The 144,179-nt window shown below is 36.4% G+C and overlaps 1 pseudogene; it reads right to left on the bottom strand.

The window, feature by feature from the left end:
• Window positions 1-139,900: 139,900 nt before the first annotated feature.
• On the bottom strand, window positions 139,901-140,418 carry LOC122805825 (annotated as a pseudogene).
• Window positions 140,419-144,179: the final 3,761 nt, after the last annotated feature.

Genomic DNA, 144,179 nt, shown 5'->3' with positions numbered 1-144,179 from the left:
AGATTTCACCTAACATATGAGTTTTAACTACTTTTGTTGAAAATGTCCTGATTTACCTGTTTTCTTCTTTTCACTTCTGTGCTGTGCCTACCTAAACCAATCAGTATTGTTTAATTTTGTCTAAATTTAATTCTTAAATATCTATCACATATATATCAAAATTTCAATCATGAGTTAAAACATCTAAGTCTAACTGTAGTTGCTAGGATTTCAGGAAGATGTTCTAAGAGCGTTTCTTTGCAATCTGTATGGTAGGGAGCAGTTTTTAAACAATGTATTGAAGTATTTAGGAGCTGGAATTGAATTATGGTAAGTTATATGTATAAATGGAAGATGGAATATTTAGTAAAATCATGAGTTAGTTTATTTAGTCATCTGCGATCATAGTCTTGACATATTTTGCCCATCTAAGTCATGATTGTATGAAGCCGATAACAAAGCTTGCATGCAGCACAGATTAAAGTAATCAGAAGTAGAAACCAGCAAGTAATGATAAATAAGACAAAAACAGAAGGTAAGGTGAAATGCTTTGTCAGAAGAAAAATATAAATACATATCTCTTTAGGGGAGACCTAGGTTTATAGAAAACCAAAATGCTGACAACAATCCTATGGGTACAATGCCATTGAAAATAAAGCACAGATGATAAAGTAAATAAAATTAACATAGCACTGAAAACAAAAAAACTATCAAAATCTGTTGGCCATAAATGAATTCACCCAACCTAAATTAAAAAAATACAAACCTTAGGTTTTTGTGGTAGCAGCTTCTTTTGTCTCCTATTGAAAGAGCTTACCCCTTTCTTATACCTTAACTACTATAGCCAATTTCCAGTTTACTGCATAATCTGTAGATGGTCATTTCCTACATTGCAGCACACACCTATACTGTACAGCTACAAGTCTTCACCAGTAATTTATGGAAACAGACACTTATATCCTAGTCTTTTTACTTTATTATACATCCTCAGCATTACCATTAAATCTCCACTCTATCCATCTGGCACTGCGCATTGATCAAAACAGGCAATACAATGGGCAGAGCCTAGATGGCCAACTAAAAGCAGTCCTTTTTATAGCTCCACAAAACTATCTTAAAGAAAATATTCAATTTTATCAAACAAAAAAAGCCAAATATTGTTGATAAACTTCTAAACTACCTGTATATCAACTTTGGTGTTTTTTCATCGAGATTTTCCAGTCAAAATAACTTGGAGATTATTCATGCTTTGTGGAAATGAGCAACTCAAAGAACTCTCACTCTGAAACTACTCTGAAAAAAGAAATACAGCTAATATCCTCTACCCTACAAGAGCTATCTTTGAAAATGGATGGATTTAAGGACAATTTAGAAAATCTTAAAAGAAAACTGTCAAAAACAAACGGATGCCTTTAGAAAACTACTACAACATCAAACTAAATATCAGCTATTGAAACTTCATTATGTGATATAGAGGGTAGACTTAAACAGGAAGAAAATCAAAGTGAATTTCTTTTGCAGCAGAACAACTGGCTGATTAACAAGGTAGATGACTTGGAGAATAGAGAAAGGAGAACAAATATAAGAATTTTTGGACTTCCAGAGAGAACTGAGGGTGAGGATATCACTTTATTTTTAAACTCTTGGCTACCTGAAATTTTAGGCTTAAAAGAAGGTGTATCCTGTGGGATAGAAAGCGTGCATAGAGCCATAGGAAAGCCAACACCTTCCTTAACTACTACTTCACCAAGATCAGTTGTAGTAAAGTTCCTATCTTATGTAGACAAAGAACTTGTTCTTAAATCAGCTTGGAGAAAAAGTCCTTTGATATATATATATATATATATATATATATATATATATATATATATATATGTATGTATATATAAAGAAACAAATCAGATTTGATAATGACTATTCCACTAGAGTACTAGATCTGAGAAAAAAAAACTGGCCCCTTGTGAAACTGCTTAAAATAAAATAAAAGCTCAACTTGTAGAGCCTGAAAAAATTAAAATCTTCTATTCAAATGAAATGAGGACTTTCAATAACTTAGAGGAAGCATCTTCCTTCATCAAGAACAACAACATAATAACAATTCCTGAAGAAATGGATTGCACATCAACTACTCCCTTGAAAAGATCTCCTGAAAAAAAAAATCATGGATCGATATAAAGAAGAAAAAGTAAAGGACTAAATCCAAAAACATATCATCCACTAATACTCTCAAAGTATCTACTAAGGTGTGAGATACATATTAAAAAAAAAAAAAAGTATGTACAATTATATATTTATTCAGTTGTCTCACCCTCTTAGTTTTTTTTCTATTAATTCTCTGTCTTATATTATATAAATTAACTTACTGCTAAAGCATTTACTTTAAATACAGGAATAGAAAGTAATTATTTATCATAAATTGTTGCTCTTTATTTTAACTCAAAAAGGGAGGAGGAGGGAAGAAAAGAGAAGGGGAAAGAGGAAAAGTTAGAAATAATGAGAAGCAGCTAGTGACTATATATTGGATAACTAGTCACTTTGAGTTTTATGTAAATTGACTGTTCATGCCATAATACATTATATCTTAGAATATAAACAATAGAAGGAACTGTATCTAAGTAAAAGATTAATTGCCCTAAGAATAAGATTGGTTGATATGATCTGAATTTAATCAATGATAATTTTGTTTCCATTAAATATGCCATATTTAAATGTGTGACATTCTGAGAAGCTGTGAATTGACAATAATCATTAGTGAGTGAGTTGTGAGCTTCTGAGAGCAGCGACAACTAAATAACAGAGATATGAATTTAAGAGTGCTACACAAGGAAATCATGCAAACAATATACATATTGAAAAGCCCATCATTGTTTTCATAACAATGATATAATGTAGCAACCATACAGAATGGCATGGGAGAGGCAGAAAGAGGAAAGGTATGGGGAAGAAGGGAGATGAGAAAGTAAAAATATAAAGGGTGTTTACTACTTATAGGAAGTCTACATATTTATATATATATAATATACTTTACCATTCTTTATGACAGGATAGAACTTCCTTAACCTTCAGTTCTGACTCTAAATGCTAAATGACAACATATATACATGATTTGTGACTAAGGTATTTATTGATGTGAAATGTTCATTATTTTATATTTGAAATGGGAAATAATATTTATTTGAACACAGTCATTAGTTACTTATTTGATTAATACTTCTCATTAATATACAGTGCTAGAAATTTCATCATATGAAAAGGTTTATATAAATTGCATCATATATTTCTGCATTACATGGTTTGTAAAGTCATATAGTATGATGATAAGGTAAATATGAAATTGTTTAAAGACTAAAGTAATCTATCATAAAAACATGATAATATATTAAATCCTGCAAAAGGCAAATGACATTTACTTGGGAACATCCATTTGTAAAGAGGTGTTTTAATAAACAACAACTCACTATCTATCCAAAATTCATATACAAAGTGAGAAAACTACATATAATTCTTGAAATAAGTAGTAGCATATTTACTAAGTATATGTTATTGAATGGTGAATACTGTACACTAATATTTTAGATAGTTAACGTTATATCCAATATGTATTGATTCTATACAGTGACAATATACTACTTGATAGGTGACAAGATATAATTTGAAATACATAAACACATTTCCATATGTGATTATAGTTAATGTTAGATATAATTGATTAATAAGTTTAGTTAAATATTGATTTGGTTATACAGATCCAAAATATCTCTAGTAAAATCAATATGGAGCTCAAAGGGAATTTTTTGTTGCTAAGGTATGAGGGATAATCTGATAGATTATTTTTATCTATTGGATTAGGAATGTTTATCATTCCATGTACGATAGGGGAATTTCTGAAATGTTGGATTATTTTGTTACATATAATTGTTCTCATATTATACTTTTTTGTTTTTTATTGGCCTGAACTAGAATGTATCTTATGTTTCTCAACAGAGAAAATCAGTCTGATCATAATATTTAGAAGTGACAAGATCTTTGTTCCGCTATAATGTCATAGAAGAGTTCTGTCAATTATTTATCTTACAAGTAATTTCTAAATTTAGTCAAAATATATGGACTTAACACTACTTTCTTTAAACATTAATGGTTTGAACAATCAAAGAAAAGATCAAACCTATTAAGATATTTAAAATTAAACAAAGTGCAGGTGATCTTTCTTCAAGAATCTCATTTTAAAACAAATGATAAACATATATGGAATCCAAATGAATATTTAATGTTATCCCATTCCTCATATAAAACAAAAACTAGATGAGTAATAATTTTGTGGAGGAAGAATGCTACTAATCATCAAATCATCTACAATTATGAAGATAAAGAAGGACTTATAAAGCAAAAACTAGAGGAGTAATAATTTGGTGGAGGAAGAATGTTACTAATCCTCAAATCATCTACAGTTATGAAGATAAAGAAGGCATTGTAGCTCTAGTTATAGTGCAATTTAATAATATAATTTGGATGCTAGTAAATGTATACTGGTTTCCTGGCATAGGGACAGGGACAGTTAAAGAACATCTAGATTTCATTAGCAAAACATAAAGGCAACCTGATAATAGGTGGAGATTTTAATTGTGTTCTGGATAATTCAGAGACTACTAATAAGAGAAATTTGCATATTACTTCTACAGCAAAATTACTCAAAAAATGGAGCGAAAATCATAATCTAATTGACACATTTAGCTTTAAAGAAAATAATTCACTATTATTTTCCCATCAAGATTATAGATTTAGTACTCAAACAAGAATAAACAAAATGTTTGTATCACAAGAACTAAACACAAAAAAATAAATTCTCAATAACTCCTTGTTCTTTATCAGATCATAGTTAAATTATTCTCAAACTTCAAGTAGCCTTTAAGAACTTAACCCATATAACAAGAATGCCAACTTATATCACAAAATTGAAAGAATTTATACAATGGCTAGTTTCAGAATTACAATTTTTCTTAGATACTAATTATTCTGACGAGATTGACATAGTCATGGTATGGGATACTTTGAAAGCCTATATATATGATAAAACCCTTACATGGTTCAAAACAAATCAAAAGAATGGGAATCTGAATTACACAACATACAAAAACAACTTAGATTAATAACAAGGACTCAACAAATTATTCTATCAATAAAAAGACAATCGAACTAAATAAAAATACAATGAAATTCTAACTCATAAAACTAATTTGGCACTAGAAAAATTAAAACCAAACTCATATTCTACATCTCCTAGACATATTCACAAGCTAGCTATGAGAATTAAAAGAAAATCCAGAGCAAACAACATCACTAACATTCTTCATGAGGGGAAAAAGAACAAAAAAGTATCAGTTATAATTGATATCCTTGATGGTTTTAAACATCATTATTCTGAACACTATAGAAATGGCAAAGCTCACATTAATTTCTTAAACTTAGAATTAAACTTCCCCAAAATTAAGAAAATACCAGAAAAAATAAAATTAGATATTCAGAAACAAATCTCACATAAATAAGTTACAGAAAATATTGAGGAAAGTAAGTGTAACAAAGCTCCAGGAATTGATGGTATTATAATAGAATTATATAAAAAGTTTCCAACATCCATAACTTCAATTTTTCTTAAAACTTTACTTGAAACCCAAACACAAAACACAATGCCACATTCATGGAGATACTCCTTAATCACACCTATCATAAAAGAAAATATGTAGCTCCTATAGACCAATGTCTCTACTCAATAATGATTATAACATTTTATGTCTATGTTAGTCAATAGAATTAAAAAAATCTATGATTCATTCATATTATAAATGAATATCAAACAGGTTTCAAATATAACATATGCACTTATGATAACATTCAAAGAATATTAACCCTTATTGACATCTTAAATAGAGAAAATCAGAAAGCCCAACTAATTGCACTACACACAGAAAAAGCCTTTGATTCATTAAACTGGGACTATCTATTTAAAGTATTAAAATTTTATGAATTTCCTCATTCCTTTATCTCATTGATAAAAAATATTTACAAGACAACTTAGCATATGTAAAACTAGGACCATTTACCTCTGAACCTATAGTACTAACAAAAGGTACAAAGCAAGGTTGCCCTATGTCTCCTATTTTATTTGCACTAGCTACTGAGTTATTTGCTTCTTCAATTTGCTCCAATTCTAAAATAAAATGTACTGATATATATGGACAATATAATTCTAAAATTAGGCTATTTGCAGATGATATACTCCTTACTTTATCCACCTCAAAAGAATCTATAAACAATTAGATCCACAGGTTGAAAAATTGTACTCAATTTCAGGTCTTCACTTTAATAAAACAAAGTCCAACTTCATAATATTGAACAAAAATAATGACTTTCTAGTAGATGGAAATCATATAATTGGTAAACAAGCCTCCACTTTAAATTATTTAGGCATCATCCTTTGTAAAAAAAATACAGAAGAAACATTAACTATAAATTACAATAATATCATAAATACTCTGAATGCCTATGTAGTAAATTGGAACAAAATGTATCTAACCTTTGAAGACAGATTGCAATTAATAAAAATTATATTACTACCAAACAATTTTACACATAGCACAAGCTATTCTTAAGATACCAGATACACACCTCCTAAAAGAAATAAATACACTTCTATTAAAATTTCTATGGTACCCTAACAGAAATTGAGTAGCTTTCACACATCATATCAGACCATGGGAACAAGGAGGGATCAATTTTCCAGATATAGACCCATATTTAAGCTTGCAGTGGTGTTGTTACCTCACAACAAGAGGTTCTCCCTTTTGATTCTCGGCTTGGCTTGCGAGTGCCTTCTGTGTGGCGTCTGCATGTTGTTCCCGTGGTTGGGTAGCATTCGAAAGACATGCGTGCAAAAATGGGCATGCCTTCACTGAAAGTTGGGCGTCGAGCTGGCACCTCTGCATTTCGTAAAAATCTACTGCCAATCATTAGGGGACCGGAGTTCCGCTGTGAAATAACAACAACAACATTAAAGCTTCTATTTTCAGGATTATCATAAACTGGATAAATCCAGATTACTCTTCCAACTGGAAAACTTTACATACTACTATTTATTCAAATTAAAATTCCATAATAAATAAAACCTTATGTTAGATGATCAGACCAATAAACCATGGCACAGTTTATGCATAGGCAATCAATATACTATAGTAAATCCTACTAAACTAAAATTTACAAATTACATCTTTAACACATTTAATCTGTTAATGCCAATACAGATATAAAAATGCATATGGACTTAATAATTCCTTTTAGTTCCACAAAAAAATTCTTTAATAAGATACATAAGAATGTTTTTACCACATGGGAAACAAAAAACTTCATTTGTTGGCAGCACTGTATTAATAATCAAAAAGTTGTTGACGGTCAACATATAATAAGTACATATGATCTCTTTCTTCTGACTGGTTAGTCCTTCAAAGTGTATTGATATATTCACAAGATCTATGCAGAATAATTAATAATTCTTCTTTTAATTAAATTATAAAATATTTGAATGAAATTATATAAGATAATCACAATTAGAAATGTATAACTTCAAAATTATACAAATTATTTAATAAAGTATAAAGTTAAAACTCAACAGAACTACTGGAACTTTTTCATTACTAAAGGACATTCAATATGTCTGTCGATGGAAAGTAAAATTAATCTATTGTATTCTATTAAATTAACATCCAATACACAATTTCGGAGAATATATACGTGGAAATTTCTGCATAGATCATTTTATACACCCGATAAACTAGCCAAACCTGGTTCTTCTAATAATGTTACCTGTTGGAGATGCCTACAGATATGTAAAGTACATTGGACACATACATTTCATGACTGTATTAAAGTGAAAACATTTTGGGAAGATATTAGTAACTTCTTACAAGCTATATTTACAGATACATTTGTATTATCTAATACTCTAATTTTATTGAATATTAATGAAAAAACAGAAACAAATAAAAACGATCTATATTTATTATGGACTATACTAGCGGTTGCTAGGAAGTGTATCTCTAGAAAATGGAAATCCAACCCATAACCATCCTTTGAAGAAATTTTAAGACTATTGAATGAAACAGCACAGATGGAAATCAAAGTCAAGGAACTAAGGATTACTCTTAAGTTATGGAGTAACAACCCATGGAAGAAGATGTTATCTCTTAACAACACATTAAAAATTAACTCAGACTCTTCTTGAATGAGAGGGAAAAAGGAAGAAAATATTTTTCTAAGTATTACAGAAATTTGATCCAGATTGGTTTATCTTATAATCCAACTTCCGGCCAAATGTAAATAATGCATATAGATTGTTATTCTGTTTAAATTATTAGATACATTTTAATTAAGTTTCTTGCTAATTTTTGAAGAAAATTAATAAAAACAATTGAGTAAAAAAACAGGCAGCACAAGACAGTGCTGTCAGTCAGTTACCTACTCTCATCTATTTCTAAAAATAAAATAAATTATGCTCATCATTCTACTTGTCTTGTATTCTCAGAATGCACTGTTCTATATTAAACCATAATATTTTAAGAAATCAGAATTCCATGCATACAATGGACAGAAAGATCCACATAAACAGAATTATATGATGGAGATCCCTTTATTTTACAGAGGTGAAATGCATTATCATCTAATGTAAGGCTGGTTTCTCTTTCTATTTCTTCTACAAGTATCACATAAGGAGATAATGATGCTGCTGTGCTTAAGAATGAAACAAAATGAAATAGTCTGAAAGTCTTGAATTATATTTATTTACAGATAATGTTACAAAGTACTTGGCTAATAGAAATTCACTATAATCACTACACACTATGTGACCACTTCCAGAGTGCTGTGTGGAGAAGATAAACTACATAAGAGTGTCATATCAGAAACATCATTATGACAACCCAGCATTCCTGAAATTTAATCAAAGCATTATAAGGGATGCTGGTGCTTTTAGTGATACTGGAAGAGGAAAATGAACGAGAATGTTTTGCATCTGAATAAATTAGGACAGAAGATTTTGAGCCCTCATATTAGTAGACACACACACACACACACACACACACACACACACACACACACACACACACACACACACACACACACATGCAGACAGACATACATTACGAGAACATATGTAATATAAAATGCCTACATGTGTGAAGTAGGAGTTTGGAAGACATTTCTTTTATGAAAATTGAGTCCACAAGTGCTAATGAGGTCTCTGTCCTCACCGTACCAGATGTTATGCATGGCGATTATCATACTCCCCATTTTTTTACTAATTCGATGTGGTGAGATGTCTTTATTGTGTAGGATCTTTTTTCCATTAGGAACATATGTGGTGAGAGATTTCTATGGGGGGGGGCTGGTTTATATCTACCTTTTCTCATTTGGATAGATAATGTTTTGAGGGAGTTTTATTTATATTTTTCTTTTATAGAGCAATTTGTTTTGGTAGCTTTAGGAATTAGGGTGAATGGTGAGCCTGTGCATGAGGAAATTCCATTTTTGCATCCTATCCTGTGAAATGTAGAGAATGCAGTCATGTTTTCATTTTTGGGGATGAGGAAGATTTCTGCTGAGTCAATCAGACTGGAGGATGCCTCTTCTCATATATGACCCCAGGACAACATGGTTTATTATCAGTATTATGGATGTCTATTGTCTGCAGAACAGTTGGGTGAATGCCATATGGTCATATAAATAATGTGTACCATTACTATGTCAAAAAATAAATTAACAAATACACAGGTAAATTCACCTTTAACAAATCAATGTAGTGAAAGTGTGATGTCATCACATCGTACATTTGTAAATGGCATTTTTTTCCATATATAAGTCAGGAATCATTGTATATGCAGTTGTGACAGTAAAGTGGATTACATTACACTTAATTAGAAGAAGTTGGCATATTAATGGTAAGTATATATGGCTGCTTCCATGTACACATTATTAGTTATTTGTTGTGAATGATACAGTGGCTGTAATATTTGCTTTCTGTAGGTTTTATAGTACAAAATGAGTCAGAATGAAATCACAGGTTGTTCACCTGGTAGAATTGGTGACTGTTACGAGACTATGTTAAGTCAGAAATGGAAGAGAATGTTAGTGGTTGCCGGATATCAGTACTACCTCGAGAAGAGTACTGATATTCGTAATTATTGGTACTGCTGTAGAAAGCTGAAGGATAAATGCACAGGTCACTGTGTTACTGAAACTATTGTTGATGGTGAAAAGCTGATTAAGAGTAGTGAACATTTTCATGGACCCAATGTGTTAAATTGTGAAGGACTTAAGGTACGTGCTGCTATTAAGAGGAGAGCAGCAACTACCTTAGAAGACCCATGAAAAATTGTACCAGTGGTTTTAGCGGGTACATCTTCTGAAATAGTGAATTGTTTACCTAATTCAAATGCATTAAAACAGACTGTTAGGAGAGTGAGGAATAAAAGCAAGAATGCAAATGTTAGACTCATGCAAGCCTTAAATGATATCCATTCAGAGATGTTACCAATTAAAAGTGGAAGCTTCATTGTACATCATAGCACTAGTGAAAGCAGTTCTCCAAATGCAGTGTTCTTGACAATGCAGAGCAATTTACAGATAATGCATGCCTCTAATTTTATAATTGCGGATGGTATATTTCTGATTAGTGCCAGTGAATGTAAGCAAGTATACACAGTACATTGTTGTTTGCAGGGTGGAACATAAGGTAAAATTGTTCCCATTGAGTACTGTATACTTACCTCGAAAACAGAAAGTAATTATGATTACTTCTGGACCTGTATAATACATCTGCGTTCACATTTTTGTTTTACTTTTAAACCAAAAATGGTGCTGCGTAACTTTGAGAAGGGGCCAGTGAATAGCATTTCTAAACATCTTCCTGTAAGTAAAGTAAAGGGATGTTGGTTTCACCTATGTCAAATTGCTTGGCATCAAATTCAGAAGCTACATCTTGCTGGCCAATTTGGCACTGACATACATTTTGCTTTATTATGTAAACAAATGCCAGCTCTTGCTTTTTTAAATCCTACAGATGTTGTATCTACTTTCAGTGAAATAGAGGAAGATATTCCACAGGTAGGCAAACCATTGTGCAAGTTTTTCGGAGACAACTCCATTTCAGGGAAACTTCAATGTTACAGTATTCATAAAACTACTTCTGATAGGAATCCACCTTTATATGATATACAGTTTTGGAACCGGTATGAGACCTATCTGTTAGGATACCCTAGAAACCAAAATAGTGTAAAGGGTTGGCACAGACGTTTGCACAGTTTGTTAGGGAAGAAACAGCTGTATCTTATTGATATTTTGCATGCATTACAGTTAGAACAGAACCACGTAGAGGATTTAAAGCATAGAGCTCCAAGTTGCCTGCTCACCTCTCCAAAAAGATGTCGGTCAATTGACAGAGAGTCTACATTTATGCACCTACTATCTAAAAGGGATCAATTCTCTGCAAGAGGATTTGTGCAATTAATTGCTCAAGACTGCTACTTTTGAAAGTCTGTAATCTGTAACTATGTCAAAATGTGGGTAAAGTTGTCTTGCAAGTGCATGCAGAACATTGAATTCTTAAATGAAATGGGTGACGTTATTCATGTGATGTATGGTAAACAGTGTTGTGACAATAACAACAACAACAAAAAAACATGATTGGGGAACACTTCCTTTTGAATGCATTACATTTTCAATATTAACATCGAAAAGACGATTTCAGATATGAGTCTCAGTATTTAGAGTATCCATTATTTGTCATTTCGAACATCTGATTCAGAATTGTAAGCGGAAATTGGAATGTATTTCGATATTTTGATAGTAAACTGGATAACATCACATGACTATACTTAGAAGATGGCTGTTGGATGTCTGTAGTTAAAACTATATTTATATAGGCCACTTTTGTTTATTATTTATGTATGGTATGTGTTCCATTTTTTCCCTGTTTCAGAATTCTTTGTTTCAGGTTTCTGGAACTAGTTATTATTTTATTTCTTTATTTTTTCACACTTAAGTATGCTAAATATTTTTCATTTTGTGGGAATATTGTTACCATCTCATTACTGTCTTACATGAATGAGATCTACATTTTATAAATTACTGTTGGTATGTTTTAGGAATGAATTATGATTTTTTTAAGGTGACTGGTTTGTGTTAAGGTATACTATTAGTGTTAGTGTTACACTAATGGGGCTTGCTGTTTTTAGTTTTTTTTTTAACTCCTACTATGGCAAGAGGATCCCTGCACAGTTTAAAAATGGATGTAGGTAAAATGTGTAAAAAATATCTAACACTATAGCTATAATTTCTTTAACTGTTGTTCATATTCAGGAAAATATACAAGCCCACATATATAAATTTATATAGGGTCTATATTCAATCACTGCTATAACAGTACATTGAGATTTGACACACCTACAAGTCATCACTGACTTGGTTATCATGTGCTTTTAAAGTGGTGGTGTTGAATCGCAATGAGTTTCACTGCAGTGTAATGTATTGTGACAGGTGGTATTATTTTGGGGGGTTTTCCCCTTTTTTCACTGCTGTGTAATTGTGGAATTGGTATATATAACATTTGGTGGTAGGGGGTTGCTCTGAGATGAGGAAGAGTGAAAGGGGGCTTGACCCCCTGCAAACAAAAGATTTGTTGTGTGTTTTTTATCATTTTTTTGGCTCACCATTTTTTTGCTATATAATTTGCAATGAACAGTGAGCCAAAAGACCATGCTTCACACTTGTGTAGGTAAACCTTGGGACTAAATATATTGCAGTGCAAACCAACAAACCAAAATGGCTCGTCTAAACTCATCAATCTCTCTCTTAAATCTTGCCAAAGTAGGTACAGCTCTTCCCAACAACTCTAGTGATGTACATGTATCAACTCAGAGATCACACATCAGTGTAGAAAAGGACAAATTCCACTGCCTGCTGGTCTTGGAGAAAATACACAACTCACTGTAACAATGCAGTATGAGAAAAACCATATCACTTCACTTACACTGATACTCTGAAAATAGTGGCAGCCTGCTCATCACCTACAGCCATCCACATAACAAGATGCAATGGGATGCTGCAAAACTGAAACTGATGATGAGGTGCATTAGTTTGTGTGTATACGAGATTCAGAGCCATGGCACAAGCTTCACTGGGCTAGTGTGCAAAGGTAAGCAATGCAAACACCACTGCATTAAGACAAACTGGTTTAAGACCAGTCAGTTTATTACTGTGACTGCACCACAGGCAGGGAGCAAATACAAATTATCAAATAAATATGCATAAAGCTTGGTGTTTCAGAGAACACAACTGTATTTCATCCCAGCTTCTCAAACTTTGTTACTGTTCACGTGAACAGGCTTACTATCCTAGAAATGGTGACAGTCCTAGCTGACTAATTTAATGCAAATTTTATTCCATCCAAATTACAGCTTTTCCACAGACTCCAGTCACAGCCACCCTTCTGTAATTGCAATGAAACAAGTCCTCTCACCCCTTCTACAGCTAAGAATACCTAATTCATGGGAACAGATGACAAACAACATTGCCTGATAATTCTTAAGAAATATGACCCATCTGAAACCCTACTTATACTCCTTAACCTAAGAGTTTCCACTGATTATATTCCTGAAGCCTGGAAGACAACCATTGTAATGTCATTACACAAGGGTGGCCTAACCATGGATTATGTATATTATCTTAGACATCACTAACTTAGATTCTGAAAATCTCTAACCCAGACCTACTCAATCTGGCCTTGCCAAAGGCTGGCAGTGCTTGTGTAGCTTCATTAGTTCGGTTGAAGACATCAATGTGGCAGTGGATAGCAGATGTGAAGTAATTTCAGCATACCCAGACCTAGCTAAAGCCTTTCGCACTACTCACCATGCAGATATTCTTAATAGAGCTCTAAAAATTAATATAAATCAGTATGCTATGTGTTGGATATGCAACTGGTTGTCTGACAGGATCTATTTGGTTTTGTTCACAGCTGCCACTTCTGAAAGCAAAGAAAAAAATGTAACCAGTGATGTATAAAAGGGATTGGTGTTCACCCACTCTTATATGGCATCTATTCTCAGACCTTCAAGCCAATATTCATGGCTTATGGTAATCTATATTTATAGACAATTTTTCATTTGGTGATTTATATGATCCTTCTATATTAAGAAAATTAGTTATACTATGTGAACCTCTGTCACAATGAAAGGTTTAATACAAAACACGGGAAAGTATTGTATGGTTCATTTTGGTAAACAAAACATTTTTATATCATACAATACAGGCAAAACACACCCCTCCAGTCAGACATTGCCATAAGTAACCTAAGCACTGTTGTTGATAATTCCCTATGTTTTGTCTATTATGTCTCTGTAGCAGTTCAGAAATTATTCTCACTGGTTTATATAATTTCAAAGGATTAGATTTAAATAACTCTCAATTGCCCTTTACTCATCTCTTATTAGAGTCTTTAATGAGTAAAATGCCCTTTTTGGCAAGTATTTGTAGTATGCAAAGTAGAAATAAAAAAAGTTAGCTTGCTTGTGGAAAATTTGTGTTCACTAAGTCTTTGTAGTAAACATACCACTCAGGTTAACAGACCACAGAAATTCCTAACTAAAAAGACCAAAATCTTTGATACTCAGTTATCCAGTCATCTAGAAGCCCTCTGTATACAGCCTCGTATAGACTCCATTGTGGGGATCTGTGTCTATTCTTTTGAGCCATGAAAGGTATCATTCTCATTGACTTCCTATTCTCTTTGCAGTACAAATATACAATTATCAATTTCTTTATTTTATTTATTTTTATATTTTTTAACTTGGTTAGTCGACTGGGCCCACAGAGCCCTTTTTCAGTGGAGGCCCAAGGAAAAAGCTCCAGGAAAGTAATTAAGAAATAAGAAAAAAAAAACTAACAATTTAAGTTGTAAGATACTTAACTGTACAAAAACAGAGAAAGAGAAATATACAATATGAATATATACAAGGCAAAAGTACAGTACTTTGAGAATACAGTAGCAATATGTTTGATAAATTTGGTTAGCATTAAGTTATTTACAAGGAATGTAGCAATGCCTAAAGCAAAAAAAAATTCAGAGTAATATCATGACATAATACAACAATGATGCATTTAATAGCATAGGCACTAACCACAGAAAGAGTAATATGTGTAGACAGCAGATACCAGGCAGATATGTTAATTGAGAGAAGAAGAAAAATCCATTAAGTAATTTCCTGACAAGTACAGTTCCATGCATGTTGGAAATTCATTTTCAGTTGCTTTATGAATTCACCACTTTTGGTAGTGGAGCAAAGGGACAATGGAAGTTTGTTCCACGAGTAAGCAATTGAATGACTGTAAAGTATTCTTCCAATATTTTTGTTTGGCTTGGTCGCTCACAGTAGGTTTTGTTGTGTGCTTTTGAGGTCACGATTGAGTGAATAGGGTGTAATTATGGATGTAAGGGCAGGGCAGGAGTTGGGGCTATTTAGGATGCTGTAAGCAATTTGTAGTTGTGTTATTTGAAGCATGTGGGGGGAGCTCAGGCCATCTTAACCTTTTCCAAAATATGCAATGATGGGATTTATAGCTATTACTGACTGCAATCTAGCTATCTTGTTTTAGGTGTTTTCTGCTTTCATTAAGAGATTATTTTGGAGGTTAATAAGTATGGGAGCAGCATACAGCAGAGATGATAGAATAAATGTTTGAGCCAGTGTAGGTCTAGATTTGTTAGGTATATATTTGTTGTTGTGGCATAGAAGACCTAGTTTTTGACTGGACTTTTTGATACAGTTTAAGATATGTAGGTCAAATTTTAATTGGTCATCTATAGTAACACCAAACAATTCAGTGTTTGAGTCGGTGGTGATAATTGTATTATCTAAGGATGAGATGGTGAAATTTTCATTAGCTGGATTTAGGTTTTTGGGAAGGAAAAGGAGAAGTTTTGTCTTTTTGGGGTTGAGAAGCAGGTTGTTTTCAATTAGCCATTGTTCTACTAGGTGTAGAGATCACTGAGTGACAGAGTGGAGATTTTATATATTGTCAGAGGTGTTAATAATTGTGGAATCATCTGCGTACTCTATTAAGGTAGAGTGGGGGAGGAGACATGGAGGTTATTTGTAAATATATTAAAAAGTACGGAGCCCAGGATAGAACTGTGGAGAACCTCAGTCTTAACAAGATGCAAAGGGGAGAAGGATGTTTGCCATCTGACAGACTGATGTTTGTTTTAGAGGTAGCTGTTAAACCAGGAGGTAATGGAGGTAGAGAGTTGTAGGTTGGAAAGTTTGTTTAGGAGGATGGGATGGGAAACAGTATAAAATGCTTTGGGTAAGTCAAGGAAGAGAGCTGATACAAATTTATTATTATCTTTGGCTTGGGCAATATTGTGTGTGAAAGACAGGAAGGCAGTGGCAGTACTGTGCAAGGGTCGGAAACCATGCTGTGTGGGTGTAATTAGTTTTGCCTGTAAGAGGTGGTTTAATATTTGTCTGTGTACATTCTTACAGTATCTTGGATAAGGGGGATAATATCATGATAGTCCCGTAATTTGAGTGTTCTGTATTAGTTTTTTCCCTTGTGGAGGCGTATTATGAAGATTTTTTTCCAGATATCTGGTACTGTATTTTCTTGGATGGATCTATTGATAAGTACAGATACAGGGTATGCGCTGGATTTGGCTGCATGTTTGAGAAATAATGGAGGGAGTTTGTCAGCTGATGGGGAACAGGGTTTGAGTTTGTTAAAAAGTGATCTGATGAAGGATGTTGCAATGGGTACTAGGCAGAATGAGGGAAGAGATGATGTATGACGTGGGAGGTGGAGTGTTAATATTGAGAGTTTCTGGATTAGTAAGCTTTTCTATTTTTCAATGAAAAAGTTGTTAAGGAGGGTTTCAGTTTCATTAGAAGACTTGTTAGGGACGGGGGTTGGTGAAGAGGGGTTTCCCTGGAGATAGTAATTTGTTTATTGAATGCCAGAATTTCTTCAAGTTGGAATGTGGGTTGCTCAGAGATTTTTGGTAAATATTTTTTGTCCAGTAGGACCTGCTTTTCTGTTTGGTTGTGAATCTTTTTATATAAGTTCAGGTGGAACGTTGAGCTGTTATTTTTTTCCAGGGTCTGCAGGCACTGTCTCCCTTATTCATAAGTGATCAAGTTGCTTTGTTTACCATGGTGGATAATTACATTTTAGCCTAATTTTTCTACTGGGAGCCAGGGTGTTAAGGGTTTCTAGGTATATGTTGTTGAAGCTTTGGACAGCCTCATTAAGGGGTACTGTGTGTAGGAATGACCAGTTTACAGTGGACAGTAATTCGTTTAGGGTGACAGGGTTGTTGTTTTTAAGGTTACTAGACTCTCTGTATTGGTGGCTTTTGTTAAGATTTGGAGAAAGTCTTACTACTAAGATAAGGAGGTGATCACTAAGGGAGTTAGGGTGGAAGAGTTATGATAGTACTGGGGGTTGGACACCAATATCTAATCGATGACTGTGCCATTCTGGGAAATTTTTTGCTGGTGCCTGGGCGAGGTGATCAGCTGGGTAAAGCCATAAAGATTTATAGAGTAGCTAGGGGATGCAGCATTAACAAGGTTCCAGCCAATATTCATATCCCCAAGGATAATGGTTTCATAGGGAATAGATACAGAAATCCATGAAAGAAACTGCTTGGGTATGGGAATGATTTTACCTGGGGGTATGTAGATCACTGCAATGGCAAGTTTTTTGTGTTTATTTAGGTTACAGGTTGAAATAAGTATTTTGGCATGGCAGAAATCAGGGATAGCTATTGGGGGGGGGGGGGGCTGGTTAGAATAGAGTAGAGTATAGCTACTCCTTCACCCTTTTTTTACTTCTATCCAGTCGAAGAATATTATAACCGGGGTTGAGGGAATTTTGCAGTTATTAATATGAGGTTTTAGCTATGTCACAGATAGGACAAGTATATCTGGGTTATATTGAGAAATCCAGGTGTGAAGGAGGATGATTTTATTGACAATGCTTTGTATATTCATTGATAAAAAAGATTGAGTTTTGGAGGCTTGTAATCATAATGAGTTATTTCTGTGGAAAGGGGGGTGCTGTATAAGTATGGTTAGAGTGCTGCTGGCAAGGGCTTGGGTTGGGGTGACTATCAGGTTTTGAAAGGGCAACTGGTTAGAATATGCAGAATGACTTCTGATGATGAATTTTTTGGCAGTGAAGTCAATACACTGAAAGGGTTTTTCTTGAATAGAGGTTACCCAAGTGATTTATTTGATACAATATTGAAAGAGGTATCAGATGAAAGGTTGGGAAGATTTTCGCCAATCCTAGGGAAAACAATGCTTGAAATGAGAAAAGACATTAATCCGAATATCAGTACGACAATGAATTTTAACTCAGGGTTTGTGACCACCTATGACGGTCAATCTGGTATAGTAAGGAGAGTTATGAACAGGGAATGGACAAAATTCTCCAATATTTCAGATTTAAAACACACTTTTGATGAGCCCTTAATTCACATTTACCGTAAAGGAAAAACTATTAAAAACTTTCTAGAAAGAGGCTCTAATAATTTTCAGTGGGGGAAGTTTACCAGGGAAAAGAAAGTTTTTTATAAGTGTGGAAGATGCAAATACTGCACCTATCTTACTACTGGTAGTACATATTACATAGAAGCTAGAAACAGGAACATATTGTTAAATACATATGTAAACTGTAACACTAAAGGAATAATCTATTTAGCTACATGTAAGGAATGTTTATCATTTTATGTTGGTAAAAGTGAGAGACAACTAAAACAAAGGATTTATGAGCACCTATATGAGATAAAAAACAAAAATGAAAAAAATACACTATACAAACACAGTACGACTTGTAAAACTGGTGGTTTTCAATTTTTTTGTCCTTGAGGTTGTCCCATCAGACCCTAGGGGTGGTATGTGGGAGACGTTGGTTGAATACAGAGAATTGTACTGGCAACTTACACTGGAAGCCAACAGAGCACCAGGCCTTAATGACATGATCTCCTTAGCACCGGTACTGAAATTGAGATCTGCCAAGTTGTAATTTATTAACAATCCATTATGTTTCAAGTTAACTTCTCAATTTTTATATTTAACATTTTTAACATTTTTTTATTTATTTATTTCTCCATTCACTCATCAAATATATTTAAATATTCTAGTGATAATCTTTCCCTACATCAATAATTTCATGGTTTGACTGAATTTTTTCTTGACTTATACCCTTATTTCTTTTATCTCCTTGTTGACAACAAGTTTGTTTTAAATTAAAACAATTTAATGTAAGTAAGTAGTCAAAGCACATATTTGCACCTCAGATTTAGTCAGGGTCCTTTTGGCTTTGATTTTATATTTACACTTTCGGCCACAAGATGGTGTTAAAGTACAACATTAGTCACTGAACTCAATATATATTTTATATATTTACAATGTTTTCTTAAGGTCTTGTATTTTCACTATGTATTTTATTATCTATTTTAATATTTAACACATACATTTGTCTGACATACATCAATTTTTATTCATAGGATCATGTTCATCAGTTTTATTATTACTATTGCATTTTAAGTTATATGTTTTTTTTTAAAAATGAAGATGAATGTGTTCAATCAATTAAGTTTTTTATTGGATAATTAATTAATTTATGTGTATATATATATATATATATATAAGGGTGTTTTGTGTTACACTTGTTTGTTTCTTCTGATGAAGTTCTTTACTACAGTGTGTCAGCGTTAATGTGGTTTGTGCTGTTTCTGATTGCAATAAACGGAGTGTTTCAACGGAGTGAGGCTATCCTTCTTGGCGTGTGGTGATTACCCGTTTAAGAGTAGTATTGTACTTTGAAGTATTTGTTGGAAGAAATACTTGCAAAAGAACTGATGTTTTGTTTTGATGAGAGGTTGGGCATTTGGTATGTACAATACTTTGAACTTGTGAAATGATATAGTGGTATGGCTAAAGAGAAATGGGGCAATAGGGGTGGAGTAGTTATTTGTATGGTGGGTAGTGGGATAAGAGAGTGTGGGAGATGGGGTGGTAAGCAGTTGAGGAGTATAGAAAGTTGTTAGAGCTGAGAAAAAAATTAGAAATAGGAGGGAGAAAAATAGAGTTTTGAAAGGTATAGCCATGATTTAGTTTCAGGTCATTAAGAATTAAATGGTAAAGAATTTATCTAAGGTCAGTAGAAGAAATCAGGATTGATTGAAGGAGTTTTATAAAGTGAGTGACTGAAAGAGTTAAAAGCAGGTAAGGCTCAGGAGGGGTGGGAAGTGGGTGTTACAGGTGATGTGGGGTATGAGTAGAGGAGATGGGGAGTGTATTGGTTAGTGCGAAGGTGGGGCCAATCAGGTTTAGCTATAAAGGAAATGATGTCAAGGGTGGGTGGGAATGGGGTAACATAGGGGACTGGAGTTATCCCGAGCACAGCGAGGGGGAATGGACTGGGATGAGCCAGAAAAAACGGACCACACCATTTCCAAAAAAACAATCAGGAAAACCATGTTCAGTCAATTCCAGGTCAGTGTATTGCAATATCTTCCTAATAAATAGAAATTTTGTGCTACTAATCTAGTACAGTGTGTTGAAAAGAACCACCACATCTATAGGGACAAACATTAAAAGTATGGGCTGCAGGTATACAAGCAACCATTTTCCAAGAAAAAGAAAATAGTTTGACATAATTGACCTAGGAGTACAATAGGAAGAGAAAAATAGAGGGGGTGGCAGTAGTGTGCACACTTGCAGAAAAAGGATATAGCAAAATGTCATCAGTTTAGAGGACAGATTAAATACAACTCTAACATACACTAGTTTAGCTGAAAGTCTTTAGTGTTCCACCAAAGCAGGGTTTCACAGTGCAGGGCAGGGCAACCAGACAGCCTTTGGTTTATTGGAGGTTGGCCAGGACACAGAATAAAACTTTTGCTGAGGGGAACTAGTGTAGCTGAAAGCACATTAGCATTCCACAGATGCAGGGACTCACAGTGCAGGGCAACCAGACAGCCTTTGGTTTATTGGAGGTTGGCCAGGACAAAGAATAGAACTTTTGCTGAGGAGATTGGAAATAAAAAGGAAAAATAGGTAAGCATTAGGTCTGAAGTTTTAAAACACTCATATTACTAAGCAACTAAGAAGATAGAGGATACAGGGGGTGGGCAGCATACCTTGTAAGAAACAGCACAATTCTTTGAGCAACAGAAAATGCAAAGAAAGCAGAAAAAAAAGCAAAAGGTGACCACAGTTGATACCAAGCTATTATAACACACACTACATTATTATTTATTGTTATAAAGGTTATGAAGAGAAACAGTACCTACTAAGATCCTGCACACAATTTAACATTCCCCACTAGAAGTCAGAAATAACATCAGTGGTACTATACAGAAACACAGTAACTACTAAGATGTTACACACAATTTAGCATTCTCCACTAAAAGTCAGGAATAACAACTGTGGTATTACACAGAAACACAGAGAAAGTTCTATTCTAATTGCCAAAAAGGTTACTGATCTAAAAGTGCAGATAACAGGCGACAGTATTCACATTAGTGAATAAAGCAGCATTGTACCTGTTATTTAAACCTACAATATGCTGTGAGTATAATTATATACTGGCATAACAAAAATGATCATATGCAGGGCAGATAGAGTAAAGCAAAAAAACAAAAACACTTTTGAAATATAGTTCCAGAAAATAAGTGACCATATAGAGCTACTACCAACTAAAAATATGCAAGAAAAAAACAGACCATGTGTGAAACCACAAAATTAGCAATAAGAATCACAAACAAAAACAAAAACAATACCAGGTAGTACTTTAATGCGAGCACACTAGTGGGAATTCCTTTGAAGCAAGGGCAGGAAAGCTAAGTCAAAGATGGTGTCTTTCCACATCAGGTTTTTGATTCCTCTGTAATGGAGTAGGAGTGAGAGGGAGGAGTGCAGGTTCAAGGTGGGGGAGGGGATAGGCACAAAGTAATACAAGGTTGTGAGCTAAAAAAAAACGGACCAGGCCAGCTTCCAAAAAAACAATCAGGAAAACCAAGCTCAGTCAGTACCAGGTTAGTGTATCACGGTATCTTCCTAATAACTAGAAATCTTGTGGTACTAATCTAGTACAGTGTGGTGACAAGGACCACCACTTCTATAGGGAGAAACAATACAAGTAGAGGCTCTAGGTACATAGGTAAACCTTTTCCAAGAGAAAGAAAGTAGTTTGAAGTAATTGACCTAGGAGTACATTAGAAAGAGAAAAATTGGGGAGTGGGGGGCAGTAGTGTGCATGATTACAGTAAAAGGCTATATCAGTTTAGAGGACAGATTAAATACATGAGTTTAACTGAAAGTGCTGTATCATTCCAGCAATGCAGGGCCTCACAGTGCAAGGCAACCACAGAGCTTTTCGTTTATTGGAGGTTGGCCAAATCAGACAGCCTTTGGTTTATTGGAGGTTGGCCAGGACACAGAATAAAAAATTTGTTGAGGGGAGCAAGTTTAGCTGAAAGCACTTTAGCATTCCACTGACGCAGGCTCTCAGTGCAAGGCAACCAGACAGTGTTTGGTTTATTCAAGGTTGGCCATGACACAAAATAAAATTTTGCTGAATGGAATGTGAGCACACTACTGGCAATTCCTAGGAAGCAAGGGCAGGAAAACTAAATCCAATAAAAGGAACTAAATATTCATCAACCGATGAATAAGACACATTGAAATGACAGACTCAGATTCCAGCTTATCTCCCCAAATCAATAACAAATGTCCACTACCTTTGAAGTGGGTATGTGTTTGTAAGTTCACAGGTACTCAACAGGGTATTGATTTGTGAAGTCTAGCTCTGCATTCCCATGAAATCTTTAGCCCTTGTAAGTTATGTGTGAATAACACAGAGGCAAGCAGAACATTTACATGTTATCCCTATCCATAAGGGAAGCAGGTACTAAACCAGGGTTAAATCTGCACTTTCCCATCCAGTCTTCCAGATTACATTTGAATAGAGAAGAGAAGTTCTTTGTTTTATGTGGGGAGGAAGACATTTCCAAAGAATTGGTATTCCCTGTGATATCTAACCCTCTGACATGATATATTTATGCTGTATTAAAGATTAGGATCTCTTGAGTGGGTGTTTATTCCACCATTCGACTTATGGATGTACAATACATGTGAGACAACAGGGTCTGTTGAGGCCCTGAATATCAGGTAGAGATTGCCCCTCAGTAGCCTGTATGAAACAGGGAAGAGGGACTAGGTTTTGAGATGGTCCATGTAATTTGTATGATTTAGGCCCTTAATTTTCTTTGTGAGAAAGCATTATGGTCATCCAAGTTGCGTTAAGGGCTTGGACAGGTATATACTGAAGGAGGCATTATACTCAACCATTAGCCTAACAAGTGTCAGATGCAATGGAATGGTCACATCCATGCCTGGACCCAGAGACAATACCCTTATTTATAAGCTTTGCAATGAAGATGGACTTTCTTAAAAATAGTGAATACATGGCGATCAAAGGACAGTTTGTTGTCCACATAGGTTTATAGGTCCCTAACTCTGTTCAATCATTGTGATAGTTACAAGGGATATCATGTGTGCTGAAGGAAATTATTATACCTTTTGTTTTGCATTACAATTTAGTCTACAGTTCTATCACCAGCTATTTGTTTGGGAAAAGCCTTCGTGGAAGACCTTGTTGTTCTCTGGAGAGTTTGCAATGGTAGCAGGTTTACAGTCATCTAAAATCTTGGTCAGCTATTAACCCTTAAAATTAGCTTTGACTTCTTTTAAGTAAATGCCAAAAAGGAGAGGTTGAAGCAGTCAGCCCTAGGTTACACCACTATTGACATGTCTTTTGGAGGAGGTAGACACTAACCCTAACTCCTGAGTTTTATTTGTGAGCCTGTTTGCTTTCTAATGAGTTACATAGGGACTAACATTTAGCTGTGAGAGTTTTTCAATAACACATTAGTATATGATGGTGTCAAATGCCTGTGTGAGGTCTAGCTATGTGGTGTGCACCAATTTTACTTCATCCATTGCTTCAGTAATCTCTCTGAAGAACTCAACAAGGTAAAGTAAGTAGGAACTGCCCTTGTTAAAATCAGCAAGCATGGCTCAACAGTTTGAGGGTTACCTATGTCATTATTTATTAATTCCATAATGATTCTTCCCATTACCTTATAGATGAGCTGGTCAGACTTATGGTCCTACAACTTCCCAGATCTTTTGAACCCTACATTTGTGCAGGAGAATGACTGCTGTTGTCCTCCATTCATTTGGCATAAAGCCTCTTTGGATGATGTTATTGAATAGCCTCCCTAGGGAAGTTGACTGATCCTTTTCCAGGCTGGTCAGTAGGCAGTCTGGTATGTAATCTGGCCTCATAAAAGCAGTTTTCTTGCCCTTGGAAAGTGTTTTGAGGACTTGTTCTTGGAAGATTTGATGGTGGGATATAAATACAGGTATATGATGAGGGAAGAGATGAAGTGAAGTTTAAGCTAAATTTATACACTAGTAAATTACCTATGTACTCAGGGTCTGAGTACATGATGCCATTTACTATTAGCTCTGTGCTGCTTGGCATTGTTTCTGAGGTTTCTAATATAGTTAATGAAGGCTTTATGGCTGTCTTCTGTTTGGGTGACTATTTTTACCTCATATCTAGCTTTGGTTGAATTGATGAGGGACTATGTTTCTTGTTAAGTTTTGCAAGAGCATTTTCGACTTCTTGAAAGTTACATTTGTTAATGTGTGCAGTAACTTTTTTTTCTTTTATTATAGAGCCTGTTTATACTTGGGTTCCACCACAAGGATTTATTTTTGAATTTGGCATTGCATTTACTTATGGGGTGGTCAGAAACATCTATGCAGCTATTCACATGTGCTGTATGTACCAATTCACATGTGCATAGAATCTGGAGGAAGAAGTTGAATTTAGCTGGGTTATCACTCAGTTTTAATAGATTAGCCTTAGCATAATTACTGAATGCTGGTATGTTTTAAGATGCTTCTGGCTTCAGTCTAATTGTGAATATGACTGATCTATTTTCCAATTTGACCAGGGAGGAAGTTGCAACAGTTGGGAAATAGAGCTTACCTATATTTGTGAACAGCACATTCAGGATTTTGTCTCCCTTAGTTAGGGTACAGAGTAACTGGCCCAGAGAGTTTGTATTTACAAAGTTAAAAAAATCTCTGGGTATGCTTGTTATAAGATGTATATGTGTCCTAGTTGATGGAGGTATGGGGGAAGAGTTGTCTAGGAGGATGATGACTGGCCTAATGCACAGAGACCCCATACTAGTCAGGTAAGCAATATGGGTCAAGGGTAGACAGAGTGTTATAGTTAGTTAGCTATGATGTGATAAGGAGTTTTGTTAATAGTATGTATGATATGGAGGAGTTCTAGGTCATTATCCTGTCTCATGAGCATAGAGGTGAGATTTTGTTTTGCAAATATAGAGACACTGCCTCCTTTAGTGCCTTCATCTAGTATGGTTTCCAGAATGCATGGTAGGTGTTGAAACTCTACACTGACGGGGTGATCTCTATGGTCTTAAACCATGTTTCCATGTCTCCATCCATTCCAGGGTAAACAGTGCCTTTAGGGAGAAGAGTTTTCTCTTGAGGTTCCTAGTACTGAGGAGCAATACCTTTATGTTATCTAGATTCTGCTTTGTTAAGTTGGAGCTTTGAAGAATGATATTGCCTAAATAAGACCCTATATGGGTGGACATGGTTTTAGCCAGTATAGAAACACATTGGGAGATAGGTGCAGGTTATTCTTTGGAAAGTGGTTAGAACTGTCTTCTACTAGACTGATATATATTGGACAGCACTTGAATGTCATAAGAAACTAAGCCATTTGTTGAAATCAATAATCTATTAGTCATATTGCAGCATTTCTCTGTGATGATAAAGTGCAGATCCATGATCCCGGATATGTAGAAATGTAGGCTGAATAGGGAGTTCTGCCTGTGGGGTTTGCATTTCTTGACCTGAGGTGCTGTCTGATAGTGGAAATTGTGCTTATCTCAGCACAACTGTACATAGCTAGGAACCAAAGATCCTTTTCTCCTTCTCTCACCAGAAACAAAGAGTAGCACTAGTTGCAAGCTGTCTCCTGAGAAGCAGTATTAACCCAGATGTTGATTGGTTTAGTACATGGTATAGTCTTCTCTTACCTGATACTGTGGATGGAAACTACAGGAGCTGAAAAAACAGCTAAGCTACACAAAGACCCTGAAGAGATTCTCTAAAGAACTGGAACAGACCACATAGTGTAGTCTCTTATAGACTGCCCAATTCCTGACAAGGCCAGAGTTTTATCTGGCAGTTAATGCAGAGGATCAAGGCCATAAACTGTTAATAAGCTGCTTCCTGAAGTCCAGAGTTTGATTCTATCACCCTTCATTTGCATTCTGTTTTGACTCTGAGCATGTCAATCAACCAGTTAGTGCTCTGTGGTAACTGAAAAATTGGGCTAGGCCATTCATCTGTTTCCTGGACCACGTGCCTAGCACTATGAATCTGTAAATAACATACCTATAAATATTTCAAACTCAGTGTTACTTTAATTCATTGGATTCAGGAGGTGAGGTACCATGCATGAGGGTGTGTGTGTGTGTGTGTGTGTGTGTGTGTGTGTGTGTGTGTGTGTGTGGGGGGTCTAACCTCCCTCATAGAAACGTCTGTGTATCCTACTCTATTTCACTGAATGGGTTCATAGGACTGTGAATCAATAAAATGTAGTAGAATTGAATGACCAAACTTATAAACTGCCATTCATTTTAGTGAAGATTAATATTTTTTTTATATATTTTGTTTCAATATTTAAACATGACACATATATTTATTTATTTTATATTTATTTTATTGACATTTGATTACAGGAAAAGTCCAACTGGGTAGTAGCCCATTTTCAAGGGAGGCCTAGGGAGAAAGGTCCCAAATTAATCCAAAACATTTTAAGAACAATAATTATACAATCTTAAAAAATAAAACAAAAACATCTTCAGTTTAAATGATAACAGATTAAGTATAATATAAAAACTTTGGTTAAGAATCGATACACGGTATATATTCAACAAACAAGACAACCTCAGAGTCAGCACTGATAAAAATGGTTGTTATTATATGATCTGATACAAAAGAATCTTTTCTGCATATTGTATTTAAAGAGCAGCAAGATTCTGGAGCCCAGCAGTAACTGTGTTTTAAAGGAACATGCATCTTGCGTTTCAAATTATGCATTATTTAGTAGATAAAAATATGTTATGATAAAATCTTCTTTTACTTTGAGATAATGTAAAAAAAGGTAAGTGGTATGGGATCACTTCAAACATTTGCTGATGTAGCCTTTAAATATAAAGGAAAAGAACGGTGTGTTGGAGACACAGGAAATGACAGACATTATTTTCATTGCTTTTGCTGTATCTTCACAGAGAAGGAGGCAAGGAGCCAATAAGATGAGAATGATTAATGAAAAAGCCAAACACTGCTTGCACCATGGACTCAAACACAACTTTATTGTAGCTGAAAATAAAAAACACACACGGATTGAGCGCTTTCTTCCCTTAAACAGGGATTTCATCAGAATCAAATGGCAACCATTGAATTCACCTTTATGTACTCCCCTCATTAATAATGAATTACTTACATCATCCCTTAGATTAAATGCTTTTACTTGTTCTAAAATGAAGCCACACTCAATATTCCAAGGCTATAGTATAGTACATTCCTAACCCTTAAATAGTATCTAATGCCTAATTTTAATAACTTTAATGTGCAAAGACATGAATTAAAAAAACACTCTAGCCAACCTAAATAGTTTAAATATAAGTATCAACAGAAAAAAACATATGTAGTATCATACAATTAAACAACTATGTAAACATTCTATGTAGTAACTGTTTCACAGAAACCATACAAAGAGCATAATAAAATATATAAAAAACTGTAAGAAATGTTGTATGCAAACGTTGGAACCCTATACATATTAAAATAATGTATAAAAGTCATAAATATGTTAACTAACTAAAGCTGCCTTATTATTTAAAATTGGCTTAATGGATATCATTTCATTTAGTCCTGGGGTGTGTCTATCTTGTAATTTTATTTGCCACCTAACCTCTCTTTCTTCAATGTGCCTTCTAAAATCACTCCCCCTAGGGTTAGGTAAGACTTTCTCTACAATGCCAGATTTAAACCCACTAAACTTCTTACTGGAGCAAGAATGTTTATACAAGGCATTGTTATTATTACATGTAGTGATCTGATACATGAGTTCATATATCCTGTCCTTAAGCCTTCTCTCCGTTTTTCCCTCGAAGAAGCTGGGACAGGCTACACACTTGGCTTAATAGATCCCCCCTGCCGTCTGACAATTGCCCCTCTTAAAACTGACTTGAGTTTTTAAAGTATTCTCTAAATCAACGATATCAGCTAACTGTATGTGTTTACACTGGGAACAGGAGCCACACCTAGAGGTTCCAGTTCTATCAATTTTCCTTGGAACTGTCTCAAAGCACTTTTTCAAATTTGCCTCAGTCTTAAACATGAAAGTGGGAGGGTGGCCTAATGGTTAAGGTGTTTGCCTTACAAACTCAAGGTGCAGGGTTTGAGTCTCACAAGGGATAATTGGCTAAGCTTAAAATAGCTCGCAAGGGCAGTCAGCTTAGTATGAATCTATGAACCTCTATAAATTGGGTCTTTCTCCTACAATGGACCATAGTTTTGAATTATTTCTCAATATTGCCCAATTATTTACCACAATCTTTTTAACTTCTTCTGCCATACTTGAATAAGGGACTACCATAGACCCCTCAAACTCTTTCAAGTCCCCCATTGTACCTTCTATTTCTTGACTATTATTTTTCAGTTCATCTGGGTTCCCCAACAGGGGTTTGTATCCCCCCCCCATTCTTTTTTAATGTAATCAAAGCGTTCTTCCAACATTTTGTTAGGGTAATCTCTCTCGAAAAAGTTTTACTACTTTTTGTAGTTTTTCCTCCACATCTTCTTTGTGTAATGTCATACGGGCAACCCGAATGAATTGTCCTTTAATGATGCTTTTTTCTGATGCGGGGGATGACTACTGGAGTACTCTAAATATGAGTTACTAAAGGTGGGTTTTCTGTATGTTTTAGATCTAAACCTTTTTCCCCTTTATTATGACGGTATCTAGATAGTTAATACTTTCTTTATTGTGGGCATAAGTAAATTGAAGAAATTGTGTGGTCCTGTTCAAAAAGTCTACAAAATTTTTAATCCTATCTTCTGGGCCTTTCCAGAGAAAAAACACATAATCCAAAAACCTAAATACAGCTTCAAGTGAGCCATATATTCACTTGTAAACACGTACTTCCTTTCCCACTCCAATAGGACCAAATTCGCACATATGGGGGCACAAGAAGCCCCCATAGCTACACCCTTGTGTTGCTTGAAGTACTCTCCTTCAAAAAATATATAATTATGGTCCAACACAACCTCCATAAATTCCAAAAATAGGTAAATTTTGTCCTCAGATAGGGTGGTGCTGTTAACCATACTCGATCTAAAGTACTCAAGTCCTTCCTGTTTGGGAATCGAAGTGTACAAATTTGATATGTCCACAGTTAAAAAATGTAAATCCTGATGCCATAATGTACCTTCTAATCTCCCTAAAATGTCCCAGGAGTCTTTAATTATATACTCTGCATTAACAATGGTCTTTTTTAACCATTTGTTTATCACTACTCCAAAGGGGTATGTTTTGGAACCCCTTCCTGAAACTATAGGTCTAAAAGCCAATTTGTCCAACCCTTTGTGTGTCTTGGGGATACCAAAAATGGTTGCAACTATGGGATTCTTAACTTGCAAAAAAATCAAATAGTTCACCTGAAATCATTCCTTCATTGAGGTATTCGTCTAGATAAAAATCAATTCTACTATAACTAATGTTAACTTCATTTATGGAAGATGGATGGTAAGTTAGTGAATCGTTCAATATTTCAAAGATGTCCTGCGAATATAGTATGGCATTGTAAACCACTGTGCCCCCTCCCTTGTCAAGACGCATTATTCTTACACTTCTGTAATTTCTTAATGTATCCAAGACTTTGAACTCTTCACTTGATAAATTCCATCTCTTAAATGTATTACTTTCCCTAAATTTTAGTTTATAAACATCTTCCATAATTGCTTTTTCCATAATGTTTAGTGTGGATTCTAGGGGTGGATTAATGTTACTTTTCTTTTTCAAGCCTTTGTTCATATGTTTAGAGACCTTTTCATCCTTATTTTTGTCTTGAAACTTGTAAGCCAAATTTAGCTTTCTCACAAACATCTTTAATTCCACTATGGTCTCAATATAATCAAAGTTTTTGTTTGGTACAAATTTCAGACGTTTCATACACAAAGAAAAATGTTCCTTACTCAATTTTATACCTGCAAAATTAAAGATCTGATATCCTTTGTAAGTGCAAATAACACCATCTTCCAACATTTCTCCATCTAAAGAGTTTCCTACCATTTTTTTCTGTATCTCCTGTTGTTTTGTTTGCTCCACCCCCCCCCCCCGGTCTACCTCCTCTTGGTCTAACCCCACGTCCCATTGTTGTCAATAGTGAAAAGCCTGAGATTCATGAACTTTCCCTTCATATTCCCCACCATAGGCCCCTCTCTTCATAAATTTATCCTGGTACCTGCCTCAAATGGGTCTATTAAAGTTCCTTCCATTCAAACCTAATTCATTCTTCTTGGTATCCCTAAAATTATAAGCCCTATTGTCTTTGTAGTCTTTTAAATCCCTTTCCATTTGTTTACACTTTTTATTAAATAGTCTATTACTATTGGAGTCTACAAATCTAATTTGCTTAAAATACAATTCTTCATATTGTGCAAAAAGAAGGTCATGTTTAATATCATGATTAAGTTTCTCTACCTGCTCAATAAGCAGGCTGAGTTTGGCATCATTACATTTTATAATTTTTTCCATCATCTCTAACCCATGTCTGTCAAACATTTCAATAAATTCTTTACTCAATAGATCATTATAATCTATCCCAAATGGGAATTTATACACTTTAAGTCCCTTAGGAACTATCTTTTTCTTCACACATTCAGAAAGATATCCATTTTCCAGCTGTATCTTTTTTAATATAATCCATTTTGTCTTTAAAAACAGATATCTTGTCCTGTAAGGTTCAACCATTCATGTTATCATTTTCTTTCTCTATATCTAGCCCTTCCTGAGCTTGCCAATTATTGTCTACAACAAAGTTGAACTGTTTTTCTAGTAAATTGTCAAAGCCTAAATTGTCATCACCCTTTCCATAGTGAACAGCTCTCCCACCAATCCGGTGGTGTCCTCCTGCACTTTCCTTTTCATAACAGGCCACTGTATCCTTGTTTGTTTGTGTAAAAAGTTTTTTTTACAGTACCTGTGTTTTTGGATCTCACCCCTGTCTTCCCTATGTCTTCTTGTTAAATGTTTACCATTAAGGAAGCAGCTTGAGGACCCTGGGAACTTCCCTTCCGATTACCAGTAGAAAAACTTTCAGAATAACTGATCCTGTCATTCCCTCGATTCTCGTCGCCATTAGAGAGTTCACTCTTACTTCCTGAAATGTTACCGTTACTTAGGGGAGATGAGTGATGTTTCAGTTTGGAAGTCCCTCTTAACTCAGCAGTGGCAGTGTTTAGATTCCCAGAGATATGTGGCTTTGATTTTTCGTATGTTCTCAGATGTAATGCGACATTATGAACAGTGGGATTCACAAGGCTGATAGTTAGATGCTAGATGTTTCTGCATAGCTATACATAACTGTCAATGATAAAGAAAAACAAACCTCTTACTTGGTGCAGTTGTATTTCCCGGCAATAATAAAAATAATAAAAATTCAATCCATAGTCCACTGTGTCACAAAGTTTGCTTTATGTATGGTACTCAGCAAATTATTGTGTTCTTAGATTTATGTTTTATGTATTATGTCACTGGACAATGCTTTCTAGAACTTAAAAAAATGTCTAAAAACAGAAAAGTAATTTGTCTCTATGTCTAGGTTTATTATTCATACTGTGTGATATATCTAGCTACCGGAAACTAATCTTCTTCTTCAGAAATGATGCAGATCATGTTGCAAAACTAGTTGCACTTATTAATCTCTCCCAGTGCTCTTTGAGTAACTCCAGCAATCAGCTAATACAATCCCCATTGTTTCATTAATTTCTAATATTTATCATGTTCTTAAGTTAGTTGTCACCTTAGCAAGAGCAAAATTGCAGAGTGTCATAAATTTGTTAAAAAGGACTTGCCTCAGTGTGGAACTAAGTTTACAATGTATGAGTAATAATACAAATGTATGGAGTACTACTATTTGTACTAGAGTTTTTGTTGTTTTTAATCTGTGTTTTTAACAGTTGGATTAAAATCTTGGACTTTTATCATGTGGTTATTGCTGCCTTTGCTTGCCATTTGTATTTACTTCGTGTGGGCATTACAACCTTTGGTGAAGTCACTTCTGCTTTTTTTGGATATTTAAAAGGGTGAAAAGAAAACAACCTAATCTTGTAAATGCAGAAACAAAGAAAATATCAATTTACAAGAGTGTCCGTCAACATTCTAGTCATTCCTGTTGTTGCATGTCTGTTCATTTCCAGAATGTTTTTTTTTATTATTATTTTTGCATGTCAAGCACTCCTTTAAATTTTGTCCATACTTGAGGCAAGAGGTAATTCTGTTAATTCTCATTCTGACTGTAATAATTTTTAGATGAGTTACTTCGATTGCTAAACTTATAAATTCTTTAAATGAGGGAGTATTTCTGGAGATGGTCAATACAGTCCACAATATGTTATATTTTGTTCTTTTAACACAAGTAAAAATTGGAGTATTAAAAAGAATTAATGATTTAGATAAAATAAACATATCTCCAAAAATGCCTGTAAAAAAGAATCAATATTATTCCAAAAGGAATTAAGACAGTACAATCAAAGAACACGTGTTGCCAATCCGCTTCAAGTTCTTTCTTGCATCTCCAACAAAGTCGCTTTTTCTTGTACATCAATTCAATTTTATGAGGGGAGAAGAAGGGCCTATGTAAAAACTTCCTTTTAAACAAATGCCATCTAAAAGATGAAGTAGTATGTTTAGATGATATTAGAAATATTTGTTGTCCTCCTCACTTGGTGGTCTATTATTGATTTGGGTAAAATAATTCCAGTATGTTTTACTTTCTCTCTTTACCACTTTATACAATTTGGACAAGAGACCGTGTCCCAAGGAATTTTGTTGTAATAAAAATATGCATTCAATCAATTTTGGGATATGATCTCTTAACATTGGTTGCATTGACTTAATTTTTCCTTCTATATATAGTCTACAAGATTATATATCTTATTCCAATCAGATTTATTCCAATTGTAATCTACTGAGTGCAGCTTTTCATTTTTCATTAACTGAAATCAGTATAACAGATTATTCTCTTTAAAGTAACCATTGTTTCTAAGTTTGAAGTAGGGATATTACTTTTAGTATATGCTATAGGAAACATAAGGAAAGTCCATGCTTTATAAGCCAGATTTCTGTATATAAAATTTCTAAAAGTATTTAATGTAGTCAAAATGAAGTAAGAATTACTTGTTTGGTGACTTTTCTCTACAATGTAATCCTTTAATAGCTTAAATAAACTGTAATTTAATATAAGATAATTATTAATATATCTATTACAGGTAGAATGCATAAAAAGGTTTCCTAAAAATTCTTTCCATCTAGCTGTATATGGGTTGTTGATCCAGAGACATACTGTTTTCATAAATGATGATAATGAATATAATTCTATGTCTGGTAGTCATATTCTTCCTACCTCCTAGTCTCTTATATGATGATTTAACACAATTCTTGGTTTGTCAGGGAACCAAAGAAATTTCAAAATTAAAGTGTTAAATTCTTTAATACAGGTTTCATGGGAAGTAATGTTAATGATTGAATAATATATAGGATTTTTGGCAAGATGATCATTCTGATGATAAAGGGTCTTTCTTCCATTGTAAAGACAAATGTATTCCATTTGTCTATTAGATTCTTTATCTTATAGGTTCATAGGTAGGTACTAGGGTATCTGCCCGACGGCATTTATAAGCCTAGCCAGAGTGTGTCGGCTTTTGCTGCCCCATTGATTAATTAACATATCCTCTGTCAAGCAATGCCAATGAAGTGATCCCAGGGGTGCATTTTCTGTTACCCATCTACACGTCAAGGTTTCTCTTGAAGAGTGTTAGTGAGGGGCTCTGCCTGATGTAATTTGGAATTTTGTTCCAAAGCATGGGGAGTCTCTGTGACAGGAATTTATCCCTCCAGCATGTTCTATTTATTGTTGTGATGAGGTTTAGCTCACTAGAACGCGTGGCTCACAGTGACTTGGATTTCTTTAGGTGGAGCATGTCCATCAATTCTGAGTTGGACATGGCTTTGTAAGTCAGGCAGAGATCACCTCTGAGTAAGTGATATGCCACTGAGTACAGCTAGAGTTTTTTCAGTCAGGCTGCATAGGACATATGTTTGATGCCAGTAATCCTCTTGGTGAGGAACTTTTGTGGTGCTTCCAGCTGTTGGAAGTGTCTTGTGAGATACATCCCAAATGAGGCATTGCACTCTATGATGGGTCTAATGAGTGACGAGCAGAAGGGCACTATAACCTCTTTATTTCTAGATGTGAACCCTTAAGTAATTAGATGGGCCACAGAGAAGGATTTCCTAACTGCTTTGGCAATATGATTGTCAAAGAAGAGATTACCATTTACCTGGGTCCCCAGATCTCTTATTACCTCTTCTGTATTAAGGGGGCTGCCACCTATGTGATGATTTGTGGGTATTTTGTTTTTCCCAAATGGGATGACTATGCATTTTTTGGCATTTAGCTTGAGGCCATGACTTTGACACCAGGTGTCTGTCTCAGTACGGCCCTTTTGGAGGATGTCCATGTTAGCCAGAGTGTTAATTATGGATCCCAGTTTGCACTCATCGGCGAACTTGGTTAGCCATAGTCCTCCTGTGTTTGCCTGTACTTCTGAGAAGTACATGCTGAACAGTAGGGGTCCCAGGACCAAGCCTTGCAGGACACTACTTGTGACTGGTTTAGAGTCGGACCTGGAGCCCACTATTCTTACCATGTGAGTTCTGTCTGTAAGCCAGTTGACAACACCCATCTCGTGATGTAGGGGTTTATGTTCAGGCTGGTGAGTTTTTCTGTAATACCCGAGTGGGGAATGGTGTCGAAAGCCTTGGCGAGGTCAAGGTAGGCTGTGTGAGCCACCTTTCCCTTGTCTATGACCTTCGTGACTGTCTCGAAGAAGTCAACCGGGTTTAGTAGGCACGATCTACCCTTAACAAAGCCGAACTGGGTCGGGTCAATGGAGGTTCCCAATGTCTTTGTTAATGAGTTCCATAATGATGAGCTCCATAGCCTTGCAGACCAGGCTAGTCAGGCTTATGGGGCGATAGTTATCAGGGTCAGTTGTGGCCCCTCCTTTGTGGAGAGGAATAACCGTTGTTGTGAGCCATTCTATGGGCACGTAGCCTGTGGAGAGGCTGAGGATGAACCGTGTGTTTAGGTCGGGGGTTAGTTCATTCTGTAGTTCATGCAAGACGCAGCCTGGGACACCATCTGGTCCCATTGACACGTTGTTTTTGGCTTTTGAAAGGGCGATTTTCACCTGTGCGTCTGTGATTTTTTGGAAACTACACTTTTCCGGTATTGTTGTGGGCCCTTTTGGAGGTGAGAGGGGGGGTGAAGTTTGCACTGAATCTATCTGCCAGGATGTTGGCAATATCAGTAGGTTCAGTATATTTTGTGTTATTTTGCACTAGTTCAGTGCATATCTGTGAGTTGCCACTTAGATTCTTAACATAGCTAAAGAAGGCTTTGTAGTTATCTATTGAATCCTTGGGTAATTTTCTTTTGAAGTTAGCCTTGGATGATTTCATGAGGGACTTTAATTTGTTACTGATACTGATCAGGGATGTATTTCCTTCTTGGGATTTGCTTTTTTTCTGAACTAGTTTCCTCCTTCTATTGTATAGCCTGTTTATTGCAGGGGTCCACCAAACTGGTTTCCTTCTCTTAGAGGAGTGAGTCTTGGTTTAGCTAGGGATGGCACGATCCATGCATCTTTGTAGTTGCTTATAGAGTGCATTTGTAAAGGTTTCTGCATCTTGGGCAGCGTTATCCTTTAGTGTGGGGGCTGTGAAACTTACCACCTCTATCTTAAGTAAGGTGAAGTTTGCTTTAGAAATGTTTTTTACTGTGGTTTCCTTAGTTGGGGATGGTGGTGGGGTGTGGACATCCAGAGTGATTAGTTTATGGTGTGATCTAACCAGTGACAGGTTGTGGAACACCTGTTTCCCATGTTGTTGATGACCAGGTCCAATATGTTTTCACCTCTGGTAGGGGAGTTAACCAGCTAATCCAAGGAATTTGAGTTGATGAATTCCAGGAAGCGCTGGGCCTGAGAATTTGTACTCAAGTAGTTTTCCCAGTGAATGGTAGGGTAATTGAAATCACCCAATATCATGATGTTTGGTAGGACCTTCATGTTTTCCAGTGTCTCCAAAAAGGTGGAGTGGTGGTCCTGGGTCATGGAGGGTGATCTGTAGCAGGCCACAATTTGCATTGTAGATTTGCCCGATGTTAATTGCACATTGATGATCTCAGAGGTATCATGCTGCGCCACTAACCTGGAAGTGTAGGTATCCTTGATGAATATGGATACACCCCCTCCTTTTGTGTTTTGGTCCATGTTCTGTGGCCGAAACATGTGGTATGAGTTGTAGCCCGGTAGTGCTGGGGTGTTCTCTGAAGCCTTGAACCAGGTTTCAGTTACTGCACAGATGTTGATGCTCTCCATACTGAGGAGTGCTTCAAGCATGTGCATTTTGAGATTTAAACTCCTGGCGTTGAGTAGCATAACCCTCAGTTTTTTGTTAATTGTGCTGTTACGGAGGTGGGTTTGACTTTTGAGCCTTGCCTAAAAAAGGCACTATGGGGGAAGCAAGAGCCTTGGCTAGTATTCGAAAGCTTGGGGGTGACAGGTGACAGGTGCAAGCCATCTCTTGCAAAGCAACGTGGCTTGTCGAGCATGTTGTCCCTGGCTGACAGACACTGGATCCCCTTTGAATGACACCAGTAGCTTAGCCAATTGTTGAAATTGATCATTTTTTCTTTATACTGAGGTATCATTCTTGGTGAGCACATGATGCTACTCAAGGTCAGGGTCATACAGCCTGGGCTGCATGATTAGAGAGCTCTTCCATGTTTCTTTCCATGTAGTCCAGGGTGGTATGTCTCAGGTCATTCACACCATCATGAACAATGACAGAGTCATATTTGTACTTTGTTCTGGAGTGACCTGAGTGCTTGTGTTATGTGGCAGATTCTGGCTCCCGGCAGCTAAGAGTAACCTTCTGCTTGTCCAGCCTAGTGAGTGGGACGTCAGTGTGCCTGACTATAGAGTCACCCATTACTAGTGTGTTAGGTATGTTATTTTGCCTTAAGGGTTATGATTGTGCTGCACACTAATTTTGTGTTTTATGTGTTGTCTGGTTTGTGACGGGAAGTGCAGGTTGTTTGGGTGTCTGCTTTGGAGGTCCCTGATGCTTTTGCAGGTTTTTATTTAGAGCCTCCAAGTATGATTTTGTGTATGTATGTGTATTCTTTGCCAGTGCTGTTTTAGTAGGGCTGTGTGTGGCTGGAGGTGTGGTGCAAGTGTTAACCTTCTCCTCTTGACTGTCTGTTCCAGTCTTGGGTGGACACAGCTTAGCTTCCAGTTTGGCTGCATAATTGCACGTCACATACCTTAGTGTTTTGTGGTAGGAGGAGAGGGTTGTCTGTGTACATGAGGCAGTTGTAACATTGCCTCAGGATACCCAGATTCACCAGCTAGACTGGAGAGTGCAACTGAAGTTGCCCTTTGGTCATGCCTGAATAGTAGGGTGAGCTGCTTAGTCACTTGGTTGGTGAGGGGTGAATAAAGAGCCTTGCCCTGCTGGGCAATCAGTATCAGGGTATATTAGTTCTTGCTATTAGGTCTGAACAAGTGCTGGGCTGTAAGATGCTTTTTTGCTTAGGTTGAGAGTTAGACTAGTTTCAAGGGAAACATTGAAGAGGAGACTTAGTGGAGCCGGGAATAATTTAACAGTAACTAACCAGCACTGCCTGATGCGCAAAACTGTGCAAACATGGTTTTTATAGTAGGGAAATGAAAGAGATAAAAATTGGCCAATAAACTACTAACTTCTGGACTGGAACCACTCCTCCAGGGACAGATAGGTTGCTCAAAGCTCCCCACTCTCACAGGTGAACAGATAAACTTCCTTCTATCCAAGTAAGGTATGGGAAACTCAGAAACTAGTATTACAGCCTGAATTCAGCACTAGCCTGAAAACTGGACTATACTAACTTAGAAAGGTGGGAAATAATGAATTTTATTTGTTTTTTGTTTTTTTTGAAAAGATAAGGCAAAAGCAGATCTTATTTATACAATTTGTATAACTATAATTTGCTATATATTTAATATTGTGCATTATGTTTATTCCCAAATAATTAATTGTCTTTTCTTTAACAATATATTTAAGGAACTTATTTGGGATTTTATTCTTATTTATGTGTATCTGTAATTTTTTCTTCTGTTATCATTAAATGTTAAACCAGATTTTCTTTGAAATAGTCCCATTGTTAAAACAGATTGCAGATAAAGATTTATTATTATCACTCAATATCAATAAGATGTCATCTGCAAACAACTGAATTTTAGAACTTGAATTCTCCATTATTTTAGTACATTTTCTATCTGTATTTGATCTAATAAAATTAGCAAAAGTTTCCATAGCTAGAAAACAGTAGAGGTGAAAGAGGACACCCTTGTTTAATTCCTTTTAATATTTGTATAGAATCAGATGTGAAAGTACCTATTTTGACATATGCAAAGCAATCTTTATAGAGATTAATAAGATGTGCAAAGTTAAAATAAAACTTGTACTCTTCTAGAACTAGCAAAATATATTTCCATTTGACTGAGTTTAAAGCACTATTTATATTAAGACTCATTAATGTTCTCATTCATTTTTACATAGTCAATTACTGTAATTATTCTTTTAATGTTATCATAGGTGTTTCTACTTGAAATAAACCCAGTTTGATCTTCATCAATCATACAAGGTAGAATGTGTTGCAGTCTATGAGCATGAATTGCCATGAATAGTTTATAATCTACATTTATAAGTGAAATGGGTCTGTATGACTAGGATCCTTGTCGGTTTTTATGATTGCAGAGAAAAAGATATATTTCCAAGCAGGAGGAACTTTAATTAAGTCCTTAACTATAGAAACAGCCTATATATGTAATATGTGTAAGGCTTATTTAGGTAGCAGCTTGTTGTTGTTGTTGTTGGGTCTTTCGGCTTTTCCCGGTTAGAGGTCGCCACAGCGGAACTCCGGTCTGCTAATGATTGGCAGTAGATTTTTACGTGCCGAGTTGCCAGCCCTGACGCACAACCTTCAACGAAGGTACGCCCATTCACGCATGTTTCCACACAGAAGATGCTCTAGCTGAGAATCGAACAGGATGTCTTACTGTGAGGTGACAATGCTACCGCAGCACCACCACCGCAGTTCAGATATAATTCCATCATCACTTGGTGCTTTATTAGACTTCAATTTAGAAATTTGCATTTGAAGTTCAGTCATAATAAGCAGTTTGACAATTAATTTAATTTGGTCATTTGATAGTCTAGGTTTTATGTTTTTTTCTAATAAATGTTTTGATTGTTTCCTCTGAATCTATTAGTATATTATTTTGATTAATTTCATTGTAATAATCTCTGAATTCCTTTAGAATATTCTTTTAGAATATTTTCTATTTATGTTACTTTTCTTTCCTTTCTATGTGACTCGATTTCTTTTATGTGACTGGATTTACTGAATAATTTTATTTTGGTGGCTAGATTGTGCATATGTTTCAAGTTGTAGTGTTTTCTGTTTTATAAATAAAATATGAAGTAACTTCTAAATGTGGAATTTCATATAGAAGCCTGCAATTTATATATTAATATAAACACTGAATGTTTTTGTTAAAAAAATGTATAACTTTTTGTTTAAACTCATAAAAAGATATTGTCAATCAACTGTAAAATAAATAAGTATAATTCAGAAATAAAAGAGTTAAATTACCTTTCATATGCAGTCTACTTGCTTGTAGCCAAGTTACTATTTCTGTTGTAATTGACCGTGTTATTGTTTCTTGCTTTATTGTTAAAGGTTTATAGAAAACTAAAATTGTGGTTGTATACAAAAAAATGAAAAAAAAAAAAAAACAAACATGCTTTATCATCCTGTTACTTTCCTTGTAAATAAGGATTGAAGAAAGGGAAAAAAAAGTTCTTCATTGTCCCCTTATTTTTTTATTTTCTCACTTATCTTGCTTCCATTTGAATCTATATGCCTCTTTGAGGATATATTAGTCCAATCTATTTAGTCTGTTCAAGAATTTTATTTGTAGAAATGACAAAGCAAGGTCAGGATCTTTGAAGAGTTTACCTCCATTTGTAAGAAAAGTCTTTAGTCTGGCTGGGAACAATAAATGTACTTTTATTTGCTTCTTTTTAAGTCCTCTAATAAGTGGAAGGAATTGTTTTCTTTTTGCTATCACTGTTGTTAAGTAGTCATTGTCAAAATGCACAATATTTCCATCATATTTAAGTGGTGACTTAGCCCATGCAGTTTGAAGTCCTAATTATTTGTCTTAAGATTAAATAAATTTCACCATTATAGATCTTGGAGAAGAATCAGGTTTTGCAGCAGGTTTACTTAGGGACTGGTCTGCTCTGTCTATCCCAAAAGAGAGAGCTTCAGGAAGTTCTAAAGTCTTAGGAAGCCAGGCAGTTAAAAACGAAATCATATTGTTACATTCAGTGTCTTCAGGAAGTCCAAATATATGAATATTATTCTTTCAAGCTCTATTTTCAAGGTCATCTACTTTAGCTGACAAGATTTTATTTTGCTGCAATAAAAATCGAATGTTGTTTTTTCCTTCATTTAGCCTTCCATCCATAATATTAAGGGTTCTTTGATGCCAGAGATCAGATTTTTCTGTACCTGAAGGGTCTCATTAATTTGTTCCATCGGTATGGAACAGTCTTTCTTAAAATAATCAATTTTATTGTCCAATCTTCAGCAAGAAAAGAACACTGTCAGGGTAAGGCATCACCTCCCAAAAAAAGCACAAATCCAAAATCAGAAGAGGTTGATACTCCACAACAAACGAAGCAAACCAGATGAATGAAAAGACAAGTCCTTTATTTGAATAAGTAAGCGCTTTCACGTTGCTTGGAACGCTTCATCAGACTTCAAGTCTGATGAAGCATTCCAAGCAATGTGAAAGCGCTTACTTATTCAAATAAAGGACTTGTCTTTTCATTCATCTGGTTTGCTTCATTTGTTGTGGAGTATCAACCTCTTCTGATTTTGGATTTATTGTCCAATCTGTCCATTTTTAATGATAATTCTTGAATATGAGATAAAAGTGACTGAAGCTGTTTCTTACATGAAAAATCCTGAAGTGCTGCTTTTGTGTAGCTCATGTTACTGCCAGATACAGTGAAAGAAATTACCTTTACACAGTTTTTAACAGGAAAGCTACTAGATTTTTATATTTCATCTTGAAACAATCCTTTATAACACCGAGGGCTTTCAAAAGTCACTAGTTTGAACTATTTAGGATTATTCAAACAAAAAAAATCTCTGTCAGGAATATATCTTTTGTATAAGAGCAGTGAAGAAGTGCTGCTGTCCTTGTCTTATGTGGAGCTTTTCTCTATGGATTTCCATTGAAAAGGGGTTTTATTTCCAGTCAGACTTTCCCAGCAAAAAAAAAATGTAAATAAATAAGTAAATAAACAAAGGGAGTGATGGGACCGAAGCTCCAGGTCCTGACATATGAAGTAGGCTTGATCTTACTAATTCTATTTTATTGTGAAATCCTCTGCTATTCAAACACCAAGTAGGCCACATATAATTTTCAGTTCCATAACCACAAGACACATAATCCAGTACAGGTGAAGCAAAGTATGCCTAAACTATCAAGTAAAGAGAGAGCGTGAAACACTGACACAAGGAAACCAAACACTCCATTTATATTAATCAGTTTATTAACCTTAGGGTCCTTGATTGTGGCATTCAAGCATTACATATGAAAATATGGCAAGCAGTTCTACGTAAGGAAAATAGCTGACATATGAATTCAGGGGGATGACTGTAAGCAACACAAAGGCACTTCTAAATTATCTTCTGACACAGATCCAGTAGAGTGGCATAGAAGGACAAGATCTGTACTATGGCCTGGGTGAGCCATGTTTGATTAGTGGCTCAGTCATTTGAGGAGCTGGCAGGGAGGACAGGTACTCCTGTCCTGGGAGAAGAGGAGGGATGGGTGCACAATGCAGTTAGTTCTCTCCGGTGGAGACCACAGAAGCAATCACAAAGTGCATCTTGAGAGTGGATAGGGTGTCATAATAATGTCAGCTTCTTGCAGAAGCAAGGAGCAGATCTGTAGAGTATGTTCAGGAGGTAACTTACTTTATATGCTGTAGTTGTTGATGCTTTTATCTCTTCATATCCCTGCTGTATGTGTTAGTACAGGTACTGTGTGAGAGCAGCCACGGCCTATGCTGTAAAGCTCAATTAAATGAGTTCATTTACACACTCACATGCATAAATGTTTATATATATATATATATATATATATATATATATATATATTTATATATATATATATATATAGATATATGTGTGTGTGTGTGTGTGTGTGTATGTGTGTGTGTGTGTGTGTGTGTGTGTTATCATTATTTGTTATTTAGTTTTATGAACTTCAGCTGCAGATTTTCTTCAGTTTTCCTGCTGTCAGAATTCTTCATGCAGAAACACATGTGATTATGGGTGTTTCCAGCTACCTCACAGTTTGTATATTTAACGAAGGAGATGTGGTGGGTTAAGCTTATCTCATGTAAGCAGCAGAGGAGCTTGCCAATATGCAAAAAAAAAAAATTAAAAAAATATATATATATATATATATATATATACACACACACACACACACACACACTCACACATGTACATACATATGTGGGTAAACAGATTATATTCTTTGTCATTGTAAATCAGTGATGCATTTATTTGATTCCATTTTACTAATGTCAGTGTTTTCAGAGCCTTTCTTCTGACTTCCATCCTAAAATAAGGTGGGTAGGTTTAGTCATTGATGCAGGTGATTTATTGTACTACAATGATCTGAACTGTGTGAGTTAAAATGATATTGAGGAATGTTTATGTTTAACAATCAGCTCTTTTGATAAAACTAAGGCAGAACTACGGAGCCCACTGTGGCATCCAGTTATGGCAGACTCTTTCATATTACTGGAAGAAAACATCTTTAGTAACAAAATACGTATTTGCAATCATATAATATTGTTTAAGCATTTTGAATGTATGTTTTAATGTGGTCTGATGTGGTGAGAAAATTCAGAGATAATGTTTGCACTGTGTAAGGCTCATGAGCATGAAAAAATACATTACACTGACTATATGATTCAAAACTAAGTAAATGTGTGAACGTAAATGTACTGCTATGTGCATGCACAACAAAGTACACAATTCTGCATGCATGGATAACTACGCATGAAAGTGAGACTACAATACAAAACAGCATAAAATGTTCATCAAAAAAGAAAAGGGTGAGCAAGAGACCATGCAGTATCTCAGAGGTACCCTAATAACTCAACAAATAAAACACTAACCCTCTTAATCATGAGAATGTTGGCAATAAGCCCACAGCCCAAGAAACAGACCTATGATAGAGGGACAGAAGAGCACACCAGAAAAGGATACTGCACTAAGTTGATAAGCATCTTCGACTGTTGCAATATGGATACTGACACTCTAGACTGGCTGTGTGATATGGGGCATGACACAGACAGACACACACACTGCCTGTGGCCTTCTAGTAATGTTCCAAATCAAAATAAAGACTACTGTAAACACATGGGCAATTGGAATTTTTCAGATGCATTCCGTATATGTCCTTGGCAGGTCTCATGTATATGCAAGGAAAGTTCTTCAGGCATTCCTGACTTGCAAGACTCCACATACAGATGACTCAATCTAAATCTCCAAACAAACAAATTATATGTGACTCTCATGGGAATGTGGATCTGCCTAGGGACACTGGTGACATTGACTACATTGTGCATACCAACATGTGCACCCATCACAAAAAAGGATACCACTGCATATGTGAACTGCATGGGATTCTACCTGTATAATGTACAGGAGGCATGTGACAATTTTGTGACATTTTGAACATGTATGTAGAATAGACAAGCAACACACATGTAACTCACATTTGTTACAAGATTGCCTTATCACATGCCTTATAAATGGCTACTGTACAACATGGGACTTATGGTTAATGCAATATGGCAAGTGCAACTATGGCTTCTATGTTAGTTAACAGTCTGCCACCCAGCTATCTCAGGTGGCATACAGTGGCAAAGCTCTGACTGTGGCCCAGATGACCAAAATTTGATTAGTGGCTCAGGTACCTGACAGAGCTGGCAGGGAAGAATGGGACATAATGTCTGCTGCTGTCTCATCTAGCCTGGGGAGAGAAAACAGCTTTGATCTGATACTTGCATGACACTTAGTGGTTGCACTGGGTGTTACACTCATGTACTATGAGCCAGTAAAGATTCACTGCTATGGTGCACATGCAGGTAGCTGGAGAAATGAGCAGAAGAATGCTCCTTACAACAAGCAACATACAGTGGAATGTGAACACCCTTCATGAGAAAGAGGGCACTATAAGAGACATGGGACAGTCACTGTGCAGGACAAGAAAGCTTACTTGTTGCCACCTGCTCCTAACTTTTGGGGAACAGAAGAACCAGTAGGGCTACCTAACCATGAGTGAGTGGGCTGTAGAGCTTTCACGTATCCTGTTGATTCCCAGATCTCATTCCATGGAATGAATGGCTCATAGCTTCACAGGTAGTTACTTGGCTTGCAGTCTGAGAGTGTGTTAAGGAGCACAACCCATATCCCCAACTGTCCCAAAGCACTGTCTGGTTAGGTGATTTACTCAAAGTCACATAGTAGGCAAATGAAGGTGAAACGATTCAAACCCCATACCCTTGGCACAGGAAGCAGCTCATTAACAAATCAGAGCTTTAGTCATATGCAATAACTGCCAGACCAATGGGATGACTAGATGCCAGTAAAGGGGACATCAGGCAAGGTCCTGCAGGTAAAAAAAATACAATGAAAGTCCCACCACTTCTGCAGAACAGGCACATAACAGGGTTCACCAGCAAAGCTGGAAGATCTCCAACCATATGTTTGCAGACTTCAAGAGGTATTTTCACTGTCTTGTTGACTCAAATTATGCACTTCATTAAGTTCCAGGAAATAATGGGAGCCACCAGTAAAGGAGAACCACAGGGACTGTTAAGGAATAACCACAGCAGAGAGAGAAAGGTCCATAGTTATGGATGACAAAACCAGAGCTCATCAGAACGATACCTCTCAAACTTCTGCATTACAAACTTTGTTCATAATTTAAAAACATCAAACTGCTTGTTATTCTGAACGATAAACTGCGACTGCTGGCTACCACGTTTCATTATAACATACATCAAGCACCTCAACAGAATTCTTTCATAAAAGTTATAATTAGTTAATGTTTCTTTATTTATACCATTCATTAATGTCAAGTTAGCTGACTAATTCTTCATAACTAAGCACACGCCTTCTATTTACATAAAATGTTATATACCAGAAAGATGAGTAAGAATACACCAGCGTCTCAGGGACATTCAGAATGACACTTTATTATAAATGATGCAGCAAAGCATTTTAGAGAAAAGCATTACAGATAAACTTCTAGTTTATTGTATAGGATGATGATAGTTAAAAAACTCTAAATAGCAGAACAGATTTCAGAATAGAAAGTATTAGAACAATAAAGGCAAATTAGATACTGAAATATAGTACAATAGCCCTTTTAATATGAATACTGTTTTACTTGCAAAGGCATTTTTTAATATACACTGAATAAATGAAACTGCTTATTCACTTAACTGTTTATTTAAACGTATTTATTTGCATATTCATTTCAATAAAAATTCAGGCCTGTATTTCTCTGTCTTTTCCAGATTTCCATGAAATGGAACACAGCTTTACTTAAATTAATTATACAGACCTTGAAAGGTGGTAACCAAATCTGTAGCTGACCCACCTATCACACAATGCCATTCTCTGGTTTGGCATCCCTCAATTGTAACTTGAGTAGCAAAAATATTTACAAATTTGTAGCAAGCAACTTGCTGCAGCTTACATCACCATGAAGGGCTGAAGTGCATTCAGAAAAGCCCACACAGAAATAAACACCTGTCTGCACTACCAATTGGCTGACATATCCTGATCATGCCCTGGGACACCATGCACCTGAGGTGGCTGCACCTTCACCGCACTGTAGCTATGCCTCTGGTGGTAAGTATATATTCTATTAAATGCAATAGTTACTAATTCAATATTTTCATTCCTAGAAATATAGGTCGACAAAATGAAGCATTTCTGAAAATATCAGTGTTTTTATCTTTGCGCAGTTTAGCTCCTTTTTTCGCTGATCTATTCTTGTTTTTCAGTTCTTCTTTCCTTTAGAATTTGGATTATTGAGGGAGACTCATAAAATTCATTAATGTTATGGTGATGATCTAAAAAGCACAGATGGTTTAGTGTGGGAGCATGTCATGTCATCGAAGGTGATTTTGGTGAATGCAAACAGAGCAAGTGCTGTTTGCTGAAATTACTTTCACCAACAGTGGAGTTTATATTTTTCTCCAATGTGGAGTGACCTTGGTGATGGAATATTTAAGTCTGGGAGTGGGGCAGCGTGTTCCCTACAAGAACAAAATGGTACTTACGTGTTATCACAACCAGATTCACAATGTGTCATAATTCTTCATAGAATGGACAAATGAGTCATGTTGTTTTTGCATGGGTGGGTAAGCTCGAACTCCAAAAAGCAAACCACAAACTGGATAAAACACGAAAATAGCAAGGGATAATGGAATGATCACAACCAGCTCTTCAGACCAAAAACACAGGTTTATTAAGTAAGTGCTTTCGGAGGGAACGATGTCTCTCCTTCATCAGACAAAAGTTAAAAACCAGTGCAATATGAACTTAAATACAACAATCCATAAGCTAATTAGCACAATTAGCTAACACATTAGCTACACAATCCACATAAGTTTTAAAGGGCACCCGAACTCAAACACATTGGGGTGGGATCAAAAGTTAGAATTAAAGACATAACCTTCAGTATTAAGGGTAAATACAACTGTGACGCCAGGAGTGTTGTCTATGCTGATTGCTGTGACAAGTGCGCGGCTTTTTACATAGGGAAAATGGAGAGAAAATTGAAGCAGCGCATCTATGAGCACTATTATGCTAGCAGTAAGAAAGACCCCACCAATGCTCTGGCCAGGCATATTATGACAAACCCGGGACACTCTTTTAAATTTAGCATTCTTTATCATATAGATACTGGTATAAGGGGTGGTCCGTGGCAAGTTCATTTGGAAATGGAAGAATTATTCTGGCAGTTGAGAACTGCTGCTTACTCGTATCCTGGTATAAATGAATCAGTTTCTATTAGTAGTATACTTAAACACCTTACTATGAGAAGGTAATGTTAGTTTAAGTAAAACATCCCTGACAGAGTACCTCTACTGCCTTGTTATTTGTTTGTTCCTCTAATAACCAACTTTTTGGGAAACAGATTGATATACTTGAGTTCATTTTCCATTCTTTTATTTTGATGTATTTTAAAGAAAAATTGTAGTAAGTCACATTTTCAGTGCTGCTTGATTATATTAAGTTACCAGATTTTAAGCGTGCAATTTGCAATGTTAGCAAAATTTTTTATATTGGTTATGTGCTGTGGTTTCAATGTTGGGTGCCCTTTAAAACTTATGTGAATTGTGTTAGCTAATTGTGCTAATTAGCTTATGGACTGTTGTATTTAAGTTCATATTGCACTGGTTTTTAACTTTTGTCTGATGAAGGAGAGACATCGCTCCCTCCGAAAGTGCTTACTTAATAAACCTGTGTATTTGGTCCAAAGAGCTGGTTGTGATCATTCCATTATCCCTTGCTATTTTCGTGTTTTATCCAGTATATGGGTGGGTAAGCTATTAACTATGTTTTTCTGACATACAGTAATCAATCAGGAAGAGGAATAAGTCTGAAATTCATGGAAAGCTCTTGCAAAGCAACACAGGATGAGTATGTTATGCCAACAGAATTACTGTAGTGACTGGACACTTGGACTTCAGTAACTTTTACTAGTGTCTTTCTCCTTATAAACTGAATGGGAGTGGGAGGAGTATGGGGAGCAAATGAACATGGCATCCACAAAAATGAGCGCTCTTTCTACCACTTTGGGGCCCTACTACAATCAAACACAAGTCACTCAGTGTATTTATTTGTAAACCTGACCAACACAGCATGACTCTAAGCTTGTTTTCAATTACAGTTTCCCCTTACAGCGTACTATAACCAACTGCAGTTCAATAACGGATGCAGAAAAGTCCATGAGGTATACACTGTTTGCAGCCAGCTTTCTGCCTGACACTCACCTCAAACGTGATCAATTGTCTTCATAAACATTTACTCCCAAGACAGCCTCTGCAACTTAGTCAATTGACACCTCCCCCGACAGCAAAAGTTGAACTTCTAAAGTATACAGTACTCACATGTAAGACTATGACATATATAAACACAGTCTGTGTTAACAGCAAGTAAGAACGAAAATGACCCACTATCTGCCTTTGATCACGATGTGTTTTATCACACACATGATGGCATTCAGGGTCTGCAGTCCATGAACAAATGGAAGAGTCACAGTGAGATAACATCCCAATGCACTTCAAAACAACAACACAGGCCCTTTAAGCAAGTAACAGAGGACTAGCACAGGAAAGTGCTAACTCAGTTCAAAATATTTAAGGAAAGGAAAAGTTGGAGATAAAGCCTGAAATAAGGCAAGAGCAAGCAGAGGCTTACACACACTGATAACCTGAAGGGATGATGGGTAGGACAAAGGCATATTTTTTAATGACAGGTACCAGTTCCCATTTCTTAGGAAGAAGGGTAGAGGGGGGTGGTAACAAGGAGCATGTGCAGGGGAGAAGTGGGGAGTAAGAAAGGTAGCAGGGTAGATAAACAAAATGTGATACAGACAGAGACAGAGAGGAGAGGTATGGACAAAATAGATGACAGGAGTGGAGAGATACAGACCAGCTGGTAAGTGATGCAGTGGAAGCCATTCTGATTGATATACCAGATGTCATAAGGAGTATGTAGGGCTTGATGAGAATGTGAACTTGACAGGTTCAGTGCAAATTCCACCCCCCCCCACCACCACCACCTACAGGGCCTATTACTTTTCTAGGGGATTGTGTAACTCCAATTACTACTGATACTCTAGTTAATAAGGCTCTATCTAAAGCTAAAAACACTGCCTCCATGGGACCAGATGGTGTCCCGGGCTGTGTCATATGTGAGCTCCAAAATGAATTAACCCCACATCTGAATACCCTGTTCAGTCTCAGCCTATCGACAGGATATGTGCCCATAGAATGGTGCACAGCAATGGTGGTTCCGCTGCACAAGGGTGGGCCCACAACCAACCCTGGAAACTACCAACCAATAAGCCTGACCAGTCTGATCTGTAAGGTAATGGAGCGAATCATTATGGAACTCATAAATGGAGAGACTGGGAACCTCCAAACACTTGACCCCACACAGTTCGGCTTTGTCAAGGGCAGATCATGCCTCCTGAACCTGGTGGACTTCTTTGAGACAGTTACTTAGGCTATAGATAAGGGAAAGGAGGTACACATGGCTTACTTTGACCTTGCTAAAGCATTTGACACCATTCCCCATTCGAGTAGTATTGATAAACTCACCAGGCTGGGCATAAACCCTTACGTCACAAGATGGATTGCAAACTGGCTTTCAGACAGATCCCACAAAGTAATAGTAGCAGGATCTATGTCCAAATCCAGACCAGTAATGAGTGGTGTGCCTCAGGGCTCTGTCCTGGGGACCCTCCTGTTTGGCATATACTTCTCAGAAGTACAGGCAAGCACTGAATGTCTGTGGCTGACCAAGTTTGAGGACGACTGCAAAATGGGTGCTATAGTAGAGTCTCCGGCCGACATGGATATCCTCCAGAAGAGCCTTAATGAGACTGACGCATGGTGTCAAAGCCATGGTCTCAAGCTAAATGCTAAAAAATGCGTATTAATCCCCTTTGGAAAATACAGAGTACCCACAAACTACCACATAGGGAGTAACCCCCTGAAATCTGAAGAAGTAATAAGGGATCTAGGGACCCAAGTAGATAGTCAGCTTTCCTTTGATAACTAAGTTGCCAAGGTGGTTAGAAAATCCTTCTATGTGACGCATCTGATCATGAAAGGGTTTGCATCAAGATCTAAGGATGTAGTGGTGCCCCTCTACTCTTTCCTCATCAGACCCATTATTGAGTACAATGCACCAATTGGAATGTACCTGGCTAGGCATCTCCAGCAGCTGGAGAGACCACAGAGGTACCTCACTAAGAGTATTACTGGCCTCAAACAGTTGCCCTATGCAGCACAATTGAAAAAACTAAGGCTTTTCTCTGTTGCATACCATCTTCTCAGAGGCGATCTCTGTCTAACATACAGTGCCATGTCCAACCCAGAACTGTTGAACATGCTTCATCTTAGCAAAACCAAATCTACTCGAGCTACACGCTCTAGGGATATAAACCTCAGCGCAACAGTGAATAGAACATGCTGGAGGGATAGATTCCGTTCGCAAAGACTTCCCTTGCTATGGAACAAGGTCCCGATCTACATAAGACAGAGCCCCTCACTATCACTCTTCAAGAGGAACCTTGATGAGTGGATGGGTAACAGAAAGTTCACACCAGGGATCATACCAACAGCTCTACGAGATAGGGGCCAAGGGTACTAGCTGCTAGATCAAGGGCCTTGGGAACTAACCAAAGGGCCGGTGAATACCACACAACATGGCTGGGTTAATATATGCCTTCGGACAGATAGCCCAGTACCTACCTATGAACCTATAGTGGCCCCTAGGACTTCAAACAAATATAAAATGTGATAGAATGCCTGCATAATAGTGGTACTCATATCTGCTTTCTCCAAAACTGCACATGCTGCTTCACATGTGTTGACATTATATCAAAGAATTGATGTAGGATTTTTGATGCTAATGACTGCAAAACTCCTAATGTGTCTACTGTCTTCATGACAAGGATGATTAATGCCAAATAAACTTTCTTGTATTGGGATAGACATTCCATGCATCCCCCTAATTTCACATATACCTGTTGTATGAAGACTTACTCCCATGTGGTGCCATTCTCAATGGAGTAGTAGTCAACCTGTGCTGGCTGTAAAAGTGATGGTATGTTAGCCACAGGCAAACCTGTGAGGAATGCAGAGAGTGACTTTGTGCAACATTGCAGACAATGATTCCAAAACAAGCTAATAAAACATGGTGCTCAGCTAATGTTAATGCTAGTCCTAGCAGCATGATGTGAGTGAAACTCCTGTACAGCAGAAAATCCTAATATTCAGAACAGATGATCACTGTGGCTTTTCAGGCTAATGTTATATGTTTCTGAATCACTCTGCCATGTCTGAATTCATCATTTACATACTCAATGACTCTAGTTCAAATGTTGATAGTTATTTGCATGCCATTATGCAGTAATTCACATAATTACATTGTTTACTGTGCTATATAGGATGCCTTGCATGCCAGGCATACATCACCTCTCATCAGTCAGTAGAACACTGAGTATAGAGATAGGGCTCTAAGGCAATTCACATAGGTGAATATGTTCATGTCCTGGATTCTTTTGGTAAAGAACCTTGGCAGACATTCCAGTTATTGCATGTGCCTGGTCAGGTACACATTGAGAGGGGCATTATACTCAGTGATGGGTCTGATGAGGGCTGAATAAAGTAGCATGATTACTTTCCTGGATTTAGATGCCATGCCCTTAATTATAATAGAAGTGACTGACATGGAATTATTTCCATACTACCTTGGCCACATGTAGGTCGAAGGCCAGGTTACTATCCACGTGTTCCCAAATCCTTGACTACTGTGTCAACTCTTAGGGGTGTTTTATGGATAATGCTATTTCTCTGGGTGGCCAACCTAATAAAAGTTACTATTATGCATTTCTTGTCATTGAGTTTTAAGACATAACCTTAGCACCAGTCTTTTGTCTGAGTTTTAGATGCCCTAAGGCAGAAGGCATTTACCAAAGCCATTCTAGCCCATAGACATTGATGACTGGGAAAATTGAGGCATGAATGGCTATGCTTAAAAAGGCTCTAAGGCCATTAGCCTAGTAATCTCCTATGATCCTATGAGTTAGACTCTCTAGCAAAATATTCGTGTCTTGTAGAGAATCTATGATTGCTCCTAGTTTGCAGTCATTTGTGGACTTGGTCAGCCAGAGGCCTCTGTCATTGATCTTGACTTGCAAGAAGTAGATGCCAATGAGGAGCAGGCCCAGCACAGAGCCACGAGGGCCTCCACTGGTGACTACCCTCTTTGTAGAAGTGATCCTACCCATACATAACACATTGAATTACCAGCTGGGTCCTATCTGTGAACCAGTTGGTAATTCAATGTGTTAGGTATGGGTTTATGCCTAATTTGGTGAGTTTGTTAACAATGCCTGAATGAGGTAGTACATCAAATGCCTTAGCCAGGTCGAGATAAGCAATATGTAGAATTTTCTCCACATCTATTGCCTTAGTGACCTTCTCAAAGAAGTCTAAGAGGTTTAGTAGGCATGAACTTCCTTTGAATAAACTAAACTGGGTTAGGTTCAGTGTCTGAAGATTACCTATGCGTTTGTTAATCATTTCCATGATAATTCATTCCATGGCTTTACATATAAGACTAGTCAGACTAATGGGTATGGAGTTTCTTGGGTCTAGTGATGGCCCACCATTAAGAAGATGGATGACCATTGCAGTCCACCATTCTCATAGCATAAAACCTGTACAAAATGCAAGTAAGCAAGTCCAGTTCAGCATAAGTGCAATTAAACGAAAATGCACTTTCATGAAAACCACATCAATGAACATAAAATGAATTAAAATATAAAACAAAAAAAAAAAAATATATTGAAAAAACAATTATGTAAGCCCCCCTGCACCCCTCACACCCCTGCTACTTGTAAATGTTAACTACGGGACTGCATTACTATTCCTTTATCCTCACTGTACCATGATCTCTAATAACACATCATGTACACATTACAGGATCCTCTCCTGAGAACCAGCAAACGCTCTTCGTTGATGTAGTTTTTGTGAAAGTGCATTTTGGACAATTGCACTTTAGCATATAAACACACACAAATCATTTTACACAAATGTACTAAATTTTCATCCCTATTTCCATAACTACCATCTGATTTACTTAATACTGTTGCTAAAATCCATTTACCATTAAACATAATTTTAATTATTTTTATTTATTCTTTCATTCCATATAACCCATATAACATAAAATAACTTTTTATCTATTCTTTTAACAGATTCTTTACTTTTATTCTTATAATATCTATATTTAATCATATCCATGGTTATTTTACCCACTTCTTTTATATCTTGAAAAAATGTTGTTTACATAGGGGCAATTCAGTAAAGCCTACAATGTTTAATTTTCCATGTAGACATAGTGGCATGGAGCTTATAAAGAAGTAAGCAGCCATGCGATCCAGTAAGCAAAGATGAGGGGCGTGCATGAGTGTGCGAACACGGAAATGTCCAAGGCATGCAAATCACCTCATAAGCAGGTGAATTGCATGCAAATGAGGGTGTTGGAGTGACCCAGAAAGCAGAGAGGCATTAGTGCAGACCCTGTGTTGGTGTCTGAAGTGTACATGGAAAAATTCCATGTACGTGAGATAAAAAAGTGAACAGGGGATATAAAAGCCCTGATAGAAGGACAGAAATAGAATAGCAGACACAAATATGTGCAAAACTATACCCTGTGTGTCCAAAAAGTAATGGAAAACAATGGAGATTTTTTTTTTAATACTCATATTATATTTGTACGGCATGCAGCAGTGCACAAACATGCCATTATGCAAAAACAAAATATTTAAAATTGTAAAAATGAAAAAATAAAATATGTGACAATAATGCATTATAGGGCATTGCATGGAGTATAAAATATATAAACATATCTTGAACAAATTAAATAATTACAATTTTATTCACACATATTGTAAGAACTTGTATTTTTTGATGTTATTTAATTTGTGAGTCAGTGCTGAAGATATGTTTCACATATTTTATACAAATGCAGATTTAATTTGGTTGTATCTCAACCTCTTATACTGATTTTAACTATTTCTGTACCAGGATAATATATTTTACTAATCTATCCAACACGTGTAAATTGTTTAGTGAATTGCTAGTTTGTTACAAAAGGAGGGATTTCATGTGGGTGGTCATTTCTGATGAAAAACACGGTGATAACGTTAAAGCGTTTAAAGTGCTGTTTTTATTTTTTTAAATAAAAGTTTTTTGCTGCTGCTGTGGAATCCAGTGCCTTTTATCAGCCTCAGTACCTCTCCAGTGCTGTCTTTTTAGTGAATTTGTTGGCACAGCTGTGCTCTTCACACTGCATTTTCCTGTTTGGTCCAATCATATATAAAATACTGATGATCGCTGTACCATTTAAACTGGGCTATTAAAACACTGATAATGATGTACTTGGCAGGTGGAATGCATCATAGGTAGCCAATCACACAGGCTGTACTTACAGCAGAGAACTTGCAAAATTGCATACACCATACACACTGATTTCACTCCCATACTCTACACCAGTGGAGTACAAACGTGGGATTTTTAACTAAAGCAATGCAAGGGGTTGCTGCAGCTCTGCTATATCTGCATGTGCTAGATGCTGAGGTCAGTGCTGATGCTGTTGCTGAGAATAGGCCTAGACTGAGAAAGAGAAGAGTGCTCAGGCTCAGGGTAACCTTCCAGGAGCTACATGAACTGGAGATTATAGAGTGCTACAGGGTGGACAGGGAAATACTACAGGAACTCACCAAGCTCTGCCGCCCTCAACTCAGACCCAGAGCCAACAGAGGAGAACCCATCCCAGTGGAAACAAAAGCATGTGTAGCCCATAGGATACTAGCTACAGGTACTTTCCAAATACCAACTGGACAGATTGATGGGGTCTCACAGGCATCAGGATCCAGGGTGCTCCACCAGTTCCAGGATGCCATGTTAAAACATGCCAGTGAGCACATTTATTCGCCCCACACCCGTGAGTAGAGGGCTAGCAGTATGCAACTTTTCTACCATGTAGCACACTACTGTGAGGTACTGGGTGCCATAGTCTGCACTCATGTACACATCAAAGCACTGCCCGGTGAGGAGGGTAGAGTCTTCATCAACCATAAGGGGTATCACTCCATCAACTGCCAGGTTGTGTGCAATGCCCAGGGCATTATCATGAATGTGTGTGCTGGCAGCCCTGGCAGTTATCATGACTCCCATATTTGGCATGCATCACAGCTGTACCAAATGTTTGCCAGGGGGGACATCCCATATGACCATCTACTGGGGGATGCTGGCACTGTGGATGATGACACCCATCAGAAATGCACACCCATCCACCAAAGAATGCCATAATGAGGCACACGCACAAACTAGGAATATCATAGAGTGTGTGTTTGGGCTGCTGAATTCATGGTTCCAGTGCCTAGATATATCTGGTGGAGTCCTGCAGTACTCTCTAGCCACATGTGCGCAGATGTTCACAGTATGTGCCATGATACATAATATGATTTTGTGGAAACAGCTGCAGCAGGATCATTGGAGGGAAGGGATACACAGCTCCTTACCAGTGCCTAGATCCCCACAGCCACACCCACAGGGGGACTCAGAGGGGAACCTCAAGAGGCTGTCCCTGCAGGCAGACATAGGTGTGCCCAGTATGCCCTGGCCTTGGCCAAGAGACAGTGCATAGCACATAGCAGATGCACTTACAACCTAGGGTCCTAGGGAATGACACCTTACTCCAACTTGCATACATAGTAAAAAGCATACCAACCAGACCACACAACCTGTACCTTACCATGTATTGGCTATGTACTGCAGGCATCAGACATAGTCATCCCTAAAACATAGGTTTCTCAACCTCTGCATTAGCAAGGTAAGTCACTGTCTATACAACAAATGTACAGGGTACTAGACTATGGTAGCATATGTATGGACCTGCTGCATGTATGCAAGGGAATAGAGCGGGCTACTGGGCTACTTGCAGAGAACTAACAATTACTTGGGACAACAGGTACTCTGTACAGTACTGACTGTCCCATAATATGCATCAGTCCACATGGCTAAAAACCCCACTGCATTATGCAAGGGGAAATGCAAACAGTCTGGTCATAGGACATATGCACGATTGTCAATGCCAGAGTCACCTACCCCCAACACATCAGTGTTCCCATACAACTACAGTAATAGTATGTTTACAAGGATATATATCAGCAGACCACACAATTCCAGGGCTGTCACATAGAACCTGGCCACATGTTGCATTTTCCACAAAATACAGGGGGTCACAGCAGGGGTCACAGTGCATATTTGTATGATGTTGATAGTGTGAGGAATTACAACTCACTTTCTGGAGGCTGGAGTGGCTCACTGGGCTAAGGACATTATCATGGTTGATGGTGTTGATAGTTCAAAACTGGCTAAACATACATCTTTTGCATGTGAGTTACTCATATGGTTGGAGTCCCACAGACTGTCATAACACTGTAATCTGCTACTGCAAGGAAACTGGACAAAGCAAGAAAAAATAAGTGACAGAGGTCAAAACCTACAGACATTATACATGCTCTGAATAACCTAGAAGGTGACTAGTATAACAGCAGGTTGCAACTGATCAGAGTAGCCGCAGTATGTAAAGGCCATCACTTAACTGTGTCAGTACTTACAACAATTCAGTAGAATGCATGTTTTGTACATTACCAGAAAAACACAACTGTATGAGGAACAGAGCAGATATATGGAGTAGAATGCTGGATTGCCTGCAAAATCATGTATAGTGAGAGGTATGAAGACTGTCACCCTGTGTGTGGTGTTACAACATGTACTTTAGTCACATCATAACTCTCAACCTCTTAGAACAGGGAATCTGGAGAAAGCCATGACAATAGTGAGACAAAGGTCCAAATATAAGAAGAAGGATTAACTATTGGCCAGACAAATGTGGAAAGGTGATAGAGTAACAGGTCTTGCATTAGCATGAATCTCCTGATGCGTGTGGAGTCAGTAACTCAAATGCCTCTCATCATTTCCTAATGTAATTCTATTATATTTTGCCCCTAATGTGCCAGAACATCACAATACTATGTAAAATGTACAAAAATATGACACAATACTCTACACATTCTATTACAATCTGTACAGTTGATAGGTATGGGTCACATATTGCATTCAGCAAACAGGTGGGGAATGCCTTGGTCAAAATATCAGGGAGGTGGTGGACTGTGGAAACAGGTCCATCAGCCAATTGCCTGCAGCACACAAAATCAAGGACTGGAGTACAGGTAGCTCTGGCCTGGAGTCACTTTGTAATTACTGACAGTCACACTGGGCATGCTCCTACACTTAGTTAACTTGAGCCCATGTCTGTTGCCTCATCTGCGCAAAGAACTGCTATGTGGAACTATGTCTGTGCATACAGAAAGCTATGTATACATACCTCTCTCTCCCTATCTCCCTCACACTTTATTATCCTAACTATCAGTATGTGGCACACACACACACACACACACACACATATATATATATATATATATATATATATATATATATATATATATATATATATATATATAGCTATAGATATAGATATATGATAACAAGATATGTATATAAATATATATATATATATATATATATATATATATATATATATATATATATATATATATATATATATATATATATATATATATATATCTAGAGGTAGACTCTCCACATATATCTACATAATACAGTTACATAATGTACACACACAGCAACAGGAGGGGATGTATGAATGTCCCCACTTACATGTAGAATGCTGAGGTTATCTGCACCTATGCACCTACACATCACAACAGTTGTCTGATGGTAAAAGACCAAGGAAGTAAAATGACATAATCCACTCTCCCCAGAGACCTGTGCCTGTAGAATATCACCCTGTAGACAGGTAATGTTGAGCAGGTGGTGCCCATCTACAAAACTGCAACTAGCCAGACATGGCAATACTGGTAACTGTACATACATAGCAGGGGTATTAACAGGTAGAACACTCCTGGGACACTAGGTACAATAACAGCATCAAGCAGGTTCACTCTGCAGCCCACACATGCTGTCTAACACAAGGCCACTTAGCATATTCCACACATACTGTGCCTGCATCAACATATATAACAGACATAAGATGTGGCACATGTAATAGATAGTGTGAGCTGTAGTGTGTAATACCTAGTTATGTAGGAGTTCTAATCTAACATCCTCCAACTGTGTGTGTGTGTGTGTGTGTGTGTGTGTGTGTGTGTGTGTGTGTGTGTGTGTATCAATATGTCCCCTCACAGCACTATGGATGTACTCATATGTGCTGTCTCCATACAGTCGAATACATTTTTGGCCATGTGACTGGCTGCTGCCCTCTGACTTCCATCCTCTACAAGGTCTGCTGATGTCATCCATAGTAAGAGCACTGGCTGACAGTACAGTAGCAGAGAAGCAGCATGGCACATGCGATAAGTACTACAAGCTGTAGTGTGTGATACTTGATAAGTAGATGTTCTAATCTCACAATGTCCATCTTTGTGTGTGTTTGTGTGGATATATCTCCTTGCAGTACTTTAGACAAGCCCTTATGCCCTATCTGTGTGCAGTGGCTATGCATTTTATACCCAGTGACTAGCTGCTGGCCTCAACAGTGGCCTCTCTTACAAGGCCTGCTGATGTCATCCACCTTAAGTGCACTGGCTGACAGTGTAGGAGCAAGTAAACAACATGGTGCATGTGATAAGTACTGCAAGCTATAGTGTGTAATACAAGATAGGTAAGAGTTCTAATCTCATGTCCTCTAACTCTGTGTGCATGTATCAATATATCCCCTTACAGAACTATGGACACGCTCATATCTGCTGTCTCCATACAATCAAACACATTTTTCGCCCTGTGACTGGCTACTGGCCTCTAACTTCCATCCTCTACAAGGCCTGACAATGTCATCTACCTTAAGAGCAATGTCTGACAATGTAGGACCAGATAAACAGCATGGTGCATGTGATAAGTACTGTGAGTTATAGTGTGTAATACTAGATAGATAGGGGTTCTACTGACACAGTATCCCACTCTGTGTGTGTGTAAATATGTCCCCTGACAGCACAAGCCTAATCATGTGTGCTGTTTATGCATTTTATGGCCCTGTTACTAGACACTGGCCCTAAATTGCCCTCCTCTACATAAGCATAATTGATGTCTGCCACCACCTACAGTTGTATGTGCAGACTACCCAGGTGGCATGTATCAAGTGTAGTAGAGTGTGTTAACAGGGTATGAAAGCATGTTGACAAGTCTGCCACAGGGTATGAAAGCATGCTGACACTGACTGTCCCTATTGTTCCTGGCACAATGTTCTACACATTTTTAAAAGATTTTAAAATTGTAAAAAAATTTCATAATAATAATTTTAAAGATTGTAAAAGAGATAAAAATGAAATGCAATATTTATAAGGAAAGAATCTGAAGAGAAGGCTAAGTGTCTATGGAAATATCACATGACTAGAGGATTTATGTATAAGAACTGGACAGAGTGGTGGCTGGAATATACAAACTATTAAAAAATATGAGGAAGTGGAAAGAAGATATGTAACTAGAGAAATAATGGACTTGATATAACAGAATAATGAAAGGTATATAAGCAGAGAAAGAGAACTATATAAACAAAACTGAAAGAGAATACAGAATTTATTAACGAGACAACAATATCAACTATGAGAAACCAAATAAGTTTTACTTTTTTTGGAAAAGCAGTTAAGAAGTAAAGCATGATAATAGAAGAAGTATTGATGAAGGAAAGAAAGTAGCACATGAACAGGGAATGACTGAACTGGAAGTCATACATTTTTCTGAGAAATATGGTGAAGATGAACAAGAAGAGAAGGTCAATTGGGATATAAAAAGATATTAGAAAAGAAAATGAAGAATTAAGGACAGACATAAATATAGAAGAAGTAGAAAACCTACTTGGAAAGGTAAACTGAAATTCAGAGCCTGAAGTAAATGGACTAGATTTCATATTTTATAGGACCCTTACAGCTGTTCAAGCCCCAGCTGCATGAAATCCAGGAACTCACAGCCAGAGACTTGAGTGTCTGTTTCCCTGTCCACCCAGCTAGCCGAGTGGCTGTTCAAACTTGAACATGTGTTCAGGGAAGCAGCTTTCTCAATGGTTGCAGGCAATGAAAATCTCATTGTGGAACTGGGAAGTGGAGAAGAGAAACAGGGGAGGTGGACTTTAAGTTTTGAAGGGCGGGATTTTAGGTTTAGGGAGTAACTGGGAGTTAAGGAATTTAGATTTGGGGAGCAATGAAGATTTAGTACTCGTTTAAGCTTGGGGAGATGAAGGGATTTTTGACTCAGGGTGATCAGGAGATAGCACTAGGATAGGGTTATGGAAAGGAAGGGAGGGTTTTAGGTTTGAGAAGTGATTAGGAGTTAGTGCTGGGTTGGGGTTAGGAAGTGGGATTTTAAGTTTAGGAAGTGATGGAGAATTAGTGCTAGGTTAGGGTTAGAGAAGGGATGGGGAGTTTAGGTTTCAGAAGTAATCAGGAGTTAAAGCTAGGTTAGGGAGAGGAGTGAGATTTTAAGTTTAGAGATCAATTGAGAGTTACACTGGGTTAGGGTTAGGGAGGGGAGAGGGATTTTAGGATTACAGTGCAACCAAGAAATTAGGTTTAGGAGGTGAGGGAGAGTTTATGTTTAACGAGTGGAATGGGAGTTATCACAAGGTTATGGTTGTGGAGAAGAGGGGAGTTTAGGTTTAAGGAGTGATCAAGATTTGGTCTAGTGTTAGCATCATGGTTCTGTTAGGGGAATATTAGCTTGCCAATATGAGTTACTATATCAGAAGCTAATGGTATACAAGCATTTATAGTAAACCAACATTTTCTAAACATATGGATAAAAACAGAAGAAAATATGATAAAAGTGATGAAGGAATGAATGGAAAAAATGTTTTCTAGAGGGAAATATACATGATGGTGTGATACAATTGACTTGGAAGAAAGCAAATAGAAACTGCAAGATATTAATGAAAATAATACAGATGAGGATGGAATGTTGATATAATATTTACATAGAGAGATGGAGTATTCGGCACTAAAGGAAAACAGACTAAAGAGATTTTGATGATAGTGATAGAAATAATCATTTATATAAAAGAAAAAATGGAAAAGTAAGGATTATAGGGTGTGATATTGACAAATTATATGATAATATTAAGAGAGAACAATTGTGGGGAATTTTTAAAAAGTTATAGTATAGCTAGACAAATTGTAGAGTTAATTAAGATGGCATTTGCAAAAGGTATAGCAATTCTGAATGGCTGGGTGAAGGGGAAAACTTAAATTCATAGAAGAGTCAGACAAGGCTTCCTTTAAACAGTGTGGTATTTGGTTTAACAATGAATGTGGTTATAGCACAAGTGCATCAAGGAAATGGAAGAACTTTAATAATGAATGCAGTTATAGGATAACTGTAGAAAGAAATGGAGAACATGATAATAAAATATAAAAAAGTAGTAAATATACCATCAATGAAGGTTTATGTTGATAATGTAGTGATAATTGATGAAAATAAAAAAAAAAACAAGTGGTAGAGGTTGTAAAAAGAGTAGAACAGTGTTTAAATGTTGTAGTATTAAGATTATACAAGGATAAACAAAAATGGTTTAGGGAGATTGTGAATTTATTAAAGAAAGAAATTAAAGTATCGTGGATAATTTTGGAGAATTTAGACAGGAAATAGCAATGGAAGAATATTTTGGAAGACATACAAGAAACAAGTAGGTTATGGAGACTGTTAAAATTAACTTTTAAGAAAAAAGTTTATTTAATAAATAGTATGGTGTTAGTGAAATTAGAGTAATCAGGAGTGGTAATTCTCATTTCCTACAGAGTTGTAAAAGGAACTACTACAGATAGTTTTCAGTATTACTTTGGGTTCAAGTTTAAACCCAATATAGAAATGGATAATATGTAATAAAATGGAGAAAGGAGGATTGAATTAAAAAAAATCTGATGGTGTTTCTTACATCATTGTTTTTATGAAAAATTTTGAAGGATGTAAAATATGAGAAGGATAAAATGATAGCAACAGTATTAGAAGTTAAATACAGAGAATTCTGGCAAAAATGAAAGGTGGAAAAAGAACTAAGACAATATTTAAGGGAGAAATGGAAGATTGGAAAAGAAAAATTAAAGGCTAGAAATTTGATGTAGAGAGTTTAGAAAAAGTAGGAAAATATGGAATGAAGAAAATATGAGAACTTTTTATTATGTTGACCCACAGAATAAGTTAGAGAAGGAAGTAAAATAAGCAATCAAAAAAGGAAAATGAGATTTGTGATATGAGAAGAGGGCCAAGATGTTTATGTGAAGATTAATGATTAAAACATTACCAGGAAAGGTGAAATTAATTATAAAGTGTTAAAAATGAATGTGTTTAAAGTACAAGGAAGTTAAAACAATGGAACATGTTCTTTTAGAATGTCCAAGTGTGGTAAAATTATGGGAAGCTTTAAACAAACAAAAGGGATGAATATGGTTGACAGAAGTTAAATTGGAAAATGTTTTAAATGTTTCTTATAAACACATTGAAGGAAAAGGACACAATGAAAAAGATATGTGTATGGTAGTTATATTTGAAATATGCCAAGCAAGAATTTAAGAGGTTTTGCTTAATAAAGTATGGGATGTAGAAGAAATTATTAAAAATATAAAAGCTTAATTAAGAAAAAAGGGTGAAGCTGTAATATGAAATGTACATAATATGATGTGTATATAATATGTGATATTTTTATATGATTATTTAAATAAAGAACCCCTACTCCTTTCAATAGGTGCCATGGCATTTTTTACATCCATATAAGCTATCACAAACTCAAACATATAGGACCTGGGTTTAACATCTCATCTGAAGAATGACACACTGGGGAGCACCCCACACCCCCACACCAGTGCTGCCCTACTTTCTCTAATTTACTTTGATGTGTTTTTTTTAGAAAAATATATTATATCCTCATTGTTACAGTGATTTCATTGTCTTCCAGTGATAACTGTGAGACCTGATACCTTGTATCTCACAGTTCTGAAATACAAACATCAGTGCCAACATTTCAATAATGAATGACAAAACTCACTGTTACATTTTAAAGTAGCCTCTTTACACCACATAATGGGGGGGGGTACACCACATCATTGCTAAGAGATGTATTAACTTTGATTTTGTTCTGCTTTGGTTTAGGGTGAACTTAGAGGTAGGTACTACATCAAAAGTAGTACATATTGCCCCAGATTTGCAGTAAGAGTCTCATATTTCCAAGCATCACATATAGTATTCTTGAAATTATATCAGGGAAGCATTTTAAACTTCATATATGAGTCACTTGTGCTGCTATTCTTGTAGAGATGATCTTCCCTGTATTCTTAGCCATTTATGAATGTTTGAAGGTTGTGGATTACTTTCTTTCACTTAATCATTCTAGCACTGGAGGATCTATATGTTATATGGGGTACTGCTTGAGTTTTGTTTTGACTGACAAACAGGAAATTATGTCTATCAATTCTACAGTAGAATAGAGGAGCAGCTGTTAGCATTGCTGCATCATACTGCTTTCCTCTCCTGGCTGCAGTGCCTGTGTGTAGAGTGTGCTTGTCTTCTATTTGTCTATGTGGGATTTCACTGAGCTTTCCATTTCCTCCACCAGTTAAAAGGCATGGCAATAGGTGAATTGACACATTTCTACCTTGTTTTTACTACATGTGATGTGTAGGTCGTCAGTGATAGACTGCCTTCCTGTCAAGAATTATTTATCTAATTTATAACCATTGAATGTTTGAATAAACACAGGATAACTTCCAACCCTGAAAATGATAAAGCAGGTATCAGAAAGTTAATGAATGATCATCAGTCCTCAGAAAAGCTGTTGATAGCATGGGAAGTAGGTTAGTATGAATGATATTAGCAAACTGTTTTTTGATATTTCAGAGAAACTGCACAAACTGCATCAATAGGAAATACTAGACATTATTAAATATATAAAAAATGCTGTTTTTTTATCAAGAATATAGTCACCTCAGTGGGCTTGCACCCACCACATATTTGCAACTATTTAACCACCCAATCAGGTTCTACTCTTTCTACTAAAGTAGTATCGTAGTCATACATACAAACATATATGTGTACATATATAAACAAACAAATAAATACATAAAAATGACACAAATAAGAAACTTATTATTCTCAACCCAGCCGCTTAATACTCAGCAGTGAACCACTCAATTTATGCCTGAGTTTATAGTCTCGTGAAACCAAAGCGATATCCTCATCTTTAAACAGAGAATGAACTCTTACATCCCCAAACTCTATACTGTCCAAACCTCAGCTGTACCATGATATTTTTTTCCATGAAAATCATAAACAGAAAGTAGACAATGCAAAACACTAGTGGAGTTTTATGCCCAAGGACAATATGCTTGACTTAACAGCCAGAATGTAGAAACAGCTCTCCACAAATAGTTATCACAACACCCAAAAAATGTAGCACAGGGCATTCTAGGATAGCTGGTCATATACCTTCACCAGGACCACAAACACAAGTAGACAGATATGTCAAATTCTCTTGACCCCTACAGTATTCATGTAATAGAAAACAAATGATCTACTGCTCCAGGGCTAGAATGAAAACTGCGTTGATCCTCCTGTATCATAGATTAAACTATTGAATCTAGTCTCCTTTCAAGAACCCTTGGCATATAATTTCCCAGGAACACTGAGGAGTATGACTCCTCCCCATTATTAAAGTACATCACCCCATCCTGTTTTTTTTTTAATATGGGGACCACCACCCCAGTTTTCCAGTCTAGATGTACTATCTCTGCCTTCCATGTAACATTGAAAAGGTACCTTAATCATTACACTTACACCAGAGCAACATCCAGTACCATCACAATTTCCAGCTGGATTTCTTCATCTCCCACAGCATTGCACCACAGAGCTATTTACCCACTACAGTGACCTCATCTACAGAAATGGATTTAGTCTCATCAGCTACTTCTGGTACTGACTCCTTAGAAAAGAGTATATCCACCCGATGCAAGAGTACATCAAAATGTTTTTTTTTTTTAAACAAGGAACATCTTTATTAAATTATCACTCATGACACAGACAACCATACATTTATAAAAATTAAAACAAACCATACTGACATAATTTTAAATTTCAAATGTTATATATTTATTTATTTATTTTATATTTATTTATTTAAATTTGTTGACCGGGAGTGTCCGACTGGGCGATGGGTCCATTTTCAGCGGAGGCCTGGGGAGAAAAGCTCCACAGTAAAATAAACAGACAGTAGTTACATTGGATTACATAGTGATTAACAATTTAACATAGAAATTACTTACAACATATTTACAGATGAAGAACATAGTACATCAGTAGACAACTAGAGTCTTTATCTGTGAAGTACATAACAGGCATTAACAAATGTAACAATGAGAAGTTCCTGCTGTATAATAAGTACTAGGCTTATGAGCATCTGAGCTTGCTATCATCAAGGTAGTTAGTGGAGGTGAAAGAAAGGTAGTAGTTGGATGGGTGGATGATATTAGAGTGGGAGTTGCAAGGGCATAGCCAGCATGTTTTAGGTGCGCTTTTAATAAAGTTTTGAAGTTGGTGCATGATGAGTGCGGAGGTAATTGTGGGTGGGAGTGAGTTCCATAATTTGGCTATGGCACAAAGAATAGTGCTTCACCAGCAGAGTTATTGGCTTTAGTGATCTGCAAGTGATTTTGTTGCTGGATCTTAGTGGTCTGGTGGTGCGATAGGGTTGGAGTAGATTCTGGAGGGATGGGACATTTAGTGGATGGTTTACTAGTTTGTGGGTGAGTGAGAGTTGATACCACTGAAGGAGGTGAAGGAGTTCAAGCCAGCCCAGTTCAGCAAGTGAGAGACAGTGGTGACTACAGTAGGATGCCCCTGTGGCGAATTTTATTTTGTTGTAGCAGGTCTCTAGCTTGTTTAGATCACATTGCCTTAGGTTGGTATATACTGGAGAGGCATAAAGTAGGGTGGAGATAAGGTGGGAATTTGCTATTGAAATCTTTGCTGCTTTGGTGAGACATTGTTTATTTCTGCATAATGCTCCTAGTTTTTGTGGACTTTTATGGTCATGGATATGTGAATGTCAAATTTTAGTTTATTGTCTATTTCCACTTCTTTGCTTTTTCTTGGTGAGAAGTTGATTTAGTTTGGTGGTGACAGATGATCCTATCATTGGTGAAGGTGGTTTCTCTAGTCAAAATTTGTCTTCTGTACTCCATACCTATTTCATTCGGTATTGATGTGAATAAGTTCCTTACATCTAATGTAATGAATATATATTGTTGTCGGTGGTCTAATTGAACTGTTGTTATATTATCAAGGAGATCATAAGTATCTTTTAATATGGTGGAAAACTGATTTACCACCGGTCTTAGGGTATCTTCTACAAACATGGAAATGTGTGCTGTTATCCAGTTCTCCCCAGATACAATGGGCCTGAAAGGAACTGGAAGTATCCCTTTATGAACCTTGGGGACCCCTTTAATGAGGGGTGTGGTGGGATATTCTATGTGTAAAAAGTCAAAGATCTCCTGACTTATTTGGCGGCACATAAGGAAGTCATAAATGGCATCCTTGACTGTTTTTATGATATGTAACACTTCTTTGCGAGTAATAGGAATATAGGTATCAACTTCTGATAGCATGTGAAGCATGCTTGTGTTGTACTCATAACTATCTAAAATGACCACACCTCCTCCTTTGTCAGCCAGCTTGACAACTATATGTGGATTCTGTTTAAGTTTACTCAGACTACATGCTTCAGTAGGAGTAAGATTATAATACCTGCCTTTCTTTGTTACTTTACTAAACAATGAATAATATTGATATTCACAGGTCTTTAAAAAACATTCAATGTGTGCAGGCATAATAGGCATATAAATACTTTTGGTCCTATATCTTGCAATGACCTGTTCATTACTGGTATCAGTGTTAAATAACAGTTTTAAACATAGCTTTCTACAAAATAACCGTAAATCAATCAATGTGTCAGTTAGTGTTGCAGGAGTTGCTGGAATAAAATTAAGACCCTTGTTTAAAACATTGATGCTAGGTTCATCCAATACAACACTAGAAAGGTTAAAAAGTAAACTGAAAGTCAATTTTTTCTCCTTCTGTTCTGTGTAAACTGTTCCGGTGAAAATTTTCTCTTGCGGGAGTCCCTGCTGTGGGACCGCCCTCTGGTTTGGTGTGTTACCTGCCGTTTTAAATACGGTAAAAAACCAGCCGTAGAAGGTAAGATGTTGGAAGTACTTTTAGGAATGGCTCCTGCAGTCTGTGGTGCTGGTTGATTGAAAAAGGCTTCCTGATTCGGAGGAGGCGTGTCAGCAAACACTGTTCCAACTTGAGCAGTCCCTGATAAAGCCGGTGTGGACGCTTCTGAATAAAGCATAGAAGCCGGTGGCTGAGGTAAAGGGTGGACAACAGGACAGGTTACTGTCATTTGTTGAGAAGGCATAGTGGCCGTTTCCGTTCTAGACTGAGCTTGATATCTTGGCCAAATAAATACTTGGCCTTTCTGAAAATCGTTAAAGTCACGTATCAATTTTTTATGTTTGGTAGCTCTCAGTCTGTCACTGAACATATTTACTTGCGAAAACATGTGTTTGATTTTATCTGCACAGTATACTGAAGTAAAACGTTCTGATAGCTGTTTATATATTAATTCAGTTTTATTTTTTAGTTCAGTCTCTAATGGCAAAAAGTAATTAAGCATTAATTTAGCATAGCTAAATCCCAGCTCGATGTTCAAGTCTTGCCATTGCTTAAGAAGCTCAGGGTGTGAGTCCCCATAGGTGGGCATACAAAATACCCTCATACCCCTGGGGACTATTTTAAAGTGTAAGCACGCTTCTAAATGAAGTCTTTGCCAGGCATATCTTTGAATCTGGTATAAATTATCCTCTAGAGACTTGAGCATGGGATAAAAATCAGTTAGATTCTCACCATTATCATTCATTTGTGTTCGTCCCGTCTCACTCGTTAAATCCAGAGACAATAAAGGGTTACGATTCTGGTAGATGAGTCCATCCCAAAGCAAAGATGTTTCCCTCGGCTCCGATTCAGAGTGGGCGGCAGACTCCATTGTGTGCTGGGAACACCAACCAAACAAACCACAAGGAAAATGCAAAGAAATAGCCGGTGTCCCTGCTGAACGGTACTCTCACCAAAAAACAGAAGCAAAATATGAATGGAGTAGTGAGATACCGACCACAAAAGACAAATAACAAAGTCCTTCAACAAAGTTCTTCAAAAAATGTTGATATCCAGTCAGAAGACTCTTGTAACTCACGGAATAATCCAAAAGTAATTCTTTATTGAAACACACAGACTAAGCGCTTTCGCGTGGTGAATCCACGCTTCATCAGATGTCAGTTTAAAACAGCTGTTATACATATATATATATATCCGCTGAAGGGCGGGAAAACTTTATAAATTAATTGAAACAACAAATCTGTGTTTTTAAAATAGCGCTGAATGCTTGCGTTAATTGATTCAATATTCATTCAATAAAACAATGAATGACTACTCTATAAATGTGTGTGAATACTTATTATGTTAAAACCATAGTTATATGTTAAACAAAAATATATTGACTGTAAAAATTAAAATTAAAACTATTTAGCGCAATGTCTAAATAATTTCCTTTATATTACGTTAAGCCTTATACAAAATCATTTTTTAAAATCGTCAGGCATGAATGTCAAGCATGAATAAAGCGCGTGAATAGATAACTGATATACTCTAGACCATGCACTTGATAGTGACTGTATTGATTGACACTATTACTAGATATTACATTGATGTAATTTGTTTCAACATGAAAACTAATACAAAACATAATCAATAGTAAACAGTGGAACATGCACAATGATGGCAAGATGTGTCAAGATCTCGTAAGTCATACCACTGTTTAAATGAAAAGCATAGATAGACTAAAATGCTTATTAAACCTTAGGTGCTAGAATTATATGTTCAGGCATTCACTAATATTTTATATGCACAACAAGACCTAACGGCATGTTTGTGTTTACTAAAAGTCAGCCGTGCATAATATTCCTAGATGGCTGATATGAGCTGTATAAAACTAAATCTAGGTGGCAATGTCAATATATACAATACATAAGCTCAACCAGTGCACCGTTACAAAATTGTTACAAAATCATTATCTTTATATAAAATGCCTTAAAAATAGACATCATTTATGTATATTAGTGAGCCCTTATATATAAAAATTTTTATATATATGTATGCATAGTATTTAATATCAATGTTAAATACATATAACAAAATAAAATATATACATATAAGACAATGAATTGTGTACCTAATGCTGATTAACCTAGCAAAATGCTTGGCTGATCTAAATTTATATAATATCATAAATTAAGATGAACTGCATGAATTCAAATGAGTATAAAAAATGAAGTAAAGAATGTATATAAATATGTATCAACATAAAATATATATATATATATATATATATATATATAAATGAATATTAAATTATTTAGAAATCAATACTGGCTTAATAGAGAGGAAATTATTTATTCCTGGTGTTATGTGTGCTCCTAGTTTTAGAATCCAATTTAATTCCGTGAGGGCCAAGTCATTCTCTGTGTCACCATCCCTAGTATTAGGAGTTACTATCTGTAAAACTCTAAAGCAAAAGGAATGCGTTGGAAATTCTATGATATGTTTAGCCAAGGCATTAGTTTCTACAGCCTTGCGTATATCATATAGATGGTTATATATGCGTTCTTGAAGCTTCCTTTTGGTTAATCCTACATAAAATGCCTGGCATTTATTACACGTAGCAAGATATACCAAGTTACGAGTATTGCAATTGGCATAAAAATAAGGTTTGAAAGTATACTCCATATAGGGATGCCTGAAGATTTGTTCTTTGGTTAGATATTTACATCTATTACAACTATAGCAAGGAAACGTGCCTTGTGGTTTAAGATGAAAGTTATTAGTTGTATTAGTTTCCTTGTTCAGTGTAAGGCAATGATCACCACAAAGAATTCTTTTAAGATTTTTACTATTTTTATAAAGAAATGTGGGATTCATGCCTATGATGTCTCTAGTTTGAGTATCAGTAGTTAATATATGCCAATTTTGATAAACAATTTGCTGTATATTCCTTATATCACTAGTATAGGTAACAATATATCTAACAGGACCTCTGGCTGAGTATTCATTTCTATGACTATTGTAATGAAGCTTTGTTTGTCCTATGTCTATGTCATTTGGTTCTATGGGTATCTTCCCCCTTAATATCTCCTGTTTGATTTTACGAACCATTAGCGGGTCATATCCCCTGTTGATGAATAGTTTTTCTAAGGAAAGGGCTTCTTTAATTAAATCTTCAGCTCTGCTACACAACTTGAGTATCCGCACAAATTGGCTTTTCACTATGCCTTGAAAGACATGCCTCGGGTGCATGCTATCAAATGCAAGTATTGAGTTTTTCCAAGTCGATTTCCTATATAGAGTGGAAATAATATTACCTGCTGGTGTAAAACTAAGTGTGACATCAAGGAAGTTGATCTGTGTAAGGGAAGTTTCCTTGGTAAACCTTAGAAATGTGGTAGTCTTTTCTAAATAATCTAAAAAAGAATCAAACAGTTCCAGGGTACCTTCCCAAACAATTAAAATGTCATCTACAAACCGCCTGTAGAATTTTACATGTTTAAATCTCTCATTATTAAATAGAAATAACTTCTCCCACCACAAAACTACCAAATTGGCGTAGGTATTGGCGCAGGGGGTGCCCATGGCCACCCCCCACTTCTGCAAATAATACCTATCGCCAAACATGAATGAATGAATGAATGAATATAGAAATGGATAATATGTAATAAAATGGAGAAAGGAGGATTGAATTAAAAAAAAATCTGATGGTGTTTCTTACATCATTGTTTTTATGAAGAATTTTGAAGGATGTAAAATATGAGAAGGATAAAATGATAGCAACAGTATTAGAAGTTAAATACAGAGAATTTTGGCAAAAATGAAAGGTGGAAAAAGAACTAAGACAATATTTAAGGGAGAAATGGAAAATTGGAAAAGAAAAATTAAGGGCTAGAAATTTGATGTAGAGAGTTTAGAAAAAGTAGGAAAATATGGAATGAAGAAAATATGAGAACTTTTTATTATGTCGACCCACAGAATAAGTTAGAGAAGGAAGTAAAATAAGCAATCAAAAAAGGAGAATGAGATTTGTGATATGAGAAGAGGGTCAAGATGTTTATGTGAAGATTAATGATTAAAACATTACCAGGAAAGGTGAAATTAATTATAAAGTGTTAAAAATGAATGTGTTTAAAGTACAAGGAAGTTAAAACAATGGAACATGTTCTTTTAGAATGTCCAAATGTGGTAAAATTATGGGAATCTTTAAACAAACAAAAGGGATGAATATGGTTAACAGAAGTTAAATTGGAAAATGTTTTAAATGTTTCTTATAAACACATTGAAGGAAAAGGACACAATGAAAAAGATATGTGTATGGTAGTTATATTTGAAATATGCCAAGCAAGAATTTAAGAGGTTTTGCTTAATAAAGTATGGGATGTAGAAGAAATTATTAAAAATATAAAAGCTTAATTAAGAAAAAAAGGGTGAAGCTGTAATATGAAATGTACATAATATGATGTGTATATAATATGTGATATTTTTATATGATTATTTAAATAAAGAACCCCTACTCCTTCCAATAGGTGCCATGGCATTTTTTACATCCATATAAGCTATCACAAACTCAAACATATGGGACCTGGGTTTAACATCTCATTTGAAGAATGACACACTGGGGAGCACCCCACACCTCCACACTAGTGCTGCCCTACTTTCTCTAATTTACTTTGATGTGTTTTTTTAGAAAAAATATATTATATCCTCATTGTTACAGTGATTTCATTGTCTTCCAGTGATAACTGTGAGACCTGATACCTTGTATCTCACAGTTCTGAAATACAAACATCAGTGCCAACATTTCAGTAATGAATGACACAACTCACTGTTACATTTTAAAGTAGCCTCTTTACACCACATAATGGGGGGGGGGTACACCACATCATTGCTAAGAGATGTATTAATTTTGATTTTGTTCTGCTTTGGTTTAGGGTGAACTTAGAGGTACTACATCAAAAGTAGTACATATTGCCCCAGATTTGCAGTAAGAGTCTCATAATTCCAAGCATCACAGATAGTATTCTTGAAATTATATCAGGGAAGCATTTTAAACTTCATATATGAGTCACTTGTGCTGCTATTCTTGTAGAGATGATCTTCCCTGTATTCTTAGCCATTTATGAATGTTTGAAGGTTGTGGATTACTTTCTTTCACTTAATCCTTCTAGCACTGGAGGATCTATATGTTATATGGGGTACTGCTTGAGTTTTGTTTTGACTGACAAACAGGAAATTATGTCTATCAATTCTACAGTAGAATAGAGGAGCAGCTGTTAGCATTGCTGCATCATACTGCTTTCCTCTCCTGGCTGCAGTGCCTGTGTGTAGAGTGTGCTTGTCTTCTATTTGTCTATGTGGGATTTCACTGAGCTTTCCATTTCCTCCACCAGTTAAAAGGCATGGCAATAGGTGAATTGACACATTTCTACCTTGTTTTTACTACATGTGATGTGTACGTCTTCAGTGATAGACTGCCTTCCTGTCAATAATTATTTATCTAATTTATAACCATTGAATGTTTGAATAAACACAGGATAACTTCCAACCCTGAAAATGATAAAGCAGGTATCAGAAAGTTAATAAATGATCATCGGTCCTCAGAAAAGCTGTTGATAGCATGGGAAGTAGGTTAGTATGAATGATATTAGCAAACTGTTTTTTGATATTTCAGAGAAACTGCATAAACTGCATCAATAGGAAATACTAGATATTATTAAATATATAAAAAATGTTGTTTTTTTATCAAGAATATAGTCACCTCAGTGGGCTTGCACCCACCACATATTTGCAACTATTTAACCACCCAATCAGGTTCTACTCTTTCTACTAAAGTAGTATCGTAGTCATACATACAAACATATATGTGTACATATATAAACAAACAAATAAATACATAAAAATGCACAAATAAGAAACTTATTATTCTCAACCCAGCCGCTTAATACTCAGCAGTGAACCACTCAATTTATGCCTGAGTTTATAGTCTCATGAAACCAAAGCAATATCCTCATCTTTAAACAGAGAATGAACTCTTACATCCCCAAACTCTATACTGTCCAAACCTCAGCTGTACCATATTTTTTTCCATGAAAATCATAAACAGAAAGTAGACAATGCAAAACACTAGTGGAGTTTTATGCCCAAGGACAATATGCTTGACTTAACAGCCAGAATGCAGAAACAGCTCTCCACAAATAGTTATCACAACACCCAAAAATGTAGCACAGGGCATTCTAGGATAGCTGGTCATATACCTTCACCAGGACCACAAACACAAGTAGACAGATATGTCAAATTCTCTTGACCCCTACAGTATTCATGTAATAGAAAACAAATGATCTACTGCTCCAGGGCTAGAATGAAAACTGCGTTGATCCTCCTGTATCATAGATTAAACTATTGAATCTAGTCTCCTTTCAAGAACCCTTGGCATATTATTTCCCAGGAACACTGAGGAGTATGACTCCTCCCCATTATTAAAGTACATCACCCCATCCTGCTTTTGTTTTAATATGGGGACCACCACCCCAGTTTTCCAGTCTAGAGGTACTATCTCTGCCTTCCATGTAACATTGAAAAGGTACCTTAATCATTACACTTACACCAGAGCAACATCCAGTACCATCAAAATTTCCAGCTGGATTTCTTCATCTCCCACAGCATTGCACCACAGAGCTATTTACCCACTACAGTGACCTCATCTACAGAAATGGATTTAGTCTCATCAGCTACTTCTGGTACTGACTCCTTAGAAAAGAGTATATCCACCCGATGCAAGAGTACATCAAAATGTTTTTTTTTTTTAAACAAGGAACATCTTTATTAAATTATCACTCATGACACAGACAACCATACATTTATAAAAATGAAAACAAACCATACTGACATAATTTTAAATTTCAAATGTTATATATTTATTTATTTATTTTATATTTATTTATTTAAATTTGTTGACCGGGAGTGTCCGACTGGACGTGGGTCCATTTTCAGCGGAGGCCTGGGGAGAAAAGCTCCACAGTAAAATAAACAGACAGTAGTTACATTGGATTACATAGTGATTAACAATTTAACATAGAAATTACTTACAACATATTTACAGATGAAGAACATAGTACATCAGTAGACAACTAGAGTCTTTATCTGTGAAGTACATAACAGGCATTAACAAATGTAACAATGAGAAGTTCCTGCTGTATAATAAGTACTAGGCTTATGAGCATCTGAGCTTGCTATCATCAAGGTAGTTAGTGGAGGTGAAAGAAAGGTAGTAGTTGGATGGGGTGGATGATATTAGAGTGGGAGTTGCAAGGGCATAGCCAGCATGTTTTAGGTGCGCTTTTAATAAAGTTTTGAAGTTGGTGCATGATGGTACGGAGGTAATTGTGGGTGGGAGTGAGTTCCATAATTTGGCTATGGCACAAGAGAATAGTGCTTCACCAGCAGAGTTATTGGCTTTAGTGATCTGCAAGTGATTTTTGTTGCTGGATCTTAGTGGTCTGGTGGTGCGATAGGGTTGGAGTAGATTCTGGAGGGATGGGACATTTAGTGGATGGTTTACTAGTTTGTGGGTGAGTGAGAGTTGATACCACTGAAGGAGGTGAAGGAGTTCAAGCCAGCCCAGTTCAGCAAGTGAGAGACAGTGGTGACTACAGTAGGATGCCCCTGTGGCGAATTTTGCGATTTTGTTGTAGCAGGTCTCTAGCTTGTTTAGATCACATTGCCTTAGGTTGGTATATACTGGAGAGGCATAAAGTAGGGTGGAGATAAGGTGGGAATTTGCTATTGAAATCTTTGCTGCTTTGGTGAGACATTGTTTATTTCTGCATAATGCTCCTATTTTTTTGTGGACTTTTTTTATGGTCATGGATATGTGAATGTCAAATTTTAGTTTATTGTCTATTTCCACTTCTAGCAATTTGGTATGTTCAGTTGGGTATATAGTGGTGTTGTCTTTTGTTGTGATGTTAAAGTGAGAGTTGTTTTGAGTATGTTTGGTGGGTTGGAAGATGAGTAGTTTAGTTTTGTTTGGGTTGAGTATTAATTGGGCATCGGATAACCATGTTTCAACAGAGGAAAAGGCTTCCTGTGTGACTTTTTGCAGTTTGGGTAGGGACTGGGCTGAGCAGATGATGGTAGAGTCATCTGCGTATTGGATGAGTGTGCCATGTTTGGTGGCAGAGGCTAGATTATTGGTGTAAACAGAGAAAAGTAGGAGTCCAAGGATGGATCCTTGGGGAACCCCCATGGAGACAGGTAGTTGGGGAGATATGTCATTCTGCCATACAACGGATTGTTGACGGTCAGACAGGTAACTCTGAAACCAGGTGGTGACTGATTGTGAGAAGGATAGGTTATTGAGGACATAGATAAGTTGCTTGTGTGGGACCATGTCAAATGCTTTAGATAGGTCTAGGAAAGTAGCAGAGGAGAGATAGCCATTGTTTTTATGCTGAAGGATAGTGTTTGTGAAGGAGAGTAAGGCAGTGGTGGTGCTATGGTTTGGTCAGAAACCATGCTGAGTACTGGAAAAGAGGTTGTTAGTAAGGAGGTAGTGTGAGACCTGAGAGTGTATGCATCTCTCTAGTATTTTGGAGAGTGGAGAGAGAATAGCTATGGGGCGTTAATTGGTTAGTTCTGCAGAGGGTCCGCCTTTGTGGAGGGGAATTATATGTGAGACTTTCCACAATGTGGGAACGTAACTTTCTGACAGAGATCGGTTAATCAAGATGGATACTGGGTAGGCCAGAGCATCAGCTGCGATTTGTAGGTATTCACTTGGGAGGTTGTCTGCTGCTAATTTGGTGGGTTTAAGTTTAGTTAAGAGTTTTTTATGTTGGAGGTAGGTACAGGAGAAAAAGAGAAGGCAGTGGGGAGATTACTAGTTGAAGGTGTGGGTTGGAGGGGAGGGGGGTTGTGTTGTTTAGCAAGTGATAGTATGGTTTGGGTGAAGTGTGTGTTGAATGAGGTAGCAATATTTTCTGAGGAGTGAGGGATGTTAGGAGGAGGGGTACTAACTTTACCTGGGTGGAGGATGGAGTTTATGGAGGACCAGAATTGTTTGGGGCTGTGTTGTGAGGAGTCTAGGGCAGACTGGTAGTATTGGAATTTGTCCCATTTTATTAGCTTTTGACTCTATTGCGTAGTTCTAGGAATTTCTGTCTAGCTGCGGGGTTTTGGTTTTGCCAGTGCTCCCAGGCTTTATCCCTGTTTTCATTTCTGACTTAGTGGTTTTCTGTAGCCATGGGGAGGGTTGTGCTTTGGTTCTGGAAAATCTTATGGGGCATGGTAATTAAGGATGTTCAGGAAGGTAGTATTAAAAGATTCAACTGCGTCATCTAGACTGAGGTACTTTAGAGCATGCCAGTTACATTCTTTGAGGGATGAGATGAATGTGAGTGGGTTAAAGTTTACCTTTTTACGTATTTGACGATAGATGACAGGTTTAGCTTGGTACAGGTATTTTTGAGTAGGAATGTTGGGGAGTGATCATTGAGGCTATCTGATAAGCAGCCTGTTATATATGACTGGGGGTTCTTACTGACTAGTATCCAATCCAGGGTAGAGTGCTTGCTGGAGTTTTTATTTATCCTTGTTGGTGACTGGACTAGTTGGGTGAAGCCATGAAGGTGTACATGATGGGTTGGATTGTTGCCAGAACAGGATTGCCAGTCAATATTGAAATCACCTAAGATGATAGTTTCTTGGGGGAGATGGTGGGTAGACCAGCTGAGGAGGTTTTCTAGTGGAGGGATGTTTTGGCCAGGTGGGAAGTAGCATCCAGTTATGTTGATGGTTTTGTTTCAAGTTAATTTTGAGGTTGGTATATATTATTTCTTCATTGCCTATTTGTGGAGCTGATGATTTTAAGATCTGGATGTTTAGATGTTGTTTAAATATTATAGCTACACCACCTCCTTTTGTTTAGCGGTCTACTCTTAGTATGCTGTAACCTGTAGGGAGTATTTGCTCACTGGTAATGTGAGGTTTTAGCCAGGTTTCTGTCAGGACGACTATATCTGGGGAGTATAAGTCTATGGTGGCATGGAGTTCATGGACTTTGTTGGATATACTTCTAATATTTAGGCTTAGTAGAAGGAAGTCACTTGGCTTTCTATTGGCTGTAATATGGGAGAAGTTGTGATTTCTAGTCTGATTATGAGGATTGGGGTTGGAGATGGTAGGGCCAGGGTTGGGGTGGATGTCTCCACTTAGGGCTAGTTTTGATATGCATGAGATTATTAGTTTTCTCAGTTTTTGAATGTGTTTGTTTATAAGGGAAATTTTATGATTGTTCTCTGTGGGTAATAGGTATGGTGGGAGGGTTACTATGTTAAGTTGTAGGGATGCTTTACGTTTGAGTAATATAGTTGGTAGAATATGTGGGGGGTGCATAGGGATGGTTCTTGAGCTGGTGGGAGGAGAGCTGAGTATGGGTGAGACATGGGTGGTGGTGTGAGTAGTAGTACAGTGATAGTGGTTGAGTGGGGGAATGATGGAGCTTTGGTAGGATGTAAGATATGCAAGGAGAGTGCATGCAGTGAGCAAAGGAAAGGTATGCTTGTACATGTCAGTTGAGGAGGTGTGATAGTAGAGGGAATATGGAGGAGGTAGTGTTGGGTTAGCGCTGTGGTTGGCTATTGGAAAGATGGGAGGGTTTTGAGTGCAATAAAGGTGGGACCACTGGGGGCAGGAGGAAATAGGGGGCAGGGCGGGGAGCAAAGCGGGTAGAGACCCTGTTAGGTTCTTGTATGAGGGGCTGGAAACAATCACAAAGCAAGACAAGTATGTGTTAAGAACAATCACAATTTACCAAGGACTGCTCTGAAACTGTAAGTCTTGTCTTAATTTCTTAGGTGGAAAACCAGGATAACCTTGTATCAGTAGGCTACTGTGGTATAGTTTAAATAAACAAACACACAGTATTGATCAGTTATGGATACTATTTGCTAACAGAAGGGAATAAGAGAAAGTGGAAGATGTGTGTGGTGGTGGTGGGGGGGCTGCTTACAGCCAAAGCACAGTGCTCTCCAGGGGAAAATGAAGATTGGCTCAAACAGTTTGACACATACTCAAAGTTAACTGTAGCTGTTTGCAGACAGTTCAGACCCAGACTGCACTTTTCTTATAGGAATGTTAAAGGTGGTACCGCAGTTGAATACTTAAGAGTGGTGTTAGGTTCAAAGTTAACTGTAGCTGTTTGCAGACAGTTCAGACCCGGACTGCACTTTTCTTATAGGAATGTTAAAGGTGGTACCACAGTTGAATACTTAAGAGTGGTGTTAGGTTCAAAGTTAACTGTAGCTGTTTGCAGACAGTTCAGACCCGGACTGCACTTTTCTTATAGGAATGTTAAAGGTGGTACCACAGTTGAATACTTAAGAGTGGTGTTAGGTTTAAAGTTAACTGTAGCTGTTTGCAGACAGTTCAGACCCGGACTGCACTTTTCTTATAGGAATGTTAAAGGTGGTACCGCAGTTGAATACTTAAGAGTGGTGTTAGGTTGGAGAGACACTGAGCCTTCATGGGGCCTGTAGCAGAGTGGATTGTAGTTTATATCACTTATAATCTATCCAATCGTTGTCAGTCAAACATTACATAGCTCATTCAAATCCTGCCTTCTTTTACACTTCATTTCTCCCCTGTATGTATTGTTTCCACAATTCCTGTTTTCCATGTACTTTTCTTCTACCCTTTTCTAAAGATCCCAATTCCAGTTGTTTTATCTCCGTTACTATAGTCACTACTTCTAGTACAGTTGGTTCAGACTTTGATTTCCATTTTCTAGTAATTGTTTTTTAGCAGTGACCATACTTAGGCACAGCAAGGATTAACTATGTCTAGGCAATTCCAATTCTGTATCATTACTCAAAAAAATAATTTCCCTAGATACACCAACTTGATCACTCAGTATCTCCAATAGAGTAGTCTGTCAGGAATCTTTAAAGTCCGCCAACTCACTACACTCCCAGAAAATATGTTCCCAATTGTATCTTTCTTCCCCATTTCACCTCATTTGCTGTATATCTGTGTTTCTTCTATCTCCCAACAATATCCTTTGCTGAAGTCAGAACTTCTTTAGTATTGAAGAAAGCAGTATGGGTAGAGTTTCAATTATACTTCCTTCCTGAGTCACTAGATGGTTTTACTGAACCACTTTGATGACATATAAAAGTAATTTCTCATAGTTAATCTCCTCCTACACCTAGGTCTGTGTTTTAGTTGCTACCACAGCAGCTGCCTTACTAGACTGTCAGAACTTATTGGTCAGATTTGGAGAATCCATTACCAAAATTACATAGAAGACTTTGTTTCTTTCTCCTGATAGTTTCTCTTATTGCTATCATCTAACAGAAGGTCTTAGATTTACCATCATGACAGACCTCAACCACCTTTTATTCAGAGCTCCTTACTGTCATTTTGACTAATGAGGTCTTGACCAAGGTCCATTCAGACTTATTTGTCCTGACCTCCTCAGGATATGGGAGAAGCTGTTATGGAGGTGAGAAATGAATTTGTTCCAAGCAGAAGCACCTGTAAGAAATGCACCTGTGGTATATGTATGGGTCTTCCAGGTCTGTCCAGTCACTCACCATCAAGCTGAGATAAGCTTGATAGCTCATAGCATCTCTTTTGACCTCAGTGTTCCAAATACACAGTCTCTGTTCTGATGACATGGATATGAATTATGTCACTGACTGGTACAAGGTACATTTATAAGTAGCCATGTGTCTGAACTTAGTATTTATTATAGAGAATCCTTTGCTAGGTCAGAAGTCCAATAACAATTTGTCACTTGGGTTTAAATGAGGCAAGCCTTTCTTTCTAGTCCCTTATTCCCCACAAGACTTGAGGTCTGACAATAAGAGTAGAGATTTTACAAGTTGTGCATCATCAAGAAATGTCCTATGGACTCCAAGAAAATTAAATTATCTGAATAGCAGTTAGCTGCATATACACAAGCAACCATCAAAGTTTTCCTTTCTGCAACTAAAGCTCAAAATAGGGCTACTATCCTCTAATTAATGACACAAAAATCAACTGTTCAGTTCCCAGACAGTGGCTTGTGAGTATGCGCACCCCTACATGGGGCATCTCCTCATTAGCAACCCCGGAGTAGAAGAGCGATCATCATTGACTGACAAGTCTGACTCCATAAATAAATGCTATGAGTGAGGTTAGACCAAAACATATTTAACTAACATGTTTCTACTTTCTGCTGTGACTCATTCCAAATGAGTAAGGTGACAGCCCCAAACTTCAAGGGCTGGTTTTCACTGTCAGTGTCTAGTGTCTTAATCTGCCATACTCCTGCTTGATGTTTGACTAGCATTGTATTGGTATCCCACTCTTCACATGTAGGTGCTGAGAGCACATGGAGATTCTGAGTAACTGTCTTGTGCTAAGTCTGATTCTGTTATGTGGGTTATCCGTATGTCAGGTACTAAATGGTGACCACCATCCCCAAACTGGCTTCATAGGTGGTCCTAATATAGATTTTTTTTTGATTGAGTTTCCTAATACTTTTTAAGTAAATCATATGGATGTCCATTTTAAAATGGAGGTTTACAGTTGTCTCCTCATTTTAAATCAATCTGCCAAGGGTGACACTACCAAAAGTATAAAACTCAAGATAGAGTATATCCAAGAATCAGAGAGACATTCTAGTCCCTAGTGATAAGAGTGTTCAGTCTACCATATGCAAAGGTTTCCCAGCTCCAAGTATCTCAGATGCAAGCAAACCCCTTCACCATGATGTGGGTGCTCAGTCTACCATATGCAAATACTTCCCAAAGCCATTACTCTAACTTTTCACACATTTTCCCTTTTTTTTCTGTTTTGTACTGCTTCTGTGCCTTAAAGGTCCTCCATTCTTTCTTACTGTTTAATCCATTCAAATAACGCAATGCATTTTATGGTACACAATTGCATCTGTGAATTAGTTTTTTACTGATTTTTTTATTAACTTTTATATTGAATAGAGACAGACAATAACAAAAGATGACTAAAATATAATACAAGAAAAAAAAACATAATATACAAAAATAACTATATGCAACTATATAAACCCTGTGCATCTATCTGCAATAACATTATGTGTCTAACATAGTAGCAATAACATTACTGACAGAGTAGTGTACCACTAAGAAGAAGAAGAATTTAATATGAGGAAGAACATTTTTAATGGTGAAAGAGAAAAGAAGCTAAATCTCAACAGTAAAACAACTAAAAAGCAAGAGATGATTAAATATTTGGGTCTATATCAGAACATCAAAGTTTTAAAACTTTGAATGTTCAAATATCGACTCGTTTTGAGTGAACGCTAAAAATAGCGAAGCTGCAGAACACCGAATTCTTGTTGGCCGGTTCTGTGGCTTCACTATTTTCAGCTCTGTGGTGGAAATGTACTGGTCATGTTCAGGTAAGTGTGCGATTGTGTGGTTGTTAGGATCAGGGTGCGGGTTAGGTGAGTTAGGGTTAGGACGCGGGTTAGGTGAGTTAGGGTTAGAGCATGGGTTAGGCAAATTAGGGTTAGGGACAGGTTACGTGAGTTAGGGTTTGGGCGTGGGTTAGGTGAGTGTGCGATAGTGACGGACCTTAGGGTTAGGGTTTGGGTTAAAGTAAGTGGATAGATAGTGTATGTATAGTTTAGTGTAGGGTTAGTTGTAGGATTATAAGTGTGTGTGTGTGTATTGATGTTTTTTAGGTGTGCTTGTGTTGTGTGTATGTGTTTGGAACAGCAAATTTTTTCCCAAGAAAAAATTCTCTGTTTTGAATGTTCAATATTATGTGATTTAAATATTTTAGGTTTGATGAAATAGCATTCGCTATTTTTATCTTTTGATAACGTGATATAAATGCAAATATTTTACATGGTTAAATAATAATCTCAAAAAAAAAAAATGACCAACATTCTCGAGTCATTGGAAAATTTTTGTGTTGCAAGAAAACTTTGTAGACTCTAAGATATTTGATAGCTATTTCTTTAAAGACAGGCTACGGCAATTTTTTTGTGATCAATCCAGTTTTGAGCTCTATATAGTCTGAATAATATAAAGATAGCAATCAGGATGTATACCTTTTTTAGGGTTAAGTTGGATGGTGGAATATGTAAGATCATGAACTTTGTAGTAAAGACTTCTTAATATCCTGAAGATTGTAACTTAGATTTTAAATGCATCCAAATTTGATAGCAATACTTACAATTCCAGAAAATGTGTAATAGAGCAGCTTCCTGAAAACTGCATATGGTACATATAGGTAAAATATTTGGAAAGTAAGGTGCAATTTTTGAAGGGGTCGTGTAGGCATTGTTCATAATCAATAATTGAGTATCGAATAGCTTTTTAAGAGTAATATGGGGGCATTACACTTGATGAAAGTATGAAGTGCTTTCAAGGAGAGATCAGTCTCAGCAGACAGCCATTATGAAGAGTATGTAAAAGAATTATTACATTTAATTTTGGATCATAATTTATATAACTAAGAAAGATTGGTTTATATGATTGTAGTGAGGACAGTAGCTGATTAAAAAGCTTAATTGCACAGGGATCAGGATATATAGAACATAATTTTTGTTTAAGAAGTAATTCATTTGATTAAGTATGGGTAGGTATCCATTGAGGAGGTTTAATTGGTCACTGATGTTACCTGTCATAAAAGCTTTGTGTTTTAGAAAATGTGGACTAAAGTATCATTAATAAGAGGAAATGTGGACATGTGTATCATGCAATTACTCAATTTTAAATTTGGATTCATATTAATAGGTTGGAAAAGTTTAAAAATGTCTTTCAAATTTAAAATGTTAATACATTTTAAAAACATGATTTTTATTTTAGAGGTAACTGCAGTTATCTGTTAGTTTCTGATATAACAGTATAGGGTTGCAATCAAATTTAAGAATATGATCGTGCCGAATTTTAAGCCAGAGGGCTTGCCATACAGCAGAATTAGCTGATATGTTTATGACTTTAAACAATCATATTGAGTTAATAACAATGTATTTTAAGTAAAAGTCTGGTAGGCTTAGGCCACTTTGTTTCTTTGGTAGAATTAGTTTGTTAGAGGTTATACATACTGATTTGGATGCTTATTTTTGAAATAATATTTCAGAAGAATTTAAGGAAAATAATTTGAAAAGCTGTGTTAAGAAAGAATTTGAATGTAGATAAAATGTTTAATTTATCATACCTATGTTGGATAAAAGAGAGAACTTGAATTTACCCCATCAATCACTGCCAAATTTTATGTTGGACCGGATACCTATAGCATTTTTATGTAACATCGCTGGTTGATCTTGATCAAAATAAATACCTAAATATTTCAAAGAAGAAGAAATCATAATATAATATGGTATCATTTCCCTAGATAATAATATTCTGAATTTAAAGGGACTTGTAGATTTTTGTAGATTTAATTTATAGTAGGAGAATTTAGAGATAATTTGAATGATTTTAGGTAAATCAGAATTCGAAAATGAGAAGTAAATAGTGATGTCTGTGAAAGCAGTGAAAAGTACATTATTAATTTTTGGGGTATGACAATACATTTTTGTGTCAACATCAGACATTGTATATAGATTAAATTCGTATGAAGACAATGGACAACCTTGCCTAGCACTATTAGTAACAGAAATAGATTGAGATATAACTTTATTTATAGAAACTTGGGTTTCTGCTTTAGTACAAAAAGTTTGTATGGCTTTTACAAATGAAGAAGGGAATTTAAAATATTCCATAATTGTGAATAAAAGGTGAGACTGATACAATCAAAAGCTTTAGAGGCATCAATTGCTAAGATGAGTTTATTTAGATTAAATTTATTAGTAAAGAGATGTGCTATTTCTAGAGTAAGAATAAGAGTATAATTGGAAGTTTGTTTGGATTTTAGAAAGCCCAACCGATAGGGAGATAACACTGCCAGATGTACAAATTTTAGTTTTTTTGCCATAATTGCAGCATATATTTTTAAATCAACATTAATAAGTGAAACTGGCTTGCAGTTTGCTGTGTCAGTAGGGTCATGATTAGGATTGACTATAAAGATGGTTTTAGAACCACTTATATATAAATCAGATATTCCTTGAATTCTGATAGTATTTAACAATTGTAATGGGATTGTTTAAATTTTGGATGAAAAAATTTAAAGAATTTGACAATAAAACCATATAGACCAGGCACTTTGCCTTGTTCAGGTTTTTAATGATATTTGTAATTTCTTGAAGGTATCAAAAAGGGCATCAAAAAGTTGAATTTGGGTATCATGAAGTGTATGAAAATGAAGTGTATTTGAGAATTAATTAAATTTTTCTTTATTGATATTTCAATTATAATAACCATATAAATTTGTATAAATATTAAATATTTGAGAAAATTTGAGTTATGTTCATGGTATTAGTTAATAGTAAGTTTTTATCTCTTACTGTTGCAAAATGTAGAGAGGCATTTATTAATTCTTATTTGTCTGGCAAGAATCTTGGAAGGGGTTTGAGCCCCTACAGCATTATATCATTGAGTTTTCAGAAAGTCAAAATTCATATGTTTGAGTCTATATGATGAAGTTTCTAAAATACATACATATATATATATATATATATATATATATATATATATATATATATATATATATATATATATATATATATATATATATATATATATATATATATATATATATATATATACATATTATATATATGTGTGTGTGTGTGTGTGTGTGTGTGTGTGTGTGTGTGGTGTGTTTGTGTGTGTGTGTGTGTGTGTGTGTGTGTGTGTTTGCATCCTGGTACCACCTTCACAAATTATATGCAAATTATATACACCAACTCTGAGATCACACTACAATGGAGAAAAGGGAAACTTCCCTACTCTCCACTGTACGCAGAACTGCTTCAGTGAGGAATTTACCTTTTTCACCAATTGGAGTTGCAGGGTGGCTTACCCCCTCCAAAAAAACATTGATTTCTTGTATGTTTTAATTTTGTGTTTTCAGAAACTTGATCACATGGTCTCAACCTTATGAGATTTGAGCTTCTGAAAACTCAATGATATAAAATAAATCCTTTACAAGACATCCTGTCCCATACCATGAGATTCGGGTAGTATAGTGAAGGTTAAGTTCTTTCTTAGCTCAAATAATAACATTTCTCAGTGACCAATTTGATTGGATCAACTGTCTAGATTCTAAATCCATAAGTTTGTTAAGTAAGTTTAATTATTTTTCTTTGATAATTTCTTATAAAAGGAAGCCTTACAGAAGAGTAATCCTCTTACCTGAGCTGTTAGTGCTCCGGTTTCCTCCCAGATCCCAAAGACATGCAGTAGGTGGATTGGACACTCTAAATTGGCCCTAGGTGTGAGTATGTGCTTTCTGTGGAAGGTTGGGCACCTGGCTGGCAACTCGACACTGTAAAACTCCACTGCCAATCATGAGCAGATGGGTGATCCGCTGTGGCGACCCCTAACCGGGAGAAGCCGAAAGAAGAAGAAGAAGAAGATTGTATATTTATGGCAAAATCAGAATTTGAATTAAAATCTATAAATTCTTTTAGCAGAGAGTTTATTTCATCTTGAACATCTTGTGTTTGAAGTAGGATAGGAGTTCAGGTCCAGTTTTTGGTATTTCTTTGATTTGATCTTAACTGATGAAATATTTATATTCAGGGTTATTTTGGAATGGTCTGAGAAGTATCTAAGTTCAGTGTTGAAAGATATACTCTTGCCACTAAATATATGAGAGATTAAAAAATTGATTTGGGAATGTGTTTTGTGGCATTCAGAGTAATAAGTATAGTGAGGATAAGAAGAAATTATTTTAAATAAGGTACATGGATGAAACTAATCAAAGTCATAAATTAAATCAAGAATTGCTGGGGAAGCATTAAGATTGTAATATTTTGCAATAGAAGTTCTATCAGTTTTAGTAATTTTTTAGCTTGTTGAATGCCATGATTTGATAGTCCACACCCAAACAAAATGTGATAAAGACAAACAAGCATTATTTGTGTAAGAAAAAAGGTTCATGAAATGATCTACTGGGCTGTTAATATGTTTATCTCATTTACAGAATGGGAAGAAAAAAGATAGTCAGAAAAAGGGAAGAAAAGGTAGAAATGTGTTGAGATAAGTGATATTAATGTTTCTAGGAAGTGTAGTACATTTAATGAGTACAGGCACACAATAGATTTCTATTCCTATCAGTCTTCTAGGCCTATCCCTGTATTTCCCTATATAGGAAGAGTTGTTATAATAGGCTAAAAGGGGATGCATGGGAGTAAACTTTTGAGAATTAAAAATGATTCTAAGCAATCCCAAGATGATAATATAATAATTGGTAGTTAAATTAAAAAACATACTAAGCAGGAAAAGCAACACGTTGCCAGCATCAAAACCCAGTATACAACAGCACAGCTCCAAACAATTACCTAGTTTTATGGCATATGCACTACAAGCTTTTGAAAAAAAGAAACACTAGGTTAATCTTGAGAGTGCAATACAAAGATAGTTGGCATGTTTAGGTTATGCATAGGATTGTAGCAAGCATTTATAACTGTATTTAATGCAAAGATAGGAAATTGTAAGCCTGATGAAAATAAATTATGCAACTTTCCAAGACTGTGCCACTACAAACCAAACTGTCTCTTATAAAGCACATTAAGATAAGCATGTTTTGAACTAAAAAAAAAACACACACACACACACACACACACACACACACACACACACACAAGTTAAGGACTGTAGCTTAATGTACACAAAACAGTCATTATTCAGAAAGGAAACACTATCCCTTGCTCATGAATAGATATCCTAGCACAGCAAACTTAAACAACCTTTGACACCATTAATATGACTGTGTTAAGTTTTAAATAAAGAAAGAACAGGAACACGCTGAAGGGTTATACAAAATATCAAGTTCTTGAGAAGAATCCTTTCTTTTTTCTGGTTCTTAATGAAATAAGATGTCAGTAAGTCAAATGTTATCTTGCTGCATTTCAGAAAGCAATGAAGTAAATCCTGACTAGGAAGTACAACTCTCACTTGACTTGTTTACAAATTGTCGTATAGTAAGGTACAAAAAATATGGCAGTGCTACTTTTGGGAAAAGTCATATCCAGGTCTGAGAGACATTTGGACAAACATAGCTGCAGGCCCATTGGATCTACACACAAATCCATGTAAATAACATTTAGACAAGAATAAACAGTCTAAACAGGCACTCAAATGAAACTGTGCATTATATATCTTTCAGGCTTAAAGTCAAATATTTGCTTAAAGATGAGTTTGACATTGGCAAGTGATGAAATTATGTGTTTTTATTTAGATGTGTATAGGTCATTGTGGCTGGAAAGCTCATCCTTAATTTTATATTTTTGTTAACTGAATAAGTGCAAAATAGAGTAAGCCTTTGTCATGCTTAATTTCTTATGACAAGTCTTGACTGATCCTTAGTTTGTAGCCTTTCCATAACAAAAAAGCATCCCTTTTTTGTTGCAGATAGCATTTTAGATACATATTGGTAATTTAGGATTTTCAACATAGCTTTGTCTATATTGTTCTGCTGATGATGAAAATCTCATGGATCTCTGAGGTGTTTTAATGATAATGTTATAATGCTGCTAGGAGAAGGGTTGTTATCCAGAAGTTCAGTGAAGATTTATGCAAGTTAGTTACTAATTTATGCTGTTCAATGGTTTCCAGAAGACTTAATTATCAAGTTGTTACACCTGCTTCATGCCTCCAGACCTAGCAGTTTATCATTTATAACTGCAATATCTTTCTTATTTTGTTTTATTTTATTTTATATTATTTTATTTTATTTCTGAATGGTATGGTCATTGTAGAATATTTTGTCTATCCAAACATATATCCTTGACTTGGAAGTTCCACTCTTTTAGGAATGTCCTGTAAGATGTTATTCACTTCTGCGATCTGGACTGACAAATTCTATATGGCTTGTTGAAGAATTAAAAAAGTGGATTTTAGCTCTTCCAATACAAATGTTTATTTTGGTTAGGATTTAGATGATATGTTTCTTTTATCCTCCTTATTGGAACATCTGGGTCATTTACATGTAGTGTCTTTTTTAGGGGATAGTAGTGCTGAGAATTTAGTTTTAGAGATTTGTATATTCATTGAGTCCATTTTTAAGAACATTTTAATTAATTTAACATATTTACAATATATGCACACAAAAAGAAGAAATTCAACATCACATACTGTTATACAATTTTAAGAATACACTGAATCCTCAAAGTAATCTTAAACAATTAACACATTAGGAGTCTTGGCATTTCAGTAGCAACATTTCAAGACTATACCAACTGCTAAAGGTCTTACTGTGATTTATATATCTTGTGACCACTTCTGTTTCAGTTTTACATGGTATTACTGTTAAACTTAAACATTATTTGAATGTAGGAACCAAATTCAATTACTATTTTTTTGTAATAATGTTTCTAGCTACTGCCAGGAGACTCCAGAAAAAAACATATTTGTTGGTTGGCTTTTATAGATAAATATAGTGGAACATTCATTAGTATTATTGAGCTAGTTGAAGCAAATTTATCAGATCATAACCCCTTAAAAACATAGTTATATTTTCCCAATATACATTTATTTTTTCACAATCCATAAATATGTGCATCAAATCAGCTATTACATCTTTATTACATCTCCAACAGACCAATATCATTTTATTAAACGCTGAGAGATTTTGTAGGGAAGTAACAAACATTCTGTGTATATATTTCTACATATAAACTTTCCAGTATAAACTTTAAAAAGTATGACTAATTGATTTAAGTAAAAAAGTTGTATTCTTACTATCTATTGAGTCACTCAATCCGCTATCTAAAAAATTCCAGAATTTTACATCAAAATTATTGTTTATAATTAACTTATATAACTTCGACAGGCTTCATTTGTGGTTAAATTTTCTGCAGATGATAGCATTCATACATTCATACAATGGGGAATAGTGTTCTATTCCTCCTCAGTCTTCTTCTTCTTCTTTCGGCTTTTCCCAGTTAGGGGTCACCACAGCGGATCACCTATCCGCTCATGATTGGCAGTGGAGTTTTACAGTGTCGAGTTGCCAGCCCGGCGCCCAACCTTCCACAGAAGGCACACACACTCACACCTAGGGTCAATTTAGAGTGTCCAATCCACCTACAGCATGTCTTTGGAATGTGGGAGGAAACCGGAGCACCCAGAGGAAACCCACACGACCACAGGGAAGACATGCAGACTCCGCACAGAAGACACTCCAGCCGAGGATTGAACCGGAGAACCTCTTGCTGTGAGGCAGTTCTATTCCACTTCAGTAATATCAAAAAATTCATTTAATTTCTTACTGATGGATAATATTAACTGGTTAACAGATTTGTCCAACTTATAAACTTTCATTAAATATTCTGGCATCTTAGCTTTTCCTTTGTCAAAGTACAATTCAACATTGTTCTGAGTTTGCTTAAATCTAGAGATGTGTGCAATGAGAAAGCACAAAAAATTCCATTTTGGTATTAATGAAGTTTTAGAAACATATTTCTTAACTGTTTTAAGAATTAATTTCATATATGCAGAGTCTAATGACTGAAATGAATTTCCTTCTAAGGTAAATTTTATTAACCAGCTAAAAGGATTGTTGCATATTTCTAATTTATCATACTTGATAAATGTATAAGAATTTAGTAAAATCTGCTCCTGAATCATTTTGCATTGACTAGTGTAAGTTGAGTCTATCCAGAGTATAATAGAGTTAAAATTTGCAGCAACAGAATAACATTGTACATCTGGGAAGCTAATAATTCCACAACCATAAATGTTTTCTGTAAGCAATTCTTGGCTTTCTAGGATACATTAAGACTTAAGCTAACATATTTTCTTTTTTCTTTAAAAGTTTTTTGTCAAGTAATAAAGCTACCAAATGCATATGTATATAATCTTGGGTAATATAATAATTTTAATAAGCACTAGCTTATCCTTGAAAGTAAAAAAAACATCCATTCCATTTTTTTAATAAGCGATAATACTTCTTCAGTTATTTTTTATTCAAAAATTATTATTAATAATCTTTCTTGCATCTTGATAGATTTTTATGCCTAAATGTTTTAGGTCTTTTCCTTCCCAATTATATTTATATTTATCTTTAAACTTACTTCTAGTTATTGATTTTAACACTAAAGTTTCAGTTTTATTATTAAATTTCATCAGCAATACTTCTTGAAACTTTTCAATTTCCTCATGTATTTCTTCAACTGAATAATTTAAATCTCCTATACTTAGTAAAATATAATCTGCAAAAAGCTGTATTTTAGGTTGAGAGCCCTTATTAATTGCAACTCCATCACTTTTTCATTGTCTTAAGCTATTGGCTAAGGTTCAATAACTAATGAAAATAGTAGAGGAGACAAGGGACACCCTTGCTTTGTGCCTTTATTTAAGATGAATCCTTGAGGAATGTGAAATCCAATTTTAACACATGATTTGGAGTCTCAGATCTTTTAATACTCCAATAAATTGTTCTGGAAATACAAATGCTTCTAAAGTTTTAAACAAGTAATTGCAGTCTAGGGAATCAAAAGTTATCTTGATATTTAAGCTAATTAGGGTCAAGTCCTTGTATATTCCTTTTGATAAATATAAGATAGTTACGACCCTTTTTATATTATCATAGATTAATTTATTGACTATAAATCCTGTTTGATATTTATTCATTAATTAACTATATCTTTTAATCTTGTGGTGAAGATGGAAGTAAATATTTATGTCTAAATTTAATAATGAAATAGGTCTATATAAGAAAACTAACATACTATCTATTCCTTATTTAAGTATAAATGAGATTACAGACAATTTCCATGAGGGAGGAATAATTTTTGTCACTCTGAATTATGCTGAAAATGCCACTCAGTAATTCTAAGCAGACTATATAATTCCATACTTAAACCATCTAACTATGGATCTTTACAATTTTCACCATATTTAAAATTTCTTTAACTTCTAGTAGTGTAGTAGGCTCATTCAACAGAGATATTTGTTGGTCATTAAGTTTATTAGTAACATTTATCTTTCAATACTTGTCAGTTGCTGCTCATCCCTTACTCCAAGGATGACAAGCAAGCAGAGTAGTTAATTTAAGAAGGTTTATTACACAAAAACACATCAGGATGGATAGCAGCTTCAATAACTATAAACAAACTGACTAACAGACAGAGCTTACACACAGACATGCAAAATGGCATTCTGTCCCTGCGTGTACTCAGTAATCAATACATTAGTACATGCCCACAGGATGTTTCATAAAGAGACCTGCACACTGATCTACATCTTCCCTCTTAAATAAAAGAAAGCAGCTAGCCATGAAACAAAATGCATATTCAGAAAATAAACACAATGCTCAAAGGATTCATATGGTCATGTCCATGTCACTGTATATCTGGAACATGGTCTGGACACTTGACCGGATCTTGTGATATAACCACCAGGACTGAACATATTAACAGGGACAGGTTTTGGTGAAAGGCTCATCTTGGGATTCATCACAAGAATGGAAATTGCTTCTGGAACTTTCTCAGGAACTGCAACACCGGACAACTTGCTCTGAGATAAAGATTCTTTCTCACAGGCTATGTGCTGTGGTACAGGCTTAGACACTGGCATCAAATGCTTCTGATTCCACCTGAATTCTGATCCTTGTGATTCCACAGTATATGATCACGATCTTTGCTCTAAGCAAATGTTCTTTACAACTACAATCCGATCCTAACCTTTGGACATTTCCATCCTTACCACTTCTCCTTCTCATAATGGATTGAGTGGTTTGCTGGTCTTATTGTAGTAAGACTATTGGGTTAAAAGCTTCTTCCACAGATTGGCTTTCATTGACCTGGTGTTCCTGACACATGGAACCAACAATTGACTACTGATTGGCAATGTGGTTCTGGTTTGCCTTGACAGAGGTTTCTGAGCAGGTGAACCAATATGTTTATCACGAGAAATATTTCTAAGATTCAAGAGATTCAGGAACATATCACTATTGTCTCATTTTGACTTCTCTAGTAACTGCTTTGCACTTTGGACTGTGCATTCTGTCAAACCATTTTGACTGCAGATATCTGGGCTACTCATGACATGAGTAAAATCCCATTCTTCAGCAAATCTTTTGAACTGTTGGCTTGCAAACTGTATACAATTGTCAGAAATAAAATTTGTGTGGAGGTCCATGCACAGCAAAATGATGCTTCATCTTAGTGATGACAATACTGGATGCTAGATTGAGAAGTAGGTCAATCTCGAACCAACTGGAGTAATAGTCTACTAACACCGAGGCATGTTGACCATTCCACTCAAAATGGCTGTGGCTAGTGTTGACCAAGGTAGTTCCAGAATCCGGTTCAGCTGAAGTTGTTCTCTCTGTTGATGTGTCTTTGGACTATTACACACAGAACAAGATGAAAGTACTTTTTCAGTCTTGTGACATAGAAGTACAAAATACTAGTTGTTTTGCCATTCTTTTAGTAGAGTCTGCTCCTGGGTGACCTCAATGTAAGCAAAGATGTATCAACAATAACTTTAGGACCTTTCATGGCAATACCATTGTCTGACAAAATCTCATCTGTGTATGGAAAATAAGGTTGCACTTCTAGAGGTCAGCTAGATTGCTTTGTTGGCCATCCTTCTTTGAGAAGGTGGTTGCACTTCTGTAAAACTGGATCTGCAGCTGTGTGATCTCTGAGCTCATCAAGATGTGTGGAGAAAAATTTCTCACCTCCATCACTTTAAAATCAAATTGCTCATTGTCATGCTTTTCAGTGATATTTCTGGGTGATCTGGATAATGTATCAGCAAGATAAAGAAGTTTTCCTTTCTTGTAGACAAGACTGAAATTGTACTTTTGCAATCTCAGCATCATGCATTGCAGTCTGGCTAGGGCTGTATGCACAGCCTTTCTCAGGATAGTGAATAAAGGTTGATGAGCTGTTTTGATCTGGACAGGTCTACCATAAACATAATCATGGAACTTGGAACATTCAAACACAATTACCAAAAGCCATTTCTCTATCTGAGAATACTGCATTTCAGCTTGGGTGAGAGTTCTGGATGCATAAGGAACAGGTTGACCCTCTTGTAAAATGACTACACCAAGACCAAATGTCAAAGGATCGCATGAAAGAGTAACTGGCACATGGTAGTCATAGTATCTGAGAGATAAATCTTTATGTGTTACCTCACTGAGTGGTGCAAATATTTGACTCAAGTCTGGAATGAACTTGCCTTGGTAGTTAACCATGCCAAGAAAACATTGCAAGGCTTGAACATTGTCTGGTGCTGGCATCTCAAGAATGGCTGTTTGCTTAGAAGGGTCTGGTCATAAGCCTGATCTGGTGAATAAATGACCAACATAAGTGATTTTCATAGCTTGACTTTGCATTTCTGTGGGTTGAACTTAAGATTCAATTGTCATGCTCTTTCCAGAATTTTTCTGAGGTTTCTGTCATGCTCAACTTCACCATTACCTTCTACCACTATGTTGTCTACTATAATAGCACAAGGATACCCCCCAAAATTTGCTGCATTGCACATTGAAATACTTCACTTGCACAATGTATCCCAAATGGCATTCTCAGAAATCTGTACTTTCCAAACAGAGTACTGAAAGTAGTGAGCAATGGGGATTTTTTTGTCAAGCAAAATTTGCCAAAATGAATTCTTTGCATCTAAGACAGAAAAAACAGTGGCATCAAGGCTGCAACTTCTTTGACTGTGCACTTTGGATGATGAGGTCTTTTTAGTACCTTGTTCAAATCTTGTGGATCAATAAATATCCTGATGTCATCTGAGCATTTCTTATGAGGTACTACCATGGAAGATACCCATTCAGTAGGAGTTTCAACTGGATAAATCACACCTTGTTGTACCATTTTGTCTAGTTTGGCGTTAACTCCTGTCTGCATAGCTATTGGAACTTTTCTGTCTGGCCTGACATATGGGTCTAACTTCATGGAGTACAGAACTGGAAGCTTGCCTAGTTTGTCTTCAGAAAGTTCAGCATAGGTAGAAAAAATAGACTGGGTGAAATTGGAGTAGTGGTCTTTTAAGCTAACATGGTGAACTTCCTTTTTAAATGAAAGCAGTTCCATTTCCAAAATGTCTTTGAGACCTAATAATGACTGTATTTGCCTTTTGACCACATAGAATAATAAGCTATAACTTCCACCAGAAGGGTAACATGAAAGCATTACTGATCCTTCGGTTTGAATCTCTTCACCACCATATGAAACAAGCTTTGCACACTTTGTCAAATCAAGCCTTTCACCAGCACTTGACTCTAGCAAATGTTTCTGCAGACATAACATTGCATTTTGAGCCAGTACCAACTTTGAGCTCTATAGGTTTGTCATTTATCTGAGCAGTACAAAGTACTTCATTCTTGGCCCATAAATCAACTGCATTGACTGTTTCACTAAGCACTGACACACCATCAACATAAGGAGTAGGAGATGCCACATTACTGCTGTCTAATTGATCAACTAGTTTCTTAAAATGTTCCCTTTTAGTGAAATAATGTGTGGCTTTTAATTTACAAAATCATTTGAAATTATTCCATTTATTACATTTGTGGCATAGTTGACCAAAAGCTAAACAATTCTCTCTTTTAGATATTCATGACTGTTACCACAATTACGACAGTTAGCAATGAAACTAGACTGGGACCCATGCTTTGAGTTTGCTGACTCACTCTTTTGCTTCACTGAGACTGTGTGGACTATAGAACTTGCTAGAAAGCTCTGAGATTTACCAGTAGGTGTGATAGAGACTACAGTTGCTGCCATGTGCCTGGCCCTGTTTCTTTTAATAACATGCTGCATACTATCAGCATGAGCTTTGCTGCAGTAACTTCTAAAGCTTTTCTCATTTGTAAGCATATTTGTGTGCTTTTCTGTGAGCTCATATATCTGACAAATCTCAAAGGCCTTATTCAAAGTTAGATCACTGTCATGAAGCAAAATCTTTCTCAAAGCATCATCTTTAATACCACAAGCAAGTCTGTCCTTTACTAACTCATCTCTTAAATCACCAAATCTGCACAGTTTAGCTTTATATCTCAGGTCAGTTATATTTACTGCAAAGGTTTCACCAGACTTTTGATCCCTTGTGTAAAATAAGTGCCTCTCTATTGTAATGTTGGTCTGTGGTTACACATTTCTCTAAATTTACATTTTAAGCACTCAGGGTCCTCCCTTGACTCAGTCTGTACAACAATATGATGGTTTCTCCCTCGCCAGCATAAATTACAGGTGCATACACAAATGAACATTCCCTTTCTATGGCTTCTGACCCAGCTAAATTAAGTAGAATAAATACCTTTGTAAGGTCATCTTTATCAGGAAATGCAGCCTGTATGAAAAGTCATACTCTTGCTCAAACACTCTTCAGTTCTCAGCAATATTATTGTCAAATATAGCGGACCTGATTTTTTAAATCCTTCAGCCATGCCAACAAGGTATGTGTATATTCATACACTGAAAATATGGCCCCTGTAATCATATAAAAATAAGATACCTCTCTGCAGCTTGCAGTAACATAGAAATGCACAATACACATTTCAAAATACTGTACTTTGACAAATATGCTCTGAAATGGTTGTATTTGTGAAATAACTTTACTGTAACACTGCGCAAACATGCAAGCACTTCATACACTTCTGATAACTCAGATAGCCTCAGTTAATATGAAAAATATGGATGTTCATGCAATTAGGACTTTATTTCAAACATTTTTCCATAGTAATTTGAATAATTTTGGCAATATTGGACATTGTGACTTATTTTAATGTCATTTGGAATGATCTGTATGTCTAGTTTCATATTTAGCAAATAATAATAGCTTGTGCAAGTTTTAACATTAGAAATTAGTTTCTGACCTGCTTTTTTTTTTTTTTTTTTTGTAGTTTATGCATGCAGCAAGGGTGGTCCACTTCTGTACATACCATTCAAAGTCAAAGTAGGGAAACTGGAGTTCTTTCTGGCCATTAGATAGGGCTCTTCTAACACCATATCACTTGTCCCTACTCCAAGGATGAAAAATAGGTGGGGTAGTTCATTTAAGAAGCTTAATTACATGAAAACACATCAGGATCGAGAGCAGTTTCAATAATTATAAACAAACTGACTAACAGACAGAGCTTACACATGGACATGCTTACATCTAACTGCTAAATAGTACTCTGTCCCTGCATGTGCTCTGTAATCAATACATTAGTATATGCCCACAGGAGGTTTCTTAAAGAGACATGCACACTGATCTACATCATTGTTGTAATCACCATAATTATTATTTTTATTTTTATTAAGATCCTCATTGATTTTTTAAAATGTTAATCACTTTCTCTATGTCTAAAGTAAGTCTATTAGTGTGAGGATTTCAGATATTATTTATTTATGCCTTTTGCTTAATTTGTGTAGAGGTTTTGAAGTTATTGCATAACTGTACAGTTTTATTTTTTTCTTAAGCTATCTCTACTTTATGAGTTAAAACTGTTTGATGTTTTGTTCTTAATTCTTTAATGACTTCAGTATTATATAATTTCTTTGTATGGTGTTCATACCTCACTTTTTGTATTTCATCTGGTGTTTCTAACAACACTTTAGCCTACTCTTTCATTTTATTGCTAGTGCATCTTCCCATTCTATCTTTAATATGTATTTCATCATATATAGTGTGATTCTACAAATAATCTGAAATTTCCTTTTATCCATTAATATTTTAATACTTATCACATTATGAGAAGATAAAGGACAAGGAATAGCACTAAATAATTCACTTTATTAAGTAAATCAGTAGAGGCATAAATCCTATCAATTCTAGTTTTTGCCCCACGTGCATAAGAACAGTGAGTAAAGAACAACAACTTATCTTCTGCTTTTACTATTTAAATGAACTAAATTATTATTACTAATCTGTCTGTTCAGTGCTTTAGCTGATGCCAGAGTTTTAGCTTTCTTTTGTTTACTTGTATATTCTATACTAGATATGAAATCAAAATCTCCTGATAGAATTGAACTACACTTACAATGACTTTATAATAAGTTTAAGTGATCACACTTCCACCTATTCCAGGGATCCAGTAAAAAATAGCTACTGTATAGAGTTTGCCATTATATTTAATTATTAGAAACGTATACATTTCTTTGGGATCATTAATGGATTCCATGACCTTATGCATTACAGTAGACTTTCTTCAAAGTGTAGCAGTTTCAATCCTCATTTTGTTATAATAGGTAGATGAAACCATATCATAACCTAAGTTATTTAAATATTGTATATCTTTATCTATCAAGTGAGTCTCTTGCAATAATATAATGTCTCTTCTATTTAATGTTAGATATCTCATTAATTATTTCCTTTTGTTGCTATTATTTAATTCATCTGCATTAACAGATAATATATTAAAACTATTATTATTGTGTATTTAAAAATCTTTCTTTTAAAAGATTATATGACACATTTATCCACCGTAGTAATTTAATTGCATATAAGATTCTAATGCATGCCTCCATCACTAACTTAACATTCCATATTTTTTAATTCTTCCTCTCTACAAACTAGACTGCTAAAACTCATAAATAACAAAAATAAAAACAAGTCTACAACCATAACTGTATATGTTACTAATAAAACACAACGTACCATGGATACGAAAGTTCCTAGTTTACGTACAAATACACAAACTACTATACTCTTTCTCAACCTACAAAAACCTAAAAATTCATCAAATAGCTAATCAAAAGATACTGTAACTTACAAGTAGTTAATATAATATTGTAAGTTAAAAATAATAAGAGACCATTAATGTATATATTTTGCCATTTAGAAATTACTCTGACATTACTACATAAACTACATAAAAGTTTAACAATTCTTTTGTTTTAATCACATATAGTAAATAATCCAAAAAATAATGTGCTATATATCTATTTATGTAATATTAGTATAAATTATCCATTAAATATTCCTAAAGTATTTGCTTACTCAACACAAGTATAACTAAATCTCTAAATAAATCATTAGAGCAAAGGGAGACCTGAAGAGATAAAGATTTCTGTAAACTTACAGGTGACTGGTAATCTTATCATACTAAACTATTATAAAAAAGGAAAATCATTACACATATATATATTCATCATGTTAAAAGATAAAAGCACAGTTTTTAGATCTAACAAAAGTTCTGAATTAATTTTAAAAGTACAAGTGTCTATATCTCCAAATCATGTAACACTCTTAATATAGCAAAGTATTTAAAAATCCTTTAGCTTATTAAACTAACTCATAAAAAATATATAAATTACTGTGGATAAAGGGAATATCTTGCTGTTTCTATGGAGTAAAAAAATGAAGTTTGTGTTGTATTCAAATGTTACAATGTGCTTAATTCAAATTCCATTGTCATTTCCTGGGTTCAAACATATTCAAAATAAGTCTACTTTAATTTCTATCAACATGGATGTACTGGTTCAGAAATATAACACTCAAATTTCAGCTCTGACTTATGAAATGAGTTATTTCAAGCAGTATTAGTGAATCTAATAGCATACAGTATGCAAAAAGCTTCAAAGTTCACATGACCAAGCTTGAAATTTCAGCTTTGAGTATATTTTCAAATATTTTATATAGTTTTCTATGTAAATTATATGAACTCTTCTACATTTGCATTTCTGTCACATGCAGGTATATGTAATGCGTGTCTTTCTTATAAACAGTTTATTATTTAAATATATTTCTCTCTTATTTGTCCATTAATATGCTATTTTATTCTTTATATCTTCTATGTCTATAAATTGCTGACAAAGAGCTATTTAATCAACATCTCTCTATTAGAAATTACACTATATGTATATATTTCTTAACTTACTGATACTTCTCTTTTATTAATCTCACATAGTAGATAAATTATTCCTTGTGCATATGCATAGTCTTCATAAGATGCTTACTCTTCATATTATTTATTTATTATTTATTTATTTTACATTTGTTGACTGGGCTAGTCTAAATGGATACATGCCCATTTTCAGTAGTGGCCTGGGGAGATAAGCTCCAAAAACTCACAGTTACAAAAATGTTGGTACAGTGCATTAATATAATAATTGATAATAGTAACATACCGTACTTACTAACAATCTTAGCATGAGAACTAAATAAAGCTTTATGCATTAGAATGATGTTTCTATATACATTAGCTTAAATTTCAAGTTATTAAATTATTAAATTTATTTATAAAAATATTTATATTTATATAATTTATTATTATTATTATTATTATTATTATTATTATTATTTATTATTTATTATATATATTTTTATTTATTATTTATTTAATTTTAATTTTAATTTTAATTATTTATTTATTATATTATACATTTTATTATAATTATTATTTATTTAATATTTATTTATTTATTTTTAATTTATTATTTTATTTATTAATATATAATATTATTAATAATATTTAATTATTAATATATATTTGTATATTAATATATTATATTATATTATTTTATATTATATATATTATATATTAATATATAGTTAATGTATTAATATAATTATTATTAATAATATTATATAATAATTATATATTATATATTTTATTTTAATTTATTATTTTATTATTATAATTATTATTATTTATTTAATTTTAATGTATTTATTATTATTATTATTAATTTTATATATATATATATATATTTAAATTATTATTAAATTATTAATTATTAAGTTATTAAATTACAGTTATTAATTCTAGTATTACAAGCAATCTTGAATATATATATATATATATATATATATATATATATATATATATATATATATATGAATTCCTTTTTGTTTAATAAATACAAATGCGTGTTTTAGTCATTGTGGATTGCTGTTATGGACTAAGCTTCACATCTTGACATTAGTATTTGATTCCAGCATGTGAAAATGACAACTCATAACACACAGCAGATGCTAATTTCCTCTGTAAGTTTCTCATTCTTCTTAATTCTTTTAAAGTGTCCTAATCAGTAACAAACATCTAATTTTACTTCCTTCCATTAATATGTACAGTTAGAGTTAATAACACTACAGCATAAGCTATTAACATCCAAGAAAATGTAAGCAAGTTCAATGTCAGCAATAGCTCAATATAAAACATTACTATAACTTTTGTTTTACCAATTCTTCACTTCTAAGAAAAGAAAAAAGATGTTATTTTGAGTTGATTTCTCACATATGTACTTGAAAAAAAAGAGAAAATGAAAGTTTCTTTCTGTTTTCCCAGGTATCAGTGATGAACTTTGACCTAGTTTTCTTCAGAACAGCTCAAGGCAGGAAGCAAGGAAAGCAAGAATCCTGCATTCACACACAACTGGAACATTCTTTTGTTCTCAAGCTTTTTAAGTTTTACTAGCTTCATAAAAGACCCATAAAAGGAATGTGATACACAGAAACAAAGAAAAAATCATCAGCACTTTAACCCTAATTAACATATTACTTAGATGTGACATTCAGTTAATCCAGCAATGCACATACTAAACAAAGCTAAACAAATAAAATACAATTCTTAAGTTATATAGTCTTAAAGTTAATAGTTCTATTCCTTATAATTTAATGAAATTTTCTTACAGGAAGTATTTGTTTAACATTTATAAATACATGTATAAGTTTAGTTAAATTAAATATATTACACCTTTCACTGCAAATATAATGAAACAGTAAAACTAACAATTTATATTCCTTATCATGAAAGATGTTTCATCTTAAAATATCTTTTGAAGCTTAATGTCCAAGACAAACATTTCACTTAAAGGATGCATCTATTGTTTCAGAAAATAGAAGTCCTGTAATCAGAGAATAAAAGTCACTTGATTTTAAGCTTTTTTACTTTTAGGAGCAGTTTTCCAGGAATTCAGCTCACTCTGTCTCTTGGGGGATGTACTGCTCCAATCCATTTCTTCAGCATTATTAAGGGGTTTACTTTTGTTGAGAAAAGTGGATGCCTTCTCCAGTGTGCCAAATATTTTTGTTCATTTATAAAGAAATAATTTAATCTTTGCATGAAACAGCAAAGTGGTTTTAATATTGTTCTTTCTGAGTTCCTTGATCAGTGGTAAGCAGGATTTTCTTTTACTCATTACTTTACTGCACGAATCATTGTCAAATCTGACTACATGTTCACCTATTTTAATAGGTGGGCTCGACCATGCTGTTTCTTAATATTTGATCTTTTTTCTAAACTAGACATAAACTTAACTATAATTGAATATGGTGGTGCATTTTCCTTCTTGGAAGGTACTCTCAGGATCTATGTGCCCTTTCAATTCCAAAAAATAATGTTTCAGGTAGATTTAATGATTTATGTAGTCAGGTTGTTAAGAAATGTATTACATTGTCTGCCTCGTCCTTTTCAGTTATACCATAAACTCTAATGCTATTCCCTCTCAGGATATTTTGTAATTCATCAGCTTTATCTATGAGCCAGTTATTTTGTTTAAAAAGAAATTCAGTCTGAGACTCATCTTCAGTTATTCTCCATTCATGATCATTTAAAGCTTCTTCCATACTGCTGATTTGTGCACTCTGTTGTTTTATAAGAATTTGTAAATATTCCATTTTCTTTCTGGGCCCTTTTTTGAAACGTTTTATTTTAGTATCCAGTTTATCCATTTTATGTAATGCAAGAATCCTGAGTACCATTTATTAAATGACTCGTGTTGAAGTCTCTTCTATCTCTCAACCAAGCAGTTGAAATTCTTACAGGAAAATTACATCCTTTGAAGAATGTGAAGCTAAAAGTCTTTTCTCTGAGTATTAGTGAATAAAAATTAACAAGTATCTCCAAATTTTAATTTATTGATTATATTTTCTGTCTGAGAAAAGCTTTCAGTTACAGATCTTTCACCAGTTGCTGCTCTCAGTTTACCTCTAAAGGGAGTCAATTTCATAAAAATGGCTTTCTCAACAAAAGATAACTATCTTGCTAACAGGTAATCTGTATTTTTCAGTGGATGTTTAGGTGTATTGAGCAGGAGTTTAGGGTGGTATTTATTTTAGGGATGTGTAGATAGTTACATAGGAATGCATTTTTTTAGGCTTTGCAGGCAAGACAGAAATCTCCTCTCAACAGCTGGTAGGTAATGGAAAACAGTATGAGCACATAAAAACAATCAAGTTAACTCAAGAATGACATGCCTTTCAGTTTTTTGTAAGGAATTGATAGGGTCTCTTCAGCTGTGTCATATGCCTAGCTAAGTACATACCAGTGTTGGCACTATGTTCTAGTACTGGTTGGATATGGAAGGAGTAGTGAGGGGCAATGACTTTCTTGCTTATAGAAAATATGCCACTGGTGATTAATCTGGCATTATAAAGGAATTTCTTAACAAACGGTGGCCACATAGATTCATAGTTTTATAGATTAGTACTAAACTAACTGCCCTTCTGGGCCATTTTAAGCCTAGCCAATATTACCCCATGTGAGCATTAAACCCTGTACCGTGTGTCTGTAAGGTAAACACCATAACCATTATGCCAACCTTCCACCCTTAATGAAAGGGTTGGTAGATTCATAAGTTAGTACAAGGCTAGTTTTCCTTCTTAAGACTGACCCATTTCCTTTACTAAGGATCAAACCCATTACTCTTGTCTATGAGATACATACCTTAACCATTATGCTAAACCCCAATAGTAGTCAAAGAACAGTTCATTGTTGGATGGAGCCCAATTCCCGAGTCAATTTTTTAGGTAGTTGTCTCCTATGTAAAAGCTGCAAGAGTACCCAGGTTTGCCAAAGGACATAGTGCTGTATTTTTTTGTCATTTAGTCTGGGATTGCATTCAAGGCACCACTTGCTATCATGAGTTAGGTCATCTTTGAAAATGCATAGGTCCTGTGGTGTATTTATGACAGCCCTGCATTTGCAGTCATTGGCAAACTCCATCAGTAACAGACCTCTGGTGTCTACTTTAACATAAAAGAGGTAGATACCAAATAGGAATGGCTAGAAGATAAATTCCTGAAGGACACCATTGGTGGATACTCTTTTATTTGAGAGTGTGTCTGCAACACTTACAGAGTGGGTTAGTAACTTGGTCAAAAATGCAATAGGTCCAAAGGATAGAATCTGCCTTTAACAAAGCCAAATCATTCAGACTAGTATCACTGTGATTCTCACAGTGATAAACAGCTCAGAAAACAGATGGAAGGTAGAACAAGGTGAGTGTGGACAGCTTTTGTAAATATGTAATAAGATGAGAGATATCTTATTTTTTGGGAGGTCCAGAATTCAAAAGTGAACAAAATGAAATCCCCTTTTATTGCAAGATATAATACATTTAGACATGTTTTTTCCCTTCTTTTTTTCTCCCCAATATCATTCTAGCAGCCGTCCATGTGCCCAAAACTACACTGGGTCTACCAGCTACTTCAGGTTCCCCTGGACTAATACAGATTTTATACCCAGGGCCACTCTGTGGCTTAAGGGCATCTTGTGGGTGGGGTTGTACTGTCCAACCATCTACCAAGGTTTTTTTTACTGTTTATGGCCTACCGTATTCCTCCCTAATGTTTGTGCTTTACAGTTGACAATGGGACATGCATTGGAAGACCATGCCACAACACTCCACACTTCTGCATGGAACTAATGTTGGCAAGCTGCCCCACCCCCTTAACTAAAGCACATCACAACTGGCTTCTTGGTCTCTGCCACAAACTCCTACAGTTTGGCATGCCCATGTATGTGTCACTTTCCTCACAGAATGGGCATCCCTGTCCTCCTTGCTGCTCCATCAGTCACTCAAACTGCTAACTGAACCCAGGTTGAAAGGGCTGTAGTCAGGGCTCTATCCCTCTACACCACTGGAGTGATAAATCTAGGCATGTTTAAAGTAAGAAGTCTGAGTTATTAATCTAAGTTGGTTGAACACGAGGAAGGTTTGTGGTCTACAGAGAAAAAGAAGTTTAGGATAAGTAACTCAATGTGACAGAGAGAAATAAATATGCTATTTCTGTTACTAGGAGATAGCTAGATTTTCTTTACAAGATGATACTGTTTTACTGTGCTGTCTAATACAAAAACTAAATTACATATTTTAATTCTAGGTGAGTTCTTACGTTTGAGTAACAACAATATTGACTTTTTTTGTAGTTAGCAGACTGGTGCTAGATCCTTTTCAGTCATTGCCAAAGCTATATGTAAAATGTGAGACATCGAAATACAGTATGATACAGTGCTGTAAAAAATCAAAATTAAATCAAACATTTGAAAGACAGAAGTACAAAAGACACATAACATTACAATAAACACAGTGATAATGACAGAGCTTATAGAGTTTCAAGACATGTTTTAAGAACATACGTGAAAATGTGCACAAATTAACACTAGAGGAACAAATTAAAAGCTTGGTAAAAGATGCTTCAGGCCTTTAATCCATTAGATGCCACAAAATATGAAATTTTGCAATGCATCCCTGAGTGTTTAACTGTCAACTTCTGATTATGTAAACATTTATTTCTTTTATTTTAATTGTTTGTCTATTTTTTCTTCTTTTTCATTCATCCACAAATATTGCTTATATATGAGATGTACTGAGTAGTATAGCTAGGGTAAGATGAGGGGGTAGTCACCCCAGGTACAAAGAGGTGCATCCTGACATTTCAAAATAAATTCCAGTATTGTATTGTATTTTCAGCCAGATCTGAAAACTGTAGCACACTATGTGCATGGCATAAACTATTACTACAAATGTGCTTCACTTTTCAGAAGAAGAATTTTCTTTTTGTTTTTCGGAATGCTCAACAAATTGGGGGATGACACAGGTGCAATAATAGCTAGTTAGACCTCTGGATGCACCGCTGTGTAAAGTTAACTACAATTACCAAACAAAGAAATGAAAAAGGAAATAGTAAGTAGGAAGAATATTCATAAGCACCCCCTCCATTTTTTAACAACCACAAGAGTTTCATGTACATTATGATATTTGACCTGATACATAATTTGTTCTATGTGAATGCACTCTTTTTCTAGGACAAGCAATTAGCTTACTTTATTGTTTTCCTTGTAATTGAAACATTGATTATAGATTATTTTCAGTACTTTTCGATAAATACATTCTCATAAATACCTTTAATGACATCCAGTCTGATGTTGTTGTAAATATCAGTACCTAAGGATATTATGACCACACACTGGTAGTCGCCAGCATCATCCTCTGTCAGGTCACTTATGGTTACAGTAAATGATGCAGCTGATTTCTTGTCATAAAGGAAATAATTTCATCTTTAATAGTTACATATTCAATACTTTTCTTGCTCTTTATTCAAACATAATTAGAAAAGAAAGACTTAAAATTTCCTTTGCACAAGTATTTAACATTCTCCTTATATTCTGATGAATATTTGCACAGAATAGTGGCAGTCTGTCCTTCCACTCCCTGCACTGTTATGGTATCAGCCAGACTCTTACAGCCTAGAGACAAAACAGAAGTGATTCTTTAAATGTACTGCATATTTTGTCAACCTCATTGTCAATCACAAATTCAGATTTCCTACAGCTTAACCCATCAGTCTTTTTCATTTTTGCCCCCTCTGGCTAGCAATCATTAGCCCCTCTCAGACAATCAACTCATATTTTCCCCCTGATCAAGGTCAGGGGTTGTCTAAGATACAGCCATTAGGGGAGGTATGAGTTTTTTTTTTCCATTTTCTTTTCTCTCCCTACCCACTGCCCAAATCGGTCCAGTGATAACTTATAGAAAGATGGGGCATGCAGTGGGTACCAGTGATTCTCTGCACTAACTTCTGCAGGGGGATGACATCAGCAGTACTGCCCCGCCCACCCTCAGTAGGCAAAGTATAGCTGATTCCCTTAGTCTCTACTAGGAAATCAACTTGCTGTCATGTGCCTCTGAGCATGATCCCTGCCCCCCCCCCCCCCGGATGAGCCTCCCTGTCTGCACCTTCAAGTGCTTGAGCTACTGCTTAAACTTGGGTAGTCTGGCCCTTTGTCAGGGCTCTATCCCTCAGTTCACAGATGCAGGCATTAACGTATCATTTTAAGAGAAGAATGAAGGTCTAGAGTACTCAAACTTATCTCTGAATCTTTGACATTTAATTAACATATTTTATGTCTTTAACAGTAAATAGATGGAGTGGGACTTGAGATTAACAGCAATAGCAGAGTGGTGCTGTTTAAATTCATCCTAATAAAAGAACATTCAATGAAGATATACTGTCATATTAAAATATTCTGAATATTCTGATAACATGCCATGATAATCATATTTTAAAGATATATGCGTAGCAAAGTGTAGCAATGTTGCCTCTTTGCACTTTGTGATTAACAGTATTTAATCTGTCATACTGCAGCTAAAGTCAGAGCAAAACTACTTCACAACTTAAAAGACAAAAATTATATTAATAAAAAACTTTACTGTAAAACCCATACTAAGCTAGATGAAGTACAGGTGTGTAAATACAGTGATACTGCAGGTCTTCAAAATAGGTTTCTGCTATAGGCCCTGGTCTATAATGATTTATCTAACACAGGAGTATATATCTGCCAAAAATTCTCAGTAGTCACATTCAAGGACAACTTACATGTGGAGAAATCTATAACTTCTTTGTTTACACTGGTATCAAGTCTGGGAACTTATAGGTGACATAAATCTCAGCTTCTCTGTAAATTTGGTCACTGAAGGAAAATCCCTTTATACTGAGAATGTATGACATTATTGCCCACATAAGCACTCAATGGGTATTTCATAGATCAGACAAGTGTTTTGCAATGGTTCAGAAATAAAATACTATGCTAGATTGCTTCAACAAACAGGAGTATACTTTATTCATAGGCTATCTACTCAATATAACTGTTCAGTTCAGTACAAAATGTCATCTGTCTAATACTGAAATAAAAGTTAAATACTCGACATAACATTAGATCTGTAGGTGTGCATGCATCCTCTATAATTTATAAGACTAAGGCTGCAGACATTAGAACCCATCTCTCAGCAATCTAAACATTTCCCAGGCTGCTTGCTACCTCCAGTAACATTTGACTGGTACCTTCAACAGACACATTTGTGGTCTGGCAGTAAATGTTTATTGTGTGAATCATATGAAACTTCTTTCTGTGTACAATGCCATAAAATACAGTGCAGACAATTATTAAGAAGTTAAATTGTGAAGAAACATAGTCTAATGATAAAGAACCAGAAAAGGTAGTAATCTTATATTATATCCAAATGTTAAACAGCGATGTCCTGTTGATATCTTAATTTCAGAGCTAGAACAGCTGTCAAATCACTTACTGACAGAATCTTCTATAGATCTTATTACACCCATTAAAGAGTATGTATGGCAATGGAATGAAACTACTATGCAAGAAAAAACAGATAAGGACAGGAACAAGGTTCATGATAAATTAACAGAAGAGTTTAATAAATTTCTGACAGACAGCCAGGGTGAAAAGTTATTTATGATGATGTGCTGCTGCTTGCTGAAATCAAAGTCTGATTCATCCACCAAATTTTGCAGACTATTATCCTTTTCAGCATGGTATTAACTTATGTGTAATTACTAATAAAATAACTTGTATATGATACTGTCACAGTTTACATCTGTAATGTTTCAGGTTTAGTTTTTTCTTACAAGTACGGATGATAACTTTCAAGTCTCCATTTACCTCAGAACAAACATGTTCCAACACGTACCAGATCTAACAAAAATCAGATCTACCCCACCATAACTGTTCTTTTTATATTATTTTTAATAAAAGCAGTCTTTAATACAGTCTGTCGGGAACTTTCAAAGTCAGTACTTTGTTATTTGCCTAATGTCATGCAGTCTATTGATAAGCTGCATTTTGTTTTGTTTCAAGGTGAATTATGTGACAATTTCCCTGTCTCCGGCTGGTAGGGAGTTGTTTATTCCTGCACCTGGGTTTTTAAGGAGGCAGAAAGGCCTTCTTATCTGTAGTTCTCCTTGAAGCTTGCACCAAGCACAGAACATTTTGTATTACACACACAGTAGGAAGGAAAACCATACATATTTCTAAGTAAAGTTTAACCCTTTTGTGTATATATGCTAGGAAACAGAAATATACATGCATTTAAATGTCTATATTTTACTATATATATATATATTCAAACAAGCAGAAGTGTACATGCACTATTATAAGTGTCAAAATATAGATATCTAACAGTTCTCTCTTTTTGGTTTAAAACACACAAACAGTTTACATTGATATATAGTCTTTGGTCAGATCATAATTTTCATCATGATTTGTGGAATACACATTAGGAAACAAACTTTAGTTTCCTTTTGATACAACAAGTTAAAATACAGTTCCACACTGTGAGGATAATAATAATAAACATTTTAAGAGACTCTTGACATTGCTTGGAAAGAGTGGTGTGGACTTATCAGTGTCATTTTCTTTCCCCGCTATTGATGTGATTAATCGTTTTACTACAATACCCCATGAAGAGGGTTTAGACTTATTTAAGGAAGGTCTATTGAATTGTAAAACCTGTAACAGGACTAAAATCAGTTTATTGGTTGATTTAATGGAAATTGTTCTAAGGAACCATTTCTTGCTGTTCGAAGGAGAAATTTACCAACAAACAGCCTGAGTAGCTATGGGAGCAAAATGTGCCCCAGTTTTTGCCAGCTTAGTACTCTTGTTTTGGGAAGAATGTTTTGTCTTCACCTATAGGTTTATGTCCAAAATTATGTTATATAACAGATTTTTGGATGGTATTCTCATTCTATGGAAGGGAAATGATCAGGAAGCCAATGAGTTCCTTGAGTTTGTCAATAGTACCACTACTTTTTTCAGGTTTACTCATTCCTGGCATCCAAGTGAAATTAATTACTTGGACATTAATCTTAAATTTGATGGTACAGTTTTGGAAAGTAGTATCCACAGGGAGAAAACCTTTTCCAATTCAATGTTCCATTATAGCAGCTGTCACCCTTACCATCAGAAGACGGGTATCATCAAGGGGCAGATGGTTAGGTTGTCCAGGTTGCTGAGTAACCCTGACATATTCAAACAAGAGCTGTTCCAACTTGTGGGTATATTCCTAGATAGGGGTTACCCCTTAAAACTAATTTTGAAGATTAAGCATGAAATTTTAAAGAAAAGGAACACCCTTTACCAATCTATTCTTGTTGCAAAGCTTCCTGTGAAGCTTCTTCAAGATTCAGTTGATGTTTCTGCTGTAAGGGTTCTTAGGTACAATCATCTTGCTTCGGACATTGTTTCAGTGTTCAACAATGCATGGCATTTGGGTCTCACAGATACATGTAAGGAGATCTTAGGACCCAAGCCAAGGATAGTGTATAGTTGAGGGAGGAATGTAAAAGATGTTATGGAAAATCCCTCCAGAAAATCCTTGATTTCTAGAATGTACAAATGTGGAGTGTGCAGGGCATGTAAGTACATCAATGATGGCCCTTATGTGTCTGTCACTGGGTATGGGTCTACTTCTCATTGTCATAAGCTGACAATAGAGAGTCTGATATTGTCAGCACAACAATATCGAAAGTGAAGAACATCGTGCAAGTAAATGGAAATCTCTGTAAGGGGAGATTTCCTTAAGGGGAGGTTTCCGTTTACCTCATTGTAGGTAAGGGGGGTGTGGGGGTGCAGCCCGCCAAGTGGGAGGTGCAGGGGGGCTTGCCCTCCTGCCTATGCCATTTAGTGTTTTTCTTTTAAGTTGTTTTTTTTTATGTTATTTGATGTGTTACTTAATCGATCAATAAAGTTCGACCTTTATTGATTCGATTAAGTAAACCTTCGAGAAAGTGATATAGACACACTGGGTACAAATGTACATTAGCTTGCCCGGGTAGGTGTTTTTGCAACAATAATATGTTAGTGTATGTGGCAACCTGCACCAGTTGCACAAATTTTTATGTTGGAAAAACTGTATGTAAACTGAGGGAGAGAATAGCTGAAAATGTCAGGGCCATCACAATTAAAGATACACACAACACATTGTATAGGCATAGTTTAAACTGTGCCAATTTTAAAAAATATATATTTTTTTGTTATAGACAGGGTAAAATGCAATGAAAGAGGGGGTGATTTAAAGCTCAAGGTGGAAAATTTGGGGACTATGTGACAACTTAGATTAAATGCCGCTCATCCACTGTGACATAATAACAGTATTGCTATTTTCTCTATGCTTAAGACTAAATCAACTAGGATATGAACTTGTTTCACAATTTATGTACATAAAAAGGTCTTATACACTTTCAAGATCTGTGTTCGAGTTTAATTTAAGTTTAGGTTTAATACTTTAGCATCTTTTAGTAAAAAGTTTTTTTTTACATATTATATATTTTAGATTTTGAGTACATAATATTTTGTACTACAGTTTGTCATCTGTTTGTTTAAATTTAAATGTGCTGTGATGATGTAATTGAATGCTGATTGGCTGGGTAATAGAGTTTTATGTTATTTAAATGTAGTTTGTACTACCCAACAGTACTCTGATGAAGCCATTGTTATGTTGAAAGCGCTTAGTCATTGGGATTCTGTGCTGTGATCTATTAAACCAGTGTTTCCATGTATAAGTTTGGATTTTTTAATTTTATTTTCTCTATTAATACTTGCTGCACATCATTAGATAAAAGATGCCAAAAAGATATTTAACTTCTGTCAACCAGGCATTCAGCTGTAGTTGTTTAGGATCAGGATTTATCAACCATTCCTGGTCTTGTGTGAGTAAATCCATTCTATGAGGTAGATTGTTGTAATTGCCCCTGGCCATTTCCAAAAGAAAGAATAACTTTGTTGCTAGGTGAGAAGAACATCACTACAATGACCCTCAAAAAGTCCTTCTGAATCCTCAGAATGACCCTGCATACTAGTCAAAATGGTGGGAAAGCATACAGGAACATTTTTGCAAATGAAATGAAAAAGCAACTGTTCCAGGGCTTTTTGCATAGAGTCCAGGAAAAAAAATGCCAACTGATTGTTAAAAGTAGAGGTAAACAGATCTATTTCAGGTATTCCTCTTATCTAGATCAGTTCATGGAAGGCCCCTGATTAAATCTCTATCCTTGAGGGTCTGTTCTGGTTCTACTTAGCTTGTCTACCACACAGTTTTACTTTGATGAGATGTAAGATGCCTGTAGAGTGAGATTGTGCTGAAAGGCTATATCTCAGGCTGTCATAGATAGTTTGCACAGAAGGTAAGATCTGGTTCCACCTTGCTTATTTATGTACTACATTACTGTGGTGCCGCCTGTAAATACTTCAAATGGTCCATGAGACAGATAATGGTTGAGTGAACTGAGAAGATTTATAAGAGGCAAATCCCTTTTCTGTTTACTTGCTTTTTTGCTTCTGAGGCTTTGCACTTGTATCTCCATAGACACTACGTTCCAAACAAAGTCTGATTCTTCTGAAGTGACTGACTGTGCTGGAGCAGAAAGGAAGAAGGAGTGACCAGGATGTGGAGAAATTTGGTTTGTCCACCAAATAACTATCCATTTTTTAAAATCCCAAAATTAGAATTTGAAAAGTCAGTGGCTGTTGATGTGGGGACCCGGACATTTCAGATACCATTGATTTTTTTTTCATGTGCAGTCTTGCAAGACCTATCATGAGGATCACAGATGCCATAAGACACATAGTCCAGAGAAATTCTCTTGCTGAGACAGACGTCTAAGTGTAAAATCACATGAAATGACCAAAAAGACTAAAATACAGATCTGTTTCTTCTTGTGGAAGAAAAGCTGTTGGAAATAAGGTGTCCAGGAAGTAATTCAGGAAAACAATCCTGTGAGGAGTCAGACAAGAATTTTGTTAGTTCTGTTGGAATCTCAGCCTATGTTAGTGATCCCTTATCCATCTGAGAGATTCCTGACAAAGGTTTGAAAATCATTTGAATATGTTAAAATGTGAATACATTGCAGTCTGCAGTAGGTTAATACTGGAGCCAGACACTGAACATCCTTGAAACAGTAGATAGTCCAAACAGTAAAGCAGAGAGATGATAATGTGATCCAGACAGTAAAACTTAAGAAACATCTGAAAGCTGGATCTGTAGAAATGTGATGATGTGCATCTTTTAAACCCAAATTTACTGAAATACTCAGATGTAGAATAAGAAGTATCAAGTTGTGAAGTGAGAGCATTTTCAACTTGGGTGCTATCACAAACAGATTCAGAAAGAAAAGATCCAGAAATGGTCTCCAAGGATCGTTGTTCTTCAGCACAAAGAACACCCTGCGAAAAAACCTTCACCTAACAGAGGAGGAGGAAAAGTGTCTCTAGACCCTGAACAAACACTTGCTGAATGACAAGAGGGAAAAGAAAACTGTGGTGTCATAAATGAGAAGGAATCCCCTGAAAGTGAGGGAGAGACTCCCATTGCCATCTGTAACCATGATGGATTATTCTCAGAACCCATTTGGCTGAAACAATCTATCACCAAAGAGAGAGACTGGGATTCAGATGTAGGATTAAGGGAATGCCCTTTTCTTTGGGTGGTTCCTGCTTTCATTTTTAAACCTCCCTTCCGTTGCTTTTTAAAGATTTGTTTTCTGGTAGCTTGCTGGGATTGCTTATTTTGCTACTAATTTTTTGACAAACTTAAACAAGGGTAAAAATCTGAGAGTTCCCTTCAATCAGCTTTCTTGTCTCATGGCAATTTTTATTGCCCTCTGCAGCAAAGAGTGTAAAAACTATGTTCTCTATCCAAGGGAGAATTCCAAACCTCATCTTTTGACATCCTTTGAGAGATTTTGAGAATGCACCCAGGCAATCCTCATCATGACACTTCCAGTGGCAGCAGCCATGGACATGGCATTAGTAGAATAATAAGCACATTTCAAACAGTGGGTAAATAACTTGAGGTACAGGAGACACCATGTTGTTCAAAGCAGATTTCTACTCACAAGAAGAAATTGATGCCACATAAGGCACATAAACGTCAACATATGAACTTGGCAATCAAGAATTCTAAAAACAAGTGTTGAGGTGGAAAACTAATGCTCCTCATATTTATCAAAAGCCTTCCCATCCTTATAAGAAGGAGGAGATTAGTATTAACTGTATATTTAGAAGCAGCTGGGTTCACTAAAGCTGCTGGGTGAGATCTAGAATGAGTGTATAAAAACTTAAAAGACTGAGTCACTTTATAAAGTCTGTCTGCTTTCTTGTGAGTAGTAGTCTGGTTGCCAGAACAATTGCAGCAGGTGGTAATAAACATGTCCTCCAAAGCAGATGGAATAGGAGGAACAGGAGGAGTTTCTAGAAATTCCCTTTGCTGTCCATATTATTAAATGGATTTAATCCCAAGGATCCAGTCTGCTGACTTTTTCTTCTTTTTCAATTGCAGATTTACTCATCTAAAGCTGAGGATTTTATCATCTTGCTGTGGTCAAAAAGCTGCTGACAATCTTGTTTGGTTTTGTGGCTAGAAGAAGGTAGAATTGAGGAACCAGTAGCTTGTTCTATAGTTAAGCTGTAAAAGGTGCTTGATTCCCAGGGAAGCTTTACAGCAATTAGTTGGTAAAACAAGTTATTTGTAAAAATGGATCATTTCCCCCATTAAAACAGAGTAAAAAAACTTTCAACGCTTAACCCAGTCCCCAAAAGTAAAATAACACAATCTTTACCACAGAAAAAAATAGCTTAAAGCTAATTTTAGCAACTTTTTACCACAAAAATAAATATCATCCCAGTTTAGCAGTGTACAAAAGTCACATAGCATTCATTAAAAGGACTTTCTCCTAGCTAAATTTAAAAAGTTTTACAGAAAAAAAGATTGTTCTCATAAAAGGCAAAGTGAATGTTTTTTTTTCTCCCAAAGGGAAATTATCTGCACAGCAACAGAACAGTGTTAACTGGCTATTGTCCCTTGAAAGCCCATAGGTGAGAAATCTCTTCTGTGGCTGGAAAGCTCTATATAGCTTAATACCCAAACCTGACTTTTAATCAGCTCAGCTAGAGCCTGCTAACAGACTGTGGACATGGATGGTGCCCTGAAAGCTTTGGAATTTGACTGTCTGTTACATCCTTAGCAGGATAAAACCAATAAAGCTGAGGTTACTGCTGCAGTGACCAATAATCAACACCAGGTACTATGCATACAGAGCATGTATATACACCTGGACTTTAAAAACAGATCTTCATAATATTCCAGAATATAAAACCAAACAGGCTAAGATCTTTCTCATATTAAATGGTAGATGGATAGTTAATTCTCCTATCTAGTAATGAAATGCTATATCACTGATGCCATTTTGATAATTATTTATTTCCTGTTTGCTTACTCAAAAGACGCCAGTCTGTAACCTCATGGGATGCTGATTGCATGTCTACTGCAGAACCCTGCAAACTCATAGTTAAATATAGGCATATATGCAATAACCGTAAAACCCACATCTGAAGGCCTCATTTGCTATTATACTACCACTCCAAAAAATAAAATAATAATTCTAATTTCATGGGAAGAGATTACTAGAGAGAGTTGATTAATCTTAGTATAGGGAAAGGGAGTCAGGAGTGCCTCTCCTTTTAAATTTATATACCAAGGAATACCATTCACCAGTCCAAATAAATTTAAAGAAATATGTTGTAATTCCAGTCTTGCAGTCTATTTCCATTCCTGATAGAATAGTTATGACTATTTATTTTACGTGTGTGTGTGTGTGTGTTTGTGTGTGTGTGTGTGTGTGTGTGTGTGTGTGTGTGTGTGTGTGTGTGTGTGTGTGTGTGTGTGTGTGTGTGTGTGTGTGTGTGTTTGTGTGTGTGTGCGTGTGTGTTTTCTTGCATGGCAATTAACAGACTGGCTTTACAATACAATGACTAATCACCAAACAGCGTGCATGCTCTCAAATAGCCCATGATGTTTAAAAACACGGTGCATACTTCTATAAACAAGACATGTTCTTTGTAACTTGTCTATGGAGAGGAAAGCAGCACAATATGTAAAGAAGGATCATGTCACTTTCTGTATAGATATATATATATATATATATATATATATATATATATATATATATATATATATATATATCTATATATATATATATATATGGGTCTACTTCATATGGTCGACAGGCCATATGATCAACATCCATTTGGTCGACAGTTCATTTGGTCGACAAGCATGGGGCTTCACCCCTATATCAACCGGTAAAACCATATATAGATATATATATATGTTTGTGTGTTTGTGTGGGTCTACTTTGGCCCATTGAATTTACATTCCTGGTTTCTCGAAAGTGCATTTCTCCAGAAATGCACATTCGCGAAACAACAGTTCACAGAAGAATTAAAAAAAAACAAATACACTACACTAAATTATTCAGGGGGGCAAGCACCCCTGCATCTCTCATGTGGGAAGCTGCACCCCCACACCCCTGCTATTAATATATACCAATTCCAAGATCACACTACAGTGGGGAAAAGGAAAAATTCCCTTATCCCCACTCTACTGCAATCTCCAACGACAACCTCGGTGAACTGTAGTTTTGCGAAAGAGCATTTCCAGAGAATTGCATTTTCGTGAAACTTAGTTTTGCTGAAGTGTAAATTCGATGGATCAAAGAATATCCATATAAATATATATATATATATATATATATATATATATATATATATATATATATATATATATATATACAGGCCCATGTTTTTCACTGTGAATCATGGCCAACATATTTAAGGAATAATTTTTCTATAGTACATAACTCATTACAGCCTAGCGATGCCTCCAGATGTTTCTGAAGTTAGATACTACTGACACCTTGAGGTGTCAAGTATTGTTTGTTCATATCTGCATTAATAATTCTAAAACCATGGTACACACAAGTTTTTGCAAGATTTCTTCTTAAAACGTACAAAAGGGTAGACACACCTGTATTTATATCTGATATTTATCTAGTGCAGATAAAGTGATATTAGTTGTTATTTTAATATCTATTTATATTGTCATAAATGTCATATTTATCTAAATGTCTCAACAATCAAGTAGCTCAGATAGAACTGCTTTGCCTCATATGAAAGCTCTCAGCTGTATAGATGAAATGCTTCTTTCAGTACGTGTGTAACTGAAGTGTTTGCTGGGATATTGTAAGTTGTTTACAAAATATTACAAATGTAACAGTTACTGTGTTTACTGTGACTTATAAAATTCCATTTAATACCAAGAACCTAAAGAATACTATCACTATAAAATAGTTTGTGCTGAAGATTTTGTCATTTGCACTTCTTTAGTAACTCCTCTGATTCCAGAAATATGAGCATTTGTTGGAAATGTGAGGACATAATTTAATTCTGTCAAAAAGCTTAGGCTCCATATATTGGAAGTTACAGTGCAAACTGGCAGAGTTCCACTGGAGGGAATGAGATAAGTAAGGTCACGTGCAGACAAGCCTCCAATGCAAACCTTGCATCTCATTAATTTTAAATAATTCTATGTTTAAAAAGCAGATGTCTTAGGATATGGCAATTCACCCAGAAGTATGACAGACAAATAAACTCTAAACATTGCACTTAAAATGAATTTGTATTTTTAACTCCCAAGAGGAACTAAATTTAATTTGTCCTTTAATACTCATAAGATACTGCATAATAAAGGCACAAAGAAGACTGCATGGTAAGGTTGCCCAGTGATGAATCTGGACACATCACAGTATTAAATTATACATGGTATAGCAGGTACAACTACGTACATAACATATTAAATCTTTGATCATCCCCAGATATGGCTGTTAACCTGGTATTCTCCCTCCACTGCAGCCATGACAAGCAATTGTTCATGATTGTTTTTACCTCCTTTTCAATGACTGTGGTGCAGAAATGATTTACATACTGTGCTAATAAAGCGTTCCATTCCTAAAGTATCTCCCACTGGTAAGAGCTTTGATAGTTTATTGGGTGTGGAGAAGCATAGACCACCTTTACTCTATGTTGCACTGCATGGCATGCTTCATGAAGGAGGCTTCATTTCAACACATTATGCTAGCACTGGTCAAGCATGTGCTGTTGGATGTCTCTGGCCACTGCAGATTTCTTTATTTTATTGTTAGGTTCATCCAGACATGGGCATATATAACTGCTAGATGCACAATTTCACATTACTTTGCAGTTCACACATTCATGAATCATGGAGTTTTACTGTGGAGTAGAATTTGCAAGTAGTGTGTAAACAGACTCTTGCAGGTAAGATGTGGGGTAACATGATCTACAGTGAAGTAATGAGCAACTTGTAAATTATTTATGGCTTTTTTATATGCTTATTCCAACATACCAGCTGTATACACTTGCATCCATATTTATGAATTATGATCAGCAGCTGTTATCCGCATGCACAGCCTTAGTCTAACGTATTTCAGAGCAACAAAAATTGAAGCTGATGAGTGTTGCAATTAAAATATATATGTAAAATAATTAATTAATGCCATATACTCCCATCAGACTCTGCTACTTCCCTTAAGCAGCTAAACAGGATTCCTTTCTAGTTGTGTGTCTCATAGCAAAGACAAAGACATGCTTCTAAAAGACTATCGCCAGGATTTAATAAAATTCATGTAGGCACTGTGTAGAGCCTACACAGAATGTATCCATGTTTATGGTCACTATTCCCCCTTGGCAGTGCACCATGCATATTAATGATGGCGTGTTGCTGAAGGAGACCCGAGGAACACGGTTATTGAATCAGTGCAGGGAGAGGTGTAGTACTAACCATGACTAAAGTTGAGTTTGAGACTCCCTGCAATGGTCACTTCCACTGTAGCAATGTTGTACAGTGATACAGACATAGCCAACACCTGCCAGACATCTAAAAATAGAAACCGGTTGTAATTAATTATTTATTTAGAAGTGTGTTTAAGCATGTTTGCGTGGTGCTCAGCACTTCTAACAAGTAGCTTAGTGGTATATGTGAAGGTATACCAGATTTCTTAATATCCACATAGCTAAATGGGATGAGATACATGTTTGTGTGTAGTAGGTCTATGGTTTGAATACATGGAAGATAAAATGTATTTATTTTTGATATACACATTATGCACACGATTTTAAAAGATGGCCTCACTGCTCACTGCTGCAGTCTGCTCAACTGTGCTTAAACCAGCTAAGCACTGCATAAACATGGTAATGGTTGCCAGTGTTTGTGCACTGCTTAGCTCTGCTTGATTGGTTTGCATGCTACTAAGCTCCACTAAAAATTATGGTTCTGTGAGTTTTCATGCTGCTGAGCTCTGCTGAGCTGGTTTTGTGCACTGCTAAGAGATGTTGTTATTTTTTGAATGTTGCCCAATGACATGTAATGGTGGGAAAACAGCCTATATTAAGCTCAATAGGCAAGAATTCAGCAGAATCCATTGGAGTTTGATCAAATGAAGGTATGGCTGGTGGTGTTGGTGAAGGTGCCCACTTTTGGACATGACGTTGTGCCATTCTGGAGTCCAGGGTCATGGTTGGTCTCCTGGTGAAAAGCCATGATGATAAAGGGCTACAGGGCAGTTTCCATGGCTCAGAGTGTAAGGCAGATCCATGGGACCAGCTGGAAAGAAAACTCACCTGTGTTACTGGTATCCTCTGCACAGCTGAGCAGTGTTGTCACCACCATAATGACCTGAAAAGATTAAAGAGGGAACTTTGAACACCTGGGTCCATGAAGTGAGAGGTGGGAATGCCCCAAAAGTAGGCATGTCTTCTGCTCTCTTAACTAAATGAAAGCTGCTTGTCTGCAAAACTGGTATGCATAATGGTGTGCTTCTCTCCCAACAGCTGCAGCTGAGAGGGTTCATAGTGTTGAGTCACATGCCAGGCGCATGGCCAGGTTGTGCTTTGAGTGCGGTGAGTATGGATGTACAGTATTATACTAACTGTAGTGAAATAATCAAGAAAGAGTAAAGCATTAACTGCAATAAAGTATATGCAGTAAAGTCTGTAGTGCAATAAATGTTGATTTAGAGCTGTAGTGCAATGTATGAATAATGCCAGCTGTAGTGCAATAAAAACATGTAACAATACCAATAACTACAATAATGTATATACATTGTAGTGCAATAAATGTGGATTTAGAGCTGTGGTGCAATAAATGAATAATGTCAACTATAATGCAATAAAAATATGAAACAATACCAATAAATGCAATAAAGTATATACAATAAAGTCTGTAGTGCAATAAATGTGGAATTAGAGCTATAGTGCAATAAATGATTAATGCCAACTGTAGTTCAATAAAAGCATAAAACAATACCAATAACACCAAGGGAAATAGTGTACATCAGGATTGTCTTATTGTAACCATTGCAGTAGAGCTGCATGCATTGAGGCTGTAAAGTAAGGTGCTGCAGTCAAGTTTACCACTGTAATAGCTGTAGAATGCAAATCTAATGGCTGCAAAATGTACTGGTTAACTCATATAGTAATGTTCAAGGCTGTCTCCAGGCCAATATTGGTCACATAATGCTCTGTCATCCACAGACATCAGGTAATAAAAGTATATGGGTAAGGTAGAACACTCCATGAGCTGATATTGTTTGTTGACTTCACAGATATTTCAAACCACTATAAAATATGTACACCAGAAGTATTGATATACTGAAATATAGCTTACCTACTATATGTGTTATGCTTGTATTTCATGCATGTACATTCTATGGTCACTGCAGTCTATTATAACACTGTAATAGTACTACCAGGTCATATTTTAGTTCCAGGTGAGCTCTAAGCAAATATCAGTCAGTCAGTAATCAACAGTGACTCAGTAGCTCAGTTTGTTAAATGCTCTGTAAATAGAAAATTTTGCCTCACACAGTCCAGGGTTTGAATTCAGTGGTATGTAGCAGTAAATAGTACAGTAGCAGTCATGTAGTGCTCACAGTTTCTCTCTTCACAGGAACTACAGGTAAATGGGTGAGGAGTCGTATTATGAAAAGATAATTGTGTGTTTACATCTTTAATGTTTCAGGTTTAGTTTTTTCTTACAAGTACAGATGATAACTTTCAATTCTCCATTTACCTCAGAAAAAACATGTTCCAACATGTACCAGATCTAACAAAAATCAGATCTACCCCACCATAACTGTTCTTTTTATGTTCTTTTTAATAAAAGCAGTCTTTAATGCAGTCTGTTGGGAACTTTCAAAGTCAGTACTTTGTTATTTGCCTAATGTCATGCAGTCTGTTGATAAGCTGCATTTTGTTTTGTTTCAAGGTGAATTATGTGACAATTTCCCTGTCTCCGGCTGGTAGGGAATTGTTCATTCCTGCTCCTGGGTTTTTAAGGAGGCAGAGAGGCCTTCTTATCTGTAGTTCTCCTTGAAGCTTGCACAAAGCACAGAACATATTGTATTACACACACAGTAGGAAGGAAAACCATACATATTTCGATGTAAACTTTAACCATTTTGTGTATATATGCTAGGAATCAGAAATATGCATGCATTTAAATGTCTATATTTTACTATATATATATATATATATATATATATATATATATATATATATATATATATTTATTTATATTCAAACAAGCAGAAGTGTACATGCACTATTATAAATGTTAAAATATAGATATCTAACAGTTCTCCCTTTTTGGTTTAAAACACACAAACAGTTTACATTGATATATAGTCTTTGGTCAGATCATAATTTTCATCATGATTTGTGGAATACACATTAGGAAACAAAACCTTTATTTTCCTTTTGATACAACAAGTTAAAAGACAGTTCCACACTATGAGGATAATAATAATAAACATTTTAAGAGACTCTTGGCATTGCTTGGAAAGACTTAGGGGTGTGGACCTATCAGTGTCATTTTCTTTCACCACTATTGATGTGATTAATCATTTTACTACAATACCCCATGAAGAGGGCTTGGACTTCTTTAAGGAAGGTCTATTGAATTGTAAAACCTGTAACAGGACTAAAATCAGTTTATTGGTTGATTTAATTGAAATTGTTCTAAGGAACAATTTCTTGCTGTTCAAAGGAGACATTTACCAACAAACAGCCTGAGTAGCTATGGGAGCAAAATGTGCCCCAGTTTTTGCCAGCTTAGTACACTTGTTTTGGGAAGAAAGTTTTGTCTTCACCTCTAGGTTTATGTCTAAAATTCTGTTATATAACAGGTTTTTGGACAGTATTCTCATTCTATGGAAGGGAAATGATCAGGAAGCCAATGAGTTCCTTGAGTTTGTCAATAGTACCACTACTTTTTTCAGGTTTACTCACTCCTGGCATCCAAGTAAAATCAATTACTTGGACATTAATCTTAAATTTGATGGTACAGTTTTGGAAAGTAGTATCCACAGGATGAAAACCTTTTCCAATTCAATGTTCCATTATAGCAGCTGTCACCCTTACCATCAGAAGACGGGTATCATCATGGGGCAGATGGTTAGGCTGTCCAGGTTTCTGAGTAACCCTGACATATTCAAACAAGAGCTGTTCCAACTTGTGGGTATATTCCTAGATAGGGATTACCCCTTAAAACTAATTTTGAGGATTAAGCATGACATTTTAAAGAAAAGGAACACCCTTTACCAATCTATTCTTGTTGCAAAGCTTCCTGTGAAGCCTTTTCAAGATTCAGTTGATGTTTCTGCTGTAATGGTTCTTAGGTACAATCATCTTGCTTAGGACATTGTTTCAGTGTTCAACAATGCATGGCATTTGGGTCTCACAGATACATGTAAGGAGATCTTAGGACCCAAGCCAAGGATAGTGTATAGTCGAGGGAGGAATGTAAACGATATTATGGAAAATCCCTCCAAAAAATCCTTGATTTCTAGAATGTACAAATGTGGAGTGTGCTGGACATGTAAGTATATCAATGATGGCCCTTATGTGTCTGTCACTGAGTACGGGTCTACTTCTCTTTGTCATAAGCTGGCAATAGCGAGTCTGATATTATCGGCATGACAATATCGAAAGTGAAGAACATCGTGCAAGTAAATGGAAATCTCTGTAAGGGGAGATTTCCTTAAGGGGAGGTTTCCATTTACCTCAATGTAGGCAAGGGGGGTGAGGGGGTGCAGCCCGCCACGTGGGAGGTGCAGGGAGTCTTGCCCTCCTGCCTACGCCATTTAGTTTTTTTCTTTTAAATTGTTTTTTTTTTTATGTTATTCGATGTTTTACTTAATCGATCAATAAAGTTCGACCTTTATTAATTCGATTAAGTAAGCCTTTGATAAAGTGATATAGACACACTGGGTACAATTGTACATTAGCTTGCCTGGGTAGGTGTTGTTACAACACTAATATGTTAGTGTATGTGGCAACCTGCACCAGTTGCACAAATTTTTATGTTGGTAAAACTGTATGTAAACTGAGGGAGACAATAGCTGAACATGTAAGGGCCATCAGAATTAAAGATACACACAACGCATTGTATAGGCATAGTTTAAACTGTGCCAATTTTAAAAAAAATTATATTTTTTGTTATAGACAGTGTAAAATGCAATGAAAGAGGGGGTGATTTAAAGCTCAAGGTGAAAAATTTGGGGACTATGTGACAACTTAGATTAAATGCCGCTCATCCACTGTGACATAATAACAGTATTGCTATTTTCTCTATGCTTAAGACTAAATCAACTAGGATATGAACTTGTTTCACATTTTTTTGTACATAAAAAGGTCTTATACACTTTTAAGATCTCTGTTCGAGTTTAATTTAAGTGTAGGTTTAATTTTTTAGCATCTTTTAGTAAAAAGTTTTTTTTACATATTATATATTTTAGATTTTGAGTACATAATATTTTGTACTACAGTTTGTCATATGTTTGTTTAAATTTAAATGTGCTGTGATGGTGAAATTGAATGTTGATTGGCTGAGTAATAGAGTTTTATGTTATTTAAAAGTTGTTTGTACTACCCAACAGTACTGTGATGAAGCCATGGTTATGTTGAAAGTGCTTAGTCCTTGGGATTCTGTGCTGTGATCTATTAAACCAGTGTTTCCATGTATAAGTTTGGATTTTTTTATTTTATTTTCTCCATTAATACTTGCTGCACATCAATAGATAAAAGATGCCAAAAAGATATTTAACTTCTGTCAACCAGGCATTCAGCTGTAGTTGTTTAGGATCAGGATTTATCAACCATTCCTGGTCTTGTGTGAGTAAATCCATTCTGTGAGGTAGATTGTTGTAATTGCCCCTGGCCATTTCCAAAAGAAAGAAAAAACGTTTTTGCTGGGTGAGAAGAACATCACTACAATGACCCTCAAAAAGTCCTTCTGAATCCTCAGAATGACCCTGCATACTAGTCAAAAGGATGGGAAAGCATACAGGAACATTCTTGCAAATGAAATGAAAAAGCAACTGTCTTCCAGGGCTTTTTGCAGAGTCCAGGAAAAAAAATTGCCAACTGATTGTTAAAAGTAGAGGTAAAAAGATCTATTTCAGGTATTCCTCTCATCTAGATCAGTTCATGGAAGGCCCCTGATTAAATCTCTATCCTTGAGGGTCTGTTCTGGTTCTACTTAGCTTGTCTACCACACAGTTTTACTTTGATGAGATGTAAGATGCCTGTAGAGTGAGATTGTGCTGAAAGGCTATATCCCAGGCTATCATGGAGAGTTTGCACACGAGGTAAGATCTGGTTCCACCTTGCTTATTTATGTACTACATTACTGTGGTGCTGCCTGTAAATACTTCAAATGGTCCATGAGACAGATAACGGTTGAGTGAAATGAGAGGATTTACAAGAGGCAAATCCCTTTTCTGTTTACTTGCTTTTTTGCTTCTGAGGCTTTGCACTTGTATCTCCATAGACACTATGTTCCAAACAAAGTCTGATTCTTCTGATGTGACTGACTGTGCTGGAGCAGAAAGGAAGAAGGAGTGACCAGGATGTGGAGAAATTTGGTTTGTCCACCACAAACTATCCATTTTTTATAATCCCAAAATTAGAATTTGAAAAGTCAGTGGCTGTTGATGTGGGGACCCGGACATTTCAGATACCGTTGATTTTTTTTCATGTGCAGTCTTGCAACACCTATCATGAGGATCACAGATGCCATAAGACCCATAGTCCAAAGAAATTCCCTTGCTGAGACAGAGGTCTAAGTGTAAAATCACATGAAAAGACCAAAAAGACTAAAATACAGATCTGTTTTTTTTTCATGTGGAAGAAAAGCTGTTGGAAATAAAGTGTCCAGGAGGTAATTCAGGAAAACAATCCTGTGAGGAGTCAGACAAGAATTTTGTTAGTTCTGTTAGAATCTCAGCCTAGTTTAGTGATCCCTTACCCATCTGAGAGATTCCTGACAAAGGTTTGCAAATCATTTGAATATGTTAAAATGTGAATACATTGCAGTCTGCAGTAGGTTAATACCAGTGCCAGACACTGAACATCCTTGAAACAGTAGATAGTCCAAACAGTAAAGCAGAGAAATGATAATGTGATCCAGACAGAAAAACTTAAGAAACATCTGAAATCTGGATCTGTAGGAATGTGATGATGTGCATCTTTTAAACCCAAAGTTACTAAAATACTCAGATGTAGAATAAGAAGTATCAAGTTGTGAAGTGAGAGCATTTTCAGCTTGGGTGCTATCACAAACAGATTCAGAAAGAAAAGATCCAGAAATGGTCTCCAAGGATCATTGTTCTTCGGCACAAAGAACACCCTGGGAAAAAACCTTCACCTAACAGAGGAGGAGGAAAAGTGTCTCTAGACCCTGAACAAACACTTGCTGAATGACAAGAGGGAAAAGAAAACTGTGGTGTCATAAATGAGAAGGAATCCCCTGAAAGTGAGGGAGGGACTCCCATTGCCATCTGTAACCATGATGGATTATTCTCAGAACCCATTTGGCTGAAACAATCTATCACCAAAGAGAGAGACTGGGATTCAGATGTAGGATTAAGGGAATGCCCTTTTCTTTGGGTGGTTCCTGCTTTCATTATGAAACCTCCCTTCCATTGCTTTTTAAAGATTTGTTTTCTGGTAGCTTGCTGGGATTGCTTATTTTGCTACTAATGTTTTGACAAACTTAGACAATGGTAAAAATTTTAGAGTTCCCTGCAATCAGCTTTCTTGTTTCATGGCAATTTTTATTGACCTCTGCAGCAAAGAGTGTAAAAACTATGTTCTCTATCCAAGGAAGAATTCAAAACCTGATCTTTTGACATCCTTTGAGAGATTTTGAGAATGCACCCAGGCAATCCTCATCATGACACTTCCAGTGGCAGCAGCCATGGACATGGCATTAGTAGAATAATAAGCACATTTCAAACAGTGGGTAAATCACTTGAGGTACAGAAGACACCATGTTGTACAATGCAAATTTCTACTCACAAGAAGAAATTGATGCCACATAAGGCACATAAACTTCAACACATGAACTTGACAATCAAGAATTCTAAAAGCAAGTGTTGAGGTGGAAAATAAATGCTCCTCATATTTATCAAAAGCCTTCCCATCCTTATGAGAAGGAGAGGATTAGTATTAACTGTATATTTAGAAGCAGTTGGGTTCACTAAAGCTGCTGGATGAGATCTAGAATTAGTGTATAAAAACTTAAAAGACTTAGTCACTTTATAAAGTCTATCTGCTTTCTTGTGAGTAGTAGTCTGGTTGCCAGAACAATTGCAGTAGGTGGTAATAAACATGTCCTCCAAAGCAGATGGAATAGGAGGAACAGGAGGAGTTTCTAGAAATTCCAGTTCTAGCAAATCATAATACTTCCTGACAGACTGAGAAAGTCACTGTTTTCCCACTGAAACAACTAAGTCATTCTAGAAATAGTTTCAGAAAAAGAAAATCCTTCAAAATTGTTGGCTAAAGCCACACTCACCTCAGAATCTGAAATAGAATTATATGTTGATAACACATAATCTGTGTTTTCACAGTTGTTTTGAAGTTCATACTCTTGAATCTCTGCAGAAAGATAAATAGTCTGTTTTTCCTTTACCAGACACTGCCATCCAGGAAGGGGCAACAGCCTGCACTAAACCCTGAGATAAGCCCAATTCGTTACACGTCTTCAGGGTAACCATGACCAGAGAAGGCATATGTTTAAGTTTTTGCTTCTTTCTGACGAGAAATCTGAAGAAGCAGATACACTTTTAGTAGAGGGATGGGCATTGCTTTCTGATTAAACAGAAAGGCATTTCTGACAACTCTTTCAGAACTGACAAGAATAGTTCTCCTTTCTCTGTCAAAGGCACTTCAACAGCTTGCAGGGGATGTATCTAACTTCCAGTCCATGTTGCTATAGGGACTACACCAGCGGGACCCAATGAAAAAGTTGAATGATCCAAGTAATCATCTTTGACAATTGCGGATTTACTCACCTAAGGCTGAGGAGTTTATCATCTTGCTGTGGTCAAAAAGCTGCTTGACAATCTTTTTTGGTTTTGTGGCTAGAAGAAGGTAGAATTGAGGAACCAGTAGCTTGTTCTATAGTTAAGCTGTAAAAGGTGCTTGATTACCAGGTAAGCTTTACAGCAATTAGTTGGTAAAACAAGTTAGTTGTAAAAATGGATCATTTCCCCCATTAAAACAGGGTAAAAAAATTTTCAATGCTTAACCCAGTCCCCAAAAGTAAAATAACACAATCTTTACCACAGAAAAAAATAGCTTAAAGTTAATTTTAGCAACTTTCTACCACAAAAATAAATATCAGTTCAGTTTAACAGTGTACAAAAGTCACATAGCAGTCATTAAAAGGACTTTCTCCTAGCTAAATTTAAAGTTTTACAGAAAAAAAAATTGTTCTCATTAAAGGCAAAGTGAACGTTCTTTTTCTCACAAAGGGAAATTATCTGCACAGCAACAGAACAGTGTTAACTGGCTATTGTCCCTTGTAAGCCCATAGGTGAGAAATCTCTTCTGTGGCTGGAAAGCTCTATATAGCTTAGTACCCAAACCTGACTTTTAATCAGCTCAGCTAGAGCCTGCTAACAGATTGTGGACATGGATGGTGCCCTGAAAGCTTTGGAATTTGACTGTCTGTTACATCCTTAGCAGGATAAAACCAATAAAGCTAAGGCTACTGCTGCAGTGACCAATAATGAACACCAGGTACTATGCATACAGAGCATGTATATACACCTGGACTTTAAAACAGATTTTCATAATATTCCAGAATATAAAACCAAACAGGCTAAGATCTTTTTCAAATTAAATGGTAGATGGATAGTTAATTCTCCTATCTAGTAATGAAATGCTATATCACTGAAGCATTTTGATAATCATTTACTTCCTGTTTGCTTACTCAAAAGATGCTAGTCTGTAACCTCATGGAATGCTGATTGCATGTCTACTGCAGAACCCTGCAAACTCATAGTTAAATATAGGCATACATGCAATAGCCGAAAAATGCACATCTGAAGGTCTCATTTGCTATTATACTACCCCTCCAAAAAAAAATAATAACTCTGATTTCATGGGAAGAGAATACTAGAGAAAGTTGATTAATCTTAGTATAGGGAAAGGGAGTCAGGAGTGGCTCTCCTTTTAAATTTACATACCAAGGAATACCATTCACCAGTCCAAATAAATTAAAAAAAATATGTTGTAATTCCAGTCTTGCAGGCATTTCCATTCCTGATAGAATAGTTATGACTATTTATTTTATGTGTGTGTCTGGGTGTGTGTGTGTGTGTGTGTGTGTGTGTGTGTGTGTGTGTGTGTGTGTGTGTGTGTGTTTGTGTGTGTGTGTGTTTTCTTGGATGGCAATTAACAGAATGGCTTTACAATACAATGGCTAATCACCAAACAGCATGCATGCTCTCAAATAGCCCATGATGTTTAAAAACACGGTGCATACTTCTATAAATAAGACATGTTCTTTGTAACTTGTCTATGGAGAGGAAAGCAGCACAATATGTAAAGAAGGATCATGTCACTTTCTGTATATATATATATATATATATATATATATATATATATATATATATATGTGTGTGTGTGTGTGTGTGTGTGTGTGTGGGTCTACTTTGATCCATTGAATTTACATTTCAGCAAATCTAAATATTGCTAGTCTGGTTTCTCGAAAGTGCATTTCTCCAGAAATGCACATTCGTGAAACAACAGTTCACAGAAGAATTAAAAAAAAAACAAATACACTACACTAAATTATTCATTGGGGCAAGCTCCCCTGCACCCCTCATGTGTGGAGATGCACCCCCACACCCCTGCTACTAATATATACCAACTCCAAGATCACACTACAGTGGGGAAAAGGAAAAATTCCCTTATCCACACTCTACTGCAATCTCCAACGACAACCTCAGTGAACTGTAGTTTTGTGAAAGAGCATTTCCAGTGAAGTGCATTTTCGTGAAACTTAGTTTTGCTGAAGTGTAAATTTGATGGATCAAAGTATGCCTATATAGATATATATATATATATATATATATATATATATATATATATATATATATATATATATATATATATATATATACAGGCCCGTGTTTTTCACTGTGAATCATGGCCAACATATTTAAGGAAAAATTTTTCTATAGTACATAACTCATTACAGCCTAACGATGCCCTCAGATATTTCTGAAGTTAGATACTACTGACACCTTGAGGTGTCAAGTATTGTTTGTCCATATCTGCATTAATAATTCTAAAACCATGGTACACACAAGTTTTTGCAAGATTTCTTCTTAAAACTTACAAAAGGGCAGACACAACTGTATTTATATTTGATATTTATCTAGTGCAGATAAAGTGATATTAGTTGTTGTTATTTTAATATCTATTTATATTGTCATAAATGTCATATTTATCTAAATGTCTCAGCAATCAACTAGCTCAGATAGAACTGCTTTGCTTCATATGAAAGCTCTCAGCTGTATAGATGAAATGCTTCTTTCAGTACGTGTGTAACTGAAGTGTTTGCTGGGATATTGTAAGTTGTTTACAAAATATTACAAATGTAACAGTTACTGTGTTTACTGTGACTTATAAAATTCCATTTAATACCAAGAACCTAAAGAATACTATCACTATAAAATAGTTTGTGCTGAAGATTTTGTCATTTGCACTTCTTTAGTAACTCCTCTGATTCCAGAAATATGAGCATTTGTTGGAAATGTGAGGACATAATTTAATTCTGTCAAAAAGCTTAAGCTCCATATATTGCAAGTTACAATGCAAACTGGTAGAGTTCCACTGGAGGAAATGAGATAAGTAAGGTCACGTGCAGACAAGCCTCCAATGCAAACCTTGCATCTCATTAATTTTAAATAATTCTATGTTTAAAAAGCAGATGTCTTAGGATATGGCAATTCAACCAGAAGTATGACAGACAAACTCTAAACATTGCACTTAAAATGAATTTGTATTTTTAACTCCCAAGAGGAATTAAATTTAATTTGTCCTTTAATACTCATAAGATACTGCATAATAAAGGCACAAAGAAGACTGCATGGTAAGGTTGCCTAGTGATGAATCTGGACACATCACAGTGTTAAATTATATATGGCATAGCAGGTAAAACTATGTACATAACATATTAAATCTTTGATCATCCCCAGATATGGCTGTTAACCTGGTATTCTCCCTCCACTGCAGCCATGACAAGCAATTGCTCATGATTGTTTTTACCTCCTTTTCCATGACTGTGGTGCAAGAATGATTTACATACTGTTCTAATGAAGGGTTCCATTCCTAAAGGATCTCCCACTGGTAAGAGCTTTGATGCTTTATTGGGTGTGGAGAAGCACAGACCACCGTTACTCAATGTTGCACTGCATGGCATGCTTCATGAAGGAGGCTTCATTTCAACACATTATGCTAGCACTGGTCAAGCATGTGCTGCTGGATGTCTCTGGCCACTGCAGACTTCTTTGTTTTATTGTTAGGTTCACCCAGACTGGGGCAGATATAACTGCTAGGTGCACAACTTTGCATTACTTTGCAGTTCACACATTCATGAATCATGGAGTTTTACCGTGGAGTAGAATTTGCAAGTAGTGTGTAAACAGACTCTTGCAGGTGAGATGTTGGGTAACATGATCTATAGTGTAGTAATGAGCAACTTGTGAATTATTTATGGCTTTTTTATATGCTTATTCCAACATACCAGCTGTATACACTTGCATCCATATTTATGAATTATGATCAGCAGCTGTTATCCGCATGCACAACCTTAGTGTAACGTATTTCAGAGCAACAAAAAGTGAAGCTGATGAGTGTTGCAATTAAAATATATATGTAAAATAATTAATTAATGCCATATACTCCCATCAGACTCTGCTACTTTCCTTAACCAGCTAAACAGGATTCCTTTCTAGTTGTGTGTCTCATAGCAAATACAAAGACATGCTTCTAAAAGACTATCGCCAGGATTTAATAAAATTCATGTAGGCACTTTGTAGAGCCTACACAGAATGTATCCATGTTTATGGTCACTATTCCCCCTTGGCAGTGTGCCATGCATATTTATGATGGAGTGTTGCTGAAAGAGACCCGAGGAACACGGTTATTGAATCAGTGTAGGGAGAGGTGTAATACTAACCATGACTGCAGTTGAGTTTGAGACTCCCTGCAATGGTCACTTCCACTGTAGCAATGTTGTACAGTGATACAGACATAGCCAACACCTGCCAGACATCTAAAAATAGAAACCAGTTGTAATTAATTATTTATTTAGAAGTGTGTTTAAGCATGTTTGCGTGGTGCTCAGCACTTCTAACAAGTAGCTTATTGGCATATGTGAAGGTATACCAGATTTCTTAATATACACATAGCTAAATGGGTAGAGTTACATGTTTGTGTGTAGTAGGTCTATGGTTCGAATACATGGAAGATAAAACGTATTTATTTTTGATATACACATTATCCACACAATTTTAAAAGATGGCCTCACTGCGCACTGCTGCAGTCTGCTCAACTGTGCTTAAACCAGCTAAGCACCGCATAAACATGGTAATGGTTGCCAGTGTTTGTGCACTGCTTAGCTCTGCTTGACTGGTTTGCATGGTACTAAGCTCCACTAAAAATTATGGTTCTGTGAGTTTTCATGCTGCTGAGCTCTGCTGAGCTGGTTTTGTGCACTGCTAAGTGATGTGATTTTTTGAATGTTGCCCAATGACATGTAATGGTGGGAAAACAGCCCATATTAAGCCCAATAGGCAAGAATTCAGCAGAATCCATTGGAGTTTGATCAAATGAAGATATGGCTGGTGGTGTTGGTGAAGGTGTGCACTTTCGGACATGATGTTTTGTCATTCTGGAGTCCAGGGTCATGGTTTGGCTCCTGGTGAAAAGCCATGATGATAAAGTGCTGCAGGGCAGTTTCCAGGGCTCAGAGTGTAAGGCAGATCCCTGGGACCAGCTGGCCAGAAAACTCACCAGTGTTACTGGTATCCTCTGTATAGGTGAGCAGTGTTGTCACCACCATAATGACCTGAAAAGGTTAAAGAGGGAATTTTGAACACCTGGGTCCACGAAGCGAGAGGTGGGAATGCCCCAAAAGTAGGTATGTCTTCTGCTCTCTTAACTAAATGAAAGCTGTTTGTCTGCAAAACTGGTATGCATAATGGTGTGCTTCTCTCCCAACAGCTGCAGCTGAGAGGGTTCGCAGTGTTGAGTCACATGCCGGGCGCTTGGCCAGGATGTGCTTTGAGTGCAGTGAGTATGGATGCACAGTATTATACTAACTGTATTGAAATAATCAAGAAAGAGTAAAGCATTAACTGCAATAAAGTATATGCAGTAAAGTCTGTAGTGCAATAAATGTGGAATTAGAGCTGTAGTGCAATGTATGAATAATGCCAGCTGTAGTGAAATAAAAACATGTAACAATACCAATAACTACAATAAAGTATACACATTGTAGTGCAATAAATGTGTAATTAGAGCTGTAATGCAATAAATGAATAATGTCAACTACAATACATTAAAATATGAAACAATACCAATAAATGCAATAAAGTATATACAATGAAGTCTGTAGTGCAATAAATGTGGAATTAAAGCTATAGAGCAATAAATGATTAATTCCAACTGTAGTTCAATAAAAGCATAAAATAATACCAATAAACCAATCACACCAAGGGAAATAGTGTACACCAGGATTGTCTTATTGTAACCATTGCAGTAGAGCTGCATGCATTGAGGCTGTAAGGTAAGGTGCTGCAGTCAAGTTTACTACTGTAATAGCTGTAGAATGCAAATCTAATGGCTGCAAAATGTACTGTTTAACTCATATAGTACTGTTCAAGGCTGTCTCCAGGCCAATATTGGTCGCATAATGCTCTGTCATCCACAGACATCAGGTAATAAAAGTATATGGGTGAGGTAGCCCACTCCATGAGCTGATATTGTTTGTTGACTTCACAGATATTTCAAAACACTATAAAATATGTACACCAGAAGTGTTGATATACTGAAATATAGCTTACCTACTATATGTGTTATGCTTGTATTTCATGCATGTACATTCTATGGTCACTGCAGTCTATTATAACACTGTAATAGTACTACCAGGTCATATTTTGGTTCCAGGTGAGCTCTAAGCAAATATCAGTCAGTCAGTAATCAACAGTGACTCAGTAGCTCAGTTTGTTAAATGCTCTGCATATAGTAAAGTTTGCCTCATACAGTCCAGGGTTTGAAATCAGTGGTATGTAGCAGTAAATAGTACAGTAGCAGTCATGTAGTGCTCACAGTTCTCTCTTCACAGGAACTACAGGTAAATGGGTGAGGTAGTCATATTATGAAAAGATAATTGTGTGTTTAGGTTAAAACCATTAACAAGAATGTGTTCATCAGCAATGTTCAGTCAGAAATAAAATGTGTAATCTCAGTATGGCTGTATATCTGGAATGGCTTTTAAAAGTTTCTGCAGTCAATTAATACATTATATGCAGATGTCACCTGCAGACACTGCTATTAGGTTCTATTCCTATGCCTGCCAACCAAGGCATTGTTTAGTGTCTGTACTGTACACATACATGTCTCTCAAGTGTCACAATTTCAAGTTCTGTAATTAATATTTTCTGTAATTAATATTTTGTAATCTGTCTGTTACAGGATGCCATGGAAATGATTACCTGGATTGCAAAGTATCACCAATCAGCCCACAGAACACCTTGGTAGTTATATAGGTCCACCTGATGTACAAGTGGTCTGTGTAGTTGTGTACTCACAGTTGTTACTGCTTGGTCCATAGTGTTCTATGCAAATAGTTTGAGAAGTATGTATATGCTACATCTGCTATAGAAGACTGGTAGTCATTGTACACATAAAGAAAATAGAGACCTGTAGAGTAGATAGTAATACTGTTGTCAGGGAAATAACTGTTTTTCTCTCTCTCCCCACCCCTTATCTTCATTTATTTATTAATGTTATTCATTGGTTATGGTTTACTATTAACATATGTTGTTACACTAATAACTGTATTTTGTGACAAGTATGTTATTATTGTTATGTATTATAATAGTTGCATATTAACATATCTTAGTAAATTACATATATTTTGGCCTTATGCTGTAACTGTTACTGGCATGCTGTTAACATACTGACTGTTCTGTTATTTATTATTGTGTTTCATATAATATGCATTGATATGTAATATGGTTATTTCCAATGTCCTGCCATACTGTTATTACATACATTGATTTGTTCACAACTAACCTATACTTATTACTATACCTCCATTACCACAGCACGTCAAGGTAGGCTGGTTCCGGCTGATCCACCTTCCTTGCCTCAACTGCCTGTGGTACCAGGTCATGACACATCTGGGACCCAGACCAGTGGTGCCCTCTCCACTGCCCCTTCACCACCTGCTGTGTCAGGTGGGACAACCTTAGAGGATGGTGCCTGGCCTTCCCCTGGGAGTGGTGGTGGAGGGGCTGTTGTCACTCAAGCTCAACTGCTGGCCATGGTGAGCAGGATTGTTCATCACAGCTATGAACACCACCTGCATCAGATTGAGAGCACATTGGCCAACCTGGTGGGGCAGCCTCACCTTGGCATCCAGCCTCCAGCACAGCCACCCTTGGGGCAGTGAAGGAGCAGTGTTGACAGTCTCATGGGTGGGCAAGTGAGTCATGCTGCTGCCATCTGGGGGTATATGTGACTTGGATTCCACAACACCCTCCCCATCCAATTTTTTCACCCACCTCATGTGGCACACACTGTCCCTGTCTGCTGTCTTATCTGTCTTGTCTATTTGCGAATACATTCTCTCCTACCTAACTTACTTCCCCACATGTACCTATGTCCCTTCCCCAACATTCCACTCTCACCTTAATAAAAAAAGGGCACCTGCCCCCCCCCCTAAAAAAATATTTCCCAATACATAGCCATTTCAGACACGTGTCCACTGGACACAAGTAATTTGATCCAGTTGGCTTGACAATGCAATTGTGTTGTCCTCACCCCTTTCTCCAGGGTTTCAGAGTCCAAATTCATCTACAAATTCTGTCAAAGTGCACAGCTGTTGCTGTACAAGAAATGGATAGCTATAACTCTTTCCTATACCTTTTCTGCACATATCTACCTGCTTTTCACTATGGTTTTCCTCCTGCTTGCCCCCATTTCACCACTTCCCTATCACCCCCTTTTTCTTTTCTTTATTTTTTAGTGTGGAATTGCATGGAGCTGCACAAAGCAGTGTTGCTTTGCTTATCTCAGCTTAAATAGAACTTTAATTATTAAATGTGTTTATAACATTGTCAGACGCATGTACAAAATAATCACCTCTGCCATGTTTCAAACCAAGCTCATCACATCTACAGCACAATGCATTAACCCACCACTCCATGCAGCTCTTAATTAAAACAGGTGTTTTCAGCAAAACATGCCACTTACAGTCATTAGGCATGTCTCAGCAGAGCTGCTCGCCATGCTGCACCACTCAAACTGGAATAAAAACTAATGGAAAAAATGGGAGTGTACTTTGGACTCTGGTGCAATAATACACTATTAGACAGCCAAAGATATAATAATGGTTGTAAGTGAGGTCTGTGATAGCAAGTAAATTTGCCCTTCTATCAGCAACATGTAGAAAGACACCTGTTAAGGCATCAATAGCAAAGTACATCTTCAAATGGGACCCTGGTGCAGAAATACAGCCATAGAAAGCCATGCACATACTGAAGAATCCAGACAATGTGTGTCACAGCCTGTATGTCTGCATGTAAACCTTGCAAATACACCTGCTGTAGCAGTGACTCAGTAGCTCAGACTGTTAAATGCCTTGCAGTCAGTGCATTTTGTCACACACAGTCCTGGGTTCATATCCATCCTTGTGGTACAGTTCAATAACATTATTGTAAAGACAGAAACTGATGACTGAGTCATGTAATCTTTAGCATATTTCAACACTTCTATATGGCGCTCCCATCCTCACCAATCTACAGTCCTCCTTGAAAACAAAACTCGACTCTTGCTATAACAAAGTCACCAAATTTGCTACAAATGTAAAATATTCTATCCATCACTTTTCCTCTCTGTATCAACTAAATTGGCTATAATCCCCTTACTATCTCACATTTTTACAATTAACTACAGCCCACAAACTCATCTACCAACCAGAAACCTGCCCTTCCCTCTCCTCCATACTGACCATGTACCATCTGAACCGACACCTTAGGTCCAAAAACTAAATGTTACTATCCATAGAGGAAACCTAAGCTCTCAGCCAATCAAATGTGTATTTCTATAATGTCTATAAGGCATGGAATAAGTTTCCCCCTTCATACAGAGCAATCAGCAATCCAACCTCCTTAAAAAAAATCCTTCAAACTACATCTCTTCTCAGAATGGTTATGCTCCCGCTCCCCAACACACAACCTCTACTCCCGATTCATCTCCCCAGTGCCATACTTCTATCACTTAATTTCCTTCACTCTGCATACCTACTGCTTTCCTGTCACTTTATCCTGTCCTTCCCACCCTTTGCCCTTATATCTCCCACTATACATACACTATACTTATCACAGCTATGTGCCTACAGATATATTACACTCTTGTGTCATTTGAATACTCACTCTGAACTTGAAGATATTTTTCACTAATGTGTCATTGGAATATATCCCATTTATTACTTCTTTATGTTCATGATTGTAATCTTTTCACTGTTGTTTCTGTTATCATTTCCATTCAACGTAATAATACTGCATGATTTTTTTTCTCTGTAAAGTGATCAGTATTTGTATTAGTATGTAACTTTGTGGAGTTTTTCTCCCCGGGCCTCCACTGAAAATGGGCTCATTCCAGACCCAGTGGACTTTCCCAGTTAACACATGCAATAAATAAATTAATAAATAAATTATCTGCATAGGTTACTGCTAATTAATGAACTGCTATCCAGTTTTGCCAGTCAAAGGCCTGCAGGTAGGGACACACTACACGTATCTGTATAGCCTAATTATATGTTGCCTACTACTCTGTTATTGACACTGTTGCATAACAGACATACCTTAATCACATGCCTCAATTAGACTGTAAAGGGTACCCTTACCCTGGCTGCGCTGTAATGACAAGGCTGTCACAGTGGCCACAGTTACACATATAGCTTGTTGTCCTCCAAAGTGTTCACACTCCCCACTATGTGTTCTAGGCTGCAGCCTGTAGCACAAACAGCTGTATGTAAAGGTAACTGCTACAGACCTACCATATCTCATACCCCTGAGAACAAGAATCCAGACACAGCCATACCTAATGGGTGGGATGAAGCCCCAAAAATAGGGACATGTTATGCAGTTTACTCCTACAAAGATAGGAAGTTGATAGAATAATAGCCATTGCATTAGCATGGATATTCTGATGGGTATGAAGTCTGACACTCAAATGTGCGTCTTTCATTACTGACCTCAACCCACAATGTTTGCCAGTGAACTGCCAGATCTGCACAATCTCATGGGACACTGACCACACATAAGAGACATAACTGTGGACATACTGCATAAATACCTACAGTTGGCAGTTATGGTACCTACCCTCTGCAATACTGTAGTCTTCACACCTCAGTAATGTCTATCTTAACAACTAAGAAAGGGGCCCAGGTCTACTTGAAGGCCTTATATATTGCACTGTAGTGGCATGTCATAGGCTAATGATAGTGCAATTCAGCTGTTTTGGCTACAATTAGCATATCAGAGCCACAGACCAGTGCACAAGCAATTACCTGCTAATGAGCAGTACCTTAAAAAGGCAAACAGCTGGTTATGTGGAACAAGTCTGTACGAGACTTAACTCACATAGAGAGTGTATTTTCAAAAGATTACTGGAAGTAAAGATCAACAAAGGAGTATTGTACTCCACTAGGTATGTAATTGATTTTTCCATGTAACAGGATGCAGATGGGAGGATGGAGGTATGGGGAATAGTCTTAGATTTATGGTAATGACATATCATTGATACTCTGCTGTTCCACACCTATAGGCATGCCTCTCAACTGTCCCTGATTATCACTCACATCTTAGCTCTGTCACTCTTAATTCCTCCTACAACAGTTGGCTGTTGTAGAAAGCTAGTGAATTACACGTAATACACAGTGACAATAAGGGTGTACACTGCTGTAATGTCAAACAATGTACAGTAATTCACCTCCTCTCATTCTGTCAATGTTTCACATAAATAGTTCTAACATTTTAAAAGTCCCCTGAATGTCCCTGATGTACTCTAGCTAAGTCCCTGCTTCTGTTGACATTTGTCCCTGTTTGGTTGAGAGCTATGCCTAACATACCTGTCAACCTCTTACAACAAGAAATCTGGAGAAAGCCATAATTAATGGAGGAACGAAGCCCCAAAACTAGGGACATTGTTTAAATATTGCTCGTAAAAAGTAAGAAAGTGATAGAATAACAGTTATTACAGTAGCATAACTGTGTTCTAAAGGGTATGACGCCTGAAACTCAGATGTCTGTCTTTATTTTCTGACATCAACCATCAATGATTGGCCAACCATATGACAGAAGTCCATAATCTTGTGTGAAAATGACCAAAACTATGAGGCAGACATCTTGACATTCTGCAAACATCTGTATAGTTGAGAGGTATGATGCCTACAGGGAACAAATACTACAGCAGGTTTGCATTGTTTTCTGTCATTGTGGCTCACTGGTGTTGCTGGACTGTCCCAATATAGTGGTTGTAATAGCACACTGCTATTTTTCTGGCAGTAGCCGTATGACATATTAATGGGAAGTTGCCCGTAGGGGACTCAGCACAATAGACTACAGTGCTGCGTGTAGGAACATACAGCAGAATCTGTCAAGGCACACAAGGACATACCCCAGTATTGCTACTATCTTGGTGGGAACCACACATGTAGTGTGTTGCCAGACTGTGGGGTATGATGTGTGAGGGAGCAGTGGGTAGTACAGGCCATTATGGGCATGCTGAATCTGTACATAGTGGATGTCCATGTATCTGGTCCTGTAATGTGTTCCCCTCTTGTTGTCTTTCAGGAACCATGCATCACTGATGACATTCCCACTTATCAGCTTCAGAGAATAAGGTAATAGTAAATGCACTGAGGCAGCTTCCTCAGATCTTGTTGTCCAGGGGGAGGCATAATCATGAACAATGGGCAGCATTGTGGGCATACCTTCTGCGGGATGTCAATCAGATTGGCCAGCAGGACAGGACCTATGAGCTGGTCTGACACCAAGTCACAGATATAGTGAATGCTGCACGACGAAGGGCAGCTGATGTTGCCAGGGATCATGCCACCACCGTTGGAGGGCCTGCAGTGGAACAACCACTCTTGGCCATAGAAGAATTCCTGGCAAACCTAGGAACACATGACAGCTCCCAGGCATCCAACACACCACACATCTGGAAGTGGGTGCTACAGTGTTCACAGCAGAGGAGCATCCAGGTAAGCTTACTGTGTTCACCAGTTTAATACTGTACCAGTCATTGTGGCAGACTATACATGCCTGTACATGGGTATCAAGTCTATCTGCATTGGGAGAGTTGGGGTTTAAGCTCAGTTGTGCGCACATTTACATTTACATTTTGTGCAATGGAATTCTGTGTAGATCACCTCTTAATGCTGAAATTTATGCCCAGCCACTTAGCTGTCGTAGCGGTTTCTGTAGCCTCCTCCAGAGGCATAGCCACCCTGACTCCTGCCATAATAAGAGCTGGATCCACCACTGCCATAGCTACTGTAGCCACCACTATTGTAGCCTCCACTGCCATATCCTCCACGGCCACCACCATATCCACCTCTTCCACCACGTCAGTAACCACGGCACCCAGACTGACCTCCTCTGGAGCCACCTCGGGACTGTCCTGCCTTGTCTACATGAATCTGATACCTATCAAGTGTCTGTCCATCCATTGCTCCCCTGGAATCTCTAGCATCTTCTGGATTTTCAAATATCACAAGGCCAAAACCTCTTGATTTCTGAGTTTCTCTATCCCGGACGACAATTACTTCTGCAATCTGTCCATATTTGCAGAAAACTTTTTGCAAACTCTGCTCATCTGTGGTGTTGTCCAGTCCACCAACGAACACCTTTCCTGCATTACAATCCATGGCAAAGCTTTCTGTGATACACAGGGATTGTATGCTCATGCAGCAATAAGACTCGTAGTTGATACTATGAATCTCAGCAATACACCCATTAACAGTGACTATTGTACAAGTGGATATATGCACATATTACTTTGTAGTGCTGCAACATATGGTGCTGCTGACAATTCCTCTCCCTCACCCTTTCATAGGTCTATCAGGTGTTGCCCAAGCCCATGGTCCTCTACCTGGTAAGCATGATACTATTGTGTTATGGCTCATATATACCATATGAGAGGTAAGGGCTGACATATTGGCCTATATACAAATGTGTTTAGCCAGAGTAGAATATTTGTATGTACCATTACGGTACAGTTAACTACAGTTCATAGACTGGGTAATCACAGGTGTGTATTTAAATGAACTTTAACACATTTGCACTTCCAGTTATGAGCATCTACGCAAACTGGAATACATGAGGCAATTACTTTAAGATGCCTGTTCAAACACAAAAGGGTGATGGTACATACCTGAGAAAGTGACACTAGTATTACCATATCATTCTCAAGATAGGTGCACTGGGTTTTATGTGTAGTTCTATCACATATAGTGTCCTATTGTATACCTTACAGGTATATTGTACTGGCAACTTTAACTGGATGTAGCTGACATGCATGTTATAGACTTTGATTTGTATGTGTATGTTGCTGTGAGGTTGCCTGTTGTGCATGGCAGCTGAGATAAGATGAGATACTGGTAATGCAGTTGTGGATCTTCATCTGCATCAGTCTGTGTGGATTACCATACATAATAGTGCAGGTAGTAATTACTGCTTTTGTCTTGGTTTTCACAGGTGACTGGAGGGTTGGAGTCCCTCCCCCTCACAATCTGATGTCAGTGTTTTATCAGACTCTGATGATGATGGTGGCCACAGTGAGGCACATGTGCGCTTGTCAGGGGCTGGATCTGTCCCAACGTCTGCCCCCATTGTCTTCACATACAGTCAGTATGCCCACACTTACCCAGTCCCCAGAGGCCATAGATATTGGACAGTCAGAGGGTGGAGACATTGAACAGCGAAGTGTGGCAACTATGGCTCCAGTGAGTATAGACACTTGCCATAGTCAGACAGCTAGTGAGGGCCCACACACTTGAATTGACAGGGGTGTTTGTAGGAGTCCTGCTGTCTGTCCACCACCTGTTGCTAGTGTTACATCCCAAGTCACTAGATGTATATTTTGAACCATCCTGGAGGTACAGGAATGTTCTGAATGGAACACCAGACAAATGCTCAGGGTTATGGATGCAGCACAGTCTGACATCTGTGACTGCCTCCATCCCATTGGGGACACCCTGGATTGATCCACTGATGCAGAGGACAGAGAGTTGGCTGAGACAGTGTCTGTCTTGGACCGCAAAATGTCTGTACTGGAACATTTTGTTGTAGTTCAGTGTCAGACGTGTGGATGTATGTCAGCAATACCAACTGCTGAGACTCCACGTGGCCATGCACAGTCATGCTCCCATAGTGACCATACTTCCAGTGCTACAAAGGGAAGTGTGCTGTCCACACCATGACATGGCAGGCCATGACCACATGGTCCTGGGCAGTGCCGTAGAGGACACAGACCCAGTAGTCAGCAGTAACCTTCAGGTACTAGCACTGCATCTGACCTTGAGCATGGGGGTACCAGTGCTAATCCTTGCAGAACCAGTTCCTATATTCATGGCTCGAGACAGTGAACTATCCACTCTACCATGTACAGGTCACAGCTGTCCAGCTTACACACATGTAGGGCTAGCACTGGTCTTGACTGTGTACACACACTCAAACACCACTGTCACATGCAGGCCACCTACAGACACACATGGCACCTCTCCATGGCCCATCTAACCTGCATCCCTTCCTGTCACACACACATGTCAACTGTTTGCCACAGCCTAAGATCTAGGACCTCCACACCACATCCTGTGCATGTGATATCTGTGCCACATTCCTGTCATCCTTGCCATTGATGCAGGGAAATTAAGCTATGTGTCTGATGTAGAGGGTGACTATATCACTTGACATGTACCTGTGTAATGCAGTATTGTTTTGCCATGCCACTTTTTGTGGTCCACAACAGATACTGTATGCTGGCATGTGTCATGACTACGCACCAAACCTTATGTTGTATGATGTTGTACTGGCAGTAGTGTTACAGAATGACATGTGTCTTATGGACCTGTGTATGTTTCTATTCCAGGAGTCTGAGGGGAAAATCTATGGACACATGGCGGCAATACAGTGGCAAGGATGGTGTGGCAGCACAGAATAAATATGACATCAGCAAGGTACAACATTATATGTGCATGGCTGCCTAGGTGCATATGTGCATAACAATCTAACAGGAACAATGGTGGCAGTCAGTGTAATCATGCATTCACACGTTGTGATAAGGTCTGCTACCCTTGATACATGTCACTTGGGTTTTCTGCACCTACAGATCTACAAGGCGTGGTGATGGAGCTGACACATCTACACATATCCTATGTCTGCTTCAGACAGGTGGCAGACATCAGTTATGATTGTCGCATCCTGCATGAAGTTGTGTAACCTGCACATGATGTGTGTGACAGCAAATGTGTGATTTACATGCATGGGGGCCATTGCACACAATAATGGAGTGGTGGCCACCACATTTAGTATACCGGTGACAGTCTGACATTTACATCCATGTGAAACATTTCAGTATTGATGGCACAACAGTGAATGCATCCCTACATCCCCATAAACAGTACCCATCAAAGGATACAGCACTGCGTGTCCATACCTTCATGTGTCATGGCTCCATTGTGTGCAGTGTGCAGACTCTACATTATTGTGCTTGGGTGGATGATACCACACAGGATAGTAATGTGCAGTGGTTGACATGTTGTCTGTGTTAGTGACGCAGACAAAAACTGACTTTGGTTTAGGCCATCCTGTATAACTGTTGGGTCTGTATGTGTGTCGGTGATGGCTAGTAATATGCAACCACTTGCTAATGTACCAGTTAGAGGTCTCTGACAGTGGCTGTGATTGCAGAGAGGGAATACCTAGAAGGGGTATGGCATTAATGGTGGATGGAAAACACCACTGGTGAGTGGTGTCAGTGCAGCATAGGTCTCCTAAAGGTATGTTGCCAGGGTATGACTCTCAGGCACTTGCATATACACCAGCTAACATATCAGTCTTTACATGGTGTACACAGTTGACAGCATGCCCTGATACCCTAATATTCCCTTAAACTTTGTAGTAGCAGTTAGTAGGGATATGGGTGGGGGTACATCAGGGCATACTGACTAAGTAAACCCATCTCACTATACCGCATATTCAGGCAAAATGTACAAAGCACCCACTGAGGCATCCACAATACTGTTAATGTAGAGGTCACTACATGGCCCATTGATAGCAGATATATGCAACAAAGGGACATCTGACTCCAACAGCTGTTCTTTAAGCAGGAGTGCTCAACAGGGTACAGTCCTGGGTCCTCTAATGCTTGAACTGCTTATCACCACAGTACATGCAGACACTGACTGACTGTGGCTAACAATGTTGGCTGTTGCCTGCTACTTGTGAGCACTCACTCACTGTATTATGTCAATGTTTAGCATGATGGTATTATAAATATATGCCTGGTAACATAATAATGGTCATAAACCCCAATTGATTATATATGTACTATCCTTTCCATTGGGAAGACCTATGTCCCTGGTTAGTAATACAGCAGTCCCTACATGTGATATACATATGCAGGGGTGACAGGTAGCCACACAGACCCAGCCACACAGGTGTACAACTCATGTGCCT

Source organism: Protopterus annectens, chromosome 7.part0 (assembly GCF_019279795.1).
Source record: "Protopterus annectens isolate FY-2018-M chromosome 7.part0, PAN1.0, whole genome shotgun sequence".
Lineage (NCBI taxonomy): Eukaryota > Metazoa > Chordata > Ceratodontiformes > Protopteridae > Protopterus > Protopterus annectens.
The sequence above is the reverse complement of the archived record's forward strand: the minus strand, read 5'-3'. Positions and strand labels throughout refer to the sequence as shown.